The sequence below is a fragment of the Pholcus phalangioides genome, unplaced genomic scaffold, assembly GCF_987345545.1.
Source record: "Pholcus phalangioides strain wild (caught in Gottingen) unplaced genomic scaffold, Ppha-v1.0 ptg000008l_1, whole genome shotgun sequence".
Lineage (NCBI taxonomy): Eukaryota > Metazoa > Arthropoda > Arachnida > Araneae > Pholcidae > Pholcus > Pholcus phalangioides.
This window is the reverse complement of record NW_028301601.1, coordinates 4,361,549-4,505,727: the sequence shown is the minus strand read 5'-3', so window position 1 is coordinate 4,505,727 and position 144,179 is coordinate 4,361,549. Positions and strand designations below refer to the sequence as shown.

Below are 144,179 nucleotides of genomic sequence, written 5' to 3'. Positions count from 1 at the left end.
ACTCGAAATCCGTCGAAGTATTGATCTTCTCTGGATTAGTCTTCATGCCAGTCTCTGGTTCATTAATGCTGTTCATATCGCTATCTTTGGTAGCATTCTGAAGTGAAATGTCACCACCGGATTCCTCTCGGAACTCTTCGTCGGCAATCGCTGTTGGAATCATCACTGTTACAGTGAATTCCGAGGGAACTATACTGGTAATTGGATCGATTTTCGACGTAACCGAAAACTCCGTTGACGGAATCGGATAACCTATTGGCTGATCGTATTCGACCGACACAGCACGGCTTATTGTTGGAGTGGATATTTCTTCGCCAATGCTGAGAGGTTTGACGTTAGCATTAGCTTGCAAAGACAGGTCGATTTTGACATTCTGTTCGATTGTCAGACCAGACGAATCGAAAGCACCCATATCAGGAACCAAATTCTGTCCAGGAGGTGTCATTTGGTTCCTGATTGTGTCGATGCTGGATTCACTGCTTCTTATGACTCTTTTAACATTGCCGCTTTGCTGTTCTTGGGGAAAAATTTCACGCAAGGGTCCTTCAACACTTACTTCGTCAGTGCTAAGTTGGATCTCCTCCTTAACTGATTGGTCTCGATCAGAGTCGTATCTCACATTGTTCGGCTCGTCCGAAGCATCACCGACGTCCCTTTCTGTTCTAATATTCGTCGAGAGACTAGCCGAAACGTCATCAACTTCTGAGGGACTGGCCGCATCATATTGATCATGAGGAATAGCTCCCATCGAGCTGTCCGTGCCTTCAGTATCAGTCGCTGTAGAAGGAATATCGTCTCGGTTAGCAGGTTGCACGTTATTCATTTGGGTAGCCCTAATTTTGAACTGGACATCCACTGAATTCACTTTTGTTTCTTCAGGTAAGAGTTTTTGGTCCTTATCACCTGCTCCATAGCCATTGTTCATACTTGTGTGCATAGTAGATGTTACAATTCCAGACGGAATCAGTTTGATCGTAGAATCATGTGAAGACTCGATATCAGGAACTTCAGCTTTGCTTGTATCTGGCATTGTTTTGGCTTGACTTGGCATTTCAAATCGTTTAGGTTCAATTTCGTCTCTCCTGTTGACTTGCTGCACATAGTTCACTCTTGAAACTCTGGATGAGGCTTCCTCGAATTGTTCAGCGAGGTCTTCAATCGACGGCATAGATGCTGAATATAAAACGTTAATAGATGTCTTCTGGTGTTCTCTCGTCGAGTCTGACGAATTTTCAAACGTAGGACTCTCAAATGTCCGTTGGTTAATTGATGTGGTATCGGACAACACATGCCTTGATTCAACGAAGACATGATGTTCGGAACCTGCTTTAACTCCAGAACTATCATTCTGAATGGTCTTTAATAGTACCTCTTTGAAGCTAGATTCGATAAGGTTCGCATCAGGAGATTCATTTCCCATGAACTCGTTGGGAATTGAGCCATGAGCGGTGATGCTATCGCCGGAACGGCTTGAAGTCGAGTAAAGTGGATCCCTAGAATCCGATCCTGATACCGATCCAACAGAAACATTTTGAGTGGATGGCCCTAAATTAGGGCGGGCTTGTACGATTTTTCCTTCATCAGGTGATGCTTGGAGTGTTGCAGTGGATTTTTTTTCAAACGGAATATCAGTTCTACCCCAGCCATCGGTGGCGATGGTTAAATTTTGGCTCATAATTGACCGCGTCTCTTGTGGATCATCATGCTTGCTCGATTGTGAGAGCACTGATAAATTTCTGACGTAGTGCTCATCTTGTCCTACACTTCCTTGGTTTATTCGTGCTTTCCGGTCATCGTCTAAATCTCTTCCCTGCATAAAATTCGGCCATACAACAGGTGTGCGCATTTCGGGATTATTTGGAGATTTTGTTGCTGTTGAGGAAGATGTGGTCACACCCGAGTTCGTTTCGTGCATCCCATCCGCTATGGCGGATCCAACCTCACTTGTAGTTGTGGTTGTAGCATTCAGGTTGTGAGTAGGAGTTTGAGGTTTTGCTGGTTTCCTGTTCGTAATTCTATGCTTAGTCTGGACTGTAACAGAATAACGCGTGGGAAAGGCTTCTTTCAAGTATGACGTGCTTTGGTCTTCTTTCGAGTACTTATCCGTGGCAGTGTGACTATCCTCAGTCGGTGTGGTTGTGATTGGCTGATTCAGAGATAACTGACGTGATTCCTCATTTAAGGATGATTCGTGGGTATCGACAGTTACTACTGGAGTTTGAATCGATGAGTCTTCGTCACGGTGATTAAAAACGTTTCGTGATATCGTCACGTCGGAAATGTCCTTATCACTAATAGGGTTTCGATCATCCAATGAAGATGGCGATTTTTCTGTTTGAGGGGATTCCTCAAGAACTTGGGCTTTTGACAGTACCGTGCTGACATTTAATGATGCTAGTTCTGAGGGCATTTGATGATTAGCTTCAAGAGTGAAATTTCGTGATTTTGTGACGTCAGAAATGTTCTTGTCACTCATAGGGTTTTTACCGCCCAGTAAATGTGACGAATCTTCTGTCTGGAGAAACTCTTCGGAAATTTGAGCTTCTGTCGGTACCGCGCTGACATTTAATGATGCTAATTGAGTGGGTGTCTGATGATTAACTGCAAGAGTGAAGTTTCCTTTGGACAACTGCATAGTTTCGGTTTGTGACTGAGCATTATGGACTATGGGATGACTGAATCTTTGAGTATCCTTCCCAAAGAAACCGAAGAAGTTAGTTCTTCTGTCTTCAGACGGATTTAAATCCATGACATCGGATTCGTTTCCAGGAAGTTCATTGGTTTCTGAATTCAAAGAGAACTCTTCAGAGCCATTTTCATTGCTGTCGCTTGACACATTAAGACACTCATGTCTTTTGGACTCGAGTTCGACTCGACAGTCAGTCGATGAGCCATTCTCAAAGTTTCTTCCTATATCACCACTAATTTCTACAGTTAGGTTATATGGCCGAGCATTCAGACTTAAATCCGAATTTTCAGAATCTCTTCTTGGAATAATGGTTGATTTGGTGAATACATTGAAGGTACGGATGCCTGCCCCAATTGACATATTGGTCCATGATCCCACCTTTAGATGCGTATTAACGTTGTTGTGGAACCCGATTTTCTGAGAAATGCTCGAATCATAAGCATTGCCAGTGGTTACAAGTTTATGCTGGCGTTTTCCCCTAAGATCAGGAACTTCGTGGGTTGCTGGGTATTGACCAGACGTATGAGAGTCGGTAGTCACTGGTGAACGGTCCGGTTGATGTGATTGGATATTCAAAAGTTCATCGACGGATACATGGGAATGACTTAGAGGTAGTTTAGGTATTTTTATCTCAGGAACGGGTTTGTTTCCGTTATCATTGGCCTGTTGTTGGTTCGAAGACATTTCAGGAAGACTGGATTGAAATAGAGATCTCCGGTTGTTTTGACTTAGTTCTGGGAAAGGTTCGTAGGAACCTATGAAGAAGGCACTGAGAACGACGAGGACGTGAACCACGAATTTGCTGCAGAATCTCATCGACCAGCGGATGAAGCCTCAGCTCCTTCTGGAATGGTCGTTATCCTGAAAAATCGGAAAAAAAACCAAACAATTCAGATTGAAGCTTTTTCATTCATCTAGACCAGCGTTTCTTAAAATATTTTTGCCCGTGGTTCCCTTTGAAGCACACTTTTTTTTCTCGCGGCTCCCCTGTCTTATCCAGAGTCTTCGACCCTCATCTAGAAGAAGCAAGATCCTTTATACGTATTGAACTGATTTTTTTCAGTGAATTTATATTGAATGAAAATTTTGCAAATAAGATTGGCCACTGACCTAGAATTTATTGAGGTCCCCGGTAATCTGAGTTCTATTCAGGACCGTCTAAACATCATGGGCCCCTCCTAGACAAAGTGATGCTATGGTAGTCCCATACTTAGCCAGAAATAAACAGCCTACATATTTCTTAATTATTTTCAAAATTTATTGTACTATACAAGATATTATGAGGGGTAGGGTGACTTGGACATGAGACCCCTAGCATGACCTCTTACAAGAGTGGGACTGACAGAGCTGCAGCCCGGGGCTTGATATGGTTTTCACATTTTTTGTTTTTTCACTCTATAATTTTAATATGGGGGGGGGGGGATTTCTGTGAAAAATCTAGCCGGGGGCCTGCGAAATACCCCATCCTAGGGAGCCTACTGTAAAATGTAGGCGGTGAGGCCGGGTGGGTCCATGCCCTAAGACGGCCCTGGTTTTATGGGTAGTTTTGTTGGATTCTGTAAGTGTATAGTCACTAATATAAAAATTTCATTTCTTAAAATCACACCTTAATTTTTCTTCTTAGCTCTCTGCAGCCCTCCAAACCACCTGTCATGGCCCCTTTCTCCATTTTCTTCCGTGGCCTACCTGAAGTATCCCAGTACCACTAGGAGGCCATATGGCCCCCGGTTGAGAACCACTGATCTAGACCAGTATTTCTTAATCTTGTAAAATGTCCTAAACAATTTAACGGACTACTTGCATCCCGTATTACGAGGCATTCCTATACAGCCAACCTTCGCTTTACTCGGTTAACATGTTTTTTAACGATACTTATTTGTGACATTTAATAGAATCGTGAATAAACAACATTTTCATAACTTATTAATTATATTATAATTTTTGTGGTTGTAATTATAAATATTCAGCACTCATATTTGTCAGATTCAACGTTATTTCCGAAATTTTAACAATTGGTGATTTTGCTGACTTACGGTTGATATGATTGGATATGTCCTTGGTGATAATTGGCGATGTTCGGCATTTTACCAAACTTAAATGATTAACATACTAAATTGAATACAATCGGCTCCGCTTAAACGGATATCAACGATTCCGACACATAACGGGATTAAGCGGCTTAAACCTCCCGATTAAGCGGGAACAATTATATTGCATTTTAATACCGCAGTATAGATTTTATATTTAAGATAATATACTGTATATATAATTATCATATTGTTTACGAGCAGAAATATATAAGTTTAATTTAATGTTAATTAATTTAAGTTTAATTTAATGTTAATTAATTTTTCAGTTAATTAATATTAAGTTATATATATATTAACATTCAAGTTAATATCAAATTATATTAAGTTAATATATAATTAATAATAATTTTATTTCATCATGTATATACATTGTTTCTAGTTGTTGTGATTGCATTTTTAATTGGGTTGCTTTATTTTAGAAATATATGACATTTATATTTGTTGTGGCCTTGTATTTGTACATCCATAATAACACTTTATTTTCATAGCGCCAAGGTTTTTCAATTTAATAACTTATGATATGCAAACAATTACTATTCTGCCTCATTTCAAAAGAAAGCTTAAAGAATATCTTCACACACAATAAATGATATTGAAAAATTTATTTTTCAATAGAGTTCCGTAACTGCAAAACTTATTATAATCTACCAATTAATCTAATTAAAATAGCATTCCGAAAGCCAAGAGTATATACATATATAAATTTCTTCCCCCCCCCTTTTTTTACTTTTGAACATAATAGCCACATTGTACAAATTTTTCTATCTTATTTCAGGATACTTGTACTACTAATTAACTCGATTTTGTATTATGATTATTTCTGTGATTTGAATATACAGGGTGATCAGCGAATAAGCCCTTATTTCAAAATTAAATATCTCTACAACAAAGATCAATAGAATTATGCGGTAAACGGTACGTTTATTAGCAAAACTGTAAGAATGTTGTACAGAAATTTCGAAAATTTAGTTTTTTTTTAAAATTTTTTAAAATTAAAAAAAAAAAAAAAACTGGAGATTTTGGGGTTCCGAAAATCCTCATTTGTGTGAAGAGAAACCACTGCATTCGCCTAAAGTTACTGCATGGGCTGCGGTATGCGCCAGAGGCATTATCGGCCCCCTTCTTCGTGCGAGAAACGATTACTACTGAACGTTACGTTACAATTTTGGAACAATTTGTCAGCACACATTTGTCATATGGCACACACATTATCATCCGATACTTCAAAAAGTGTTGCATTAACAGTGCGATGGACGGAACTGAAGATGACAAAGGCTTTCAAAGTGACAAAGGCGATGAAGATAAAAACGAAGATACCCCACCCACTATGATGATCTGGTGGATTACCATGAGCTTGGAGACTTAGGAGAAACGGATTAAAAAGTTTGAATCATTTTCAATTGTAAATTTCCGTAAGAGAGTATTTATAATTACAACTTATTATTACTTCATTTTGCATGAAAATATAAGAATTTTTTTCTCTGAAATGCACGGATTTTTTAGGGGTTGGCTTATACACGGGTTTTCAATTTATTGCGGTTTTGGTGGTCCTGAAGGGGGGGGGGGTCGGCTTATACACGAGTATATACGGTATATATATACACTTCCATGAAAAGTTTGTATCAGTCATTGATTTTCTTATGATTATAACCCGAGTATTGGCAGCCATTTGCCTCTTGGGTAATGATATTTTTGAGAATGTAATTGTTATTTAATAAAAATGAATTGAAATTGAAATATACCAATATCAGCGGCAACAGAAGCTAGAATGTATGATGTGATATATATAGAACGAAATGAATTCACAAAACAAGCTGAGAGAGAAAATCAGCAGAAATGAAATTTCAAATTGAAATTATCATTATTATATATATATATATATATATATATATATATATATATATATATATATATATATATATATATATATATATATATTACATGTTTTTATATTTTCGGAGTTGACGGTTTCCTCGGTTTTTTGCTTAATCGTGGCTAGGTTGATTAATGCATTTTTGGCTTTTCGGCATAAAACCATATTGCGATAGAAATAAGTCGCCACCATAGACTTTCTCTTCCATTTTCTGATCCGCTATTTCTCAATTTTTTTAAATTTCATCCCCATTTTTTAGTAATGCTTGATATCCGAGCTTGAGAAATTCTATGCTCTTTGGCAATTTCAGTTTGAGGTCACCAATTTTTTATCTTTATGGCATTCAAAACTTTCAATCTGTTTCACAAACAGAAATTCTCCCTTTTCGCGTGATTTTTTTCCAATTTTAAGACATTGCATGAAACCATATCGTTTCTGCGGATTTTTCAAAGAATCTTTCTTTTATTTTAAAAGTTAGCGCTCTCTATGGACTAAACAAGGAACAAAATTGATTCGAGTTTTTTTATTATTATTTATTGCATTGAAAATGCAAACAGAAAAATTCTTCCTTTTCACATAATTTTTTCCTAATTTTTAAGAAATTGCATGAAGCTATACCGTTTGTGCAGATTTTTCTTTTATTTGCAAAGTTAGCGGCATCTATGGGCCAAATAAAGAACAATAATAAAATAAAATAACTGAATATACTAAAGATAACTTTGACCTTAGATTTATTTGCAAATTTTAATTTCTTCCAATTTTGAATTTTTTTTAAAATAAATGAAGTTAAATAATAAAATGATCTTGGATAAATTTTTGAGACAATTATATTGAAATACTTGTTCACATAATAGTAGTATTTAATACAATAAAAATTGATATCAGGCAACTACAGGCATATTGATAATAATACAGGGTGGGCAAAAAGTTCATAAAAACCGGTTTGGAGGGTTAGCATCGCTAGGTCACGAGAACTTGTCTCCTGTTCCATTGATTAACCAGCTGGTCTATACAGACTGGGGTTTTTCCGGCACTACCGCGCCGTTTGGGACACTGAGTTTACATCACTAATGCGACAGAGCTTGGTGGTGTTTGGTTTGTTCAGTTCAGGCTTTCGCAGGACCTTATATATCGATCCCTATCATTCGGGGGGGGGGGGGGGGTCATCGCCACGTTGGCGTATTTTTTTTTTTTGTTATAATTATGACCATTTATAATTAGCCATGACTAACCATAATTATTATGGTTAGCTATGAAAAGTCTAACGATCAAAGGAATGCGAATATCGATATCTTAGTGATACATATACAGGAATGTATAGGGATCGACTTATAGTCGCTGTCAAAAATCCGCATATCGGACATTGGCTGGGTTAACTGAGGCCACCTTCGGGCTTTGACAGTAACATATACATATTAAAAGCGGTTCTGTTTTGGTTGGATTGTTCATTGTTGGTTTTAGTATTTATAATGGCATACAAATAGAACAATTACCTCATTTTTATCCCTGGTATAGTTAATGGTCAGAGTACACACATGTAGTATGTGTCCGTACAGCCATCTCTGAAAACAACAGGTCGGTCGAACACGTTTGTTGTTTTTTTCTACGTATTTCCCCCTCACAGCCTTCGGATTTTTTTTTTACATGTTTTTGTTTTTTAATGGCATATTCGTGATTTATGTGCTTCGCGTTATCGACATGCGCCTCCAAGGGATTACCATGGCGATCCGGTAAACACATGACGCGTTTTTTCTTCCATGAAGTCACAACATCACACGGGAACACAAAAGGACATGAAACAACAGGAAAAATGCTTATTATGAGAGAATAAAGGGGAGAAATGCGGAATCTGATTTGATAACTTCTGTCATGACCGCTGTGACGTCACAATCAATCGTTGAATGGTCAGGAGAAATTGACATTATCGGGGTTGTCTGAACACATGGACTGAGCGGGAGGCTCCACGAATATTGTGATCGTTTAATTACTGACACTGTCACTCATTAACCTGGCCATTCGCTCTCTAATTCACTGTTTTGTCACTCATACGCGATTGCATACTCCCCAGATCACTCTTTTGGTCGCTATACATACACCCACACTCTTCTAGTTAACGGGTTTCCAACTGGTGTTTTACAAAACCTTGGGGTTTCGTGACAGCTGGTTTTGGGGTTCGCATTATCAAACGCCACGGAACCCTTAAAAATCTCAGAACCCGGAGAGATTTCAAAGAAGGAAACTTTCTTGTTACCGATATTCGTAAAACTGTTCCGAGTTTTGAATTTTAACGAGATGATGTCGCTTAAAAATAATCAGATCAACTTGGATAAATAACCGAGAGAGTGTTAAAGCATTGTGAGTGACCAGAACAGTATGTAAGTATGCGAGTGACCAGAACAGTATGTAAGTATGCGAGTGACCAGAACAGTATGTAAGTATGCGAGTGACCAAAATAATGACCTGTTGAGCGAGGGACGACAACCGCGACCTTAAATGTGTGAAATCATATGAACGTCAGTGTTTTGCTGACAAGGGGAGGGGGTCACAAATGGCTGAAAATCTGCTTAAGTAATACTTGAATGGTCCCTTACTTTTGTCCATAACTAATGAAAGGGTAAAAAAAATATAAAATTTCATCAATAAAAATATTTCTTTCTGAAAAAATATTGAAAGTATCTTTCCAGTACAGTCTTGTATTACACGTAGGAGACAACATTGAACTGGAACTCCTACTGCCACCTATGAAATAAAAAACACAACTGTTATATTGCTTCGATTGAAATCGGTGATCGGTTTTCAATTACTGAAACGCATGAAAAAAAAATTGTTTGGTATAGACAAAAATATTTTATGAGCAATAATATTAATTAAATTATTGAGTGAGCCTCGAAATTTTGGTGTCGGTGTCTCTGCTTATATTCCGCAGGAATCCGAACCATAAGTTAAAGAATGATTCCACGAACAGAAACGAAGAGGCACCCGAAGGTAGAGTAAAATTTCCACAAATTTATTTTGAGGGAGCCCTTGTGGGGAGGGGGGGGGGTTAAAATATCGGGAAATACGTTGGGTACATGAACATGGGTGGGCAAGGATCAATGTTCCCATCCTGGAAATGATTCATTAATCAGGAAGGTTGTTGATGGTGTCTATAGTCTGCGCTTCTTGAGATTTATCTCCGTGGTAATATTCGTAATTGGGGTTTTCGTTGCATGCGGTGCAGTAGCGACTTTTTCGTTGATGGTACTGGTCATTGGCAGCCGCCAAGTCTTTGGCTTGGGAGCCCGTTTCGCAGGTTATGACGGTGCAACGTTCGTTCGTCGACAAGCAAGTGTTGCATTGCCAATGGATCCCCGGCTTGTGGTGGTCGTCGTCGTTGACGTTCAGATGGGTACACGCACACTGCACTTGGCCAGTTACGACTGCTTTCCCAGCCTGGCGCCGCTGCTGCTGCTGTTGATTTTGCTGTTTCTTCACCTCGGGTTGGCTGACGGTGCCAGTCTTTAGCCGTGACAGGCGCTGGTACTTGTAGCTGTCTGGACGACGTACGGTCTGAGGGAGAAGGACTTTCATTGGAACCGGCCGTCTTGCCGTCGTCGCGGGTGGCGGCTGCGGGCTCGATCCCATCGTTATATTGTAGGTTCCTCCGGGCAACGCGTTCGACGTCGAGGACGCTGGCCTCTTAACCCGAGTCGTGGTAACCACGGCTGTTTGCCGAGATAGCTGCGATGCGGGACGGTCTGCAACGACTGACCTGTTCATCGGCTTCCAGAATATGCGAGGCGCGATCGACTTGGTCTTCGTTTGCGAACCAGTGCAGGTTCTCGTTGCCGCTGGTGCGGATATCGTCAAAGGTGGTGCGGATCTCGTCGAAGTACAGCTTCTGGGTGCAGGCACATACGTCCGAGCTGGTGTTTTTCTAGTCATTGGTGCATACGCCTGTGCCGGAACTTCCCTAGGCATTGGTGCATATGCCTGTGCCGGAACTTTCCTAGGCATTGGTGCATACGCCTGTGCCGGAACTTTCCTAGGCATCGGTACATACGCCTGTACCGGAACTTTCCTAGACGTTTGTGCATTTGCCTGTGAAAGAATTTTTCTCTGCGGTGACGGTGGCGGTGGTGCATACGTCTTTACGGGTGAATTTCTGAATGTCCGTAAGCATCTCGTTACTAACGTGTTTTTGGGTGTCGTCGCACGTGACGGAACCAGTACGTTTCTAGGCTGCGGAGCTATTTTCATGACCTGCGCACTTCTCGGGGGTGATGGTGCTGTTTTCTGGATTGGCACGATCCTCGGCACCTGCACGAGCTTCGGTATCGGCATTCTTCTCGGTGGCGTAGGTCTCCTGGATTTGCAGATGATTTCTTCGGTTTGGACGCTTTTATCGGATGTCGTTACTTGCGCGTGGGGTTCTCCGCCGTACCTGAAACTTGTGGGTGGCGATTCGCTGTACACTGCCCGATCATTGAACACGAGATCTAGCCAAAGACAGAGAACACCTATTAAGCACCTTAATTGTCACGCATGTGTTCATTATCATGAAATGGCAAGCATGTTATCCTCGGGTATAGTACATGAAATAAATGTTTTTCGCGACGTATTAATACACTCTTGAACTCATGGTAAGTCCCTCCCCACCACATAGGGTCTCGATTGTCGAGAGGACCCCAGACTAAAAGCTTTATCTGGATATCGATTTTAATTTTAAAATAAACAAGGGGGGTTACCTCCTGGGCCATGCAAACTTGGCCATATCAAACTTACCAATACGATTGGTAAATATGCATAATGAGCGGTTATTATGCATAATTACCGATCGATTTATCACATTTACCGTAATATGTGCATAGAAGTATTGTATGAAGTCATTTGAACTTACTAGAAATGGAAGACCCGACTTTCTCCCCTTTGCTGTTATACAACGACGTTTCACCCGGAAGCATAAACGTCACTGGTGAGATATGGTACTCCCATCTGGAGGACACTCGAGGCTTGACGTTCTTGTATGTCTTTTTACCTATGCAAAAATACAAAGAAAGATCAAAAACGATTCAAATAAACGAGTCAACCATCACAATCCAACCTTAGCATCTGTAAGAACAAGATTTTTGTTTAAACCATGGTCCACACAACTTGCAGTAAGGCCGCCATCTATAGTGAATTTACAGCGTGAACAAAAATTAATAAATTAGAGGTTGACCGATGCAAACTCTGTCCGCTATCGAAAGTGTCCGCTGACGGTAAGGGAAATTAAGGCCCTATTTTCCAGGTGAACGGGGATAATTGTGTCCGTTAGAGGGATGTTCCACTGTATGTGAAGCGTCATGAGTGAAATGTCGAACACTGCCTTTTGGAGTCGGCAATAAATTGACCGCCCCCGATCTAATTAGGTGCCTCTCGCGTGCAGAAAATGACCGTGGTGCCACAAAAATTATCAAAATCAGTGATTAAAATGATCCAGTGCCTCAAACAGTGCCGTCTTGAAGCGCGGGTCCACCTGGGCACAGTCGCGGAAACAACTTAAACTTGGTTCGCAGGGGCTTCCGAGATGGGTCGTACAAATACACTTATAAATAGGGAATTCTTGAGCTATGGGTTACGACCATGGACCCCACACACTGTGGCCCACTACTGCAAGGCCCTAAGCTTATATCATTTTCGGGACCTTAGCTTAGATTTTTCACAAGACCTTCTATAGTAAATTCATAATATGAGAAAACAAAAAATGATGGACCCTCTGGTCTTGGGCTGGAGTCCCGTCAGCCCCGCCCTTAATGGGGAGGGCATGGGCACGAAACAAACTTCTTGATTAACAGGGGGGTTTTTCCGAGAAGGGTCACACAAATCCACTTACAGACAGGGTCCAAACTAGAGGAGGGGGGGGGCAACTGCCCCGGGTGGTAAAATTTAGGGGGATGGCAGCTTCAGGTGGGAACAAATAACACAGTTATGGAATTATTGAATTTTAAAGTTGTAGGGGCGGCAAAATAATGTTCGCCCCGGGCGACTGAATTATGTTTGTCCCGGGCGGCAATAATCGTAGTTACGGCCCTGCAGACAGGGAATCTTGAGCTATGGGTCATGACCCAAACTTAATTTGCAGGGGGCTTCCAAGAAGAGACGTACAAGTCTATTTTCAGTCCTGTTATAAATGCGCTGGTTGTGTCACTGGTTTCATTGATTTCGAAAAACAAACAGCCCTATGGGTTGCGAAGCTGACTTTTTTGCTGATTTTGGGTCACGGTTGAATATGGCCAAGAACCCCTGGTTTAGTATGTTGTTTGCAGGTTTTGTCTTTTGTGTACGACTAATTACCATAGTCATTTTCCATTGCCAGGAACCTAGAACCCATACCACCAGAGACAAATGGTTTCCCGTTCCGTTGAATCGAGAACTGGGCACCAGGTGGCGTTCTGCTGAATCAATGAATAGATATGTGTATCTTCTATCACCATTGAGGAACCTTCAGAATTCATGGGAAATTCATTTAAGGTATAAAATGGTACGAACCCTTGGGTAACTGTGCAGGTGCGTCACTTTTTTCGCTCCCACGATCCTGGGGGATTATAGGAGTCGCCTCCGGTCGAGGCGGGAGAGGATCGGAATCGTACGTCGTGTATTCCTCTATCTGCTGTCCGTCTTCCGACCCCAGGACGAAGAAACACGCAGAGCCTGGAACACCAGAGAAAAAACGTTGTATGCTAGTATTACATCTGTTGTATCCTTGGGACTTAAGTACCATCTTAACCCATGGGCCTACCCTGGCACGGGCGGGGTCCAAGTGAAGTAGTATCTTTAGGAAAATGAGATCTGATTATTAAAATGTTCGAGAGTGAAGGTGCAAATTGGTCGACATGTCGAACCAGGTAATAGACTTCAGAAGAATCACGTTGCCCGAGGGCTCATGATGTTCTTAACGGGGGGGGGGGGGGGGGGTCAAGAAGAAATCTCTATCCGTGCGGGATTGCCACTCTATGACCCCATTTTTTTGGTGAAGTTTTGTTTGTCCTTTCAACTCGGGTTTGGGGTAACTCTTTGAGCAGCACCAAGGCCGTATTACGGCTGAAATACTGGCTCTTAATAATGGCTCTCTCCTGGCTTCACTGCGGCCCCGTTGCCTGCTTCGAGAGTAGCCAAGACTCTGGACTTTCGTCGTAACATTTGTGCATAACAGTACTCTTTAACAATTTCTTAAGCAAGAGGAAGCCCCAGAAATATATGTTTTTCCGGCCCCAAACATGTGAGGAACGGGTCTAGGCCAAAATTCGTGCTAACCCTGGCTGTCCAAGTATGCACTAGGGACTTGTTTATCACCCCACTCTCCTTGTGAATAGTACTTCTCCGTGCTCACTCATGCATGGCCCTTATTACGCTCGATAGCTACGATGGGCTCGTATTACACATTTTGTGTAGCAATCAACATAAATGGTGTTTGAGTTGTGAGGGGGAACCTTGCTCGGCTCGGGGGCCATGATACTGTTAACCCTTTGAGGGGCACTATATAAAAAAAAAATTTTTTGGCCGAAATAACTTCATATACTTGATACATAGGACTCATATAAATATGTTTTGCAACTATTATTTTATTTTCATCAAAATCCAGCGAACAACAGGTGGTCGCACAGTGGGGACACCGCACACCTAGAACACTGAAAGCTTCCCTAGGGTGTAATGCAAGAAAAGCAACATTTTGTTTGAAAATTCCCTTTCTACCGATTTTGTAGGCCAAAATGATCAACATAAGCATATTGATAGCTGGTAAATCTTTTTCAATGAGATGGCAGTGTAAATTTTCCTTCTTGAGTGGCATATAAATTTATTCGAAATGTCAAATTTTCCATCAGTGGCACTGAAAAAAACAATAAGAACATCAAGATTGGCGATGTATCCGGCATTGGTAGAATCTACTGAGATGGTCCCACTTCTTCCTTGAAATCTGGATTTTGGTTTTTTCTCCTGAACCATATGAAATTGTCGGGAGGATCCAGGCTTTGGGCAGTGTATACATTAGCATCATTTTCGTGATAATCCATGCAGTAAGCTTTGTTTTATTTTCTTTATCTGGTGTATCATGAGATGCATTAGACTCCAGATCACAGAGAAGCTCTGAAATTAGTATAACATTGCTTCAACTGTACTTAGGAATTTTATAGGCATTTCACCACCAATAAAAGTAATAAATGCCCAATAATCGGTTGTGGAGGAGGGGGGGGAGGGGACTCAAAGCGAAATAAATTCCAGAAAATAAAATCAAAGCAGTAGAGAGAGCATAGAAAGTAGTCGTCAAAAGAAAAAGCTGCTCTAAAATCACTAGAATGAAAGAATGGTTATGTGTGGGACAAAAAAATAACATATGTTGTGTCTTCCATTCTAACCCCCAAAATTTCCACCACAAATACACATCTGAGATGTTTCAACACCATTGCTGCTGTCACCCATTTTCTAGTAAACAAGAAAGAGGGGAGAAAATGAAGAAAAAAACAAGGTCGCTTCGTCTCCGAGAGGTGGTTTCACACTGACGTCACTTGGTGTATCTCATTGCTCTAGGTGTGCGGTGTCCTCAGTATGGAACCACCTTTTTAAAACTTTCATAATTTGATTTTAAACTATTCTTAAGTTTATTGAATGGCTTGATTTCAACAAATAGGGCAAAATCTATAAAAAACCATTATCAATTTTTGAAAAAAAAATTTTTTTTATTAGGAAATAAATTTTAAAACAAGTACTATAAAAATAGAGAAAATGGCGGATTTTTTTACCACTTGCAAAACAAAACCAGCATGATGCTGCCATCTCTGACAGAAAATCTAAATCTTAAGCTATTTAATAAGATTTAAATGATTACTGTGCGAAAATTAGTTATTTTTTGATGGAATTTTGAAAAGGTGGTTTCGCTATGGGGACACCGCGCCGGAAAGGGTTAAGTAAATATACTCCTTTGAAAACCATGGCCATATCAACACATGAGCACCACCTGGGCACGGCAACTCATGTGGTCTTTGGGGGCTTCAAACGCACATAAGGAGCCTCGTGGTAATCAGATTTGGTACTATGATTTTCGTGACAGGCATTTTTTTAGTTAGGTGGAAGGCTCATAAAATCACTTTACCCAGGGGGCGCTGTTAAGACGTCACTGTGTGAGTACGGGGTTCATGTTGCACAATGTATTTAGATCGAACATATGTGTACAGCCGGATCTAGACCCCAGTAGCATTACGCAGCTTCAGCTTGTTCAAAAACCGGTTTTAAGCCGTGACTATCGCAACGCGGGCTATATTAATGGTGAATTTTGCGTAGGTACCCCCCCCCCAAAACCGGTTTTTCACAGCTCAGAATCGCGTAGCGCGGTGGGTGTGGACCCGGCTTAAGAGAATGGGTCTCACCTGGCCTGTCATCATCGTATTTGTCTTCGAGATGATGTTCGGGTTCCAGACACATTAACGGCGGCGAAGATTTCAGCTTCGATGTCGACGGGGTCAGGGTATACGAACTGCTCGTCGAAGAGTTGATACCATCGTCTTGGGAGCGAAATTCAATACAATGGATTAGTATTCAAAAAATGACCCATAAATATGGGGATGACTACTGGACGTTCCGGAATGAAAAATGTACACTCGTTCCCGCTTAATCGGATACCGACGATTCCAGCACGCAATATTAGTGCCCAAGTGGTGTAGTGGCAAGGTGCTCATCCTCCACCATGAAGGTAAGAGACCGTGGATCCAATCCGGGGAGAAGAACACAGAAAACAAGTTCTTTACCTACCAAGCCTGAGGCGACCACCGATAGAAATTGCCTTCATTTCCCACCCACCTTCATCGGTAGGAAATTGCGGTATGGTGATATGACTGGAGTTGGTGTGCGATAATGTTAAGTAATAGCACATAACACCCGATTTAGCGGGGTATGCCGATTATGTGGGGAAACAATTCATTAAAATATTGTTTTTTATTGTTTTGAAAACTGATGAAGTATCAATACAAATAAACCTTCTCGAATAAATCAGGCATCAGAAACGAAATGAACAATTATATTTAATTACATTTATCACAACACCCAAGACTTTTACTTTTCCTTTGGAACGTTAGCGTCCTCTATTGGCTCAACAGGGAACAAAAAATAAAACAATCAAATGTACGTATTGAAGACAAGTTGAATACTTGAAGGCCAGCACCTACTCTCAAAAAAACGCGTACTTTTTTTATAATCTTAACTTAGCAAAACATTTTCTATTAATTCCAAAAGTTTCATTCAATTAATGATTGACCACAAAACATTATGTGTATAGTGAGTGGTTGATGTCTATCAACCAGAGCCGCAACTAGAAGCTTGGTCAGCAGGGGCAAGCATGCATTTTTGCGCCCCCTTTGTAATGTTGAAAGAGAGGTAAAAGTGTGAAATTTGCGCCCCTTCTGTTCCAGCGTCCGGGGCGGCAGGCCCGCCTGCTTCACCCCTAGTTGCGGCCTTGGTATCAACAGTTGACGTGTAAAGCGTAATATTCGATTAAGAGGGGGAAAAGTTGTTGGAATCTTCTACTAAGCGCGGAACTTTAACATTGTCCCTGTAGGAGAAATTTTGCAGCAGCAGGATTTGATCCCTTTACGTGGGCGTATGTACCAAGCTATTCTGGGAACCATGAATCAAGCAAGTGAACACGCAGGTGACGAAAGTTTTAGAACCACTGCCGTACCCCACCATGCTCTCTGATGCTGACTGTATTAAAAAAATAGTCAACATCGAAAGTTTAGGAACCTAGGTCTTGAAAGAGGGTGCGAATTCAATTAATTATTATCGTTATAATTTCATTTACCTTCATTGTAGGGCTCACGACGCCCATCCTCGTCTCCGGTCAAGGCCTGCGTGTAGCATTTGTTGTACAGGACCTCGGACCTATAGCAGGAAGACGGCATGCCGGGCTCCTGCTCTCCGGTACAGACGTAGACTCGGCAATGCTTCGATCCGCATTCGGTCGTCACGAAGACTGTCTTGTCTTGGGTCTCGCCGTCGATATTCCGGTGGTGACGATCCTCGGTGTCGCCGCATCCGTCCTTCGGTAGGGCTATTATGTTGTACTGGTCTGGTTTCTGGATCGACACAGAGAGAAGAATCAAAATGAAAACGTCTAGCCGGAGTTTCTTAACCTCTTTTTGCCATCCCCCCACCCTTGAGCAATATATATATATATATCTAGCAAATTCATAGTGAACAATAATTTCACGAATAAAGTCGACCGCTGATTCAGTGAGGGTTCTATGCACTCGTCTCAACACTATGGGCCCTTGGGCAAAATGATTTCCAGGCTTCGGTTCTTACGGAAGTAACAGCTTAAATATATTGTTAATTTCGCAAAATCATGTCTTAAGATTACACATTGACATCCGGCTCAAGTACATGCCTGGATTGGCCCATGAGTTGAGATGGCTGTCCGCAAGATGGGGGGGGGGGGAGGCAATGCCTATACTTCTAAAAGTCGTCAAGCGAATGCCAGAGCTCCCAATGCTGCCACAATATTGCGCATGTAAACTAGGCTTTGGTACCTCACATGCTTGCACACTGTTTTGCTACTCACATGCTGGCAAACTCTTTAGGTCGCCCACTGAACTAGTCTCTTGCTCTGTACGTCACTCTTTTTTGTTCATTCACATACTTGCAAACTCTGAAAGTCACTCGTTTGGTCGCTGACAGATCTAGTTCCTTCCTCTCTAGTCGGAGGCAGATTTATGATTTTACCGCTTTTGGGCTGTAAAAAAATTGCATTACGCACTCACATTATAGTAATTTCCTTCACCATTCATTCCTCAAATTTGCCCACCCCTTGGCTGTAGCTTGCTTAATCCACCCCCCTGTAAATACGCATCTGGTTTGGGGCCCCAGAATATCACTTTGGGCGAGGGAACATGGCCCTAGCAGTCTTCCGACTGATTCGTAACGTATGGATGTCTTTCCTACGAGCAGGGCCGCAACTAGATGCTGCATCAGCCGGCGTATGCACGCATTTCGGTGTCCCCTTGTAATGTGTAAGGATTAAATTTGCACCCCCCCCCCTCTTGTATTGCACCTGTGGCACAATTCCGCCTGCTCCTCCCAAATTGCGGTCCTGCCTGCGAGAGATGGCTGAATATGCACATCAAGGAACTCACCTTGAAGACACCGTCACCTTCGCAAACGGAATGATGCTTCTTATTTGCTTTCTTCTTCTTGTTCATGGTCTATTTCTCGCTTCGGAACTACTAGGTGGCTTGTTGGTGTTAAAATTACGTGCACATAATTCGTATCTTGTGGAGTACTTGCGGGTAAAAACGAGTCGAGTACCAAATGGAAAATTGGAGCCAAACGAGGGAAAAATGAATTAAACTTAATTGCTGATATCGAAAATTTCTACTGTTGCTGTTTTACTAGATTGTTTCGAAGAGATTCGAGAATCGCTACCGCCTAATGAGTGGAGGATGCGTATCGTTTCAACAATGCTTTCCCAAACACTGGGTGTTTTTATCTACGGCTAGGATGCTGATTAGTTGTCGTAGTAAATTTCTGCAGTGAGTTCAGCGGGTTTTTTTTTTCTCCCTCACATCATCTGAGTTCCTACTATGTTGTGTGGGGTGCATAGACAGAGATGCCAATTCGTGTGCGTAAAGAGTTTTATATGGATATGTTTCAAATTAGTGATGCTCGAATCTATAAAATATCGTGTCATTAAAGCCCTTCCGCGTGCATTAATAAAAGTGGTCACGGAGAGCGCTAACCAATAAAATCGATATAACCAAATTGAAGAGATCGTATCCAGTCGTTTCCGTCTGCGCCAGAGTGGTAAGATGCTCGTCTTCCGCCATGAAAATTACCATCAGGGCAGGGGCGTAGCCAGAAATTTCGTTCGGGGGGGGGGGGACCAAAGTGACAGAACAATGGATTTGGCCATCTTTTTCCCCTTTTTCGGTCATTTTCTCACATTTCGGGGGGGGGGGACCAGACCCCCAAGTCCCCCCCCCCTGGCTACGCCCTTGTATCAGGGTTTAATTCGGGGGATAGAGTATAAAAAACAAGTTATTCGCCGACCGAGCCCGAGGTGACAACCGGTACATGGCACGTTCATTTCCCACCCAACTCCATTGCTTGGAAATTGCCGGATTGTAATATGATCAGAGTTGGCGAGCGGTAAAAAGAAGAGGGTCGCGTAAAAGCCATTACACGTCCTGATGCTCCAAATGAGAAATATCTGCAGTTGAATTGGAACATTAGAAAGATGTGAATACCTCATGTAGAAAAATCTGGACAAGAAGTTACAGGGAGAGCCCGTTAACCATTTGATTGGCAAGCATTGAAACGTCCCCAGGAGAAAAATTTTCAGGGGTTATTATATTGAGCAAATGAGGCACCCTTAATGTGTTATTAAGGGTGACAAACTTCATGTAAATGTTATAATTAACATAACAAATATATATATATATATATATATATATATATTTGTTAACTTAGGTAACTTAGGTAAGACCTAAGTTTTACCAAGGGTAGTTGGTAAAAATTTGTAAACGTTTTCATTTCGGACTTCCACCGAGTCAAAGAAGCCTGTTTTTAATGAATCAGTGAATCATCATGAACTAAAAAAATGATCGTGATGCTTATTAATTTATTAATAATTCTAATTATTGAATAATGAAAGTGAATTTAACAATTATAATTATTTAATAACTTTCTAACAAATGACGCTTATTACTAAATAATTATAAGTATTTAAGAGTGAAACTTATTTTGTCATGACCCCATTTTATTGACTGAATGAATCAACTAAATAATTCTCCATTAATTAACCTTTAATTATAATAATTAAAAATTAAGTGTCAGGAACCAATAAATTCATGATGGTCAATTGATTCATTAAAAATGGGATTTTTAGTTTAGTCTGAACAGTATAGAGATGCAAAATTCTCGATAATAATCTTTAGGAGAATATTCTCGGGAAGGACTACTATTATAAATAACTTGAGAATATTCTTATTCTTGAGATGAGAGTACTCTCCTGTTGTTTATAATATAAATATATATAATATCCTTGGAAATACTCTCTGGAAGGAGTACTTTTACAAATTACTGGGGAATATTCTTATCGAAAATAATAAGAATTATTCTCAAGTTATTAATAATAGCCCTTCAAGAGAACATTTTCGAATATTCTCCTTAATAAGAATATTTTTCAGTTATTTATAATAGTAGTCCTTCGTGAGAATATTCTCTGTCTCCCGTCAAGAAGACAGGGAATATTGAAGTTTGTTAAAAGCCCACAACATTGAAGTTTAAAAGCAAGAAAATGAAACCAATATGGCTGAATTGCATAACTTGCAAAGAAACGTGAGTGACACAGAATTTAAGTGTACGTACATTGAGGAAAGCAACAGTTCTGTATCTTCTTAGAATGAAGGTGATTACATGAAAATAGCTTCCTTTATCAATTTTTCGATCAATTTTGGTTAATTTTTTTGTGTTTTGAACCTATTTCTGAAAATTTATCTAATTTTAAAATAGTTTTTTAAGGTTTTAATCTAAAGGTTTCTAAAATCTTCATAACAAAACTTTTAAAACCTCTCGTCATGCAAAGACAACATTCTCGAACTAAAAGTTGTCATTGGGGGCGAATATGTCAGAAATTGATATGACAAGAATGTCGCTCTCCACTTGTTAATACAAGATATACAGAAGACTGGATGTTGTGAAGATATTCATTATTTGAGTTGTTAATTTTTTAAGGAAGGAAAAAACTCATCTCTGCCTCTACCTTCACCGTCCATTGCACGGTTCCGTTCGGCACATATACGCTCTAGCGAAGGAAAATCTCTATCTCCTCTGTAGCTTAGTGGCCAGAGCACTCGTCTGGCAATCGAGGGACCCGGGTTCGACTCCCGGTAGAGGCAGAGATGAGTTTTTTCCTTCCTTAAAAAATTAACATCTCAAATAATAAATATCTTCACAACATCCAGTCTTCTGTATAGTCACAGTTCTGTATCTTCACAACATCCAGTCTTCTGTTCCCCCCTCGGGGGGGGGGGGGCAAAGTGCTTGCGTTGCTTCTTGCGACAGAGCCTGGGTGTCTCACGGTTTCTCCAGTCTTCTGTATATCTTGTATGTCAGAAATTGTTTTGTTGTAGCCTAAATGTTTCAGGTGATGAAAAAACTGATTTATATTTCGTAATATAAACAAAATTAGTAAAAAAATTTAAATTATTTAAAAGAAAAATGAATATTCTCAATTATTCTCCAATTTTTACATCGAGGAGAATACTCTCACCTCACATCTCTAGAACAGTATATATGAACTTAAAATCAATTAATTAATAAATTTATGATAATTATTACTTGTATAGTTAGCATCAGGAACTAAGAAGTTCGTGTCAGTTAATTTATATATCCATTTGTTAATTATTAACTAATTAACAATAGGATCATGTAATCAACTGATTCATTAAAACCAGGCTTTAACTTGGTGGAAGTAAAAAGAAAACATGTACAAGTTTTTTTCGGGCTTTTACCATCTCATCTTGGCAAAACCTAGCTCTTACCGATAAAGATATATAATCTGTGAGCTATCTTTATCTATTACCGTAAAGATATATAATCTATTGAGATATATAATCTGTGAGCTTTGTTGAGTCTAATTGAGAAATAATTTTTGGATGATGAGTCTTGTGTAACATGTCAAAGGGTCACACAGAAAGTGAGGATTCGTCCGTAAAAGATCAAATTTCTGCCATAATCAGTTCAATCACTGCAAGTAGAAAACGAAACATCAAGTGGCCACATGCTTTCAAGAAAATTACGCCCACTTAAAAAACTGACCACAACTAATGCCACTCGAACATACAATGTACAAATCCAAGATCAGTTATATATCAAATACATAATTATAAGTATGATTTTTTTTGTAATACACCTCTTTTTTTGTATGTGAGTTTCTAAGCATACGCGTATATTCTGAAATAATGAATGCCGGATTCTACTCCCCCACAACATATATAAAATCGGGGCAAATGGGGTCCTAAACATCTTTATTAGGAAATTATTTTCACATTTTTAAGGGTTGCCCTGTTGCGTCTGGAGACGCTTACTTGCGAAATGACGCCACCTTCAGCATTTTTGAGTCAAAGGGAAGGGGGAAAAATTATTTATGGATCGGATAAATTTAGTTGCAGATGCAAAAAAAAAAAAAAAAAAAAAACCAAACGAAAAACAAATCCATGTCACGTACCAGAAATGAGAAGCGAGAAGAGTTTCTTTCGACCAAAGCATCGTATTTCGAACAAAGGGAATTTGCAACAGAAAGTCAAATACTAGAGGTGGTAAGGTTAATTGGTTAAACATATAAAGGTTAAGATATTGTGGTGTATGCAGTGGTTCCCAAACAATGTGCTTCAGGCATATGTTTATCTCTTCACAATGGTTTCCACTTCTTTGACGTTCCCAGTACATCAAGAAAACACAGTGTATTTTTGTTAGTATTGTATTATAGTGGAATTTTGCTACAGCGTATCATACTTATTCTCATACATATTTTCTTTCTTTCAAAGCGACTGTTGTGTCAAGAATCAGACACAACAGTTTGATTTTTCAGATCTGCTGCCTATATTTCAGAAGTGAAGTATAATGATTGAATAAGTATACCGTTGTAAGCTTGTTGCGTTTGGCTTGTTGGGGTTTGAACAAGGTTTCTCGTGATGTGAGTTCGTCAGTATGACCACTTGACTACAGTGGCATGCATAGATGTCAAAACTATGCGGACAGAGTGACATGTTTGTGTAGGGTAGAAGAAAAAAACACATTAGAGGGCACATTGGTGTCGGCCCTTGGTAACTCAAACTAGAGGCTGCGACTGTAATAAGAGCAATCAGAAAGCCAAAGCATGTCTGGCTATAACATGGATCTTCAATGCCTTTCCTGCATTGTGAAATTGGGCAAATGTTTCACATTTTGTACTGTGAACTGCCCAGGCTCTATCGGCAACTGTGGGCAAAGGTGGAAGATGCTTCAGCTAGGATCTATATTTAGTCCCGAAGCGTCACAGAAAAAACATTGTGTATCACAGCTCTATGAATCGTTTTTTGCTCCTTTAGCTTGTTAAAAATAAGCTTGATTGTACCATAAAGCACAGTGCTATAGTATAGCAATGAAGCTAGACAAAGATCATTTACAGGAAACTTCACTGCTAGAAGATTCACAGGGCAAAAAATATTCAACGGAAAATTCACAGACCGATAATTCACCAACGACAATTCAACAGGAGTGAGTGACAGAGTGAATGAACTAGTGAGTAAAAGTTAGTGGCAGAGAAAGCTAACTAGTTATTGAGTCAGCGAGTGACCTAGTGAGTGAGTGACAAAATTAGCTACTGAGAGAGAGCAAGCAGCCAAGTGAGTTTGTGAGAGCAAGCAAGCTCTAGCTACAGGCTGGTTTTGTTCTCTCACCCATTCCCTTGCTCACTCACTTAATTACTTATTCAACCACTTGCTCATTCATACCCTCTATTAATTGCTCACTCACTAACTCGTTTACTTGCTCAATCACTCACTCGAGCCAAAGTACTGTCAATGAATATTCCCAGAAATTAATTTTCCTTTAGGTGAATTGCTTGTCGGTGAATTATTTTTTTTCTCAGTGTATTGTTGGTCGCGGAATTTCGAGACACAGACCAAGATATATTCGTGGCTATAAAGTGAGTATTGTCTGAGAAACATGTCCAAAAGCAAGTCTGACAGGTGTCCAAAGCAGGATGCACAGTAGACTGATAAAACAAGCCAGGGTCGTCTTAAGAACAACGTGAGCTCCCGGAACAACTGGTTTTTCTGAGGCCCAACCTGGAAAGTTCTCAAAAATTTCAATTAGTTTTCATATTTGTGAGGGCCCCTATTCTCTTGAGGCCCGAGTGGGCACATGCATTAAGATGGCACTGCAACAAGCAATACAATCCATGACCCATAACAACCCCCATGAATTGGTTAAAAACATGTATGTGTGCGGTACTGATTTAATGCTTTTAAATCAGTGTCAATTTCATAATGTTTTGTGCATTGCATCACTTGTCGTACCGGTCCATTGTGCACCCCCCCTCCCTGCCAGAGAGATACCATAAATCATCAATGCAATAACTGGAACGTACTCACAAAAAACCGATTTCGAAAAACCTTAAAAATTTCAAGCGGGATTAATTTATAGTGAATAATACAATATTTCGCCACAAAATTTATATCACAATGACAAAAACTTTCTTAATACTAATAATACGTGGGCTATAAATCACAACTTGTTATCTTGACCATCTCCTCGAGTCCCGCTTGCAGCAAACCACTGGGACCTAGACCCGTTTCTTCGACCACCAGCTTGTGTTTCGACGTCTTCATGTGTCTCTCGAGATTATTCTTCTGGTTGAAACCGATACCACACACGCGACACATATACGGCTTTTCGCCCGTGTGGATATAAACGTGACGTTCCAGTATAGCTGCGTTGTGGAAAGATTTGTTACAAATGTCACACGTGTAGTGCCGGACCCTCCCCACTGAATGGGTCCGCATGTGCTGTTGGAGACCGCTCAACTGCGTGAAGCGTTTGTTGCATATCTCGCACGAGTGGGGTTTCTCGCCGGTGTGGAGGAGTTGGTGGTTAGCCAGGGTGCCAGAGAGGGCAAAACACTTCCCGCAGGTGTCGCACCTGTATGGTCTCTCGCCAGAGTGCACAGCTTGGTGCTTCCTCAAGGCACTCTGGAAAAGGAAGCCCTTGTTGCACAGCTTGCACATGTGCGGCCTCTTCCCGCTGTGGTACTTGAGGTGCAGTGTGCAGCTCTTCTTGGAAGTGAACGTCTTCTGACAGATGTGGCAGGTGAAGTAGGTGCAGTCCCCGCTGTGTCGGGCGAGGTGCTCCTTCAGGCTGTGCTGTTGGGTGTAGCCTACGTTGCAGATCTTGCACACGAAGGGCTTCTCGTTGGTGTGGGTCCTCTGGTGGATCTGCATGTCCTGCTTGCGCCTGAAGAACTTGTCGCACACGCTACACGCGAACGGCTTGTCGACGCTGTGGGATGACTGCTGGTGCTCTTGCATGGACCTCAGCGGGACAGGGATGTTGCAGAACGGGCACTCCTCCATGGCCTCGCCTCCGGAGTCTTCTCCATCCATCGCGTCCTGTTGGTCCTCCTCTCCACCACGTGGTGGCGGTTGATGTTCGGAAACCGCCGCTGGGTCCTCCTCCTCCTCGGACGGCGGCTCCTCTTCGTCCTCCACGGGCACTTCTCCTCCGTCCATTACGTACAACTGGTAGAGTTGGCCCTTGGCTTCGTAGATGACCGGGGTCCGGTCATCGTCATCGTTGTCCTCGCTGTCCATCACGTCAAATGTCTAACTTGGTCGTCGAATTCCCGATCGGGGGATTTTACTCTGGCGGTGACTCTTTTTTTTTACTAGCATAACAAAAGGCTGTAAACAATGCCTAATCAGGACGGTCGTGACCAACGTTTTCTCGTCTGGGAATAGTGCTGTTTCAGCGTTTTGTTAACAGATGGCGGTACATTAGACATACTGATTTTCTGATGCAGCTCTGAGTCATAGGTATTGTGACCATATTTAGTCAAAAAAAGAATAGCTGATCGAGATTATAAATACGGGACATTGTCGCCAAAAAAACATTTCCAAGTGAGAGGAAGGCCTTGTTTTTCCACAAAAACTTTCAATTTTAAAAATGAAAAAAAAAATCTGTTGATGGGAAAGTGATAATCTAGAGGTGAATTTTTGACCGAGACGTGGAGCTCTTGCTGCCATCTTGCGACCAATAGACGAACTGCAGCTTTTGATCATCTTGCACGTTAATGACAGCACTTATTACAATTTTCACATATTGGACCTAGGGGTAGTGTTACTAGATTCGAAAACTGAGGAAGAAAGACCGCATGCACACCTTTAAGCCGGGTTTTCCTAGGAGCAGGTTTCCTGTGCCGCGCGCAACGTGATTCGCCCAGCGCGACACGTCGTCCACTCACCAGTAAGAAAAGCAGCATGACTGTTTTCCTACAGAGCGCAATACGCCTGACGACAGAGCTTCAAGTCGGGCGTGATTAGCCGACTGCTTCTGGGGGAGTCAAATGCGTCGTGCGCCGCGGTTTTTCCGATATTCTCTTTACTCTTGTGTGTTTTCTTTTCCTTCCCTTCAAACCGGAGCATGCAGACGACAGAGTAGCTGATGCCAAAGCCATATACTTTATATAGCCGCGCTGATCTGATGTACCCCGCTAGGAAAACACACGCGTAGAGTGATTATGTAACACGTTGCTGCCGACGTGAAATTATACTGTTCGGTTCACGCGGCGCAAAACACCTATTCCTAGGAAAACCCGGCTTTAGTGACGTCACTTATCCCAATTTGTACCATAGATGGTGCCACTATTACGACCAATAAAACCGGCCAAAACAATAATTTTTCCCACGATAACTTTTCAGAACTGCTAAAAAAGCCAGAGACAGAAAAAAATTCTGGGAATTTCGACGGTTAATAGTTAATATGTGTGGGAAAGTGAACACAAGAAAACTCCTATTTAGGGTGACCATACGTCCCGTATTTCCTGGGACAGTCCCGGCATTTTCTGTATTTTTGATCGTCCCGACTTTTTGGCAAAAGTGTCCCGGTTTTTCCCGTATTTTACACGATGTCAACTTTAATTATTGTTTATTAAAGTCAAGGATTGAAATTATTTTTCAACTCATAAATTATATTGTGGTAATTACAACTATAAATGAGAATATTAATCTCCAACATTTGTCTTGGAGAACGTTTTGTTTTGCGTGGAATTCTCATTTTAATCCACTACAATTTTTGTAGTAATGCTTCATTTCCCGCAATTGTTTTTTTCCGTAATTTCACCAATATTTGGCAATTTTGTTCGGATTTGGCGTCATTTTTGGGAATAATTGACGATGTCCTATATTTGGAGTCCTAACGTCCCGTATTTCTCTCGAGAAAATATGGTCACCCTACTCCCTATTAAAGATCCCTATTAAAGAAAAAGTATGTTTCAAAGTGGGAAAGAAAATCCCCCCAAAAAATCCAGAAACCTGAAAAGGAGAACAAAACAACGAATTTTCCGGAATATAGGGAGGACGCTTCAAATGATGTCAAAAAGAGGACATGTCCTGTTCTAAAGGAGGATGATTGGTAAGATTCGAAAATTAAGAAATAAGTATGTATGCCGCCGTAGGCTGACCATATTTCTTCGAGAGAAATACGGGATATTGAGATTCCAAATACGGGAAAATACGGGACATCGCCAATTATCGCCAAAAATGACGCCAAAACCGAGCAAAGTTGCCAAATATTGTTAAAATCACGGAAAAATCACAATGGCGGGAAATGAAGTGTTACTGCAAATTGCAGTGGATTAAAATGAATTTCACGAAAAAAACGTTCACCAAGACAAATGTGGGAGATTAATATTCTAAATAGTTGTAATTATCATAATACAGTTTATTAGTTGAAAAATAATTTGAATCTTTGACTTCAATAAAGAATAAAAATTCAAGTAGGCTTCGTGTAAAATACGGGAAAAACCGGGACACTTTTGCCAAAAAGTCGGGACGGCCCAAAATACAGAAAATACCGGGACTGTCCCGGGAAATACGGGACGTATGGTCACCCTATGCCGCCGTCTCCTGGTTACATCTTTTTTCCAATTTTAACAACAGATGACGTCACTTGTCTAAGCGATAAAGCCAGCCATAACTGCGGTTACCATCCGTCCTCCTACGTTCAAGAAAACTGTTCCTTTTGTACTAGTTTTCAGGTATCCGGAATAATTTTATTTTTCTCCGGGTGGATTTTTTTTCCAGTAGTTAAAGGGTGAATTCTCTGCCCCTTCTGGTTCAGCACCTGGGGCACCGGACTCTGTTTTAGTTGGGAAAATTATCGTAATGGTAGGTTTTTTTTCTGTCGGTATAGTGACGCCATCTGTTGTGGAAACTGAAAACGATGTTGTCAAGGGTGCTGCGCTGGCGTTCTCCTCTTCCTGTTTTCGAACCCGTTCTAAACCTTTTTCGACTCGCGGAGTAATTTCTGTGGCGGAGCCCCGTGGGCCATTTTTTTTTATTCATTTATCAAATTTACTGATTTATTTATTTTTTTTGGCGAGTGTCGCGGAACCCCTGGGAACTGCACACGGAACACTGGTGCACCACTTTAGGTCATAGAAAGGTGCCAATTGAAAATGTGTGGGTTTTAGATCAAGATGTGTAATCCCCTTGCTGCCATCTTGTGATTAATTATCAAGTTGCAGCTTTTGGCCGTCTTACCAGTTGATAGATGGTTGCACGTATACTAGTTCCAATTCACTAGACATACTGATCGGGTGACCATACATCCCGTATTTCCCGGGACAGTCTCTGTTTTTTTTCTTTTTCTGCCCGTCTCGATTTTTTGGCAAATGTGTCCCGGTTTTTCCCGTTTTTTACATGACGCCTACTTGAATTTATATTCTTTATTAAAGTCAAAGATTCAAATTATTTTTCAACTCATAAATTATCTTACAACTATAAACAATGCATATGTAAGGCTATCCTAACATATGCTCTACCTAGGCCCGGATTGGGACTCTCAATAGCTACCAGCACGCACCGCATTTTACTGGCCATCCGTTGATCCTGGAGGAACATTTCGAATTAGAAAAAGTATCCAAATAACATACAGACCTCAGATGCGTAGTTCACGCCCTCTTTCTTTCAATCCGAGCACAACTCAGGTCTATCACCATCTATGTGGGCGATTTAGTACCTAGTGAATTGTGCCGGAAGTGTAACTGTATGTGTAGCGTACCTAACAATCTGAGTGAGTATGTAGTTTTGTGTTTGATTTTTCAGTACTGCCATCTATATTTCAGACGTGAAGTGAGTGGTGTGTTGTGATTGAATTACGTTCGTACTGTATTTACGTCTGTTGCCCCTGTGGTCAGACTTTTTAATGGGGAGATCGACTCGCATTCGCGCCTCGAAGTTGGGAACCACAGAAAATCAACTTCAGCCGACCACCACTGTGGCAACGGTAGGGTTCGAACCCGGGATCTCGCGACGCGAGTCCGTCACTATGACTACTCGACCACCACAGCGGCCACAGTTCATGCTGCAAGGAGTTGTACAGTTACCGAAACAAAAAAACTAACTTTTTATACTGGGAGGGGGGGAACACTGCTCAAAATCCCTATGAGAAAGTTATTGCCCTGTCTCTCTCCTGAGGTTCCAAGTTTCCAAGTGCAACATTCGCTGAGATATCGGAATTCAAAAAATGGAGAAAAGGTGGGAAAGAGCAGCATAAACTAATGGACGACGCTTCTTTTCCGCGTCTCTTTCCTGATTTAAAGTTCAAATATCTCAGCGAATTCGGAAACGGGAAGGTTTTTTTTTTGGCATCTTGAGAGACAGGGCAACAACTTTCTCTTACGGATTTTGAGCACAGGGTGCCCGTATAAAAATTTCGTTTTTTTTATTTTAATAACTATACAACCACTTGCAATATGAATGACGTATCCGAGGTCCACATACTTTATTTGGGTACTTTTTCTGATTGGAATTATGCCTCTAGAGGTTTCAACCTTTTTCTAGTCACGAGCACTGCCTGTACGCATCATCAAAAGACGAGCACCCCTAAGGCAAGTTTTTCAATACGAATGCATGAAATCAGGATGGTTTTAATCTTTGAATGCAATTTGTACAGGGCGTTTAATCCGGACGTTGCTCGCGCGCACCCTGATTGCTTCAGGGAGCACTAGGTTAAAGATGTCTGTTCTAGGATCAACGTTTCACCAGTGAAATGCGGTGCATGCCGGTAGCTATACGTCCCGTGTAAACAGTTAAAAATGCTGAACAATTGATATTCCTCCCCCTCTTTTAAGCCATATTATGATCAAGACGAGCCAAGTTGGCGAACGTTTTGGCGAATTCGACCACAACCAAGAACAAAAAAATGAGTATCTCTAAAACTGTTTTTAATGGACATCTATAATTACAATAAAAATCGTGAATTATCAGATATTTTAAATACATTTCACAATGAAAATAAAACCAGAAATACAGTGCACAGCCAAAAATATTCGTTGCACCCTACGGATCTATATTGTTTATTGCCATTGAAAGTATATTTTTTTTATAACGATTGTATTTGATTTTCTAGTCCATCGGAACCTGTCTAGGTTCACATTAAATGATAATCACGTACATAATCAGGCACTTTATGGATACTATAAAGAGCAGTGACGTCATCGGAGTTTGATGGTGGACAATCTTTTTTATGGAGATTATTGAGCTTGTGGACCAGTAATAAGACTTGCTTTAGAAAATCGACGTGAACAAAATCCTTTATGGGACTGGCGGATCATGAACTCAGTAATTTTCCTGATTGATCAGTTCTGAACGTTATCGATAACGTGTGTCTGACTATCAATTTCATCTGGTGATCATCTGGAAGTCTAATGGACATCTAGATGCACTTGCAAGTTCAATGACGTCGTTGAATCCGGCTGGGGATCCTATGCCTTAAAGGGTAAATGTGGGTCCAAATCTACTGTCCCTTTTCTACTGTCTAAATCTGAGATATTACCTTCGAGAAAATAGTTTGAGCTTGTAATTGATGACACTTTTCAAGCCCTGGACAGGAACAGGGTTCGATTGGCAACCAGTTGCTGATCTATGTTTTTTTAAGATGATCCGTGAAAGACATATGATGACGACAAAGTCCATGTTGTTGAGCGGTTGCATAGAACCACTTTTCAATCCAAATGCGTTAGTATCATTGGTCAGACATATTCCTCCCCGTCTGAAGCAATTTTGATGACTTCACCACAACCTGATAGACGGCAAAAAACACAAGTGTCCTGTATGGTGACTGGTGCTGTATCACCGTCATTCCCATTCAGAAAACACCATGATTTTCTATTGGACACTTCGGATGCCACCGTTAAAAAAAAAGTTCGTTGGACTGACGGATCAAGAGCTCAGTAATTTTCGCGATTGATCAGTCGCATCATCTCTGAGCCGCATACACGTTATTGATTACGTGTCTGACTTTCTTCCACTACAATCAATTCCATTCGGTGTCATCTAGAAGTCTCGTGGACCGCTGGACGCATTTACAAGTTCTGTGGTTGAACTGGTATCGGATGACCTGAACGGTATCGCCCCCCAAAACTGGACCTAAGCTCTTTTTGAACTGTCTAGGACTGAAAAATCACCTACGATGAAGTGATTAGACACTGTTAAAGTGTATTGACACTACTCTAGCTAGTAATTGGGTTTAGCTATGGTATTCGTCCACACCGCTTCAGTCTATTAGGCTTTGCTCAAGAGACTCCTAAATCCGCAAGCACTGATGCGCCACACGGAATTTTTTGATTGTACCGGATAAGTAACCGGCTGTTCCGTTCAAATTACTCGCCGTATCAGTGATTCAAATGACTACCAGTAACGAAGTCAGAATAATGTGCCACATTTATGTTTCGATTGAAACATATTCACATATTCACAAACATATTCATATTCACAGTAATGTACATTCAAGTACATTACTGTGAAATATCAAATGGAAGCTGTCCCCGATGGATAGACATTGACATTATCAAAATAAAGAATATAATGGCTAATCAAATCCGCGTGAGTGATCAGCCGTCTATAGACGCTGATTCTTTTTGCAATTAGTCACTTTTTCAGTTTTGAGAGATGGACGTCACTAGTAATCACCATGGTTTGCCGATATTGTACCAGAGAAGCTCTTTTCGTTAGTTAGAGGAAACATCGCATGTTGTTTGATTTTCTGGACGGGAGGCGACTGATCTTGACTCACACTCAAGAAGAACCTGTGCGATATGTAGTCCGACTGTCCTGTAAGGTATTCAATAAATTACTGAAGGTGTTCTGTTCTATTAAAGTTCGGCTTGTGAAGTGCTGTTCCTCCAAAATATGTCCTGATACTTACTAGACTACTAATGATTTCTTATCAGCGCAATCAGTTCACGATCCAGTGGACAATTCTCCAGCTCCTTCAAGATGACCTCATGAATCTGCTCGATGACTAGACTCAGATGCGCACATGACATTGATGTGTGTGTGTAATTGTAGATGGCCAGTCTGTTTCACCCTTTTCAAATGTGTTAAAGCATAAAGATGAGAATGGGTGTGGTTTACTACACTATTTCGGCTGTAAGAAGTGTCCTATGGAGTGTCCGGCGTTGTACGCGCAAGACCCAGCCGCATCAGTCATGACCCTCGCGTCAGTTCCGAAAACGGACTGTTCTTGAGTCGAAACGGGCACCATGTGGCCGAAGACGGGGCAGCTCTGCATTCCTAAAAGCCCAGCGGCCGGACCGAAACTTTTGGCAGCAGCGCAGTGTCCGAAACCACCGTCAGACGCGCCCGTGTCCAAGAAAGGAGCGGGCTGTTGCCTCCGACCAGGATGGAAGTCGCTGGTGGCGTACGTGTTGTGGTTCCGGTACAGGTCCAGCGTCGGGGCGCCGTGCGGAGGTGGCGGGGGCAGCTGCCCCGGTGACGTCCCGGGTACCATGCCGGGACTCTTGTCCAAATCGCTGAGTAGATGGTGCTCGCCGCCGACGTGGTGGTGATGGTGTTCCCTTCCCGTTGATGTCAGGCAACCGACCCTCGGCGAGAACTGGTCCGAGAACCTATTCCAGGAACTGGTCGGTGCAGTCCCCTGCAGGTGATGGGCATACTGGTGGTGGTGGGTGCCGCTTCCGGGTGATAGTCCGAAAGGAACGTATGAGTCGGATGGACGCAGAGTCGGTGCACTGACTGGAGGAGGCGGAGGCGGTACGTTTGAGATAGTGTCCACGTGGCCCCCGACAGCGTACTTGCATGCCCCGTTCCTGGAGCTACTCTGGACGCCGACGGGGCTGGCGGACGATGACAAACCACTGCCAGGGTCATGACCTGAAACAAAACAAAACAAAAAAAAAGACGATCAGTGAGTGAATTTGTTGACGTTGAGACAATTAGTGTCAGACAATGGGATCATTTTTTTGGCTTACGGATCTGCCCCGGAATTCGATTCACTGAGCGAACACTGAAATTATCTGGTTCCAGAGATTAACAGACACGGGATGGATTATTCTCAATGAGCCTTGGAAATTATGGTTTCCTGTACCACACGCTCGGCCGATTCTCTTCAAAATTGATATCATTCAACTAGAACTCTATTTAGAGACAGTGACATCTTACCGCACGAATCCCACCCGGCCCGGGTACGGCTTAGTTATCTCAGGTGCATGGGAAAGACCTCGTGATTTTCGATAGTATGTAAATAAGTAGGCCGGGTTAGAAGCTCCGGAGAACCACCTGGTAGGCCCCTATCTTGCCATAAGCTAGGCTCTAATTTCCACATGGGTGAGTAGGAAATTATCAGCCCTCCTTCCCTCACAAGTTCTATTGCAGCGGTTCTCAACCTTTTTTGACTCGAGGAGCCCTTTTAAGTAAAAAAAGTTCTATGGCGGAGCCCCGTAGGCCAATTATTTAATTATTCATCAAAATTACTGATTTATTTTTACTATTTAAAAATATTTATAATTATTGTCTTAAATTTGACTGTATTTTTTATTTTCCTAGAGTGGACGCGGAGCCCCTGGAGAGTGCACAAGGAGCCCCAAGGGCTCCGCGGAGCACCGGTTGAGAACCGCTGTTAGATTGTATTCACATATTTTTGACCCTCACATCTTGCCGCATGGCCTCTAGGGTGGGATCTCTGGCAGACTCCTAGCCAGATTTTTCACAGGACCCCACTCACTCGTGAATTTGCAGTGTGACATAGGAATCGTCACGAGGCACCCGGGCCAGAGCCCTACCTTTTTTGTGCTGGCCATGCCACCCACTTCCATGATAAGGGAGGCTGACAGCTAATCCATATTTAGCTAATCATTTTCCCACCATGTACTATTTAAAAGGCTATATTATATATAATTATATTAACCATTTCAGACCAAGGTGCAACAAAAATGTGCGAGTTTCATTTTCTTACTGCAGAATTTTTTCTTTAGACCTCAGAGAGTAAAAGCCTTGACTTGAAGGACTGTGTAAGTTTTGTTGCGAATATGGTAAATCTAAACTTTGAGGGCTCTCATCAGAGGGCAGCACACAATAAGTAGAACTTTCGTGGGGGTTTCAGGATGACTTCCAGGAGGAAAGTGCCTCCAAGAAACGCGTGATTTAATACATAAAATTTAGCAATGAGATTCGGGGAAATATTGTACGTTGAAGATGAATGTGCGCTGCACCATCTTGGCTGAAAAAATTTGGCGAAGGGAATTAGTTTTTTTGTAAAAAAAATATAAATAAAAAAAATTTGAAAAAAAAAAACAAATTTTTTTCACATTTACGTTTTCAATGCATTTCTGAGTATCAAAGCATTTGTGAGTATCAAAAATGCAAAAACATTTTGGAAATTTGTAAAAATGAAATGCTTGGTTATAGAAGAGTCCTGATATAATCTTTGTTAATGGTCATACATTTTCCATAAAGTTCGGTTCTGTACGAAATGTCCACGCCCCTCCCCTTAGATATTCAGCCTCATCCATATGTCAGGATTTTGTTTTACGAGGAAGAGGAGGAAGGGGTGTCCCACAGGTTAACGAATGCAAGCCGGACCCCCATTTGAAAAAGTCCATCCGCAGAGAGCAGGCAGACCTACAACACGATATTTACAAAAAAAGAGGGAAAAATTCAAGCATTTACCATCCTGAAGTGATTAAAAATATGGCAGACATATGGCTGCACCAGCAAGAAAACACGAAAGAAGCGCTACTGTCACGACATCAATACGTTAGTCCCCCCTCATACACTCAGTACATTCCGGCATGTACCGATCCTGCAGAGGAATGTGTACAAGGTGCATGTACGGTTGAGCAATAGTAGGTAACTACTGTATGAATGACTTTCTAAATTTAATGTTCGACAAAATGGGAAAAAGAACACGCACACACACACACACGCGCGCGCGCAGGTCTAAAATACTTCAGACCGAGACCCTGGTTCATACGTGTCGAATCAAGAACAGGTCAGGGTTCAGTTGTGTATGTGCTTTCCGGCAGTTGTGCATGCTCTTATCGCAATTGTCGGAAAGCGCATACACAACTGCACCTTGATGTGTTTTCGATTCCACACCTATGGATAGAGTCTGGAGCGTTTTAGACCCGTGGGTGCTCGGCTAGAGCTTTATGTAAGATATTTTGATTTCTGAATCAGCTTGGGGGGGGGGGGGTGCTCAACGAAGTACAGAACCTCCCCGGCTTCAATGTCACCGCCAATGGATTCGAATCTAAATCAGGGAAACCGAAATTGCTTTCGACGTATAAGTCCCTATCTAATCGTATCTGTGGCGTCCGAACGGAATTTACGAGATTTTTAATACTCTAGTCTGAAGCCCCGTCCCACAAACTGCCCAGAGCTGCCTTAATCCAATATAGAAATACTTTTAACAGGAAAAATTGAGCCAAAAATTTTGATCCCTCAATTATACTTTTTGATACACCACTGGACTAAATTCAGAGTAGGATTCCTAAAAAGGCTTGAGGCCCTGGGCCCCTAGAGATACTAAATATGGCCCAGCACCTAATTACAGATAAACTTCGTTGGCCCGACAAAAAAGTGAACGAAATTTTCGATCATAATATTTTTATACGCCACTGAAATCTGAGAAATCATTGAAATTAAAAGAAATTTTTCTCTAAAGGTGTACAGAAAAACGATCCTAGTCTTTTAAGAACAAATATAAAAAAAAAAAGAGTGGCATAATTGGCAACACACACACAAGAAAGTGGCGCCATTTGCGTACTTGAGACCCGGATCCTCGAGTAATCCGACGCCCATGGCGGAGTTTAAAAAAAATATATGTTACGCCACTCCTTCCGATCACCAATTTACGCTTCCGGAATTTCCATCGTCGTCAGCGTATGTGTACGTACGCCATGACGTCACATGCTCTTTTGGTTAATCTCAACCCAGATCTACCCCTTCCCCCCACCAGAGACGGAGGGGGTGAGAGGGGCCCCAACCAGGAAAAAGCAAGCTTTTCTTCTACAATACTTTTTCTCAAGTGGTATTTTCTTGAAGTGGGGGGGGGGAGATTAAATGCCAGAAGGAGGCCTGGTGGCCCGCTAGTGTAATCGAATCCTAGATGCCACGCCCTTTTTGATGGTGGCCATCACAACGGGCCCCTTTGTACTCCGCAAGAGTCATACGCGTGCCGCCGCCGCCCGACTTTTTACTTATAATAAAACTTCTGTATACGTTTTCTTCATGTTGTGGTTACGCCATTTCTCTTCTGGTTTCTTTTTCTAGGTTCAAAAAAAAGACAGTGGCGTATTGAGATCAGGCGATAATAAATTTACTAATTGCATAGATGATAAAAAACTCGGGAATTTTTTTTACACGAAAGAAGATAGGAAATTTTTTGGAAAGTGCTGCATGCGCACATGTGCGAAAAAAGCCAGTAGCGTATTCGACGTTTGCAATTTATTATTATTCATGTCTGGCATTGAAGTGGCGAAAAATGCAACATTTAATTAATTTAACTACGCGATTTCTCTTCCGAGTAAATTTTGTTACCAAGTTCAAAATATAATTTTTTTCAAGGTCTTACAGTGGTGTGTTTGGATCTAATTACTGAGCTGATGTTTATATTGGATCTAATACTGATAAATCGTTCAGGATTTTTCTCATTTTCTCAATATAGTGGAAAACAGGAAATCTTGAAGAATTGGCTTCACAGGTGTGAGAAAAATGTAAGGCAGTAGCGTATCCGATGTTTTTTTTCCGACTGACTAATTATTCATGTTTGGCGTCGAAGCAGGGCCGGATTAAGACACTTGAAGGCCCTAAGAAGCACTTAAGTAATTTTGGTGCCCTCCCCACCTTTTTTTAATGCTATTGGCTACAGTTCAGCGATTTTTTTACGTTTGAAGACTAATAATTTTTACTTTCAGGCTTTTTTTTGGCGAGAATCGCCACTATCGGATATTGCTTATATTCCCTTCAGGGTGCCATACCAACACCACCTATAGAAGATGGATTCTATAGGTGGTAGCCATATGCGCTGTATTTCTCATTTACCTATTCATTGAATCTATCAATTGAAAAAAAAAAAATCCATAAGAAATGTTAAAATGAAATTTTACACTTCTCTCAAAAGTTGACAGAATAGGCTACCATGTGAATATTTCTAGGCACATATGTATTTCATTTGTTTGAAAGGTTCTCCCTTTCCTATTTTTCTAGTTTTTCAAAGTCTTTGACGACATCTTCAAAGCCAATTCTACGTAAGACATCTACTTCTACTTTCAGTAGTGATGGGAAGAGTCAGGGAAGAGTTGACCAACTTTGCCCAAGAATATTAAGAAGACGCCAACGAACTGAGCAAACCAAAGGAACGCAAATCAATGTAACTATCGCTATTTTTGAAATTGTCAAAATGTACGCGTTTTGAAATTTTTCCTTTCATATTTTCCCAAAATGACAGAGACCTTTGACTTTTACCTTTCGTTCTAGTCATTTTTATAAGATATTTTCTCTCATTGACCGCGTTTTAGAATTTTCCGAACCACAGAGGAACCACTGTGACCCTTAGCATGATTACTATATTATCCACAAGTACTGTACCTTAGTTTGGGTTAATCACTATCATCGGGTACTTTTTCTTCCTGATATATTTTTCGAGTCCATTCGCAATCTATATCTGGCAATATTTCGTTTGCTTCTACGGTGGTTCAAACTGCACAGCTGATCCAATTATGACCATTTACGAGTATACCCGCAGATCTGCACGTTTCAAGTTCATGTCCTTATCTTATATACATATGTATGTATGTTTGTCTTTTATACAAATCTACAATTTTAGACCTATCGTCGTCAAATTTTGCATATATACTAACAGGACCGAGATTGAACCATAGGCTATTTTAAAAGTTCGTCAGAGCAGAGCAAATGCCAGAAATGGGTGAAAACCCGTCGGGCAACAATGGTTCCTGGGTCTCAGCAATCACTTTCAGTCGTGCATATGCCTTTATGATGGTTTTTTGTCACTTTTTCGATCCTCCCAGTAAAAATTGAAGAAAACCCGGGCAGTGCGCCGGGTATTTTAGCTTGTTCTGTATAATTTGGCGTACTCGGCGCCTTCGCGTCGCATGGGACAACCCGGCCATTGGAAATTGTCGTGAGATCCTCGTGACAATTACATTTGGTTACAATTTTCGAGAGTAAGTGTGCAAGTTGGAAGGCAAGTACTGTATTTTTAGCTAGCTTGGAGGGGAGGGGATTCCAAAAAAAATCGGTTTTTCCGGCGGCCCATCAGAAGTGTACGCAGGATCGACCTATCGAGGGGCACAGGGAATCTTTCCAGAGAAATTTTGAGATCCTGAGAAATTTTGAACCTTCAAAAAAACATTTTAAATCAACAGATATTCATTTGGTAACACATAAAAGTATTTTCCTTCGAGATATTTTGATTATTTTTCCAATTTTTTTTTTAAATTTTTTAATGGAGGGTACGGGGTCCCCCTACCTGCGTAAGCCTCCGGAGCCTATGATACTGTTAAGAATGCCCTGGTCTTATTTTATAAAAATTTTGTGACATCTCATTCCAAAAACTCAGCATTAACGTGAACTCAAGTTGACAATATTTCTATAGTTTCCTCTAGATTTGAGATTTCCATATCGTTGCTGTAGAAATAGTACATGCGTCTCATACTGCGTCAAAGTGGACTTTCAAGATAATTTTCCTATATCATCTAGGAGGATTTTCTACCGAAGGTTGATATTATAAAAAAAAAATTGCGCATTATATATAAATAATTCGATTGTGATGCCCCTTTTCTCCTGATGCCCTAAGGACGTGCTTATTCTGCTTAATGGTTAATACGGCCCTGCGTCGAATATGGCGAGTCTCACAATTTAAATACGCCATTCTTCTCCTGAGTGAATTTTTTTTTCAAGTTCAAAATATATATTTTCAAGGTCCAACAGTGGCGTATGAGGGTAATTATTGCGTGGGTAGTAAATTGCCTATAGCTATAGGCCGGAGTTGCGCTCGGTTTGAAATAAAGAGGGAAACAATGACGTAATATTATTGCGCAGAGAAGGAAAAAGTTGAGAATTTTTTTTTCGTTTCCTTAGCATGACAGAAGATAAGAAAATGTGAATGTTTTTGAATTTTATGTGTGTACAGAGTAGAAAAAGAAAAGCAGTGGCGTATATATTCGATGTAGTTGATATTCGTGTTTGGCGTCGAATAAGGCGAGTTTCCGAAGTGAGGTTACATATAAATCTATTTTTCGATCATCCAAATATGAATGATTCGTATTTGCGGTGGGACTTCAGTGGCGTAAAATTCCGACACTTTCGCCCATGAGCCGAATAAGTGTGGTATCAACTTACTTCTTCCGGTCAGTTCAGTCACCACGTGCTGGTCATCTCTCATGTGTTGTTGCTGCTGAGGTGGCGGATACCTCGCCGTAGCCTGCAGGGGTGTCGTCGGTGGCGTAGGCGGGCTCTGGGGATGCTGACTGCCTCGGCCTCCAGCCGCAGCCGGGTTGCTGTAGCTCGACGAAGAGCCTCCAGAACCACCGCCGTAATGGTGTTTGGGTTCGTGGATCGGGACCTCGTTGTTACACGAGTCCGTGGAGTTGACGTCGTCCGCAGCCACCGCCGCCGTGGACTTGGAATTCGAACGAGACTCCGACGTCGACGACGACGACGACATGAACGAAGAGGCCGATTTCGGAGGCTTTCGACGCCTAGGCTGATATTTGTAGTCTGGATAGTCTTTTTTGTGCTTACATCTCAACCTCTCGGCTTCTTCTATGAACGGTTTCTTCTCGTCGTCCCCTAATACCCTGGAACAGAAAAAAAAAAGACTCGTCAACAGGGTCGTCTTAAGAGCATGTAGGGCTCCTTGGGCAGAATGAGTTTTCTGAGGCCCTGAACCTGGTTAAAAATTCCTTAACCAGATGAGGTCACTCTACATTTGAATCCCCGGACCATGTCTGGTGGCCCATGCTTTAAGACGGCACTGCTCGTCAAGACAAATATCTCTTATTCACAGAGCCGCCCTTAGGGTGTGGGGCCTGGTGTGACTCCATCGGCCCCCCACACTTACGGTAATAGAAAATGTATAACATAACAAAAATGATATATATATAAATTTTTTGTGGTAGAAAGATGTATGAGCTTGAACTGATTGGATTACAGAATTGTTATCAATTCTGGAACTATTTCCCTCATTAATTCTGAATTTTAATCAATTCTGGGATTCTTTCTCATTAATTCTGAATTTTTACAGCTCCAAGATTTTTTTCACTCGTTAGTTACAAATTTCAGCCATTCTTTTTCTCTCATTAATTGAAAAATTTTACGATTCTGCGATTTTTCTCACATTTATTTTGAATTTCAATCGATTCTGCGATTTTTTCTCTCATTGCTTCTAAATTTCATTCAATTCTGGAATTAATAACTTTCCATGAATTCTGAAAGATGTCCTCTCTCATAAATTCCGATTTTTTCTGTCATTAATTTTGAATATTCACAATTCTGGGATTTTTCTTCAATCGCCGTGAAATCTGAAATTATTTCTATCATTAAATTCCAAATTTTCATCAATTCTGGGATCTTTTCTCTCATTAATTTTGAATTTTCACTATCCTGGAAGTATTCCTGTCATTCATTCTGAATTTCAATGAATTCTGAAATTATTTTTCTCATTAATTCTGAACATTTACATCAATTCTGAAATTATTTTTCTCGTTAATTGTGAATTTTCATTTGTGAGTAGATATTTTCAGCATTTCTGTGTATTCCGTGATAACGCATGAATCTTCGGATGGCGATTCCTTTCCCCCATTACAAAATATGTAAAATCGGGGCAAGGGACCCCCCGAAATTATTTTCGCACCGGGTCCCGCATCCGATAAGGGCGGCCCAGCTTCGTCATATCCGGGTATGACAATCGACTGAAACAAAAAGGACAAGCATGCATGTAAAGACATCATTACAGGCCAATCCAATGATCACAAATTAGGCCTTAAATAGGCATCACGCGGCAGGTGCCTCCCTAATACGAATTCGACGACTCCGGAGGTAGTCCACGTTAATACTACCACAATCACATACCCCTCTCAGTGCACGCGCTGGGTAACAGCCCCGGGCAACCCAACAACTAAATTGTAGGTTAGTAGAAGAAGAGCTAAAGAAATTACCACGACTACTCCCCTTACGTAATAATCGCAATTGGGCAAGACTTGGGCATTCTCCTCCCCACTATATAATCAGTTAATAGGCCCTTCCGAGTATTCTTCTAAATATAATGAATAAATGGCGATTATTACTATTGTTTAAACGGTAATAAAGTCTGTGATTTGGGGTGGTCTGTTCTTGCTCCAAGGGCCTGGTCAGGCCTGATTAAGTTATATTATTCCAATTACCAACATTCAATTGTCTTAATTCTTGGGTGGTAAATTTACGTAAAAGATTGTTAAGTGATTTTGAATGGGACTTCGATACGTTGAGGTTAGATGGACGTGAGAGCCAGGAAGCACATGAAAAAAAGGGCTGCGGGTTCGAGCCCGTGGGAGGTCGAATGGAGGCCGGATGGGTTTTTTTTTTTTGCCATCTTGGTGACGTAGCTTCCATTCATAAAGCCATGAGCGTTTAGCCTTTCTAGAAATTGGAGTATTCCTATGACGTATTATGACATTGTTTAAGTAGTGATCAGAGAGCTAAATATGGTGAAGACGTTTGATGTAGCCTAAGGATCCAAATTTATTATGAATATCAATTAATGGATGCGGAATTTTCGTTAATTCAGAAAAATCATCTTTTCATTAAACATGAATTTCTATCAAAGACTATGTAAGCTTTTTTGTCGGCGGGTCATTGCAAAAAACTTCGAGGCATAGGCGTAAACATGTATCCTCCACAAGATATTCCGAAGTGGGACTCGACCTCTCCGGAGATGTAATTTAGAAGCAAACTACTTTGACAGCAATAAGACATGCGTACTCAAAGGTCAGGTAGAACAGGTCTCTCATTGGACAAGTATAAAGCATGTAATGTACATATTTTCTATCGATTTCCAACAGTCATCAAGACACAGAAATCATCCGGAGAGAATGAATGACATGTTGCATCACAAAAAAAGCAATCGGAAATTGTTGTCGTTCTCATGCTGTCATGATGAAGATCGTACATATGAATGTATACAAAGGTCATGTAATATATCTCATTAAGATTTGTTTCGAGAGAAAAGCAGATATATTAAGATAGAGTAGGTGGAGCCGCGGGTACGCAATGAAATGAAATCACAACAATGAGTTGCTGCCTATTGTTTGCTTCGGCTTCGATGGTTGGTCGTTCATCTCTCGTCTTCCTATATTGGCCCATTCATTCCATTGTATTTGTTCAAGCTTGACTTCACAGAGGAACGATATCATCATCTTCATGAGAACAGGACATGATACCATCCGAGAGACAATGCGATTGCCAAAAACAAAAACAACAAAATCAATCAAATACTTATGTAACAATGTCTTAATGACGTCTTAACACGACATACCTTTTACTTTCTCCGTATATTCCTTTTCCGATTCTCGAATACTACAACGATGGTGCCAGGATTTCCATGGATCCCTAGTGGCTGGATCAGGGGTTCTTAACCTATCGGTCGGGACGTAAAATTGGGTCGCAGTGCCCCTCCCGAGATATCATACAAATTCCTTTACAGCCCTTTAGGCAGGTATCCTTGACTTATGGGTCACGACCCACACTTGATGCGCAGGGGCTTCCGAAATCGGTCGTACAAATTCATTTACAGTCACGGATTCTTGATCAATAGGGACACAACTCAAACCTGATTCGAAGGGGCATCCGAGATGGGTCGGGTCACGATCCAAACTTGATTCGAGGGGCTTCCGGGATGGGTCGTACAAATTCTACTAGATATTCATAAGCGATGGGTCACAACCCAAACTTGATTCGCAGGGGGTTTCCGAGATGAGCAGCATGAATCCACTTTCGGCCACGGATTCTTGAGAGCAATGGGTCATTATCCAAACTTGATTAGCCGGGGTTTCCGAGATAGATCGTACGAATTTACTTACAGCAAGGCATTGTTGAGCTACGGGTCACGACCTAAACATGATTCGCAGGGGCTCTGAATATTGGTCGTGAAAATACACTCACAGCCAGGGATTCTTAAGATATTGGTCTCGACCCAAACTTGATTTCTATCGAGGGATTTATATCGAGCATCGTTGTAGTCCCTTGGGCTACAATTTCTCTTGTCCTGGCTCTGTGTAGGATCCTTTTATCATCATCATGGGCTTCCAATAAAGAAGATGGTTTGCCCCTCCCCCCTTCCCCGTACTTAGCTGAAAATTACATCTTATAAATTTACACATTTATTCTCGAAAATCATAGTACACATCTCAAGCGTGTACTGTAACCCCTGAACATGAGGGCCCCTCGCCATGTTTTGAGAAGCCTATGCAATTAGATAGCTCTGGTTTTATGGCTGTCCTAAGAGCATCATGAGCCCATATGAGAAATAATTTTTCCTACTTGAACTGTAACCAGATCTCACTATCACGAGGCCCCCTCCAGGCCATGCTCGGTTGGGCCCTTACATTTAAGACGGTACTGCGTGGTTTAATGGGTGATTCTGTTGGATTCTGAAAGTAATCACAATTTTTTGCCATTGTATTTGATTTCGATTGAAAGTTTTATTTCTTCACGGCACTCAGTGCCCCCTCCCCAACCCGTCCGGCTCTACTTCAGCTTGATTTTCACCAGTGGTTCCCCTCAAAATATCCCAAGATTCATAAGGGGGGCCAGTTAGCGAACCCCTGAGATGGATATCCGGCAAATAGAAACTGGACTATTCATGATTTCCCGAGTGTTTTTCCTGCTCTGGCATCTTACTGTATGGGCTAAGGTGCCCTTGAGCCTCATAGGGTGGGCTACACAAATGATATATTATCACTGATTTTTTAAAAAATTTAATTTGTCACCAGTGATTCGATTCAGGGATAAAAGTTAGGCTACCCGACCAGTACTATGCCATTTTTTTCGGTATGATCTGTTGGTTACATCGATGTGGATCGACTGTGTGTATCCAACTTTTAACATAGCTACATTTCCCAAAGCAAAGTTACAGTGCCCCGGAGGCACGCAACGCAATAAAGCATCACTTTTTCCATCACGTAAAACTTGATTGAAACGAAGAGAAATATAAACTAAATATGTACAAATTTGTTAACCAAACTTTAAATTTGAAATAGTCAAGTTATTCAATCCATATCTAATTTAAAACTTGATTAACAGAGGCTCAGAATGCCTCAGACCCTGTCCGTGGGCGTAAATGATCCGCCCGAAAACCAGGTATACACGTGTATATCCCTTAAGAGTCTATTAGGCAGGGATTAGCTATAAAAGTTTGATAAAAGTTCTTTTATGAAACGTTCTTCACACGCAACTGCAAGCTTGACAAGATTCAATTGAAATTGCATGTGCAATCTTTTTGAGCGTCTTAATGACAATTTTACGCAAGCATCGTGATTGTACTCAAGTGGCTTGAGTGAACTTTGTAACGCATGCCTGTTCAATCCGCGTTTGCACAAGCATAACCATGCGGGGTAGTACCCGCACCTGTCTACACGCCACAGTGGTGGTCGGCTGAAGTTGGTTTTCTGTGGTTCCCAACTTCAAGGTGCGCATGCGAGCCGATTCTCCCCTTTAAAAAAGTGTCGTCACAGAGAGAAACAGACCTACAAACAGTACAAATGTAATTGAATCATAATACATCACTCATTTCCCTTCTGAAATATAGATGGCAGCACTGAAAAATGAAACACAACACTACATGCGCACTCAGACTGTTAGGTACACACACAGTTACACTTCCGGCACGACTTACTAGGTAGTAAATCGCCCATAGATGGTGATAGACCTGAGTTGTGCTTGGTTTGAAAGAAAGAGCTTCACTCATGAGTGAGTGAGTGACAAAGTGAATAACCATCCAAATAAGCAAGTGGATGAGCAAACTAGTGCACAAGTGAGAAAATTAGTGTCTTAATGAGCAAGTCAGTGTGTAAATGAGTGAGTGAATGAGTAAGTGCATGTGCTCACTGAGCTACTCCCTCACTCTTTCTCATTCACTTACTCATTTTCACATTCACTCACTTGGTCACTCTTTCGATCACTTCTTCATTTACTTGCTCATTTGGTCACTTCTTCATTTACTTGCTCATTTGGTCACTCACTTCCTCATTTACTTGCTCATTTGGTCACTCACTTCCTCATTTACTTGTTCATTAGGTCACTCACTTCCTCATTAACTTGCTCATTTGAATATTTCAGTATAATACCTGGTTAGACAGATTTTCCACCCTGTGATTGGCCAGAGCTGCTTCTAAAGCTATCTGAGCAATACCCGCCAGCACCGCTATTACTAGAGCGCATGCGATGCCGAGGGGAAGTGCCAACATTGCTGAGACGTGAATCACTGACTTGATCATTCACTCACTCATGTGCTCACTTGATGACTCACTTATTCATTACTATGCTCTCTTCCTTACTTGACCGCTGATTTGCTCCTTCACTAGCTCAATCACTCTTTGCTTACTCATTTGCTCACTTACTCATCTGCTCACCGACCTAAGTGAGCTTCACTCACTCACTCATTTTGTTCAATTCCTCTGATTTGCTTGCTCCCTCACTCATTCTCTCATTTGGTCACTGCTAACTCACTTGTGCCGAATTGTCCGTCGATAAATTTTCCGTAAATTGCTTCGGTGTGAAAAGGTGCTTGTGTAAGCATGCCTGATACCGTGTGGAGGCGAAGGGGAAGTTGTTCATGCTTGCACAAAAATATTGAACATGCATGCTTGTCAAGCTTGCAGTTACGTGTGTAGGCACCTTTAGAGATCAAAACTACATTTTTATTAGGCCCCCGAAGAGTTAATCGAGTATTCACACGACTTAAAACTTATCTTGGTCGGAATATGCTCCAATCCAAAAAGTTTGTGTATCCTTGTCTTAGAGCAGCCTTTCTCAACTTATGGTCCGCGGTGATGGCATAGGTGGTCCGCAGGCAGACTTGATAAAATTATTCACCCGTTACAATTGATATTAGTGATATCCATGTGGGTTGAAATAAAATTATACATTCATACTTAGGTTCACCATACATCATCGAGGTGAATGTAGGAAATTGTGATTCGATTAAGGGATATCACTAAATTTCACTAAAAAAAATAGCAATTTATTGCTTTAAAAGCAATTTGTGAATTACTGCTGTGAAATTTCTGAAGGGTGCCGAAATAAACTGCTGCAACATTCGCAGGTGGACGTGAAATACAAAATGTATTTCATGTAAAAAAATATTCAATTGTTTTAATGATGGAAAATTTACCACATTTAATTAGGAAAAATATGATAAATTGGGAATCTTTAAATTATTATCCGTAAAAAACGGGACATTGCCAATTGTCATCAGAAACATGATCAGAAGTAGGTGCAATCACTAATCGTGATTAAAAATAAGAAAAAAAAATTGCGGATAAAAGGTTAAACATGACAAATATGTGAGATGAATATTTATAATTTTTGCCACGATTATCATAACATAATTTATATTATGAAAACTTGTGTGTATTTACGACTTCAATAGATGTTACAAATTCAAATAAGTATCGTTGAGAAACGGGACAAAGGCAAAAAAAATCCGAATAACGCAAATAACAGGAATGCCCCTTAATACGGGACAGAAGTGGTCCATCAAATTGTTTCAAACATTTTACTGCCGTCTCAATTTTCAGAAAGGTTCAGAAACACTATCTTAAAAAAAGCAAATGGCAACAAGTTTCAAAGTAGATTCCATACGTCTCCACACACCTAGGCCGGAATACGAACCGCGTTAACCACTCGGCAGCGGTTGATTAATCAGTCATTAGTAAAAACAAAATGGTAGTGCTGGTGATGCATCATCATGTGCACCGAGTGAAAAACTCATTAGAAAAACCGTGGAGATGATGACGATGTCTTGAGCAAAGATGACGAAGAAGGATAGTGTCATCTTACCACGTCGGGAACTTAAAACATTGCCTTAATGATTTTTGACGTGCCTTCTTTTGGTTAATTTTCATGGGGGCCCTTCAAAAAACAGAAAAGAGGAGACCACAGCTGCAAAAACTTCAAGGAGAGGACCCTTATGTCTAGTTATCTTTACACGGCGATGTTATCTTTACATCCCATAAGTACGCCTCCTAAAAAAAAAAAGGGAGATATGCCTGCGTATACCTTATGACCTTAACCCTTATTCAACGTGGGGACCCCCAGTGCACCCCCACTCCGAAATTCCACGTACGCAATTTCGTGGTTGTAAAACACCGAGGACTAATTCCGTTTCTGAGAATTTTCGTCTTGTTTACGTGACGCAACTGTTGCGGTAATTTTTTTTTTTTTTTTAAGGTTTCAAGCCACACTCCCCGACTTACGAACAGAAACGTTTGGTGGCCTTGGCGGATGTTAGATTGGCGATATTTAACCAGCGCCCAACTAGATATTTTGTCACCTGGGGAGAGAGACATTTTTTTTCGCCTTCTATTACTGAATCAGCCACGTCAAATTTAAGGCAAGGGGGGAGTCCTGCAATCGGGACACAAGATTCACCAGGTACTTCCCCCTTACTGGCGGCCTTGCATTTAAGGGGCTTTCCACAGAGACCGTGGAATTCGAGAAATGTAGAAAAATGTAGCATATATTTTAAAAGTTCATTAAAAATTGCTGATTTACTTAGTTTCTTCCACATTTAAAATATTTATGCTTTCATACCCATCAAATTCGCAAAAAAATTTTGTTGGTTTTTGTGTACAAGGTAAGTTTAAAGGAAAAATTACCATTCAACACATACAAAATGTGGGGAAACTTTTTCATTAAGTCACTGATGTGACTCCGCTGTACACCTTGAACTCTCTATTCAAAAGAGAATTCGGAGTTTAGATTGCACACTTGGTTCAATATTGCTCTAATATATAATCCTAAATCCTAAATATGACATAGTGGCCTGTGGGTTCCGACTGAAATTGGCAATCAGTGCATACCCCTGAGTCATTTCTTAGCCATCCTGGACTAGTAGTGCTATTTTCGCCATGGTTGTATATGTTTTATTTTTAAACTACTTAGAGTTTAATATTACCCATATTGGGTTATTAATGTAGGGGGGAAAAGAAAGCTTAAGTAGGCTGGAGGAGAAATAGAAAGCAGAAAGTGTCACTCAACAGGGCAGTGACAGAATGTCACTTCATCAGCCTGTTAGGACGTCATTAAGTTATAATTAATGCTATTCTTTTAACATTAATCATTCATCATAATGCATATATTACCTACTCTCATTTTTATGTTCAGCGTCAACTATAGATCATATTAATAAATGCGATTATATGTTATTAAATGCAGTTAATTATGATTATTTGATTAAATATATATTATCTACAAATTTGATATTTTGCAGTTGGTCTAATTATTTACACTATATATAGTTGCTTATATACATTTTTCACAATCCCGGTACCTCCGGTCTTTTCATAACCAGAAAGTTTTTGGGTCTGGAAAAAGCTGATATCTGATCTTTTGGGTAAGTGGATATTTCCCTAAGATGTTGGTATTCTGACTCTTCAAGAGTTTGGAAGAGATTATTAGCCAGCTTTTGAGCAAAGGCGTGTATGGTGGGCATTCCTATATCGTTTCTTATACTTCTATTCCTGATGAACCAATTGGCTCCCAGCATAGCTCTTATTGTTTTGTTTTGATATTGTTCTAATTTAACCATGTGTTGATTGCTCGAGTAGAGCCACACTGGTGCAGCATATAAAAGTATGGATCTGATAGCCATTTTGAATACATTCAATTTGTTCTTGATTGTCAATGTCGATCTGCTTGCAAGTATGCGTTTTAAAGTGTGTTTTGCTACGTCTGCTCTTCGTATTACATAATTGCGTTGTTGCACAAATGTCAATCGTTTGTCAATTATTATTCCCAGGTATTTAGTACTTATAACAGGTTCAATGAATTTCCCCCCAACCACTATACTAATATATAAGTTAAATTTTAGTAAATTATGTACCAAATTAACTTAATAGTATAGTGAACAACAAAGCAAAGCGTATTTTCAAAATTTTAATTATAATTAAAATAAAATTATCAATCATTAAATCAATATAAGGTCTCTAGTTTCAGAAACAACAAAAATTTATCTGAAAAACTTAAATTTTGTCTTGCTCATAGATGGCAGTAAAAAAGCGTTTATTACAATCCATTTGTTATTATGCTGTGTATTTAACGTGATGAGCCTTAATGTGATTTTAAGACGGCCCTCTGTCAATCAATAGGGCCGTCTCAACAACTTCGGAAGCGTGGACCCAAATATATTTTATTGCCTCCCATTCTTGAGCCCCAATATATAAGTTTTTGGTGGAGGACGAGCCATTCTTACTTAGATATCATAAAATCACAGGAATGTTCGGGATTCAGCGTTAATGAGAAGAAATAATTTCAGAATTAATTAGAATTAATGAAATTCTAAGTTTATGAAAGTTCGTGATTAATAAAAGATACAATTTCAATATTAATGAAAGGAATGATTTGAGTAATACTGAGGGAAATGATTTCGGAGTTGATTTGAATTAAAAAACATGTAAGAAATAATTTTATCACCGATTGGGATTCAGAATTATTGTACGAAATTATTTCAGTGTTAATGCAGAACTAATGCAAGAAATAATTTCAGAGTAAATTCGAATTCAGAATAAATGTAAGCGACATTTTCAAAGTAAATTATGAACTAATTCAAGAAATAAATTCAGAGTTAATTTGAATTCAGAACTGATGTAAGAGATAATTTCAGAGATTTAATTTGAATTCAGAACTGATGTAAGAGATAATTTCAGAGATTTAATTTGAATTCAGAACTGATGTAAGAGATAATTTCAGAGATTTAATTTGAATTCAGAACTGATGTAAGAGATAATTTCAGAGATTTAATTTGAATTCAGAACTGATGTAAGAGATAATTTCAGAGATTTAATTTGAATTCAGAACTGATGTAAGAGATAATTTCAGAGTTGATTTGAATTAGGAATTAATGTGGCGAAATAGATTCAGAGTTAATTTCAATCAGGATTAGTGAGAAATAATTTCAGAATGTATGTGAATTTTTTTTCGCAAATAATGTAAGAAATGATTTCGGAGTTGACTCGAAGTGAGAATTAATAAAAGAGGTGATTCGAATTCAAAACTAATGTAAAAATAATTTCAGGGTAAATTTGAATTCAAGATTAGTGTAAAAAGTAATTTTAGAATTGATTTGAATTCAGAATTAATGTGAGAGAGAGAGAAATAATTTGAGAGTTAATTTTAAATCAGAATCATGAAGTCTTCAGTGTGAGGAGAGGACCCTTCTTTGACGTAAGCCTAGGCATGGCTGGCCCACTTGTTAAACTTATTGATACTGCGTATAATATGAGGCCACAAACACGCGTAATTCGTATTCAAGTACTACTCCCTTCTGGCTTCCATTTACTATTGAATTGATATACATTCTTAAATTTTCATTAGTGTACCAATCGACTTGAGAGTCTGTCTAGTGTGAGAGGAAAGACTTTCATGAATCGGAGACCGGCTCAGCGAGTGGAAAAACTAACTCCAACCATCTTGATACTAACTATATATACCCATAAATATTCATAAAACCATTTTTTCCATATGTAAGCTGTTGACCACCACATTGATGTGCCCTATTGAATTAGCTAAGCTGCATTGTCTTAAAAACCGACATGTTAACCTTAATTACGCCAAAAAACTACACGACTTTAAAATTTTATAATTAAATTAAAATATGCAATAAAGCAATTAAAAATACAGCAAACTGTAACTTGTATCCAAATACAAAATGTAATTAAATTTATGAGTGTAAGTAATTAATAATTGAACTTAATCAAAAATTTTAGTGAATTATTCCCCAAAACGATTATTTTTCGAAGCTTTATCTTAGCTCGATCACAGACTGCGATCAAAAAAATTTCAATAAAATCAATTTATGATCGTGTGTGATTGTCATTTATTTGGATCATATTAACTCGGCACCATCTTAACGTGTCCTAAGCTATTTTGTGGGTTCCCCCCTTAAGCCTCAAGTATTTATTATTTTTTTGCCGGGCAATATAGTCGGAAATACATATGTAAATTAAAATGTATCTGTAATATCGATCAGATTACATTTACATTCTATCCTATTAATGTAATCAATTACACTAATAAGAGAGAATGTAAATGTACGCATAACCTTGTATACAGTCCAGTCGAATACCGTTATAGCGAAAATTTCGTCGTAACGAGCACTTTTCTATACCCCCAGATAAGATTTCATAGGAACAATGGAATTTCTTTATAGCGAAATTTCATTATAACGAAGTGATTTTTCCGGCCTCTTGGTGTTCGTTATAACGGGATTCGACTGTATATATTAAACGGCTCCTTCTATTACTTTATATTTAAAAAAGGAAAAAAAGAAAGCTGATAATTACAAAAATTCCATAATCCTAACTATCAATTAATTAATTTTTAAAAAATCTATGATGGTTGCCATTTGGCTAACAGATATTAGATCTATCTCTGTAGACCGACCGGAAGGGTGCCTTAGTCCCTTGGGGTCACAGAGTGAATGTTCATAATTCATGTGTGTTTTTGTGTTGGTAACAGTTGTCATGTTCTTGTTCGTGAATAAAAAAAGGCAATATATAATATAGACAGAATGTACAAAAACGTTGACAAAGAAAATTGGCGCGGGGGGGGGGGGGGGGTTTGAGGTTCCCCCCCCCCCGAGCCAAGATTATAGTGTTATTTTGCAGGGAAAAAAAGTAAACCCCTCCAGAAAATTCTGCGTACGCCTATGAAAAAGAATGAGGTAATGATGATTCAGAATCGATGAAAGAATGTGTATATAATTTCAGGATTGATAAAATTCTCCTAAATAATTATTCTCTCTCTCTCAGCATAGATTATTATAAAATAACCGCAATCAATTTCCAGGCAATGACGTGAATTTAAGAGTGACCTAGAGAGCAACAGACCAGTTAGAGACCAAAAGAGTGACCTAAACTGTGTGTAAGCTCTTGAGTGATTGAGGCAGTGTTCAAGCATATGAGTTTGAAACCATTGAAACCATTGACCTAAAGAGCAAGAGTGGTCGGCGAATGATTAGATTACCTAGAGATTTTGTGGGGAGTGATCAAAATAGTAACCTACTACCTACAATGGATCATGCTAGTGATAACCAGAAGAATGAACTAGAGCTTATATATACGAGCGCGTCAATGACCAAAAGAAGGACCTAAAGAGCGAGGGTCCAGGTCAATGAGCGGCCAAAAGGGTGACCTAGATAATGCTTAAGCACGGGGGAGTTCGTTACTTTAGAGAGCGAAGGACCAGGTCAGTGAGCCAGCATGTGCGGGACTAAAATTGGGATTTAGAGAGACACAGAAGCGTATATATATAAATATTAACAGGGATGGGAACTAAGTGAGTTATAGTCCAGAGAAGCAAAGTGTCGCTAAAAAAGTTCGAATAGAATGATAAAAGGGTGGCAAAAATTGGTGTAGTCCAGAGGTGACATAACCATTAATCTGAGCCATCTTGATAATTCTGAAACACTTGGTCCAAAATACAACTCTTGTGACCCCCCCATTTGGATCATATTTTCTTCTCGAGGCTCCCCTGTCTTATCCATTCTCTCCAATTCCAGGGCGAGACCATTTCTTCTTACTTATTAGAACTGAATTAAATCAAAACTAAATTTTCTACAAATTTTAATTAATAAATAAGATGGATTGCTGGAACCCTGGACCAGACAAGGTTTCAGAAGGGGGAGGGGTGATCACTCCTCCGAAGAACCAAAATATATGGGAAAAATGGGTCTGCGTGAAATATGGGGAGATCTAACAAACCTGCACAATAAATAGAAGCTCCCAATACATTGCCCTCGGCTAAAGTTCAGTGAGCAACCCTTCTTTTGGGGAAGGAAAAAGGTTTCACGCATCTCAGTCTAAGGGCCGTATTCACCGACATGGTTTAAAATGTAGTCACAATTTTTGGATAAGAGATCAACGTAGATTGGTTAAAAACCTGACTTTAACCAATCCGTTTGGGTGTCTTATCAAAAAATTGTGACTAGTTTAAACCATATCGGTGAATAGCTCCCTAAAAAACGTCATGGGTCTCCGGGTAAAGTGATGTTTTATGATGGGGCCCCATACTTAGCTGGAAGTAATAGCTTACTTATTTACATTCGAAGTTCATAGTATAGTCCTCCTACCACGAGATGAGATTTGGCTACGGCACGTCATGTCACGTCAAACGATTCTATTTTATCCTAGAAGGACATGCCAATCGTGAAAGTTCAGTCACTGATGAACTTTTCTCGATGTGCAATCGTTTTACCAAAAAAAAAATTGAATAAAATCATCCGACGTGACGTGACATGACGCAGCGAAAATTCATTTCGTGGTCGGAGGACTATACCAGATCTCATCGTGTAGGCTCCGATGTGAGGGCTCTGGTTCCATGGACAGCTCTGTTGGATTCTGAAATTAAAAGTAGTCACATATTTTTCCCTACCATATTACACTCGAAAGCTTTATTTATTCACAGCTCGCTCTGTGGTCCCGATCTTCACCACTTGTCGCGGCTTCTCTTTCGTGTGATTTTCACCCGTGCCCCTTTCAGAATGTCCCAGGATTGCTGAGGGAAGGGGACCATATGGCCCCAGGTTGAGAATCTCTGTATTAACTTATTATTCCTGCATACAGGTTGTTCTGTAACTCACAATTCGGCCTTTATCTCATCAACCGTTGGTCGTAGAGGTATGGGGTGAAATGCTAAAATAGTGTTCAGAAATCACTCTGTACCAGTTTTGACTGTGAAAAAAATACAGTACTATGTCATTAAATTAAAAATCCAAATTTTTATACGATCCCCCGTCCTCTAACTTTCAATTAGAAAATTGTTACCCCCATCTCTCTTCTGAGCCCCCCCCAAAAAAAGTTTTAAATGCAATATTCGCTGAGATATTTGAACTCAAAAACCTGAAAAAAGTAGAAAAAGAACAGCAATGTGAACTTGTACGTTAGCTTATGCTGTTCTTTTCCAACTGCTCTTGAATTCCGATATCTCAGCGAATATATAGCACTTTCGAAACGTGGAATTCTTTTTGTCGGCCACATCAGAGACAGGGCAACAACTAACTATCTAAGTGTTTTTAGGACGAGGTGTCCGTGAGAAAATTTAAATTTTGTAACACACTTTTTTTCGCAAAACTGCTACAGGACGATTTTTTCAAATTGGAACCATTCCTCGACGACGAACGGTTGATGCGATAAAGGCCGACTTTTGGGACATATTCATTCAGACACATTTTCTCCATCAACTGAAGAACTTCATTTTAAAGAAAGTTAACCGTACATATATTTTTTGATATATATTTTAAAATAGCTTAAATGCATAACAAACGCTGAAATCAAGCGTATATTGAATTTTTCATTTAAAAACACCGAGTGATTATATAATTGATGTTACGATTCTAAATGCTGTAAAATAAGGACAAGGAATATTTGCATGAATACTTCTAAAAGTTCTTGTTTTTTGCCGAATTTTGTTTCGGCAGAGGAAAAAAAAAACTTAAAAATTTACTGATAGGTGACGCTGCGCTCGTGAAACACGGGAAATTCGGAAACAATAGCCAGACAAGACAAAAAAAAAAATGCCAATTTAATTAGCATCGCGAAATTTCATAATCCATGGAAACATCACAAAAAGGAAACGAAAATCGAATCGATAAATTTTTTGTGAAGGACTTATTAACAAGAATAAATTTTATTAACGGGACCGTCTTAAACATGTGTGGAAGCCCGCGACCCGATTACATTTTGTGGTCCCTCCCCCAGCCCCAATTTTATGTTATTTTTTTGCGGGTCGGTCGAGTCAGCATCAGAAATAATGCACAAAAATGTCGAAAGAAAAGTGGTTATAAGTTCAGGAAAAATGCGTATAAATTTCGTTTTGTGTATATACATGTGTACTCTATGGATATTATATATATGTGTGAAGAAAAAACATTTTTTTCCTATATTTTCATACATAACAATGTATGAATATGATAAAATGATTATTGTTAAATGTATTATAATTTGTTACTAATGATATGCCACTTATTTACATTTTCAAGATGTGGAAGACCTTGACGCTTTTCCTGGTCCAATGACCGGGCCATCAGACACCATCTCCCTACATACTCCTCCAGTTGAGCTAATCACATCGATGCTCGACTGTGTATAGAATGCGGTTATAGGGAGCTACGAAGAATCGTTTTGTTTTTCTCACTCAAAACCTAGGCCGACTCGTCATCCGCCATCAATGTGCTCAGTGACGTCAGTATTATCGCTACGGCAAATAGTTGCTCCCTACGCCGTTTTTTTTAACGATTACACGTTAATTTGACGTCACTTAGAATACAAAACCACCCTTCGATGAGTCCACTAGTCGCCTTATTCAGACCTGGTACTAGCACACTGGACATTGTTTTTTCTCGATTCAGATGCTCTTTTTTAACATATCCTTGACTTATACCACACACTAAAGCGTTCTATTCGGCATGTGAAAGGTGTTCGATAAAGAAAAGAATCAATACACACAACACGATAAATACCTAGCATGACCATATTCCGTTCATAAAAATACGGAAAATTGGGATCCATATGGGACGTTGTCAATTATCTCGAAAAAGTTTTGTCGGAAGCAAGTACAGTTGTCAATCAGAGCCGTAAAAGTTGTTAAATACACGACGTAACGTTGTAAAAAAGCTAGTAGACTTTTGAAAAGAAAATTACCAAAGACAAATAAAGTTGCCATCTATCGCTACTATTTCGGAAAAACTCTCCAACGACGGGAAATAGAGGGCCACTACTACTACTTAATCGCATATGCACCTCGTGCACATTTCTCTACGAAACGTACCAATGCACCATCCTTAACGAATTGGTACATGCCGGAATGTGCGCGTAAGTCTCTCTCTCTCTCTCTCACACTCACTCACTTGCTGTGCCGTCCGTAATGTCGAGAACACGAAAAGCGCTTTCTCTTTAAAAAAATGGAAATTTTGGGAGAATTCGGCTTGAATTGTCGGAAAAGGTTATCTTGCAAAACAGTTGAATATTCCTGCGCCAACTTCGAAAGCTATTATAAAGCAGAGAAATAAAATCAAAGACCGAGCTGCTTCCTTTCTTTCTTGCGAACCGAGCACGAATCTGGTCTATCGCCATAGGCAATTTACTACCGGTTGGGCTGTGCCGGAAGTGTGAGTGTTTGTGCACCTAACAGTCTGTATGCGCACATAGTGTCGTGCGTGAATTTTTTACGCTGCCATCTATGTTTCAAATTGCGAGTGAAGTGTAGAATATTTGTACCGTTGTTGGTCTGTTGCTCTCTGTGGCGAGACTTTTTTTTTAACCGAGCCATTTATTCGGCGTTTTGACCCGGCCTCTTGAATGTCGCATAAATGATAGTACGCTGTAATCCATTCTTGATGGTGTAAAATAGTCAGTAACAAATATTTACAACCATACTAATCGTATTGCGCGGGGTCGTCTTAACAAATTCACAAGCCTGTGACATAAACAAGTATTGTTACCTCCTCGAGATCCAATTCTATATACAGGGTGCCCCGTAAATTCATAAATAGTTCAAAAATTGATAAAAATTGTAGAACTTTAACATTTTTGTCGATAGAGAGTACCCAGTTCGAAAGCAATGATTGGACCTGAACCTTTTTTCAATCCCTTCTGTGTCCGTAATGTTCGTAAAGCCAGCAATTCGAGGCCGGCGTAAACTCTATCCACCAACGGCAAAACATCCCGATGGCAAACCATGTGTAAGCGGCGCCAGTAACAGGAAAATTCAGAAATGGGCTCTTATTCGCACACCCTGCATTTTATAGAACCCTGATTTGCATATTTAAAGGGGTTTACTTTCGCGTAGTGCCCTATCGTCACAAAACGTTGAACCAAATCCTCCTTCGTGAGAATAATTCTTTTGCATAATTCCTTCAATTTTTAGGAATTTTTAAACAATTTACGAATTTATGGAACACCATGCATATATCTTTAGGTATCCAAAAAAGAACACATAATCAGAACGCACGAGAAAACTACTCAAACAATAAATGTAAACAAAAAATTAACGAAAGAAACAATTTCGAAATCAAAGAATATTCAGGATTAGCGAAAGAGATAATTTCAGAATTAATGAAAATTCATGATTAATGAAAGAAATAACATCAGAATTAGTGGAAAGCGCTTTGGCGTCACGTCGTGGACTGGTTTCACTAATTTCGAAAACATTTTTGAATCAGGATTATCTAACAAGAAATTCTAAATCGAAAATAGACTGATGGGGGCGCGAAAATGATAGTGTTCGTGATTTTCGGTCACGGCTGGCAATGGTTATAGGAACCCTTGTGTATAGCAGCGGCTTCCCAATTGGCGGCTGCCTAGACACCCAGGGGTCCACGGCTTTTTCACTGAGGGGTCCACTGACGAAATATTCAACAAGACTTTTTGGGATTACTAATTTGGGGTCATGGCCCAGTTATAGAACTATAAAAAAAATTAATACTAAATAAAAATAAATAAGTAATGTAAATAAAAATTACTACCCCGGGACCCGGTGTGCCCGCACCTGTAGCACACCTCTAAGGGCAACTCTGATTGTGCGCATCCCTCATCTTCTCCATCAAGCGAAGAGTTTAATTAAAAAGCCACTGACCAAAATAACACAACTTATAATAAAACAATAAAACTCTATCATGAAACGACTTAAAAATAATAGTAAGCAGTAAATTTAAGCGTGTATATATATATTCACACTTTTTAATTAGAAAATATTTAAATTATCAATTATGATATGAAACACAGTCACTCAGTTGCAAAAATGATAATATTATGAGGTGCAAAAACGCTTTGATACTGACTCGCCAACAGATAACTCCTAAATTTTATTACAATCCATTCTTGATGGTATGAAATAGTCAGTAACGAATATTTACGGTCATGCTAAAATCGCATCAAAAACGGGGCCCCCTCAATAAATTCGGAAGCCTAAGACAAAAACATGTACTGCGTACTTTTTTTTTCTTCTTCAAACTCGATTATAACGACACCGCAGCTGTACCGTCAATAATTTTTTGTCCGGACTAATTTCTATACAGCCGTGTTTCTCAACCTTTCTGAAAACTAGGACCAGTAAAATGTCTCTGAAACAATTTGACGGACCCCTTGTGTACCGTATTACGGGACATTTCTGCAATTTTCTTTCCGATTTTTTTAAATACATTTGTCCCGTTTTTCCAACGATATTTATTTACATTTTTAATATTCATTAATTAACATTTTGTCCAAATTGTTGTTTTTTTTGGAATTTTAATCGCGATTGGTGATTGTGCCTATTTCTGAGAAGGATTTTGATGGCAATTGGCGATGTCTAATATTTTACGGATCATTATGTAAAATCCCAATTTACCGAATTTTATTTTTCTCGATGAAATATGGTCATCACATCATTCGAATATTTTTTCATGAAACACATTTTTATTTACTGCGATTTGTAACAGCCTCTTATTTCCACATTCTTCAGCAATTTTTTGGCAGTAATTAGCAAATTGAATTTAAAGCAATGAATTGAATTTAAAGCAATGAATTTCATTTAAAGCAATGAATTTCATTTAAAGCAATGAATTTCATTTAAAGCAATGAATTTCATTTAAAGCAATGAATTTCATTTAAACAATAAAGTGCAATTCTGGCAAAATTTAGTGATATCTCGCACTTAGGTTCGCAATTTCCTACATTTCCCTCGATGATGTATGGTGAACCTAGGTATGAGGGTATAATTTATTTGAACCCAAATATGTGGATATTGCCAAAATCAACTGAAACGGGTAAATAATTTTATCAAGTCTGCCTCCGGACCACCTATGTCATCGTCGCGGACCATAGGCTGAGAAACGCTGCTATGAAGAATAATGTTAATGAACACTGCTTGGAACGTCGATGAAAATACTACGAACTCGGATACAACGACACATTTTTCGTTACTTTTGTTTTCGTTTATATTTCGTTTTCCCAAAAGATTTCTGGAATGAACATTTCTTTTTATTGCGCATCACAATAAAGAAATGTTCGTTTATCGTTGTAATATTGAGAAATTTTTTTTATTATCATCGATTTTCTGCTTATAACGTACCTGATTACAACGTTTTCCTGCTTAATATGACTTATTTCCATGGTCCCAACACTAATTTAACATTTCCCGTTAACAGTGTTTTTCATGGCGGGGTTTTTTTTAAAGCTTTATAAGCGGGATCCACTGCACATGATCAACACTCCGCTGGATTTTCATTCACATGACCCGTGTATGGGACTTTAATTTTCCCGTTTTATGTTGCCATTTCTTGCTTTTCCCTTCAAAAATGTACCGTTTTTCCGGTTGTTTCCGCAACGAAGCTTAAGATTTTAATTTTTACTGGAATCGGGAATGAAGGTCATTTGCATGATTTGTAAATGGCGCTTAATGATTACAGCTAAATCTTCATCCCAAATATTTAATCTTGTAAAAATTTTTTTTTCTCCGTGAAATACGTTTTAAATCACTGCGCACTTGTTTGTAGCCTATATATCTTAGTTTTTCTTGCCAAGGGTTATTTTTGACCGATATTTGGCAATTTTGTGGACGATTACTAAATATTATAGCCAAAAACTTCGCAAATGACTCGTATTTATCACCTTCCGGTTTCCCGCATTTTTCTCGCATGAACATTGTCACCACAATCGTAACGAAATAGCAACTTCATGTAATCTGCGCATGTACCACGAGCCACCTGAGTGAACTGGATGTATGCCGCTTGTCGTTTCAAGTGATTTGAAAATATGCTTAAGTTATCTATGGCTTAAGTTATCTGGATATGTGCAGTTGGCAGCTTAAATGATCCGGACATGTGGCGCGAGCTACTTGAATGATTTGAAAATCTTTCGTGGGCCACTTGAGTGGTTTGGTAACTTGTCACGGGCCACATCAGAGGACTCAAAGGGCTACATTTGGCCATTGGGCCAGTGACTAACTTTTCGTACACACATTCCTCTGCGGAATTACTAACGCATCGATGCATTGCGGAATGTATGTTTTAAATTTTTTTGCGTGACCTCTAACAGTATTTATGTTGTTAGAATCATGTTTGTTTCATCATCGTGTTTCTTGTTACAGGTTACTGTTGCTGTCATCTGTTTTCTATATTTTGGAATGAAATTGCCGGATTCCTGAATTTTTATGTTATGCATTAAGTTTTATGTATAGTATTGAAGGAAAGCAGGCACACCTTCACAAATTGGAGACTAACTCGCATTCGCACCTCGAAGTTGAAAAACCGCAGAAAACCAACTTCAGCTGACCATCACGACTGTGCCGTCACCTATTTCCTAGCGATGAGAGTTAGTTCGCCGCCGCATAGCGGCCATCCGGGATGTCGGTGTGAATCGAGGCCCCACTGAAATGCTTCATAGATGAAATTAAGTGCACTAGTTGCTAATAACGTTGTTTGAAAACAAAGTGCCAGGGTAATTTAGGGCGCTACTTGAAACCGTATCAACACCGACTACACTACGCAGCTTCAACTCAGGGAAAAACCTGTTTCGAGGTGTGGCTAGTACAGCGCGAGTGATTTCAATGGTATATTTTGCGTAGTAACAACACCCCAAAACCGATTTTTCCCCTGGTCGAAGCTGCGTAACGCCACGGGTGTGGACCCCCCCGGCTTGAAAGAACAGTAAATAAAATTATGAAAATTCAATGTGGTAATCAACTGTCTCTGGATGGTTTTGGGGCAGCAGGGATGTTCGAGAGATTAAAGTATGCAAATTCAACGTAGTGATAGGGATGTGACTGATTCTGAAAGGGGTGCCAGGACAATTTATTGGGGAGGGGGAAACATAGGCGCTGCATTGCCCCTCGTAGATAAAGTCATGCACATGAAACTATGTAAAGTAATTCAACTTCTAAACCGAGTGTCTAAACAATTTTGGAGTCTCACTGAACCACCTAGTACAATTTTTTTAACCTTTTTCGCCCATGGCATATATAACTGGACCTTAAATTTTATTCTCGTGGCCACCATGTCTTATCCGGCCCCACATCAAAGAGCTACACCCTTCTTAATGCTAATTTTTTTTTATTTGAGCGCATTGGTGTTAAACAACATTCCCATGAGTAACGTCGACCTCTGATGATTCAGTGAAGGCTTCTGTGGGGGGGGGGAGGGGTCTCTATGCAGTGTCGTCTCTCCTCCACTGGCCCTCAGGCAAGAAGATGTTCTGTAGAACCTGTTACTTTAGCTGATAATAACAACTTACGTATTTACTTATTCTCGTAAATCATAGTACCAGATCTCATCATGAAGGTCCTTCCTATTGACATCAAGGCCATGGCCCCCCGCATGGGCAGGGCTGACAGGGCTCCAGCGCTGGGGCCCGGGACAATTATCATCATTTTTTGATTTTTTTCATGCTATAAATTCACTATAGAAGGGCCCGGAAAAAATCTAGTTCGGGGGCCCGCCAAAGATCCCAGCCTAGGGGCCCCGCACCAAAATGTAGGGGCCATGATCAAGGCCACGCTTAGATGGGAATATGTTTTAAGATGGTCCTGGTTCTATGCAAGGCCATTTTACCAGAATCGGGGCCCTTACCTTAATGACATTACTTATATGCAAATTTAAATATTTATTCTAGAAAAATATAATATCAAATCTCATCGTAGAGCCCTCCTACACATTCAAGGTCCGGGACTAAGGCCCCTCGGGCACGCGTGTTAAGAAGGTCCTGTTGCAATGGCAATTCTGCTTCTTTCTGAAAAAGTACGCACATGTTTTCCTACCATATTTCACTTGCAGTTTCGTTTTTCTATATATCCTGATCTTTTTTTTCCCACAGGCCCGCTTTTTTATCAGGCCCGCTTCAACTTGATATCCACCCATGGCTCCCTCTCAGGATCGCAAGGAAGCCAATACGGTCCCCGGTTGAAAAACGCTGACCTAGTAGATCAAAATGAAGAGTATGGATCAAAATGAATGCAATAATAGGGCTACCATCCTCGACCAGGTAGACCAGATTTATGCGGTTCCGCTCAAGTGTCTCAAGATCAGACAGGGGTTTCACATTGCTATTCAAAATTCCCAAAGGTGCCAAAAACGTGGAAAAAGTGAAGGGGGAATCCCTCGTCAAAAATGTCACGCATTCTTTGCGAAATGGAAGTAGACTGATGACGGCAATAAGAAGTGTGCCAAGTTGAGACACGTTGATGGACGTTATCTGTGATGCAGTCACTAGAGAGGATACAGTTTCCGCGCGAGGTTATGTTTTCCTTTCTTACCACATGCGAGACGTTTTCTGTCTCCTTCCTGCACTCGGTGTCTATTATTGTCTTTTGTGTCTACGGGAGAAATAACAAAAGAAACGACCTCGATACTATTTGTTTTTGTTTGAAAACGTCCCAAAAACAATCCCCTCCGTGGATTTTTCCAGAAAAATCCCAAATTAATGAAATATATATAACCAACAACGAAACAGGTCGCACCATATTCTGTTTCAGAAATTCCACGCTAAATCCGCTTTTTTTGGAAGCTTGTGAACGCTTTATGTTGTTATTGTTTCAACTTCCTATCTCACATTATCACCCTCTGGTGGCATTGATGTCGTTTACAAGCCATTAGCTGATAGCTTATCACCGTCCATCACACAGTACCTTTTAGCATATACGTTCCAAGGAAGAAATTTTTCATTGCTTCTATAGCGTAGGGGTAGCGCACTCCTCCGTATTAACATAGAGGGCTGTGCTTCGAGTCCAAGTGGAGGCGACATGTGAATTTTTCTGGACATCTTTTTCCACGTATAATCTCCCTCCGGTGACATTGATGTCGTCTACGAGACATTAGCTGATAGCTTGTCACCGTCCGTCGTACGGTACCGTTCAGCATATGCCCTCTTCAAACCGGGGCAAACACTAACTACTAAGGAAAAATTTTGTGATCGATTTGAGTTTATTGCAATGAACTTCGAATCGGCAAGAAATTCGGATGCTCCCTATTGGACGAAAAGGCAATAAATATAGTAACCGTGTGCCTTAACCTAACCACACGTTAGAAAAAGGAAAGGACAAAACAGTAAAAGAGTAAAAGATAAGGTGATAAGAATGTAGGTACACAATGTTCGATTTGTTTTCACCCTCACCCTAATTGTTCTCTTTCATTCTTATAAGGAAGATACATCATATCAACGAAGAGGACATTCTTCAAGGAAGAAATTTCTTATTGCTTCTATCGCGTAGTGGTAGTGCACTGCGAGCGGGATGTGGTTCGAGTCGTAGTGGAGGCAAATGTGGATTTTTCTTTCCTAGCCATCATCTCTGCTCAGCAACCCCTACGATATAGAAGCAATGAGAAATTTCTTTCTTGGAGCCTATATGCTAAACGGTACTGTGCAATGAACGATGGCAAGCAATCGGCTAGTGGCTCTTAAACGGCAACAATGCCACCAGAGGGCGGTATTGTGATTAAATGGCTTATATTCCTTTCGGGACAGAGCCTGGGTCACGTCTGTATAGCAACCAGTTTCCCGGATATCTTATATTCTTAATTACCATCTGCAAATCCGGTCTATCTCCATTGTACAATTTAATACTATCCATCGCGGCAATCTCATTTCTAGGTAACAGGGAACCACAAGTTTGAAAGTTTGAAATTGATTCTGAAGGTCCTTTTTACAGTTCCAAGGACTCAGACCTACCAAACTAGGCATCGGTGCTCTAACCACTCGGCTACTAGACAGTTAAACTTTCCGTGGTTCCCAACTTCGAGGCGCGAATGCTGGCCGATTTCCCAGTTAAAGAGTCTCGCCACAGCGAACAACAGGCCTGCAACGGTCGACGTATTCAATCGCTATGCTTCACTCGCAAATCGAAATATAGATAGCAGCACTGAAAAATCAGACACAACACTATAAACGCGCTCTGACTGTTATGTGCACAAACACTCATACTTCCGGCACAATTCGATCGGTAGTAAATTGTCCTTGGCGATAGACCGGAGCTGTGCTCGATTTGAAAGAAAGGAGCAGTTAAGCCAAGTTGAATAGCTATTTTCTCGTCACTGTTGGGAAGATACTAATTTGCGCTTTGGAGCTGTTGTCATGCCCCTTATAAGGAATGACTGCTAGGGAAGGGGGTATATAATGTTTATTTAACTTTATGTGAATCAACCAGAAAATTTATATAGAAGGCCGTTATAAGACCCAGTCTGTGAGGGGGGGGGGGCAGAAAAATACTTCGCTCCAATAATGTCGGGATCCCTATTATTGTAGGAACAATGCAAACGGTAACAGAGCCATCTAACGATGATAAGCAAACAAAAGTCAAACTTATCTTAGAATGTGATCCAAAAGTCGCGTATATCATAACATAATCTAATCAAAAAACTTATTTGTTCTCAATTTTTTAATTAATTTTAATTATTTTTTAATTAACTTTTATTGATTAAACTAATTTTTAATTAATATTGTATGTGAATTTTTTTATCAGAATTTTTGCTTGTAGTTTTTCCTTTCTCATGTAAAACGTCTTGCCACAGTCACTGCAGTGGTAATTAATGAATTTTGGATAATTCTTGGTGTCGTTATCGAATGATAGGGCACTGGTTCAAGGGCGTATCGCGGTATGTATGACGTGGATGCTTTGCAGCAGTACTTTGTTGGACTATTCTTGTGACCCGTCAAAAGTTGGTCAGGGAAAGGGAGTCGTTGGCGACAAAAGTTTAAGAACCACTGTCGCACGCCGAAATGTGACGTAGAGATTTTTTTTTCGGGGTCCTTGGACTATTATATACGAATGGAAGGAGAATTTTTGTTCCGATGACTCTGTGTTTTTTTTTTATGAGGCAGGGGTCCTCTGTGCCAACAAAACGAAGTCTACGGACCTCCTGTGCCACGGACGTTTCCATAAAGTAATATTCATTGTGTTAGAAATACAAAAAAATGTTTTCTCATCCAAGCTCACAGACCTCCCCTCCTGACATCTCCTGCAGTTGAGAACCCCTGATTCACAGTGCCCCCTCCACACTTATCTGAGCACTGGCTATCCATCAGGGCCGTCTTAAGAGCAACGTGCCCCCCCCCCCCGGGGAATATTGGTTTTTCTGAGTGCTCCCCACCCTTCATACCTGACTGCAAATGATTGCTCACCAATTTACATGCTTCAAATCAAAAATTTTAATAATATCTCATTATCTCGAGGCCCCCGGGCCGAGACCACGCAGCGGCTGCGGTCTCCGGCCCTTATGCTCCACTGGCCGAACGTGCAATTTTTCTCCCTAGTCATTTGGCTCAGCTGTCCATTTCAGTCAAATGTCTTGTACGTTGCATCGAGTTGATGGGTGTCTTCATGGGGAGAACGACGCGAGTGATTCAATTACATAGTTAGGTTCCACAATAATTAATATATTTCGGAAGTAAAATGGCAGTAAATCGCTTCTGTGGCGCTGGTAAATACAATGGAGGGCCACAAGAAGAAAATATGTTCAAAGTTGGGCCATGGGCCAAAAAGAAGTCAAGAAATACTTGGCCGGTGCATCAACCTCTTAGTCATCATAGATGAAGAGTGGTTCATAATGGAGACCAAATTTATTAAATTTGGTCTCCATTCGTCTACCTACGGGTAGACGAAATTACCGCGATATTGTCAAAATGATCTGATAACATCCATACAAGAGGGATACTAACCCGGCCCTAATGATGAATATATCATTTATTACCTTAAAATTAGGATTAGCAAAAAATGAGGTAATCAAACTTATCCGGAATAGCATTTAGATCTTCCTTGACGTTCCGGAAAGAGAGAGAGAGAGAGAGAGAAAGAGATTGATCAAGGAGTGAGTTTTTATTGCTTTTAAACTAGGAGGTGAGTCTAATTTTAGCACTAGACCGTCTCGACTCAAGACGTAAGAAGAAGAGATTCACCACGGCGAAACAAAGGCAAGGAAAAGAAGTTTGTTTTGGAAGGTTTCATGATCCCTTTCTTCGAGACATTCTTCAAAGGGATACGATTAAAAGAACACCATGGATTCATGTTTAGTTCCGCTAAATCATGTCCAATGTTAAGATCTCCCGCGAGAAATGCGGAAGATTTAGACGTTAACACTGAATCTAAATGGGGCGAATGACCTTTTTTTCCCCTCTCTCCACACACAGAAATACCATTTTTAACGTTCTTAAATGGGTAGCATTTTAATAGGTATGCATTTTATGAAGGTCCAGCATTAACATGTGCTGGGTTTTTCGATCAAAAAATTACGACCTTTTTTAATGCTTATTTTTAGGATTAGATACTTTTTTAACATTAAAATATAACTGACATAATCCCCTGAACATCAAGTTATCTATCTGCCTGTTTCTGCTTCCAAAAATGCTTAATCAAAGCTGTGGAATTTCTTCGATATACTTTACGGGCCCATAATTAATTTTAAAACAACCTAAACTATGTGTGAATTTATGAAGTTGAATACTAAAAAACAATATGGAGAGATTAATTTTCATGCTTGAAGAGATATAAATAAAAAGTTGAAATCAATGTTATTGCATGGATATCCAACTACAAAGTAGGTCCGACTAATTACTTCATATTTAATTTTCTGGGCTTCGTATATCTTTCTCAGCGAACTCAATATTTCATTTCAATATTTTGAGAATTTGTCAATATTTAAAAAAGTATGCGACACTTATAGAGGATTTAGTGATTTCTGCTGTGCCGCTCAAAGGGTTAATTTGGTAGATTACGCGCCTGAAGTCAACATTACAGATAAACTGTGATATTAGCTTCAGGTGCCTAGCCGCGACCAAACGAAATGAAAGTACAGTAATATAATGTAAGTAACATACAAGCAATTTCAACAAAAATGTTTGAAAGGAATAAAGTTTCCACTGCTGATGCTAAAATTGAAATAAAATATGAAAAATTATCAGAAAAAATAAGAAATTTACTAGCTATGTTATAGGCAACTCCGTGAAATTATTAATGGGTGAGGGAAGTTAAAAATTTAAATTTTTATAAGAACGTTCAAAGGATAATCATTCTTATAGTGGAGAAACCGACAGTGAGATTCAGATTAGAGATTAGGCTCATTATGTTCCCACTTACTTGCTCCAAAGTTATTATAAAAGAATTTATGATTAACAGTATCAAAAGCCTTTTTTACGTCAAGAATTATCTCTCTCTCTCTTACAAGGTTCCTCAACAACATAGGAATTTAAAAATGAGTTCTTTGTATTCATACTTTGGAAAATATCCAATCTGTTCAATTTTTAAGGAAGTTGCCGAATTGAGAGATGAACAATGTCCCTTTTTTTAGTTAATAAATTATTTCATTACGTGAAAGGTCCTCTTGAATCCTTCACCACACTTTCTAGAATCGGTTTGCATTTTCATTTCATTTTTCCAATCATTTGGCCTTCGTGAATTTTGCTAAAAGCTGGAATTAAACATTTTTCGCAGAAAATATTTCGCTGCTGAAAGCTTCGTGAATCGGATACCAGAAAAGCAATTGCGGTTGACAAAAAAAAAGTTTCAGTTTCCTCTACGAAAATGCAAGAAATACTCCTGATAATGAATTTCTTCAATGATGTTTGGTTGGACTCGATATCTTAATTTTGTTTCGTAAAAACGGCTAAAGATCGATGATCAATCGATTACTATCAGTCATTAACCTTGTTACAGAAATTTAATAGCTGGGTGTTGCCATTACGTTTATCGGTCGGCGCTCTTTTCTCTCTCTCGACAAAAGGGTATATTATCAAGATCTTGGAAAAACAGTCAGTACCAAAAATTGACATTCGATATTTCTATCGATAGAAAAAATAATTGCAATCAAGTTACTGTAAAAGATTTATGATAATGATCATCATCAAAACATATTCCTATTGACAATGACACATTATCATAAATTGATTATTATGAAGTTTTCAGAGTGTCATCTGCTGGTACCTTAGAATCAAGCTTTTTGTATTTTAAAATATCATAATTTTTTTCCCTTTTCGAAATTGAGTGATTGAACTTTCATTGAATAATTGATAACATATATTTAATTTGGTTATAAAGAGTTTTAAAATTACATGCTTACAATTGCTATTTACTATATTTTTAAGTTCTTTTATAATATGTTATTATTGATTGATTAATTAATTCTAATTCGATCCTCTTCGACTTAGTTCCTATCCTCTACGGCGTACCCAGCGCATGTCCTCTGATCCAAATCAGTAGTTCAAATATATCTTGACATGAATTTCATCGGCGAACCCTTCCCCCGCTATTTTTTAAGTTAAAAACATTAACTGACAGATGGTGCTGCAGCGGTAATATGCATAATCAATTCAGTATTTTTTGAATGTTTCGAAAGACCAACTTTATCTAATCCAGGAACGTCAGTGCTCGTGCTTATATGTGTGTATGCAGCGGATACGACAAACGAGGAAAGTTGAATGATTGTAGGGCTTCCTATATCATCAAAATCTGCAACTACATGGTCCGTCAATCCTGATAATTGAAATTTTACAGGGCTGTCTGCAAGCATGAAAAAAAGAATGTTTTTTTCTGTTCATTTTCATTTACTGTTTTTTATATTTTCAATATTCATGGGGGTTTCCTCTCAGTTCATTAGTTGTGTGTGTGCTTTACCTTTGACTAGTGAATGCATACACGGATAATAAGTTGCTCACCTAAGAGATAAGGTGCGTTTTAGATTTGACACATATTTATTTACGTTGCAAAAGAATATACAATATAAATGAATTTTAAGATGTTTAAATTTTAGAAAATCTTTCGTGACCCCTTAGCTCATTTACGCAGTCCCTAACGGATTGGTTAAATTCAGGTTTTTTTACCAATCTATGTTGATCTCTTATCAAAAAATTGTGACTACAGCTTAAACCATGTCGGTGAATACTTTACCGCCCCAATACCATGTAATACTTTTTAAACCTAATCAGTCGGTGATATGGTAACTCTAAAATAATATGGTCCCGTCCAGAGATAAGTAATGATCTTGATTCCTTGGGGGCTCGACGAGAATCGAGAGGGGTTTTGGGTGTCCTAAGGGAGGACACCCAAGACCCCTCTCGACACCCGTCCCACAACCCACAGTCGAGCTGCATCAATGTTAACTCCAGCTTATGTCCAGAATAACGATTTTGTGCATTCCGACAGCAACAAAATTGCCCGGAGGTGACCCAATAAATTGCTGTGAATTTTCGAAATTTATCTCATCCTTTATTTTGAATCATGTTTTTTTTCCTTCAGTTACATTGATGTGATGCTATTTTATCTCATGCGCATAAAGTGCTAATAATGCATTTTTTTTTCATTTGCAAATAATAAATAATGGAGATAAAAAATGTAAAACCACTATTGGCATAGGATACCCCGATCACCAAAAATACGCCCGCTCTGTCCATGGGAGATATAAGCTGGTTACCCCAAGGGGTGTGAGTATGCTGTTTGAACCGGGCGATGTAAAGGCCCGGAGAGCGTTCCGCTCAGGGCCCTGTAGCCACGGCTGCCGACCCCCGGATCCGCCTCCCGCACTCTCCTCGCAACGGCACCTCCGTGTTTATTGCGTAAATTTAAAGAAAAATTTAAAATAAAAAGAAAATCACAAAACCAACAATAATATTTAACATGGGCTGGCGTCATACGACAGACGCAACGCCTGTGATTCTAGGTGGGAATCACAAAATACTAAATAGAATATTGGCATGTAGGATATATATAGCATATAGTCAAATATGTGGAAAAAATTGGAAATTAATCAAAATTGATACTACTATTTTCAATGATATTTCTACTAGAGCAACAGTTCCCAATTGGGGGTGTTTCCCCCAAGTTTTTGGTTTTTGTTCACATCCTAACTATAAAATCCACGTAAACCAATGCTAAGTCGAAAAAATATACATAAAAAATTACTTAAAAATAAAAGTTCTCAATTAAATTAACGCGCAAAAGCACCGTTTCCACGTTTCTAGACTGTGTAGTGATATTCTTAATGATTTTAGAAAAATTCTACTTCTCTTTCGATGGGGAGTATGAGAACCGTTGTTTTAGTTCTTTTGCAGTCCAGTAGATGGCATTGCGCCCGAGTGGCGTGGAGGTAAGATGCTCGTCTACCACCGTGAAGGTTTGTCAATGTTAGCTATTACCACGGATGAGGGCTGGACGGTGTCGGGTATTGTTCGAAGGCTGTTCTCACTGATAGATGGCTGTAGGGTTTTTAATATCCGGGGAGGGGGAGGTAAAAATGGGGTCCGTAGTAGACACTAAGATTTCGGGGGGGAGGGGGCGCTACGACTAACAGTAATTGGAAACCATTGTGCTATAGAGCATAGTATTCATCAATCTAAAAGGTAGAAATTGCTACATTAAGTGGATGTCATATATACCTGGGTCATCAGTGACTAAATACAAAAAAAAAAGTCGATAAAATTCATTGGATCGTCTTCTCCGGCGTCATCAATATCAAATCAAATGGTTTATTTGAACTATACCAGTTAGTTTTGATAGCGATAACAAAGATCACTCATTATCATCATTTGATTACTGATGTAACGATAATAACAAACATGACGACGGCTTCTGTTGAAGTCGGTGGAAGGAATGACTAAACATGCGTATTAGTATCTTCAGCAACATTATATACGTGTTATTAACGGAAGAAACAAGAAGTCTTTCTGGTGTGAGACGAAGAAGAGCCGCGTCGGCGACCACCGAGGGCTTCCCATTGACCTCACGTTGACCCGTGGTTTGTAAACATACGGCACTCACTGTCTTGTATTCTGTTTTTCACCTCTGCTGACCCTGAGCACTCTCTCTCTCTCTATTTCTCTCTCATTCTTTGATTAGGAAGTCTCGTTAAGGCGTGGTCCGATGACGGCAAATGGCTTATCTTTCTTGCAGGATAATGCTTCCTGAAGAATACTAATAGCGGTTGATAGATTGCATGGATATCACGCACACAAAAATTCGAATAATTTGTCGATTACAGCGAGGATTCGTGATTTTTCTTTTCACTTTTTCTCGCACCCCTTATGAGATTAGAGTTTCAAACACATGTCGTGGCATTTCTGCCTGATTTCCAAGGACTACAGATTTGGTTTGGAATAACTATCCTTATATGCCCATACGTGACGGCTTCAGATTTAATTTTATCTTAGAAATACCCCGCGCTATCTTAGGTAGCTATAACGGCACCCTAAAGGGCCGCAATACATGACTTTTGAGTCAATAATTTCTAAGTTTTTAGGGGAAAAAGAGGTTGTATTTTTAACTAGATGGGTGTGTTTTTTTGGCTTGCGAAAAGCCAAGTGGAAGAAGACTCGGGACTATTACTGGCTTGAGGGTACCAAACAATACCTAATCCATTGCATGAAACCGTTACTGGACTACGCAATTATCAAGTTATGGTAAATTTGAACCATTAATGTCTATGTATCACCTACCAAGCAGTAGCCAAATGAAAGTCTACAAATCTGAAAAGATCTATGAAGCACGGAACAATTGCGGAGTAAAAGGCTGGAAACCGTTACCGATTTGTAAAGTACCGAACAACAGACGAATATACGTAGGCTCGGAATATTCCTAGCCTAGAGCAGTGGTTCTCAACCTTTGGAAGCTCGCGACCCGGTAAATCTTTTTTGCGTAAGTGAAAGACCCGATCATAAACACAACTAACGAGAAATTAATGGAAAAACGAAACCGCAAATCACTCACGGCCCGGTGTGACCAGTGTTAGGGCCCGGTGGTTGAGAAATACTGGTCTAGAGAGTCAAACAACAACCAAGTAGAAAAAGGCTTTTAAATTTTATTTGTCTAGGCCACTGTTTATCATAGTTATCACCGCAGTGTTATCACCACGGCTCCTAGGGGGGGGGGGTGGCATTGCTGATCTTTGTCAGGGGCGTCGCGGCAGCTGGAGATATTGATTTGTGCGCTTATTTGAGCTTTGAAATGGTTCTTTTATAATGAAAATATCTCCTAAACTATTTTGCCTCAGATGAACCACGAATTGGGCAAGGGAGGCACGACTGACAAAAGTTTGAGAATCAATGGTCTAAGCAGTACCAAACAATACAGCCAAGAAGAAGTAGGTCTTAGAACTTTCACTGGTATAGGCACTCCTAAATAACAGCCAGGATGAAAGCATTTGGATATTCACCGGTATTGAAGGTACCAAACAATATACAAGTAGAAAAATACTTGCAATCTCGATTGGCCTAGGCAGTGCAAAACAATAAGTAGATTCAGAACTACCGATATAGCATAGGATCCTATGGGTTCGTGTTCACTCAAGAATGGAGGACGTGAGAGATATTTTCTTCTAGGAGGTAGGAAGAACAGCGAAGTTTGGGAAAGAATGGTCTAGCAAAAGGCTTGAAACAACACTTTGGATGTTTTCAATTAAATGACCATTTCTTAATGACTAACATCAAGAAATAGGCGACCATTCCGTAATGAAGGTTCATTTCTCTCCAATGACCATGTCCCCCTGGGGCTATTTCCCACTTGGTCATGTATACAAAAGTCGAGATTATAAAAAAATATATATCTTTAACGAAGGGAGAAGAAGGCACCAGTAATTTCATTTCATCGTGCCGCATCACCTCGCTAATTTCTAGTTACATTTACGGCGGTTGTCGAACTCATTATATACAGCAAAGGCAAAAAATAAAAAGCACCACAGAATGAACATGATCCAAATTAAGTAGCACTTGCACAGGAAAAAGGAAAAAAAAAAGTACCAGAATGGTTAGGCCAGGCCAAGTTGTGCTACTGTTCTCTCATTACGAAACAGAAATCGTCATGACGGCCGGTTTCTACTATCTAAAGGGGGGGGGGGGGAAAGGGGCCCTGGCGTGAAGGGGGGACGGCTATCAGTGCCAATGATATACATGAACATGCGTGTGTATTATATAATACATTGGATCGCCGAGACCTAATTTAAAAAAAAAAATATATATATATATATAATGTCTAATTTCCATACAGTTATTTCTTGCCACTGCCTAGCCGGCTCTTAAATCAGCGAAGACTCCCCAAGTTAAATTGGGCGATCATGGGCCATTTGCTAGGAGATTAAAGGGCCCGCCGTGGTGGCCCACCCGAACAGGTCTCCCCAGTTGGTCCGGGGAGAAGATCACGATCGGGCCATCACCTAACAAATGACCCACGCAGGTTCCATCAATTATTTCATCACTTCCAGGTTGGGGTGCTCGGCCCCCCCCCCTCCCCCCTCTTCTCTCTCTCTCTATGTGTATCTATTATTAGTACTTTATTTTAACCTCAGGGTAAGAATGGAGGCCAAACAGCTTGACGGAGGGATGAAACAAGGAGGGCCGCAAAACTCTCTTGTTTTTTTTTTTTCTCTACCGTTTAACCTGATGATGAGACTGAATGACTACATGGCCAATTCATTATACAACTGGAGCTCTGGTGGGACTAGCCGAGTCACTTCTCCTTGTCTCCACCCTTGAGAGAGAGAGAGAGAGTGGCCGTGACTGTGAAGGTCGGATAGTTTTGTGGTTATGTAAAGCTCGTATCTTATTGCTTTGAGAGTAAGTGTTTGGGCGGAGCCGAGGCCCAAAAGAAAAAGGTTTTTGGGGATTCTCTGGACGGTTCTTCTTCTTGTCATGGGATTAAAAAGAAGAGTTCGATTGCGATTTTCATCGTGTGACCATAAATTGCCTAGAACGTTGGATGATTCGTTTTTTAAGATTAGGTAGGCTTAGTTGTTTTAACGTGAAATGTGTGAAACATTTTTTTGAGGCACATTGCGAAAAAGCCATCTTTGCCGACTGGAAAGAAATTTGCAGGCATAGTTTTGAGGTTCGATGAAAACGATTTTTGGGCCTGGTACGATTTTTTTTTTAGGTTTCGGGCCTAGTGTGAAAAAACACATTTGTGGTCCAGGGTAAAATAATTTTTGGGGAATTTTGCAAAAAAAACTGGTGCATAGTTTTTAGGCCTGCTGCAAAAAAAACAGTTTTGCAACGTGTTATATAAGAAAACTTTATATATATATATATATATAAAATTTTGCAATTATTTACAATATAAAAATAATTACATTGTGCAAAATATATGATTATTTTTATAGAAGCAGTTCAAGAAGGCCGGGATTACACTATAAAAGTTTTAGAAAAGTTCTTTTATAAAACCTGAAAATGCAACTAATAAGCGCATTAGTGAATGTAACCAATAACCTCATCGGTTGTTTTTTTTTTCAAGTTTTGTAAAACATATTTCGCCAAACTTCTATAGTGTAATCCTGGCCTTAGACCTGTGTTACACTCTAAAAGTTTCAGAAAAGTCTTTTTATAAAACATGAAAAATGGATCCAATAAGCGTATAGTTTATATTCGAGTGAATGTAACCAATGTTTTTCCAGTTTTGTAAAATATCTTTTATCAAACTTTTATAGATTAATACCGACCTAAGAAATTATTTAATAATTGATGAAAGAAATAAGTTCATTATTACTTTTAGAAATAGTTCGAGACTGAAAAAGAGAAATAGTGTCATAGCATGTAAAACTGATATTAGAATCTCGTAAAAGAAGAAACAAAATCAGAATTGTGGTGAGAGAAATAATTTCATAATTATTGAAAAATCTTATTTTTAATGAAAGAAATGTTTTCAGAAAGACCCTCCCCCGTTCAATTCGAAGCCCGTTTGCCATTCGTTAAGAGAGATATGTCACTGAAGTCCTTGTGAGAATTTGTACATCTCACGATTTTAAATACCACGTATGACTTCTTGGCCCACGGGCTTCATGGAAAAATTTCAATTTGGGCCGCAATGCCAGAAAAGGTTGAACACCCCCCTTGCAGTAAAACCTCTTAACATTTCCACTCACAAAAATTTCGAAAAAAGTGACGATTTCGAAGGGGTGACGGTATAAAGAGTGCGTGTGGAAAAGTGGTAATATTCTCGTGACGAGAGTTCTCAACTCGATAGTGTATCCACCTTTTTCATTGCTATTTTCAGTTAAGGTATCCGACCTCGTTTAAAACGTCATTTTGGGGAAGAAATAATATCAATTTTTTTTTCTAATTTTCATTTTTCATGAAAGAGCAATTTTTTGTAATTCCAAAACAGCCGTTGTTTTGTTTATACGACGCTTAGAACCAAAGTTACGTCCACTTTTAATGCATTTTTATATAGTTTTTATTCACAGATGAAATGATTTGTGAATAAACTTTAAATCCGTTTTACGAAAAATGCTATTTTTGACATTTTACTTGAGTTTGAAACATAATTTCTAAAAATTTATATTGATTGCATCATTAAAAAACTATATATTTTGCCATTTCATGTTAAGGTTATGAACTAAAATTCAAGGTCTGTCACATGTATTTATGTAATTAGTGTTTTATTTACGATATGTAAAATGAAATTTCAAAAAAAATTCAAATTTGGACGTAGTTATGAGACTGTATGGTACACACCATACAGTCCTTCAAATTTGGTTCATTCACGTTTAAAAAGAAATACGGTAAACATGTTAGTGTAAATCGAGAAGTTATCCATACTTTGAATAAGACAACCATAAGAATTCTTTATGGGCATTGTATATAATATTCTATCATATATATATTCTTTGTAATTGCATTTTTAATTGGGTTGCTGTATTTTTGAAATATATGATATTCATATTTATTATGGGCATCTTTTCTCAGCCCCCTCGCTGGGAATTTTGCCTGTTGTGGCACTATTGTATTTGTATTTACATAACTTGCATCATTACTTGTTGAATGCACTGTCGAAACAACAAAACATTTTATTCATAGAATTTTTTGCAATCGTGCTTCGAATATTTCACGAATTTTGCTTAAAATTTGACAATAAAAATGACTTTTTCATAGATTCATTGAAAAAGACATAGGTAGTCCGAAATTTATTATTTATTTCGCCATTTTGAGACACTTTCCACCGAAAAATGTAATAAAAGCTCACTTCAGTACCATTTTATGGGAAAAGTGCTAAGAAAGTTACTTGGATATCTTAAAAACTTGGGGTACATTGAAACAAATCCCTCATGGTACCAACTTGATTCTCCAAGAAGTGTGAAGTTTTTAGTGGAACGTAAGTTCACACACGGTTGCGACAATCTCAAAATCCTATACATTCAAGAATGGTGGTGGGACACCATGCATCTTTGATGGATTCGCACCAGTATTTTCCCCTCGAAGACGTAACGACAAGAATGACTGTGAAAAAGTCCCTGGAGCCCTTTTTTCCTCAAAGACCCTGTCGACAAATCTCTTTGGGAGAGAGAAACGCTGTCGTCTCCAACCACGAAACCCATTCCAGTCCAATTTTCATACACACACACACACACACGCTCATATCAATATGCATATCTCCACGGGGTCCTGCGAATTGCAGCGAAGAGGGAGAAGCAGAACGTAATCTAATACAGGAAGGATAGTTTTAGATCTTGAAGTAGACGACACATGACAGCGGCTGTCATACAATACGTTTTTGGGATGTAGTACATGCACTTCATTTTCTTTAGATGCTTATTTTGTTTTGCTTTTTTTTCCTTAAGTTGTTGAGCAATCGCTATGCCTCACTGAAAACGTATGTTCCACAACGGTGGGAAATCCTTCTTTAAAAGATACTGGAACGAATATAAGAAGACGGTGAAAGGGCAGAAAAGCGCCAAGATAAGAAATATATAAGAGAGAGAAGAAAAAATTTCTTGTGGAGGACTATCTGGAGTATGTGTGGGTGAAAGAAAATGCATGCATGGAGAAGAGAGACCTGAGATCCTTATCTGAAGATCTCTCCCTCGTAAACACATTTGCTGTTGCTGTACATGCATGTATATTTAAGAAAAAAAACACACGAGTTCTGGCAGCTGCAAGTTTTACGTTACGACGGCCCGTCTTTTCCTTCTTTATTATATTAGAGAAATATTATTTTCTCGTTCGATGTCTGTATGACGTTCACGCCATGTACAAATGGAGTGCTGATGCATAGGAATGGATTTGTATGGATTCGTTTAATCCCCTTTAAGCGATTTTTTTTTTTTTAATTTCACTGATCTGCATTATAACTTCTGCAGTGGAAATCACTATATCACTAAATCACACGGTATCCAAATGTGGTTCGCGAAAGGTTGTTGGTGGAAAGGTATCAATACACACAACACGATAAATATTTAGGCTTAATTTTAATTCTTCAGCTGCAGCGAGTGAGGTAGACATCTTCAGCTTCGAATTGATCGAAGGCAGACATCTTCAGCTTCGAATTGATCGAAGGCAGACATCTTCAGCTTCGAATTGATCGAAGGCAGACATCTTCAGCTCCGAATTTAGTGAGTATTCATCTTCAGCTTCGAATTGAGTGAAGGCAGACATCTTCAGCTCCGAATTTAGCGAGTATTCATCTTCAGCTTCGAATTGAGTGAAGGCAGACATCTTCAGTTTTGAGTTGAGCGGAGGCAGTCAGCTTCGAACTGAGCGAAGGCAGACATCTTCAGCTCCAAATTTAGTGAGTATTCATCTTCAGCTTCGAATTGAGCGAAGGCAGACATCTTCGGCTCCGAATTGAGCGAAGGCAGACATCTTCAGCTCCGAATTGAGCGAAGGCAGACATCTTCAGCTTCGAATTGAGCGAATGGCAGACATCTTCAGTTTCAAATGGTGTGGAGGCAAGCATGTTTGGCTGCAAATAAAGCAGGGGCAGACATCTTTAGCTGCAAATAGAGCGGACGCATGTGGATCCAAGGCGATGGGTCGGGAAAGGAACCTATTGTTTAAGTGCACCGGATCGTCCCGTATTTTACGGAACACAAAAGAAAATTTCCCCTATTATTCTTCTACTGGATGGGGCGATCACCCCCATCACCCCCTCCCCTCGAGACCCCATTCTTGCTTATGGCTGAAAGCTTTCTAATGTCCTCACTGGTTCACTGAAAAACACTCATGATTCAACTCATCCGGATTTCAACTCCGCCGTTACTTACGGGCTGACCCATTGGCGTACGCAAAGCCTAAATTTATAGTATTATTTTGCAGGAAAAAACGTAAACCCCCCCCCCCTTCCCCTTCGAGAAGAAAAAAAAAATTGATACCCCCTTCAGAAAATTCTGCGTACGCCTATGGGCTGACCAACCACAGGAACCGACGATCAAGAAATGCAGGAAGGTATAATTCCTTTATCAGACCCCCCCTCTTTTCGACAAAATCATCAATCCGAGTCCGTCAACACACACAATGGTCATTCAATATCCAAAATTCTATCGTACACATTTAATTAGGCATAATTACCATCGTCCATTCCCTCTAACTGATCAGTTCGTAACCGGAAACGACCAAAAAACACCGTTCATTGAATTTCTGGTATGAATGAGAGCCTTTGTCCACATTCTTGTCGAAGTCTGGTTCCGAAAATACCAAAGTTTCATGAAGGGGGGACATAATTGATTAGGCGTAGAAAAACATTAACTAGGAAAACGGTCATTTCGATTCAATGTCCATGTCGAACTTCCTTTCAGCAATAGTAATAATAGAGTCACGTATCAAACCGCAGGAAGTTGGAAAGCATTTGAGGTTAATCATGGTTCTTAAGGGAAAAGAGAAAATGTCTGAGTTTTAACATGAAATGTATCTATTACGGCGTTTCTCAACCTCTCTGAACCCAAGGACTAGTAAAGTATCTGAGACAGTTTTTGACGAACCTCTATCTAACAACACGAGTTGCGTGACTTTGTGTCCCGTAAAATACGGGGCATTCCGTCCGTTTCGACTTTCTACAAATTGTCCCGTTACTTCCAACGAAACTTTACTGAATTTGTAATCTTTTGGTGAATGGAGGTAACTTCTACTAACCTCCTGTAGATATATCACTCTCCTAATTTTACTTTTCCAAATTATCCAAGGCTATTCCAACTTTGACACTTTCCATATCAAATCTTCACATTTTTCCGATCACTCTCCAAAAAATTGAAACCTGTCCTTGCATCCACAGATTGCAGATCCGAAAAATTATAGATCGAAACAACCTTCCATCAAATACCATAGATTGTGGTTCATCCCATTTTGTACGTAGCATCAATCGTCTCCTATGTCATATCCCATCACCGCATTCTGTTGTATAGGACTTGGCCAAACAATATTGTATAAATAAATACTCATCTCACATATTTGGCATGATCAGCGGTTTTTTCGTGAACTACATTTCAATGCACCGCGAGTACCTACTACTGTATTACTGCTACTAAACCATACATGTGTGCCTAGTCCATATTCCTCTGCGGAACCTCTAACGCAGCGGTTCTCAACCTTTTTTGACTCGCGGAGCCCTTTTCAGTATATAATTTCTATGGTGGAGCCCCTGCTTGACACGAGGAGCCCTTTATTGTACATAATTTTTATGGCAGAACCTTGTAGGCCTCTCTTATTTGTTTATCTATCAGATTTACTGATTCATTTTATTTTCTTCGAGTCGTCGCGGAGCCCCTGGGAGGTGCGGAACACCGGTTGAGAACCGCTGCTCTAACGAATTGGTACATGTTGGAATGTGCGTACAGCGAAACCCGACGTGAAGTTTGTTTCTGTGTAATGCTTGTTATGTGTAGTGCTGCCATCTGCCACCAGTTTTTTCTAACTATTAGTGAAGGGAGTGTAATGATTGAATAACTGTATCGTTGTAGGCCTGTCGTCGCGAGTACCAGTAGTCCTTCTCGTTCTCCATTCATCCATAATTTTCATTTCAGATCAGCCTCCCGTACATTTCTCAATGAAAATGGTCATTCATGGTGATTTTCTTTTTTCATGAAAATTTTTTAGTTTAATTCAATTGCTGCGGTTCTTTGTTTCCCAACTCTTCAGCAATTTTAGCAGTAATTGAAAAAATTGTCGTATATAAATTGCATTTTTTTGGCTACAGCTTATTTCATATTTATTACTACGATTTAAGGCAGCGGTTCTCAACCTTTCTTGACCCACAGAGCCCCCTTTGATGTACACTGCTGGCCACCCAAATTGCAACACCAAGAAAGACAAGAGATATCGCAACAATATTTATTTTGTAGATAACATGTTGACCAAGCATCAAATGATTAAATTTATAGACTTCTGTGAAGTGTGGTTCCTGCCAAAATCAGTAGCCAGTGTAGCCGCCATTGTTGGAGATCACCGCTGCCACACGCCTCGGCATTGATTCAAAGAGACTTTGGATGTGTTCTTGGGGTACAGCAGACCAAGCAGCTTCCACGCGTTGCCAAAGTTGATCTGGTGTGGCAGCTGGGAATGTAATCTGGGTCAATCGTTGAGCAACCATGGACCACATGTTTTCTATCGGCGAAAGATCCAGAGAGCGAGCTGGCCAGGGAAGCAATTCAATCTGGCGATTGACGAAGAACCTTTGGACAATGCGTGCCACGTGTGGTCGCGCATTATCCTGTTGAAATATGGCTGTGGGCAAGCCCCGAAGGTAAGGAAGGACAACTGGCTCCAACACCTCGGAGATGTAGCGCTGGCTTTTTAAAGTACCGGCAATGCGTACTAGAGGAGTGCGAGAGTGATATCCAATACCGCCCCATACCATAATACCCGGTGCAGGACCAGTGTGGCGGTGCATAACGCAGCTGTTCAGCATCCTCTCTCCTCGGTGTCTCCAGACTCGAATCCGACCATCGTGGTGTTGCAGACAGAAGCGTGACTCGTCAGTAAAGACAATTTCATTCCATCGCACCATTGGCGGCGGAGACGTCTGTGGTTCTGCGTCAAGGGTAGACGAAGCAATGGACGTCTTGCGGACAGACCACTCTGCTGTAAACGGCGTCGAATGGTACGCGCAGACACTGGATGATGCGGTACAGACTGAATGTGCTGTGCTATGGTTCGTGATGTGGCTGAGCGATCCGTCACTGCCATAAGCACAATACGCCTGTCATCACGTGAAGTGGTGCACTAAGGTGGATGCGATCGAACGCGTCGGTCCGTCGTACCCTCCTGCATCCAACGATTACATATCCGCATTACAGTTGTTTGGTTTCGTCCAACACGACTACCGATTTCCCTGAAAGATAATCCACAATCTCGGTAGGCCACTATCCTTCCTCTGTCGAACTCGGATACTTGATCAAAAGACGATCGCTGTTTTCTACGAGGCATAATTGATCGTTTTTTTGAAAAAACCACAAGAAAAACACAATTGCCGTACTTCAAATCGTCGAAATGTCCAAGCCTTAAATAGCGCTTTGAAGTGGCGCCACAGGCGCGCGTGATGTGCGTCTGCGCTGAAATTCTAATCATTTGCATATCTCACCTCCGCTAATGCATGTTGTAAATTTCATATTATTTGCATGCTTCCTTCAGGGTGTTGCATTTACGGTGGCCAGCAGTGTATATAAGTTCTATGGCGGAGCCGTGGCCACGGAGCCCCTGGGAGTTCACACGGAGCACCGGTTGAGAACTGCTGATTTAGGGTATTTCCCTCGATTAGACATGGTATGCAATTGTACCGTAAGTACAATTTTATTAAGTCTATATAATTTTAGACAAACATTTATTCAACTTCATGTCTAATTTAAGTTAATTTATATTTGAATTCATATAAGGATATTATTGATGTCAATAAAAACACTTTTCAGTTATCGTCTTCCTGTGGACCACTTCTGGTCCTCGGACCATAGGTTGAGAAACACTGATCTACAGCCGAATACCGTTATAGCAAAAAATCTCTTTTTAACGAACCTTTCTAATGCCCCAGATAATTTTACGTAGAACAATGAAGAAAACCTGGAATTTCTTTTTAATGAAATATCGTTATAACGAAGTGATTTCTCCGGTTTCTTGGAGTTCGTTATAATGGAATTCGACTAATTAGATTGCTCTGAAGTTTCGTTGAGAAGTACCATCTCAACCAATTCTTAGAGCTAGGGTAATTCTTAGAGCACTTTAGTGATTTGCAAATGTGTCGCGGGCCACTGAATTAAGTGATCTGGAACAACGACGCAAGCCACTTAAGTGATTTGTAAATATGCTGCGGGCACTCAAGTAATCTCTAAATATCTCACGGTGCACTGAAGTGATCTGTAAATGTGCTGCATGTCATTTAAGTGATCTGTAAATGCGCTGCATGTGATTGAAGTGATCTGTAAATGTGCTGCGTGTCATTTAAGTGATTTGCAACTGTGCCCTTGGTAACTTAAGTGATTTGTGGCGATGATCTGTCTTAATGGAGTGCCGCGATTCATTCAAATGCTCTGGAATTGTGCTGCGAGTCACTCAATGGATGTGCCAATACGTCGCGGATTACGTGAGTGATGTGGAACGGCACCGCAGAGGACTCAAGTGATCTGTAACTTCAGTGATCTGGAACAGCGACGACGGTCACGTAAATAATCTGAGACGCTAAATAAGATAATATAAAACGCTGCGGATCACTTATGTAAATGATCTAAAAAATACACCGCGCGTGTAACTTAAGTGATTCGCAACTGTGCCGCATGTTAGTTACTCAATCGATGTGTAAAATTAGTCGCAAGTCACTTAAATGATCTGAGAATATGCCACGGTCCACTCAACTTATTTAAGACTGTACAGTGAGTCACTAAAGTGATCTGTTTATGCGCCATTTTAAAGAAAAAACAATTAGGTCTGATGTCGTGGGCCACACGAGATGACTCCAAGTACCACATTTGCCCGTGGGCCATGGGTTGAGTATGTATGTCTTAGAGTTTTATTATTACTGCTAAAACGTAGTATAAAATTTAAATATATGTTAAATGCCACGCACGTGGCGTTTAACCATTGCCGCAACTCTCGATGCCTGGTCATCCGGGGGCAAGCGCGCATTTTGACGTGTGTTCCCCCCCCCCGTAATGTTGAAGGAGGGGTTTCAGAATGAGATTTGCGCCCCTCGGGGCACGAGACCCACCTGCTCCCCCCCCCCTAGTTGTGGCCCTGCATTTAACGTCACCATCGATGTCGTTAGTGGGTTAATTTTACGCGAAGAAGTAGCAACTGGTGTCTTCAGCGAGTGCTGATGGATGTCCAATGGGTACGTAACGTCAGATTTCTGGAGATTCTGATAGAAATCATCGATACATATCGATCGGATGGTTTCTGAACATAGCCTATCACCTTCTTTTTTGGAGGGGGCCTCCGCATGTTAACCCTTACTTGACTTTACTGATAGTACAACAGTTGATGCTGCACTATAACACGATGTTCCTACTGGCACACAATCTTTAAGCCCTGTTAGACAAATAAAATACTTGGGCTGTATCCTCAACAAAAATCTATCTTTCTCTTCACACATTGATCATGCAATAAACAAATCCAATAGAATTATGGGTATGCTCAATCGCATCACATTTCCACAGGCAAAACTTTCATTAAAGAACAAAATTATTCTTTTTAAATCCATAATAAGACCTACTCTACTCTATGCTTCGCCAGCTTGGGCGCACGCTTGTAAAACGAATATCAAAAAACTACAGACTATGCAGAACAAAATACTCAGAAGATTTGTTGGAGCCCCTTGGTTTGTTCGTGGAATAAACATCAGACAAGACTTGGACATACCTCACATATTCACATACATTAAGAAATTAAACAATGATCAATTCGAGCGAATGTTTAGTTCCCAATTCGAACATCTGAGGGAAATTGTTGACTATGATGCTGACTGCTTAAGGAAATATAGGAGGCCCAAACAAATTGGGCGCCTTACATGGGAGAATTTGTAAAGATGCTTTCTTCTACAAATCTCATTGTATACATACTATTTTAATACATAAATTCTCTCATTCAATTGTATTATACTCACATTACTTGCATACTATGTATCTATCCACTTTTGACGTTTTTTCGCATCTATTCGATTTGTATCTTCTCATTATTGAATTTTGTATATACACATATATTTCCCAATTGAACTTGCATATTGAACTTGACCTGCATATGATGTACATTTGAAAAGGTGTAAAAAAAAAAAAAAGAGCGAGAAGACTCTTTTTGAACTTTGGATTGTTTTGCTTATACATAAAATTTGTCAATAGTAAATCCCCATTAATTTCTGATGCACTGAGTTGAAACAGAACTTTATTACCTGTATTGCATTTTTGATGTTACAGCTGGGGTTTTTGCGTCACGACTCCCATGTGATGTTTTTTCCCCATTCCTCTTCGAATATATGTTGCTAGCTGCAGATTGTGTGACCTGCTTCTGTGATGACATTTGCCTGCTTATAGCCAGATCATGACTTTTCACCAATTTGACCAGTTCTTTTTACATACACTACACATTCATGCAAACACATATCTATCTACAAACATTGTACACATTTTCTTCTTCACAGGCCTTCTTGGCCAGTTTTTATGCCGGCAGTTGGCCCTCGCGGGCTGGGAATCGGCTTAAGGTTCAATTCTGGTCTGGTCCTACTGGCGTAGAGCTTTCTAATTTTGAATCATAAATTTAATTATTAATAAATAAAATTATTTTAAGTATAAATGAATAAAAATTAAAAACAATTTTTTTCCAAAAAAAATAAAATTTGAAATTTTTTTGAACATGTAAAAAAAATTTAAATATTCTAAATGATTTGCAATACATAATATATATCTATGTACACTAGGTTTCCTACATCTGCTTTGTTAACACAGATGGCGCTCTCTTATTTGGATTTCAACGTGTACGCGGACATTCTGTAAGCACAGTCAAACTCCATTATAACGACATGAAAAATTCGTTGAATGAAAATTTCAAAACCTTACCAGTAAGACAAATTTGTTTTACATGCAACCAAATACTACTGTATTAATAAAGTTGCTATTTTATTTTAGCATGATTCGGTTGACCATATTTTAAGTGAGAAAAACACGGTAAAAAGAAAGCATTTTTCCGATTCTTACCGAAAACGTTTCCTATTGTCGGCGAAATCGGCAATTATTGCGTATGAACAGCATTTGGCAGGAAATGAAGTGTCGAAGCAAGTATGCAGTGGATTAAAATGCATTTTACGCAAAACTAATTGCAAGCATTGCATGACAAATACAGTATAAATATTTTTATTCACACAGTGATATATTCATTAATGTAATTTATAAGTGATGAAAATTAGCTCCATCCCCGATGTTACTAAATATTATGAAGCATGGGCGGAGATACGGGGGGGGGGGGGGCGGGGCATCAAAGGTAAAGTCGACTGATCTAATACAATATGTATAGATAAATCAACATCATCATCATCTTGCCCCCCCAGCAGTAATGACCGTGCCCCCCCCCCCAAACTTCCAAGTCTATCTCCGCCTATGTTGTGAAGTAAAGTAAGTGTCATTGAAAAAGGGACATTTTTATGAATAAAAAAAGTCGGCCAAAATTACGGGAAAATCGGGCAATGTCCCGTATACGAAATCAATAAGTGAAGTAGGAAAGTCGAACATGTAATCATTTCGTTTTATTGACAGGTATCAATGGAACATCAGCCGAACATGCTCTTAATGCAGTGGTTCTCAAATTTTTGTCGACTGCGGCTCGCTTGCCCAGTTAATGGGTCACTTGCGACTCCCTACAATAGTTTCGTAGATATAAGTTATAAAAGAATCACCTCCAAACATAAATAGGCACACACTAATCAATATCTCCAGCCATGGCCCCCACAAGGGGTGGGCTGACAAGGCTCCAGCCCCGGGGCCCGGGACAATTTTCACAATTTTTTTGCTTCTTCACGCTATAAATTCATCATAAGGGGGCCCCCGTGAAAGTCTTGTCGGAGAGCCAGCAAATGATCCCAGCCTAGGGGCTCTGCCTCAGGATGTGGGGGCCATGTCTCCAGCTCACAGCGACCCACACTTTGCTAAACGTTGTCTTTAATGCGGTGAGTTCTAATTTTAGGAATTCATTCGGAAAACGCCATTATGTGTGTGAAACGAAAGCAAGTGTCGTTATATCTGTCGTTTCGTTATTCTGGTATTGCCGGTAAAAGCAATATTAACAAGCGTTATTCTCTATGGCAGCGTTTCTCAACCTATAGTCCGCGGACCAGAGGTGGTCTGCAGACAGACTTGATGAAAATATTCACCAGTTGTAATTGATATTAATAATATATCCATATGGGTTCCAATGAAATTAAACCTTCAGACAGCTTTACCAAACATCATCGAGGAGAATGCGGGGAATTTCAATTGAATCTGTAATACGGGATATCACTAAATTTAAGCAAAAATTGCAATTTGTTGCTTAAAAAATGCATTTTGTTAATAACTACTAAAATTACTAAAGGGTGCGGAAATAAAGGGCTGCTACAAATCGTAGTCAATAAAAATATACTTTATCTCACGAAGAAAATATTCGAATGATCTGACGAACATATTTCATTGAGAAAAATACGACAAACTGGATCTCAAATAATGATCCGTAAAATACGGGACATCGCCAATTACTATAAAAAATATTGCCAAAAGTAGGCAAAATCGGAAAAAAATGTTAAACCTGACAAATATATGTGAGATGAATATTTATAATTTTTACCATTTGGAATGATAATATCATTTTATTATGGAAGCGCTGTGTATCACGGCTTTGGTAATTATTTCAAATTCAAGTATAAGTATGGTTGAAAAAACGGGACAAATGTATAAAAAAAATCATAACAACGAAAATTACAGTTATGTCCCGTAATACGGGACACGAGTGGTCCGTCAAATTGTTTCAGACATTTTACTGGTCCTTGTTTTCAGCAGATGAGAAGCACTTCGCAATAGGAATCAGCCGTGGATATCAATTGTTGAAGTTATTGTCGAGTGATCTTTATATCCGAGTTTGATTGTATCAATATTTACGCCAAAATATGAAATATTTCATAATCAATCAGTATACTGTATTAATCATTTATAAGTATTCAGTCATTATAAGTATTTGTTATTAGTCACAACATACGATTTATAGTTTTGGCATTATTGAAGAGAGGTTTTTAATTTATCAGTCAGAAAATACAGGGTGGCCATAAAATAACTTTGCTGATGTATGCTCGTAGCCGCAAAAATCAACGAGATCCAAGTGCTTCCGAGTATGAACTCAAGAATGACCGTAGCAGGGAGACAGAGACATACGGAAGATCGACCTATTGGCGGGAGCTCCCAAAAAACTAAAGGGGGAAAGAGCGAAATAAAATTTTCCGAGAAATTTTGAGTTACAATCCTTCAAAAAGCATTTAAACTAACAGAAATTGGTTAATATAGCATTAAAAAACAGATATTTTATTTCGATATCTCAATTTTTCACAAAAATATCAATTTTTTGTCGACTTGGAGGGGTGCTCCCCCCCCCCCTCCCTCCTGCATACGCCTCTGCCGCGAAATCTTGGTTTTTGTTTTTCCTCTGCATTCTCGAGAGCATACTTTGAAAAACCTATATCTCGAACTTCATTCGCATTCGTTGATTTTTGCAGCCACTAGGGGGCTCGTCCTTCGGCAAAGTTACTTTATGACCACACCGTATGTATTGAAGACAACTTAGATATTTCGAGTACACACGCTTAAGTCTAGGTTTTTTCCGAGTCTTAACTTGGCGACATCTTGGCCATTAACTTCAAATGTTTGTCCGATAAAAATATTATATTATACGCAGAGGAGGATTTAACGCCCGGGGCTCCGACTTCTAAACGGCCCCGAAAAACACAAACTTTACACGTTTCTCTAATTTAAGTGGCCCAATATTTTCTTTTGCGCCCGGGGCCCCGACCGACTTTAATCCACCACTGATTATACGGTATACAGGAATGTATGCAAAGTTCCCGTGGCCGCAAATCACTGGCGAACCGTTGATCCTAGAGGCATACTTCCATTAGAAAGAAATAAATCTAAATAGCGTGTGGAACTCGGATACATCATTCATGTTGCAAGTGGTTGCATCGTTGTTAAAGTATAAAAACAAACTAACTTTTTATACGGACACCTTGTACTCAAAAACCAAATTAGAAAGCTTTTGCCTTCAAGAGAGACAGGGCGAGTACTTTCTACAACTTTCTCACAGCTACCGTGTATAGTGATCGATGCGTATTGACAGTGGTCGTGTGCGTCGTAATGGTAACATTCTCGACAAAGACTGGAAATTCACCATTGTCTCAATGGGAGAAACTTTGGTTAAAGATGATTTTATCCGTTTAAGCGGGTATTCGGTTTACCGTTATCCGATAAAGCGAGGGCAGCTGTATTTATTTCCAGTCACAGCACATGGAATTTATCGGCTGAAGTTGGTTTTTCTGTGGTTCCCGACTTCAAGGCGCAAATGCGAGCCGATCTCCCCGTTAAAAAGTCTCGCTACAGAGAGCAACAGTCCTACAACGATAAATCATTCAATCATAACACTTCACTCATAGTTAGAAAAACTGGTGGCAGATGGCAGCACTACACATAGCAAGCATTACACAGAAACAAACTTTACGTCAGGTTGCGCTACACGTACACGAACATTCCCGCATGTACCGATTCGTTGGGGGTTCCACGGGGGGGGGGGGGGGGGTGTGGTGTAGCAGTAGTTGGTAGGGCCTCCAAAAAATGGCTCGGGGATCCATGATGTTCTTAAGTCAGCCACCTCGTTGGGCAATTTGCCAGTTGTGGCGTTGTATTTGTATTTGTATATTTGTATTTGTATATTTGTATTTGTATATTTGTATTTGTATATTTGTATTTGTATATTTGTATTTGTATATTTGTATTTGTATATTTGTATTTGTATATTTGTATATTTGTATATTTGTATTTGTATATTTGTATTTATAGTTTTGGTTTTTCTGTATCAAGGGGTCTCATACCTTTTAACATAGTGAAAAACTGTGCTCTAGTAGACTAGTAGTGTCTCTAACACTTTTAACCATCGATTATTTCAATTCTCTTACACATATTTATGATTATTTACGCTACTCTATGTCAATGCAAAGTTTTATTTATCTGTAGTACTTATTGTTTTACAAATTTTCAAAATAATGCATTCAAAACAGCTTGCGCGCATGATAAAATAGCATGACATTCAATGTAATTCATAGTTTCCCAAACTTTGTTCCATCGCCCCCTTCTTTGGAAAATGTTTTCTCTTATCGCACCCCCAACTCAAGTGATCCCATAAGATCTAACGTTAGATCCTTAGGTTGTACCGCCCCCTTGGATTATTCCATCGCCCACCAGGGGAGCGATATTGCCCACTTTGGGAAACACAATTACAAATTGATGTCATTGAAGAAATATTTATTCAAAATAAAGGACACATTTTTCAGTTCGTGAAATGAAGCAAAAGAATGAGATTTCATTGACTCGATCTTATTTGAAATTAAATTTCAAATTTTTAAATTTTTTGAATTTGTAAACCTAAAATTTAACTTTAAGAAACGCCATTGACTCTCAATTTTGTTTAATCTTTTGGTTCATTTCATGAACTGAAAAGCTTCCTTTATATACAGGGTGTCCTGTAAGTGCTGGTGCTGCCTCATCAACCACCCCTCGTAGAGGTATAATACCGATTTAAAAAATGCTCAAAAGGTGTTCAAAAATTATCCTGTACTAGTTTAGAGAGTTGAAATACAGTGTGTAACAAAATAAAAAATATAAATTTCAGAACGACACCCTTGTCCTCTAACTTCCAATTAGAATGTTGTTATCCCTGCTTCTTTTGAGGCCCAATAAAAAAAATTCCAAGTTTTCAAGTGCAATATTCACTGGGATATTGAAATTCACAAATCGCAGAAAAGTTGGAAAGAGACAGCATAAATGAGGGAAAGAAGCGTTGTGTCCGTAAGTTTTTGCTGTGTTCTACCAAAACTTTTCTCCGATTTTTGAATTCAACCATCCTAGCGAATATCGCACTTGGAAACGTGGAATTTTTTTCTGTTGACCTCAGGAGATGCAGGGCAACAACTTCCTAATTGGAAGTTAGAGGACAAGGGGGTCGTTCAAGTATTGCGTCAGCAAATTTTTAGCCATTTTTGAACCCCCCCCCCCCGTCAGCAAACTTTCGTCATCAGCTCTGCCCCTCTGAATGCATATTGGTGGGATCAGAGGCGTACACGAGGGAGGCGTAGGGGGGACTCGTGTGCGTACCCCCCGACGATAAAAATGTTATTTTTTAATGCAAAAAAATATATTTTTGTAATTGAAATTTCGGAAGAAAATACCTTTATATGTTATTATAGATAGATAGATAGAACCGCTCACAGCCCCGGACTGATGCAAAGCACCTTACTTCCGTTACCTCAAAAGAGGCAGAGTTGTGTCGGAAAAGAAGCAAACATTTATAGTGGTGGCTCCCCTTGCCCCGTGCTCGCAAGTTTCGAATTACTCGCGTCGTTCTCCCCATGAAGACAGCCATCAACTCGATGCAACGTACAAGCCATTTGACTAAAATGTATAGCTGAATCCAATGACTAGGGAGAAAAATTGCACGTGCGCCCAGTGGCACATAAGGGCCGGAGACCGCAGCCTGGGATTTCAAAAGAAGGGTGGAAAAGACTTGTGGACAAGAAAGAAGAAAAAGAAGCTGGCATGTTGAAGTGGGAGAGATTTGAGAATGGTCTAAATACACAATGCATACAAATTACATACATACAGCGCCTCGACTGTGACGGGAAACGAAGAAACAAAGCCTCCGTCCACAGCGCTGAACAGTGTGTTCTGCTCGCTCTTCCCCTTACAGAACATGCAATATATACACACACAGAATACACACATAGCCCACACTGCGACGGGAACAATCAAACAGAGCCTCCGTTGACAGTGCTGGGCATTCACATTTGAATTACATGTATACATTATTTACTTTACAAAAATTTCCCTTTTTTATACTATTGGGAATGCACATAAACATTACTATGAAGGTAGTATTGGGTACAAATATCACCCTGAGCTCATACAAATATATATTCAAGGTTACAAAATTACTATCATACTATGAAAGTGTGGCGGGAACAATCAAACACAGCCCCCGTTCACAGTGCTGGGTGGCAGCGATCACATTTGAATTTCCCATACATATATTTACATAACATATTTATATAATATACACTATTTACATAATATAAATTTCCATTTTTATATAATTGTTGATACACATAAACATTACTATGCACGACACATATATTGGAAAAAATGCCATAATGAGCTCATACAAATATTCAAGGTTACTAAACCACCATCATACTATGAAATTGTATATACAAAAACATTCATAATTTATACAGGGTGTATTACTAAAATATTATAGTTTAGCAGCGTATATAAGTGCGTCCCTCTATGTTGAATCTGCATCTGTTTCAGATTCTACTTCCGAATCATTAGTGGATTGTTCCCTGCTTTCAGTTATTATCAAAATAGTTTCTTTATTATTCATCAAATAGCCCAAGACTTGTTGTAGTTTTCTCGTTGCAGATCTTTGTAAAATAATTTTCCGTTTCCACAAGATCTCTCGTCCGTTCGGCGGCGCCTCTAAATGGTATCCCTTTGTGTACTCACACTGTGTCACATAGTGTATCACGCTTCCCGGATGGCCGCATCTACACGTGCTGGTCTGGCTGATTTTGAACCTTTGCATGTATTCACCGAATGGACCGTGTTCTGTGAGGAACATTATTATTTCTCTCGGCATGACTTCTTTCATTTTACCCACTTTTGGTATAACGTCGAAGACCTTTCTTCCAGTTGTGCATATTTGCCAATGGTGTTGCCATTTCTCTGACGCTTCTTTCGAGAGCAGATTTTTAATATAGGATGCCGGCAATTTCATTAGGTGGTTTTCAAGTTGATGTTTTGTAGCCTCTTTCGCGAATTTATCCGCCATTTCATTCCCTTCAATGCCTACATGAGCTTTTACCCACCGTATTGTAATCTTCCTGTTGTCCATCAGTATTTTTCTAATATCATGCACTAGGCTATGAGGGGATTCTATGTCTCGTATTGCCTGTATACATGACATGCTGTCTGTGTTTATAGTTGATTTCTCTGCAAAATGTTTTGCATAATTGACCGCCATCCAGATTGTGTATAACTCTGCTTGGAATACAGTGTTGTTATTGAGCAATCGGCAGTTCCATTTGTCCGTTACTTCACCCATGTATATACTGACGTAGGCGGCCCCTACACCGTCCACGGTCTTTGAACCATCTGTGAAAATAATTCGATTTGTTGATTCTTCTGCATCTGTGGTCAAGACCTGTATCGGCAAAATATCTTTCACCGGGTATATGTTATTATAATAAATTTCTGTTAATTTCAATGATATTTGAAGGCTATGAACTCAAAATTTATCTTTAATAAATTTATTGCGACCCCACCCTCTAAGCCATATAATGATAAATCGCGGCCTTGGCCCGTGGACCAAGTATGACCCTGGGGGTTATCTGATGCGGCCTGCCCTCCTTAAACCTAATTTTGTAAAAATGAACTAAGCGGCACATTTACAGACACAACACTTACGTGACATATATAGAGATCCCTTGAGTGACATGTGGCGTAGTTTTAGAGCACTTAAGCGGCCCCCAGTACGGTTCTACATCACTCAAGTTACCCGCGGCACATTCTCAGATTATATAAGTGATCCGCTGCATATAATTACGGATCACTTGAGTGATGCGTGGCACAGTTCCAGAGCACTTAAGCGGCCCGGACACATTTCCAGATCCTTGGATCCGTAAAACATTTAGAGATCACTAAAGTGGCTCAGTAGGGCACTATCAATAGGGGGGATTGTCACTTCAAGTGCCCATAAACTACCGAAATTTTTTTTTTGAAAATGAGACGTAAGCATCATCCAAACCCCCTCCCCCCTTGTCATCAAAAGTCAGAAATCCGAAACCCCCTCCCCCATCGATGCTGACGTAATTCTTGAATGGCCCCCTTACAGGGCACACTGTATATATTTTGAATACATTTTTATTTAATTACATTATGCCATGTTATCTTATCATGCACGGGAGCTGTTTTTAATGCAATGCTTTGCATTTTTTTAAATTAAGTATTAGAGATATGTAAAATTTTATACTGACATAGGATAGCACATACAATCACAGTAACATGTGCAAAAAAATTTTGAAATAAATCCATGATTATAAGTAGTATTTTTGATGATATTTCTACTATAGCATAAGGTTTTCACCATGTTAAAAGGTATAAGACCTACCCGTTTAAAGAGAGGTTTTTGAATGTAAATTATTCAAGAAAAATAGTATAAAAATGTATCTAAATATCTCATTGGGCATTCATGAAGCGCCGACAGACGGAAGTTGCCTCTTATTTCAATGTACAGTGTATTTATCCCTAATACGTGGCAATCATAATAATTAATACCGATTCTGGAAGCAATTTTTTGTATTCAAGTCCAATCAAAGACCATTACTCTCGTGCACTTGGATACATGTCATCATACTGGTCGATGTTCTTCTCCCTCCTCAGTCTGTAATCACGTCCAATAAAATATATTCTAATATTACCTGCAGCCAAGAGAGAGAGAGAGAGAGAGAGAGAGCTGGTCAAGAGTGTACCATGAGATTCGAATTCGGTTCGTAATACGGAAATTACTGGATTACCATTTACTCGCACGAAGCCAATTAATTTAATTTAATAACGAATATCGCCGGCCAATTAAATGGCCGGTCACGTAAAAAAATAAAATAAAATAAAACGAACGGTTCTTATTTAAGGACCGAACCGGTCCTTTCGGTTCCTGTCGACTGTTGGCGTCGTAAATAAAATTCGGATTATTATTACTAATTGATGTGATGTTCGGGGGTCACAACACTTATTTCACGGGGGAATTGCGCGGTTTTTCTTTTCTTTTTTTTTCTATATTATATTAGGAATGGGCCGGAGAATGAAATTATTTATGGAAATCGATTTGTAAAATTATTATTATTATTTTTTTGCTGGAGTGAGCAGATGCTTTTCGGTTTGTAGAATTCTGAGCCTGATTCCTGTGTTATAAAATGGGAATTTACCCAGTTATTTTGGTAGCCCATGTTTATACGAGAGGCCTACAGTATAAATTTTCCTGACTGGCCTTGATCAAGGCATTTATTCATATCCCAAGCATTACAATCAGCTATTATAACATCCCAGTAAGTTGCCTCGTCAGGTTACATTGCATGACATTTCCAAATGTTCTGAAGGTAGTACGAGTTGGAATGTGTAAGCCTCATTTATATCCCTAAAGACAAGCCACGAATATTGAACCATGGCGTTTCTCTTCATCTTCGATCACAGCGTTTCTCAAACCGTGGTCCGCGGACCAGAAGTAGACCACAAAAACACTTGAAAAAAAAACAACTTTTTCACTTCAGGCTGGATGGAAATGCTAATAAGTTTTAAATAGGTTCAAATGAAAGACCCTTTTTAAATTGGAAATTAGCGGTCCGTCGAATTGTTTCAGACATTTTACTTATTCCTGGAGGATGAGAGACGCTGTTCTATCACATCAAAGCCCAAGAAACGTGTTGGTTTCACCATCAACGCACGTAATATAGGATTTCCAGTCGCGTAATTATAATGGCATTGAGTCAAACTTAACACCAGTGCCAAAAAAAAAAACAAAAATAAAAATTGTAAGTACTAGATGGCACGCGTGTAGGGTATGTACTAAAATAATGTACGGGAAAATGAAGATAAACTGCTGTAAAACTATCCTCGAAGGCGTCAAGGTAGTGAAAATACGAACTGAGACTGACACACATACAAAAAAGAAAAGCCATTTTGACGGTGGATTTTGTTACAAAATCTTAACACTTGGCACTTATGGGGTAGATGTGACTGACTATTGCCACATCTCTCTCTCTCTTTTACAGAGAGAGAGAGTCGGTTACGGTTCTTATCTTCCATTTCGATTCTTTTCTTAGTTTGTGCTCCAGAAAATATGGCTCCGAGTTGTAAAAAGAAGCGCGAGAATATACATCCGAAACGCGTTCTTTACTTTTGGCAAAAACTCGTATTTTTAGATCATTGAAAGAAAGAAAATGGAGGAGTGTAAAAAGAAAAATTAGAGGGAAAAAAATGGATCGAAAAGATAGAGGAGAGAGAGAGAAAGGGTACCTCGGTATGTCTTTTGGGCACCGTTTGCTTTTCTTAGTCGTCGTAACATTTTTCGAGAGCTTTGGAGGTGGTCCATTTAGTTTGAGAGGCGTGTCCCCTTTGCGTACGTACATAACGAATTTTTCGAAATCGGAGGGAATCTCTCGAGTGACTCTGACGCATCCATCACTGTCTCGAAAGACCGCATTTAATCTCGTGGATGCCATCTCCGGTAAGAGTTGATGGCATTTCATCGCGACGGCCCCGGTCTGGATGCCTTTGAGAAATGGGTGATGTGGTGAGATAGTAGGAGGGGGGGGGGGACATCGTTTATTGAAATCTGAAATCACCGGTAGATGGAGCCACGAGCGGTTTTTCATTGAATTTAAAAAAACTTTGGTATCGAAACAATCAAAATAGTACCTCGTACAATTGAACGTGGTTCTTCTATTGGATATATAGATACCTTGACTGGAGAAGCGAATTAAAAAATAGAAATGAATGTACAAGGTGTCCAAGAAATTCGTAAATAGTTTAAAAATTCGTGAAAATTGAAGAAATCGGTTTTGAATGTGGTTTGCGAAAGAATTATTCCCACGATGGGGGTAGTTTTTTTTTTTTGGTGCAGAGAAAAAAATCAGTTCGGATTTTCGTCAATAGAGGGTACTGCACGGAAGCTAATTCCGAAATTCTGGACTCGAAACTTTCCTCAATATCTTCTGTGTCCGAAACGTTCGTAAATCGTCAGCCGGCGATTCGTAGCTGAGGGAAGACAATTTCACCAATACTGCTGTATCCACCGATGGAAACCTTATGTGAGCGCCAGTAACAGGAAAATTCAGAAATGCGCTGTTAATCGTACACCCTACATCTTATAATACTCTGATATGCCTGTTTCCAGTGATTTGCTTCCATGGAGCTCCCTCTACAAACTAAAATTTGAACTAATTTTTTTTCTGAGCAAAAAAAAAAGAAAAAAAAATCTTTGCGAGAATTACTTTTTGGTAAATTGCACTTGCCAAAAAGTTTCACCGATTCTTTTAACTTTTATGAATTTTTTAAACTATTTACGGATTTTAGGGACACACTGTTTTATATTGGTTCTCAAACTGTAATCTATGCTACAATGTCGCATTGAGGGTTCTCAACTAGTTCAAAACAGGAAAGACAGGTCGCAGCACCATCAAGAACACGAAACAAGCACGACGCTGATAACGTAAATACGTTATTGCCATGCATATACCATACATACACAACACGTTCCATCGTGTTCCGATTCGTTAGAAATTCCGCAGAGGAATGTGCACGAAGTGTGTGAACGTTAAAATGAATCAGCAAATTTTATAAATAAATAATAAAACGAGACCCACGAGGGCTCCGCCATAGAAATTATGTACTTAAAACGGCTCCGCGTGTCAAAAAGTTTGAGAACCGCTAGTTCTGAGCATAGTTTCACAAACTTGTCGCCCCCTCCAACTCAAGCCAACCCATAGGAAAATACTAAACACAAAGCTTCTATCGCCCCCGGACCCTTCCATCACCTCCGGAAGGGCGGTATTGTCCATTTTGGGAAACACTGGTTTAGAGCATCGATTCTCAACCTATAGTCCGCGGGCCACCACTGGTTTGTGACGGTGGCGTAGGTGGTCCGGTGGCAGTCTTGATAATAAAATTGCCCATGGCGATTGACCGGAGTTGTGCTCAGTTTGAATGAAAAGAAAATCTGATAATTTAATATATTCTAATTATATGAAACGATATACGATAATTTGTATTATTTGTATTAACCTTTACGGGTTCAAATAAAAATTAGACCATCATGCTTAGAGGAACTATGTTACAGTAAATGTGATAAATCCTGTTATTATACATAATCGCCGAGCATTTTGGTGAGTTTAATAAATTTCCCTAAATTTATCACTTTTACCGGCGATTACGCAAGGTACGCAAGTGTCGTTGGCAGATTTAATAAGTACGATAAAAGCTATCACTTTCACCGGCGATTATGCATAATAATCACGTATCGCGCCGTTGTAAACATGATAAATCATACTACATGATAAAATGATATGCATGATAATTTTGACAGAATGACAAATACATGTATTTAGTCATTATGGCAAGGTACGATCGTAAAATTTGCTATCATTACATCAAAGTCCAGCTATATTCATCACATATACTACACTCATTTGGATTTTTTTTCATATTTAGCAAATTCGCCAAGTACAAAAGGGCATTATGCATAATCACAGATAAAGGCGATAAATTTCGAGTATTTATCAAATTTACCAATGACGCTTCGGTATTACGCATATTTACTGGTATAAAAGTGATAAATATATGAAACTTACCAAGACGACTGGTAAATATGCATAATAACCAGTTGTTCCATATAATAACTGATTTATTACATTTAACGTAACAACTATATCTCATCGAGAAAAATATAAGAAATCGTGATTCTAAATGTATGATATCGCTAATTATATCCAAAAGTCATTTCGACAAATTTGCTATTTGCTAAATGGGGGAGGGGAACATGACAAAATACGGGACATCACCTATTGTTTCCAAATACGCTACCCTACGTCGGCAAAATCACCGATTGTTGCTGAATAACTGAAAAAATTGCAAATGATTTGGTAAAATGCGGCACACGAAACTGCAATAAATTGAAATTTAGTTCACGGGAAAAATATTGAACAATATATTGAACACGGGCAAATATGCGAGATGAGTATTTTTATAGTCATTATATACATAATTATCACAATGTAATTTCTATGTTTTGAAAATTATCTCAATTTATAATTATCTATAAATAACCATAAGCGTAAATAAGTTTCGTTGAAAAAAACGGTGCAATTTTAAGGAAAATACGTGAAAATAAAAGAATGTCCCACAATACGGGACATACGGTCACGATACTTAGGTTGTGAATTGGTGGTCCGATGAATTGTTTCAGACATTTTATAGGTCCTTAATGCAGAAAGGTTGAGGCAGTGGTTCTTAACCAGGGTGGTCATATGGCCCCCTTGTGGTACTGCGGTATATTAAGGGGACCATGGGTGAAAATCTGATGAAAGGGGGAGCCCTGACAAACGATGAAGGGGGCACGAAGAGCTGTGAAGAAATAAAGCTTTCAAGTGAAACATGTACATCCAGATGGAACAACGAGAATCTTAACCCATGTACCCATAGCTTCATGTCCAGGGCCTCAACTAGAAACTAAAACGTAGCCGTTCGGGGCCAGCGGGCTATCCATTTTGGCGCCTCCCTCACCGTAATTTCGAATAGGCAAACTCAATGCTCTTCCTAGTACAGCACCCGGTGCAACAAATTCTTCGTCCTCCCGTAGGATTTGCTCGTGTTTATAGGAAGCCTATACATGATGAGATCTGATACCGTACCTACAATCATAGTATGTAAATATGTAAGCTGTTACTTCCAGGAAAGTATGGAGTCCCAGAACATCACTTTACCCGGAAATCATGAAGGTGAGACGACTATGCATAGATCCCGGGCGATAGAAAAGCTCACTATGGTTCAGGGTTGGCGCGGACCCATAATGATGTGTCGAGATGGGCAATTGATTGTGTAGGTTCGTCGAATCATCCCGTATTTTACACAGACCAATTTTTTCTTACAATTCGGTTCTTGGGAAGAATGATCACACCGTCCCCCACCCCGCTATTCTGGATCCGTGCTCGGCCCAGGGTTACAGAGATCGATCTTGATTATAAAATTTTTGTTCATTATACATTTAGTTTTAATCAAGTTCATTTTAGTTAGTTCGACTTTAGTAAGGAATTCCCCCTCCTGGATGAAGGTAGGAGGCCCTGGATAAGACGAAGAAGGGGCACAAGTAAAAAATATGGTCCAAAGGGGTTCATAGGCTAAAAAAAAAGGTTAAGAAACACTGGTTTTTTAGAGCAGTGGTTCTCAACATGGGATCATATAGCCCCCTTGCAGTCCTGAGATATTCTTAGGAGGCCGCGGGTGAAAATTCGGTGGAAAGGGGGGCCATGACAAGTGCGAAGGAGGCCACAGAGAGCTGTAAAGAATTAGAACTTTCAAGTGAAATATGGTGGCCTACTACTTTCAGAATCCAGCAGAGCTGTCCGTAGAACCAGGGGCCATCTTAACCCACGGGCCCATGTGGGTATAGCCCAGAGACTCATATCCTTGGGGGACCAATGATGAGATTTGGTACTATGATTTTCGAATATAAATATGTAAATATATAAGCTGTTACTTCCAGCTAAGTATGAGGCCCCAGAACATCACTTTTCCCAGGGACGCATGATGTTGAGACGGCCATGCATAAAACCCTTCACCAGGCGGAAGCTCACTGAACTCTAGCTCAAGGTAAGCACGGACCCAGGGTGACATGTTAAGAGGGCCGATTGTAGGTCCGTTGTGTGGATCATCCCATATTTTACGCATTTCATTCGGCTCTTGGAAGGGATGAGCGCTTACCTTCTGGATTCCAGAATTCGATTTTATTTATAAAATATTTGCTCATTATAAATTAAATTTTGATTAAATTAAATTTTGATTAAATTAAATTTTGATTAAATTAAATTCGCTAAGTCGAAAGGGTCTCGATCTGGGATGAGAGTAGGGGGCAGCCCTGGATAAGAGCAGGGGGTTGGGGCACGAAAAGAAAATATCGTCCAAAGGGGGCTATGGACTAAAACAGCGATTCTTAAACTTTTCTGACTCGCGGAGCCCTTTTCAGTGTATAATATCTATGGCAGAGCCCTGTTTAACTCGAGGAGCCCTTTTTAGTATATTATTTATATGGCGGTACACCCTTTGGGCCTCCTTTTTCTTGTTTGTTTATCAAATTTACTGATTTATTTCATTATCCTCGAGTAGCCGTGGAGCCCCTGGGAAGTGCACACGGAGCACCGGTTGAGAACCACTGAACTAAAAGAAACACTGGTTTAGAGGGCATAGGCGTCCGCAAAATTTTCTGAGTGTGGGGAGGGGGGTTGATAACAAATGCCACCTCGTTGGGCATTTTGCCTGTTGCGGCGTTGTATTTGTATTTGTATATACGAAATGTTAATTGTGGAATTTAGCATAAAATTTAGGAAATTCCAATGGAATTTCTCGTTACCTCTACCTTAATGGCCAGATATAAGCTTTAACAAAGCTAGACAAAGACATATACTATCAAGGGACTATAATATTTTACATGTTGAAGCGGATCTTGCTAAAAACTGATCCAACATGGGTTACATTTGACATGAAACAAGTGCTTCAAACCAGGATACGTTCGAAGCAAACTGCAGTAAATATTTCAAATACATTTCTCTCTCTCCATTTTTTTTTCTTGTTCTTCTTCTTATTATTTTTCTGTCTTACATTTTAAGTAAGAAAAGTATTTCTTGTATCTAATTCATTTTTTTTTTTTCATTATTTCGTAGTCGCTGTTGGCAACGCACGTCGAGATTTATGGAATCGTGCAACCTCCCGCTGGCAGCTTTGACTTTCCATAGAGGCGGGCCGAGAATTTTATGGCCCAATTAGCAAAGTTATATAACTATGTGAGGTCGTTTTCTTCGTCTTAAAGAAATAAGAGAAAAAAATGTATAAGAAGAATGTCTGGTGTAACCAGGGGTTAACCAGGGGAACCTGACGGGGGTTCCTCTCATTTCTGCGGCCGCGACCATGTTTTTTCTTACTTAATTCGTGTTATTCCCTCCCTTAAATCTTGCATAGAATGTCTTCCAAAAATTAAGATTTATTTTTCTAATGTATTTAATAAATTATATTATTTTATTTGGGTTGGAATATTATAGGAAAATTTGATTTGATTGCGAACGAATTTTCTGTAATTTAGTATCGGAATTGATTCGAAATTAATTATTGAATTCATTCCAAAAAAAAAAATTACTGCGTTAATTCTAAAAAAATAATTTGATAATTGAATCAAAAAAATCGCATTAATTTTGTAATCACGGCAGTTCTTGTATTAATTAAAAATATTAATTATGTCATTAATTTTAAAATTACCTCTTGCATTGACTCTAAAATTGCTTCTTGCATTGATTCTATAAAAAAAAAAAAATTATTGCATAAACAAAATTTACAATTCCCATGGCCTAAAACGGTCAAGAAATTTGAAATTTATAATTTTATGTAGTTAAAGGTTTGCTGTGTGTGGTTGTTATGTAACAATACATTTCAAGAAAGGTTATGTAGGTAATAAATATTTTAAGAACATTTCTAATGTTAAATGACTTTAAAAAAAAAACACGAGTTTTTTTTTGTAACAATCGATTTTTGTGGAGAATTATTCCCGGTGATAAAACTGGAGAAGTTCTGCGGGCAATAATGGACATTCATAAAGATTTATAATGCAAATACAAATACAACGCCACAACAGGCAAAATGCCCAACGAGGTGGCTGAGAACACATGATAAAATATTATACAATGCCCATAAAGAATACTTATGAATGTCTTATTCTAAGTATGGATAGCTTCTCGATTTACCCCAACATGTTTATCGTATTTCTTTTTAAACGTGTCAATTGTGTTACAATTTACTACCTCCGGGGGTAAGCTATTCCATTTATTAACAACCCTATTAGAGAAAAGTTCCCTACGACACCATAGCCTTGCATTGTTCCTCACCAATCGATACTGGTGTCCCCTTGTAAAAGCAGTCGACTGGCGGTGTACTAAAAGTTCATGGTCCATCCTATCCATCCCATTGAAAATTTTGAACACTTCGATCATATCTCCTCGACACCTGCGTTCATCCAATGTAAACATATTCAAAAAATGAAGTCTCTCTTCATAACTCAAGCCCCGTGTGCCAATAAGGACACGCGTAGCTCTTCTCTGCACCCCTTCAACCGATTCTGTGTCCCTCTGTAGGTATGGTCCCCAAAGCCTTACAGCATACTCCAGTCCAGGACGAACTAAGCCTCGAAAAAGCGGAAGAATGACTTTAGGAGAACGCGAAGAGACCTTTTGGAAAATGAGACCAAGCATTCTATTCGATTTTTTGATCACCGCAATATATAGCCAACAATGAATTTATAAATGAAAACACTCTAAATTGTTAATAATGGTTTTTTTATGAATATTTATGGACAGAACAATGGGTTTTTACAAAGATGTATCACCGCGAATGACTCAACAAAAAAAAACTTCGGGTAGTCACGATTGTTCATATAAGTATACGTACTACACAACAATCACTCAAAATGTAAGCCTGTTTTGGCTAGCTATGGCTATTCATAATAACCAAATACAAATTGGTTTCTGTAAAGATCTCTGGTTAAAAGTGGCTTTTTAAGAAGATGTATAGCCAAAAATGACTTGCAAATCAAGGATCTTCGGCTAACAATGGCTTTTCGTGAAATTTTCATCTACAAGAATACCTTTTTATAAAATCTTGAACTAAGAGTGGCTTCAACATAAAGCTCTATAACCAAGGATAGCTTCGGGACATAAAAGTTTATGTCCCACAGTGACTTAGAACGCGTCTTTCTTCGTTACAATTATATTTTCTAATGACTAACAAGCAAGCGTATAGATGAAAATCTGCCTAACAATAGACTTTCATAAGGGTCTATGGCCAAATATGACATTTTGTAAAGATTTCTTCGACCAGAAAATAACACTTCGTAAATGTCTCTGGCTAACAGTAACTTTCCGTGAAGATCTATAGTCAACAATATCTTCAACAATAGGGAAGATTGTTTGGCTTACAATGCATTTTCAAGATCTTCGGCTAATTAGAAATTCATTAAGGTATAGTGCCACCAATATCTCAAAGAAGAAAGATATTTTTTCAGTCATGATTTTTCGCCGCTGTGGTGGTCGAGTAGGCATAGTGACGGACTCGCATCGCGGGGATCCGGGTTCGAACACCACCGGCGCCACAGTGGTGGTCGGCTGAAGTTGGTTTTCTGTGGTTCCCAACTTCAGGGCACGAATGCGAGCCGATCTCCCCGTTAAAAAGTCTCGCCACAGAGAGCAACATGCCTACAACGTTACGAATATTCAATCATTACACTTCACTCACAATTTGAAGTATAGATGGCAGCATTGAAATATCAGACACAACACTAGCTACACACTTAGACTGTTAGGTGCACTCACTTTGTTCCAGACTCTGCCACGAAGCTTGGCTGGAAGAGATCTCGGCAACGGGATAAGTCCGGTGGCAGAGACCCTGGCGTTCATTCATTCATTCAGTCATGATTTTTCATGAAGGTCTTCAGACTAGCATGTCTTTTCACGATGGCCTTTGACCAGCAGTATATTTTCTTGAAAGCACTGTATAGTTAGCTAGTATATTTTCTTAGCTAACAGCACTCAAAAATGCATTCTCATAACAATGTCTTATTATGCAAAATCAATGACCAAAAATCATTTCAAGAAAGTTTTATGGCGAACAATGACTCTTCGTAAATATCTCTAGCCAACAATGATATATGAAAAATGGAAGCCCTCTCGCAACCGAACTATTTTTTATAAAGGCCTAATAATATGGCTGACAATAGCTTGGAAAAAAGAATCTCTTTGGCAAGTCATTGCTTTAAAAAAAATCTGTTACCATCAATGGCCCAGTAACAGCAAGCTCTTTTTTCGGAGCCATAGTTTTTAAAACATCTTCGGGCTAAGAATGGCTCTTCACAAAGATCTCTGTTTAACATTAGCTCTTTACAAAATTTTTGGTTTGGCATGAAGGTTTGTTATCAACAACGGCTGGAAGAAATTGAAGCTAAACAAACGGAAGCTCTTCGGCTAGCAATTAGTTCATCATGTAGTTGTATTGCCAACAATGATTCAAAACGAAAGCTTCTTGGCTATCCATAGCTTTTTGTAAAGATCTGTTATCAAAAATGATCCAAACAAGGGAACGATGAAGCGATGCCTTAAGCCAAACATCACTTTTCATAAAGGTCTGTCACTGACCCCAAAAAAAAAAAATAAGCGCTTTGGCTATCTAAAGCTTTTTATGAAGGTCTACTACCGACAACGGCCCAAAAATCCCAAAAATGCGAGATCTTTTGCTATCCATAGCTTTTCATAACAGTCTGTTACCAACAATGACAAAAAAGAAACTTTTTGACTATTCATAGCTTTTCATAAAGATCTGTTCCCATAAGTGACACAAACAGGAAGTTTTTTGACTATCCATAGCTTTTCATAAATGTCTGTCGTAAACAATGAAACAAAAAACGGAAGTGTTTTAGCTATCAATTTCTTAAAGAAATAATATATCTATGACAAATAATATATCATTATAATATCAATTTCATAAAGATCTGTTGCTAACAATAACTCGAAAAGGAAGCTCTTTGGCTATCGATAGCTTTCATAAAGATCTATTGCCAACAATAGCCCAAAAAAGGAACCTCTTCGGCAAGCCATCGATTTCAATGAAAATCTTTGACTAAGAGTGGTTTCTAAAAGGCCTATGTATAATGCCGAGATTACACTGCAAAAGTTTGATAAAAGTTCTTTTATAAAACTTGCAATGCAACCAAAAAGCGTATCGGTTAGATTCGAGTGAATGTAACGAATATTGGTTGTTTTGTTTTCAAGTTATGTGAAAGATCTTCTATGTAACTTTTATAATGTAATTCCGGAATAACAATGGATTTTAAAGGAAAAAAACCTATTATTTACAGGGCGAAAAACATCTATCTAGCTGATATTTCTATCTTTCGATAATATTGCATTGCTATTTTTAAAACAATTTCCCAATCTTTGTTTACGCAAGAAATCACTTATCAATTATAATTTTAGCAAACAATTCGGGGAAACTCAATTATTTGATTCGAAAAAGGAGTAAAAGACGCGAGATAATCAATTTCAATGAAATCGATTAATGCTAAGCGCAACATATAATAGATTATTTATTACTCGGGGTTTCTCTTATGTTTTGAATTTAGGGTTCGAGTCTTGAATTTAGTCCGCGATCACAAGGCCTGGAGACTAGTTAAAACAGCTGCTGCCGTCGTTGATTAAAAAGCATCCTAACCAGAAAACGTGACAAAAAGCAAGAGGAAAGAGAGACGAAATGTCAGAGTAGAGTTACAGTCGTCCCGGCTGTCGGATGACCTCGGCGACTCATAAGGCAATGTGGCAACACCCAAAAATCCCATCATAACACCACCACCACCATCACCACCAACCACTCACTTTCTTACGTTGCCACTGATTTCAAGAAAGAGAAAAATTAAAGAAATAAAACAGTATGTGTATGGGGGAGAGAGAGAGATAGAAATGATTATAATCGTCTAGTGAAGTTTTTATTGCATGTTTTCGTAGTCTGGATATTGTCACTTGGACAGAGACCCTGCTCCGAAGAATATTGAGGCGAATTGAAGGTAACTTCTAAGACTTGAAATAAAACCGCGTTTGAGAGAGGGAAGGAAATAAAAAGCCTTAACGCATCATATTAACCCGAAAAAAAAAAAATTATTATTTTTGAACTTCAAAATGTTCAGAAATCCTTGATTTCAACAATTTCGACATATTGGATATTTTTTTTTTCTTGAAGAATTTCACATGTGCTTTCATTCAAATAAAGCTAACTGTAATTTAACAACAATTATTACTGATAAAATTGGCTTTTAATTGAATATTTTATGATAAATGTGATAAATGGGGTTATTATTCATACGTGCCAACCATTTGGTAGGTTTGATAAATTTCCATAAATTTATCACTCTCACCGGTGATTATGCATATTACTTAAGCGTTGAAGGTGAATTTGATAAATTTCCCTAAATCAATCCTTTTTACCGGTAATTAGGCATAATACCCAATAGTCGCATCGTCGGTAAACATGATAATTCATACATACAATTCAATAATAATCATTCACTGAACATTTCTCGATCACATTCCTTATTTCATAACAATCCTTTGCTGAACATTTATCTCGTAACTGTGCTCATTTGATAGCGATGCTTTGTTGAACGGTATCTGATTGTCCTACATCGCTTAAATACAAATACAAAGAGCACACACAGTAGGCAAATTGCCCAACAGGGAAATGAGAAAATGATACAAAACAAACGTATTTTCGTATTAATTCAATAATATCTTGTTTGATAAGAACGTCTAACTAAACATTATTTTGATGGAGAGAGAAATTCTTTTTTTTAAACAGTATATAATAATGATGCTTAACAATGAGTACCTTACAACAATGCCTTTACAATCAGCACAGGATAACAATGAATTCCTGAGCATTTTTCTGATCGCAATAAGTAGTTATCACCAAAAGAATTCCATCTACATCGAACTTTCATAAAAACTCTAAATTTATCAATGCTTTAAGCCCTACGATAATAATAAAATAAAATAAATAATAACAGTGTTCACATAAATGAACAGTGCTGTAATTTAATCATATATTTTTCGGAAAAATTACAAAAATAAATGGCAAAAAATCAATAAATATTTTTGGAATCGGCATTAATTCCATTCATCCTAATTCCAATACAAGATCAAAATTCACAGAAAACAATCTCAACCAGAATTTAAATTCATTAAATTACTATGCAAATGGAGAGAGAACGTAAAAATTTCAGTCTAATCTTGAAAAAAATTAAAAAAAACAATTAAATTAAAATGACCACTACGTTATAATGACATTTTGTCTAACCATAGATTTTTAATGAAAAAGAGCATAGAGCACCGAAACCACTCTTAGCCAAAGAGATAAGAGTGTTTTCGGTGCTCTATGGCCAAAAATTTATTTTCTAAAACGCCTATGCCTAACAATGAATTTGAAAGAAAATAAAAACCATTATTTACAGGATAACAAAACATATCTATCTAGCTGTTATGTCTGTCTTTTGACACTAGTTGATTTTAAAACAATTTTCCAATTCTTTGTTTATGCAACAAAGCTTGTAATCATTGTTAAAAATTCAAGAAACTGCATTGTTTGATACGAAAATGGAGCAAAAGACGCGAGATAATCAATTTCAATGAAACTGAATAAATTAATAATAATAATAGTGTTCATATAACTGTGTTCAGAAGGCACAATATTAAGTCACTTTTTCAAAATTTCACGATGGCAAATTTGTGAACAGTATTTTGTTAAACTACTGTGATTTTTTTTTTTACTTATTGCAATTTGCCTTCATTGTTGCCTCATAAACTGGAAGAGAGAGACAAAATTTTGACCAACTTTACACCGGAATGCAAACAAATTCAATTTTTTTGGAAAAGGGACTTATGACATTTCGTCATCTAAGCACAGATAAATGAAGTGTTATAATTTAATCACATATTTTTCGGTAAAATTTAAAAAAAGTGGCAAAAAGTTCAATCGAAATTTTGGGAATCGGCATTGATTCCGAATTCCAATACAAGATACTATTCAACAGAAAACAATCTCAACCGGAATTTAAATTCATTAAATTACTATGAAAATGGAGAGAGAACGTAAAAATTTCAAGCTGATCTTGTCGGAAAAAATTAAATTAATGCCCTCTAATTACTTTATAATTACATTCAAAAATTTTTGAAATCAAGAATTCGTTAAAACTCAAAAATTCCATCGTTTCTATTTGGGCATCAAATCATACAAAAGTATGTGTTTTCAATGCAGAAAAAAAAAATTTTTTTTTTGGATGGAATCTCTTTTAAACGTTTTCAATCAGATAAAGGCTGTTAAAAAAAAAAAAAAAAAAATACGGTAAATGCTCTACAGTTAAGTACACAACACACGCTTGCACACAATGGCGTAGTCATTGGAACAAACAAAGATTTCAATGATGTGTCTCTCCCTCTATAATTCCTTCCCCAAAGAAAACCATATCACTTGGAGGTCTTTGTTCGGCAACTCAAGGCGGCTTCTTTGTTTTTCTTTTTTTCCTGAAAAATTCCCATTTTTAAATCCGGAAGAAGGTAAATTTTATCGGGATCGTCATCTTGTTAGCGAGAATAAGCTTTGGCTCCCCCTCTTACCCTTGGCATGGGAATTCCTACGCGTGTTTTTTCTTAGGCGGAAGGGGTAAAAAGACGTCTTTTTCATATCTGATGTTGAGATTTCGATCTTCGTGCCGTTCGTATGGAGTATAAAGGTGCTTTTTCGCGTGTCCTTGCTTAGAGGAGCTGTTAGACCGTACATGCTCAACCCATGGCCGTCGGGTCAAATGTTGCCCTCGGATTCATCTGTTGTGGCCCCACGACCTCAAACGTACCTTCTGTAGAAATGAACTAAGTGGCACGGTTACAGATCGCGGCATATTTACCGATGATTGAGTGACCCGCGACACCTTTTCAAAATGCCTAAGTGGCTCACGACGCAATTCTATAGTATCTAAGTGGCCCGCGACACAGTTACAGACCACTTAAGTAATTTGTGAATCGGTTTCAAAGCATTTAAGAAGCCCGTGGGTATAGTTCCAAATTGCGCAAGTGACCTGCGGTACAGTTCGCATAACTGAAATCACCAGCGGCGTATTTACAGATCATTGAAGTGGCCCGCGACACATTCACAAAGTACTTTGGTAGCCCACGACACGGTTCTAGATCACTTCCAGTGGTAAAAATCCACATCACTTAAGTGACCGCAACATATTTACAGATTATAGACGAGTCCTACGACACATTCACAGATCACGTAAGAGACCCGCGAAGTGTTTCGATACCTATGAAGTGGCCCGCACTCTCCTAACGGTTTAGCACCCTTGCGTTAGACCATACATGCTCCACCCATAACCAGCGGGCCAAACGGTGCCCTCGGATTCATCTGATGTGGCCTCACGCATTAATAGTGCGGCTGCACATCTCTCAAGTTAACCGCGTGGTACAGCTACAGATCACTCAAGCGGCTGGTGACACATTTACAGAGCACTTTAAGGGACCTGTCGCACAGTTTCAGATCATTTAAACGATCCTCGATACAATTACACATCACTTATGCTCCAGATCATTTGAGCGGCCCGTGATATTTCAGGATCATGTTAATGACCCATGGCCAATTGATCACGTAAGTGACGTGCGGTGCTGTTTCAGATCACTTAACTGGCCCGTGACACATTTTCATACCGATTGTGGCCCGCACTTTCCTAAAGTTTTGCACCGTTGTATTTGATTATACTAACCCGATGTGTGTACCGAGGAAATACGAACAAATGCGGGAAATATGATTCAGGGCTGATATCAATAGACGCGTGGCTTCTTCAGGACGAATAATTTTCGCCTGTTTTTCTCTCATAATTTTATTTTCATATAGTTTAAGCGCAGCCACCTTGCTTAATTATTGCAAATGAATAATTAATATTTTTTGACGGCCCCTCTCGAATCGGGGCTGGTGCATATTTCCCTAAGGGCAGCTCTGACATGGTTACGAGAAAATGCGAATGAATGCGGTTTGAATATCAATAGTTTGTGAGGCTATTTGGCTATACCTCTAAGGGTTTCCAAACTTCTTATCTCACAGTTAATTCTACTGTTGTATTCTCATTGGATTGTCACGTGCACAGATGACTTGAGTGATTCCCCCTTGGCAGTTCCGCGTAACTCAAGTATCCATCCGCATTCAAGTATGGCATTATCTTACTTTGCACTTTCATCAAAGTATTAAATTTTGCGTTTGAAAATTCACAACGACATGAGGGAACTAAATATCCAGAACAAACTCATAATTCTGTGGTGTTTGGTCAGAACATGATAATTCCAAAATCACATTTTTGAGATATATGAAATGAAAATATCATACATGAGCATGTTGTTTAGCCGCACGCACGTATTTGTGCATTTATCTCACTTCTTATTAGTTATAACTAGCAAGACTTACTTTCAGATCGAAAAGCCATTTTTTGGGGATATCATGTTCTGACTACACGCCACACAATTTTGGGCTTTGAAAATACGCATGACGAAACGATACACGTAAAGATGCAGTGAGGAGATCTATTTTGATTCAACTAGCGTATATTTTTACGAAGAAAGCATTTAGATATTATTCGTTAATCAAAATTAATGGATAATTATCATGGACTGCATTAACGCACCCTTTTTACAACATAATGACAAGCATAAATTGCTCTGTCAGGTATTTACTTAATAAGATGCAGTATCGAATTTATGTGTTGTGTGTGTTGGTCAAAACGGTCACTAAAACTGACCATTTTTTTCCTTGCCTTCGGTGCTGTAAAGGCTCTATCGGGTTCGTCATATTGTAAATTCGAAGTAATATATCACTTTCAAATGAAAGTACGTATTGAAAGTTGTGTAAGTTTGTGTTTTGCTCGAGAACATGTAGACTTCAATCTTTTCGAAAGGGGAAAACTTCGATCACTTGTACAATTTCTCATGGGAATAGTCGAGGAAATTGGTAGAGCAGAGCATTTTGGAATGTTGCTCTTACGCCAAAAGATTATGCAGCAACTTTCGCTAGCGTTTTCTCTCGATTCTCTTTTCGATTGGCAGGAAATTGCTGAAATTCTTCAACAAAATCATCATCCAAAATAACGTTATAATGCCGCTGGAACACTCTGCTGGAAGGCTCTGCGAAAGACTTCATCTGTTTTGCAATTTAAGAAAGAAAAATTTTCCAAAATACTTTCATAAGCAACTTTTCTAGATGTCAGTTGCAATATCAATGCACCACATACTGCAAAGCGACATACTACAGTCAAACCTCGTTAATGAGTCACTCTTGCGAGAGCAAAAATATGACTTGATATGCGGAGTGACTCATTAAACGGAGTAAGCCATTTCCTCCCTGAAGATAATAGGGACTTCCAGAAAGTGATCCGGTAAGCGGAGTGACGTGTTAACCGGGTGACGCACTAACGAGGTTTGACTGTACACCTGAATTGTCCCTATGAGAAAAAGAGATCTCTACTAAACAGTATCTCCCTCAACAAGGAACCTGCTTCTAGGTACTTTTCTTTTTTCTTGTGGTATCATATACATTGAATTAGGATTGAGCAGCGGTTCTCAAACTTTTCTAACCCATGGAGCCCTTTTTTACTCTATAATTTCTATGGCGGGGGCCCATCCCGCCTATATATGGGCTTCTTCAAATTTTTTTTTATCAGATCTACAGATTTATTTTATTGTCCTGGGGCACTCGTAGAGCCTCTTGGAAAAGCACACAGAGCACGGGTTGAGAACCTCTGACCTAGAGAGTTTGCAAGCATGTAAGTGACGAAAACAATGGGTGATTCAAAGAGTATGGTTGATTAAAAGAGTACGGGTGATTAAAACAGTATGGGTGATTAAAAGAGTGACCCAGAGAGAGAGGGACCACTTCGGTAAGTGACCAAGTAAGTGTGCAAGCATGTGGCTGCCCAAAAGAGTGACCTAGACGGTGTGTGAGCAGGAAAGTGACCAAAATAGGGACCTATAGAATGTGTAAGCATGGCAGCGGCCAAAAGAGTGACCTAAACAGCGAAGGACTCGGTGGGTGAACGACCAAAAAAGTGTGCAAGCACTTGACTGACCAAAAAATGTTCAATCACGTGACTGCCCAAGAAAATGTGCAAGCAAGTGACTGACGAAGAAAGTGTGCATGCACGTGAATAACCAGGAAAGTGTGCAGTCACGTCGCTGACTAAGAAAATATGCAAGCATGTGTCTGACTAGAAGAGTGATCTATTGAATGTGTAAGCATGGAGTGACCCAACGAGCGAAAGACTAGGTCAGTGAGCGGCCGAATGAGTGACCAAGAAACCGTGCAAGCATGTGAGTAACCAAAACAGCAGCGGTTCTCAACCTTTTATTTACTCGCTTTTGAGAAGATTATTTGTATATGACGAATCCCCGTAGGGGCTTTTTTTAAAAAAAAAATCAAATTTACTGATTTATTTTATTTTCCTCGGGTGACCGCGGAGCCCCCAGGAAGTGCAACGGAGGGCACATAAAGGTCTCTGCGAAGCACCGGTTGAGAACCTGTGGGATTGAGAACGCCCCCCCCCCCCCCCCCCCAATTCCTCAAACACATCAAAATGTCCTCTGACTGTATTCTACGAAAGGGAAATAAATCACTAATATACATACAAAGAGACAGAAATTTCTGGGCTCCCCACCTGAAAATTAGTGAGCCATGGGCACGTGCCCTGTTTGCCCATGCGATAAACAGGCCCTGATCAGAGATCCTCAGATTGTCTGTTGAAAACCACAATTATACGTTTAGTGAGGAAGAACTATATTAAGAAGTAGGGCTGTTCCGATTAATCGGGTCGGTTAATCGATCAATTGTTAATCGCAGCTAAAATTTTTAATTGAGTTAATCGACTCGAGCAATTCGATTAAAATTATTATTAAAAGTTTGTGAATTTACTTGTTTGTGAATCACTATTTTATATAAGTGACCATATTTAGAATATTTGAATCAATATTTTGATGAAATTATGTAGATTCAACGGAACTTGATGATTTCAGTTTCAAATTGAGTTAGAAGGGAATTTTCTCCACTATTTCTCAACCCACTATGAACAGTACATTTTCCGTATTCTTGGAAGGATCAGCTCACCTCCTCACAAGTACCATATTCAAGAGGAGTTTCTGGGCAAGCAAGCAACAGTATAATCAAAAGTAGTTTCGAAATCAGTGAATATTTACCAAAAATAACCGACTTCTTTAAAATAAAATGACAAGATCCGAGTGTAGAAACCACGGGTTTTGGCAATTATGTTCAGAATATTAAATTGCTTGAAGCGGGCAGCCATTTTAATTTCTTAACCTATTCCTATATTGGTTTACATGCACGGGATAGGTGAGTGATATCAATAAAATATACTATACCATCTTCTTACATTATATGATAAAAAAAAAATATATTCGATTAAAATTCGATTAATCGATTAAACATTTTTGATTAACCAATTAAAAACTTTAATCGATTCTCAGCCCTATTAAGAACGTATATGATGTACAGCAGGGGTAGCCAACTTCTTTCTGTTCGCAGGCCAACATAATGGGCAACTATAGCGTCGCGGGCCGCATCAGTGGTGCAATATCGGTGTGTAAGCCACTTCCGTTATTAATTGAATTAATTAGTTAGTAATTAAATTACTAATTTCGTCACTGGAAATAAGAAATTTGCAAGCAGTTTGTTAATCAATAAATCCGCTGTTGAAACCGATAGCTCAAAAATAATGATCACAAATTTAATTTTTTCGCGATACTTTTTACCTTGTCGCGGGCCGCACAAAATCACTTCACGGGCCGCATGAGGCTTGTGGGCCACCCCGATGTACAGTATCTATGGTTTTTTTTTGAGAAGATAAAAACTGTTCACCAAATTATTTAGATGAATGTGTGCAACACCAATTTAAGGTAATCAAAGAAAAATTCACAAATGAGAGATTTTTTTTTGCAGGGCGTTTGTATTTCAAGTTTTATTTTTACATTAATTAGATGTTCTTCCATCATTTTGAGATCAGTATCACTTGCAGTTAGTTAAAGGAGAGGAGGCATTTAAAGCCTAGCCTTCCCAAACAAAATTTATAACTGATACTGTTGCACACACTTAATTTATTGAACAAACAGACAACATAATACCATGCATGTTCAACCTATGGCCCGCGGGTCAATTGTAGCCCTCAAAGACATCTGATGTGGTCAGTGACCTTACACCTCGTTTTTTAAATGAACTAAGTGTCGCATTCCTAGACTTGAGTGATCCGCGACATATTTACAGATCACTCAAGTGACTTGATGCGCTATTTCAGATCACTCAAGTGACTTGATGCGCTATTTCAGATCACTCAAGTGACTTGATGCGCTATTTCAGATCACTCAAGTGACTTGATGCGCTATTTCAGATCACTCAAGTGACTTGATGCGCTATTTCAGATCACTCAAGTGACTTGATGCGCTATTTCAGATCACTCAAGTGACTTGATGCGCTATTTCAGATCACTCAAGTGGGCCGCGGCACATTTAAAGATCACTTGAGTGACCCCGCAGAACATTATAAGACCGTCAAACTGAAAGATGCCCAGGCCACATCGCCATATGGCAATATCGGCTCATTGTCCACACGGACTGGATACCCCTGGCAATTTATTCATAAAAAAGCATACATTACAAAATATACATTACAATCATAACAACTATAAAATCATAATCTAAGTATAAACTCAATTACGAGATCACATTATAAGACCCATTAGTTGATCCACAGCACCTTTACAGATCGTTCAAGTGACCTGGGAGCTGTTCTAGATCACTCAAGTAGACCACGGCACATTCCCCCGATCACTCAAGTGACCTGGAGGCACATTTAAAGATTATTTAAGTGACCCGTGGCATTTACAGATCGCTCAAGTGACCTGGAGCGCTGTTTCAGATTGCCTAAGTGACTCGCGGCACATTCTCACTTCAATTAAGCAGCCCGCGGAGCAGTTCCAGATCACTTAAGTAGCCTGGGGAACATTTATAAATCACTTCAGAGACCCGTGACACATTTCCATATCACTTAAGTGGCCCGCGACGCGTTTTCAAACCAATGAAGTGGCCCACACTCTTCGATAGGTTGAGCACATTTGGGTAATACTAAACATAAACATGTCAACGCCTTGTTATTTTTATCATGTAAAACCTACTGTATGTGTTGTAAATATTCAGATTTATAAAATGAAGAGTCCCAAGCGGTACGGCGTGGCACTTAAGGTTGCCGTGAGACTACTCAGGAGACAGGGTCGCAATAGGAAACGAAAAGTCACTCTGTCACCCGGGACCAGTATCCATTTTGGTGTCCCCTGTATCAGTAATTCGGTACTGAATTGAAATGAGTATTTAAGACAGTGTGATTCTCGACCGGTGTGCCGTTGAATTACGGTGCCGTCGAAGAGTTTCCGCGGTCATTTTTTGAAGTGTATTCGAATGTAGAAATGCTTGTGAATCTTTGATTGCACCTACGAACGAATCTGCAGAGCCACATGCGGGGGGGGGGGGGGGGGGGTGCGACAGTTGCGGTCACTCCAGGCCACGCGCTTTGTGAGGGTGAGCCCCCCCCCCGCACTCACGGTTAGTTAATGGAGGCTTTAATAACAATTCTTTAATTATTTCTTTTATTAATTCTGAAATTTTTTCATACCGTTAATTCCGAATCTTCAAAAATTGCGAAATTGATTAATTTCATTAATACTTAATTTTCATCAATTCTAAGACATTTCCTTTATTCTGGAATTTTTTTTTGAATTCTGGAACATTTATTTATACTAAAATTATTTCTTTCATCGATTCTGGAATTATTTCTTCTACTGGATCTGAATTTTCATTATTTCTTTCATTACTTCTGAACTTTCATCGATTTTCGAATGATTTTTTTCATTAGCTCAGATTTGTTATTAATTCTTCATTAGCTCAGATTTTTCATTAATTCTTCATTAGTTCAGATTTTTCATTAATTCTTCATTAGCTCAGATTTGTCATTAATTCTTCATTAGCTCAGATTTTTCATTAATTCTTCATTAATTTCATCAATTTTCGAATTATTTCTTTCATTAATTCTGAACTTTTATCAGCTATGGAATTATTTCTTTCGTCAATTCGGAAAATATTATTTATTTGTTCAATCCTGGAATTATTTCTTCCTGGCCCTGTATTATGTAACAATGGATGCTCGATTCCCTTCTCTCACAAAATATATAAAATTAGGGCAAACGGAGTTTTAATCATTTTTGGGGCCCCGAAATTGTTGATACGCACCCCGCTATTAATTTTGCACCGGGCTCTGCGTCTGATAAAGGCGGCCCTGCGAATGTGGACTTGATTCTGATTGATGCGATCCATTTACCCAGGTCATCCCGCCTATTCAGGGCCTCCTAATTTGAACGACACTTGTCATCGGTGGTAAACCAATCTTTTACTCCAGTCGAGGTGCCCTGTTAATTGCCCGCTTTGCCGAGGCCACTCTTCAAATCAAAATCAGGACGTATGAACATCAATTCCCTTGATAGTCATTCTGCAGTTATCTTCCTCTCAGAGCCGGCCTTACGGGTGTGCGACAGGTGCGGTCACACGGGGCCCCGCATTTACGGTAATGGAATTGAAAAAATATACATTTTTTTTTGAAGTAAACAAGGTATCAGAGCTTCAACTGATTTCATTCATGAATTCTGGAATTATTTCTCTCATCAATTTTGAATTTTCATCAATTCTAGGGATTTTGTCTTTCATTAATTCTGAATTTTCATCAATTCTGAATTTTCATCAATTCTGGGATTTTTTCTCTCATTAAATCTGAATTTTTGTCTCACAAATGTGGGATTTTTCTCATTACATTTGAATTTTCGAATTTTCTGAATAAAGCAACTCAATTACGGGATATTTTTTTCTTGCCAATTCTGAATTTTCATCGATTCTGAAATTTTATTTTGACAGATTCTGAATTTTAATAAATTCTGAGATTTTTTTCTTTGATTAATTCCGAATATTCATTGCTGAGTAGATATTTTTCAGCATTCCTGTATATTCTTGTGATAACGCATGAATCCTTGGATGACGACCCAACCCCTCACCTCCTTCCCAAATGCATAAAATCGGGACTTAGGCACCTCAAAAATATTTTCACTCGGGGCTCCACGTCTGATAAGAGGGCGGCCCTGTATTAGGGTTCGTTATAGACCGGGGCACGAAGCTGAGACCTGATCTAGAAGAGGAAGGCAACGGCGTTCATGTCCCAACTAGGATTCAAACCCATACCTAAACAACCAAAATATAGTATGCCTGCCACCCTGTACTAAAGCCTTATTTCGTCTTGACGAGGTTCCCTTGTGGCACAATATAGACTACCGTACTCATCATTGTTCTTCCACCTTCCGAAAGAACTACCGCGATGCAAATTAAGAACTTATAATAAAGATTATTTTTCTATTTATATAAATTTTATTTCTACATTTAAATTTAAAAATTCTATTTTAATTTAAAATATGATTGCAAGATTAAATAATTATTTAAATTTTAGTCATCACGTTTCTATCCTCTTCTATGAAACATTAAATATTTGCATTGAAAAATTTAAAAAATTCAATTTCTTAACAGTTTTCAAATTTAAACCAGCAGATGGCAGCAATATCGAGTCAAATTTGCTTCGGTTTAGAAATTCAGGGGGTTCTAAAGCACCAATGTTATGTGCACGGGTATAAAACACCAACGTATGTGTTTTATATCCCCCCCCCCCCGAATTCAAATTCGCATCTTACGACACGTATTCTCGGTCTGTCGCAGGCTAGTTCCCAAGAAAGAGTGCTTGGTCACATGATCGACAACCCATTCAAATTACATTATGCTGATTTCAATTTTGCGCATGTACAGTAGAGTCTCGATATACCGAGGTGAACGGGACCGAGGCCACCTCGTATTTATGGAAATCAGATAATTAAAAAGGTAATAAAAAAAGGCTTCGTAAGGTTGGGGTATCTACTCTTACCTATTTTTTATATTTGTATATACAGTCGAATTCCGTTTCAACAAATACCGTTATAGCAAAAAAATCTCGTTTTAACGAACACTTTACTAATCCCCCAAATAAGTTTACATAAAAACAATGCAAAAACCTGGAATTCCTTTATAATGAAATTTTTAATAACGAAGTGATTTCTCCGGTCTCTTTGAAGTTCGTTACAAAACTGCCAATGCCCATGGTCTCTTTATAAATGAGACTGATAAGGGCTCGAGCATAAAGGCCCAATATACGAATGTTTTTTTTTTCTTTTTGCAAACTAAAAATTTACTATAGAAGGGCCTATGAAAAATTGACCTTAAAGACCACCGAAGAACTCAATCTAGGGATCAAGAACCCCCTTCAGTCCCTGTTAAGATCCTTTAATCCCTTAGCACTGAAATTATTCGTATTTTGTAAGAAGAATGAGAGACAAAATGAAAGATAGCTCGATACATTGGCGGAACACACAGGCTTTTAAAAAGAAATTTCGAAAAAAGTACCTCGGATTATCCGGAACTTCGAAGTCTCCAGAATCGAATTATCAAGACTCTACTATATCAGAATTACCACATGAGTGCTCTTCTGAGCATAAAAATGGACGGCACTCACGATTGAAAAAGTTTGAAGATTTGCCCGTGCACTATGCAGAGCCACCCTTAACTGATATCACCCAATCGCGGTCGAGCCGGGCCCAACATTTTGTGAGGCCCTGCACTCTCGGTAAATTATTGGTAGCCTTCACTAGTGTTTAAATTATTTTTTGCATTAATTGTATCTGGAATTTTTTTGCATCGTTAATTCTGAATTTTCATCTATTGTGGAGGGAGAGGGAGAGAGAGAGAGAGAGAGAGAATTCATTAATTCTTAATTCCCATCAATTCTGGTTTTTTTCTCTTGTTAATTCTGCATTTTCTCTCATCAATTATGGAATAATTTCTTCCATTGACTCTGAAACAATTTCTTCCATTGACTCTGAAACAATTTCTTCCATTGACTCTGAAACAATTTCTTCCATTGACTCTGAAACAATTTCTTCCATTGACTCTGAAACAATTTCTTCAATTACTTCTGAAACAATTTCTTGAATTATTTCTGAAACAATTTCTCCTCCCCCCCCCCCCTTAGTTCTAAAATAATTTCTTCCATTGATTCTGGAACAATTTCTTTCATTAGTTATTGAAATTATTTTTTTCATTGGTTCTGAATTTTTATAATGAAAATGGAATTTTTTTCCGTTAATAGTTTGAGTTTTCATCAATTATGGAATTACTATTTTTTCGTTAGTTTCAAATTTTTATTGATGCTGGGATTATTTCTTCCAAAATAATTATTTTTCATCAATTCTCAAACTTTCATTAGTTTCAGGAATTTTTTTCTCAATTTTTTGTGTCAATCTACATTAAATTGTGTTTCTAAAATGTTTTGTATGATGTTTGATGAATGTTTCTTAGCATTTTCCTGTACATGATGAAATAATATATACCGATTCCTCTCCCCCCATAAAATATATAGAATCGAAGCAAAGTGCGGGTCCTAAACATTTCTGGTGCCCGAAATTGTTGAGGCGCGCCTGGTCTCTCGTCTTGTAAGGGCGGGGCCCTTGCAATACGGTCATCTTTTGTTCCCTAGGGCCCATTAGACCGGAATCTACAGCTAAAAACTAATTTCGGCGTGGCTGGGCATTTCTAGCTAGAATTCAACAACATAATTGTTGAACCGAAGTCTGATATGTTAACCACTCAACCTACAGGCTGCTATGCAGCTTATATTCAGACCCTTTCCCCCCCCCCACCCCCTTTAATCAAACTTTTGAATAAGTTAAAGTCAGACAGTATGTTATCAAAGTCGTTTTAACTCTCTACAACTAGAAGTACAAATCTAATCTGTCATCTAAGGAAAGCGAGGATTTTGGTGCTTCCTTCCCCGTAGTGTTAGACAAATTTGTAGAGCAGGCAAAACCCTTCATCCCGTTGCTCGCGAGCACCATGGTGCTCCCCGAAGCATCCAGAGTGATCGATGCCCGTGTTCGATTTTGTGCTCGCGAGCACTTGGTGAACGTTCCAATTAAAAACATCGTACTAATTGCTTTAAAGGACTGAAATCATCCTGATTTCATGTATGTCAAACTTGCCGTAAGGGTGCTCTTCTTTTGATGATGGGTACAGGCAGTGCTCGCGACTAGAGAAAGGTTGAAGACCTCTGTTGTAGTGAAAGGTAATTCGGCGTAATCCTGTGTGTGTGGCCGTGCACCAGGTACACCAGCTCCGCATGTAATCCCTCAGTTACGGCCCTGCATGTAAATCCTGTCGATCTCGCAAGTATTTTAAGAATAAGCTCCATCTATGAAACTTTCTCATTTCTATTTACGTGAAAATGATTCAAAGACTTCGTACTAGACATTTTATTCTTATATAGGCTGCATATTTATAGTACAGTCAAACCTCGCTACAACGATACTCGATAGAACGATGAATTGCTCTACAACGATATTTTTTTCTAGCCTTGTTTAAAATTCCTATAGTTTTGTGTTACACAGCTGGCTCTCAATGTAACAATAATCCCTATGACGATATTTTTTTCTTTTTCCTCAGAGTATCGTTATATCGAGATTTCACTGTATTGCAATCTTGCTGTCAGTACGGTTATTCTATGACATAATCGCTCATGTACTGGCTTCGAATATCGAGAAGGTAAAAAATATGTTTCAATTGCAGTACGAAAGTTTATATTTACAAAGAACCGAATTCGGGGTCATCTTCACGGCATCGTTTAGTCCCTGGGATTCGATGGCCCATTCATTATCAGAACCGTAACTATGACCGAAAATTTACTTTGTCACCCGGGGCCGGTTAATTTGAACGGAAAAAAAGAGTAAACCCGATGCCCTTCTTAGTAAAGCTTCCGAGCCACAAGATCCTCCCAGCCCTTGAATAGTTGCGGCCCTACCCTTTATTAGTATTCATCTAATAAAGTGTAAGGTTATCGAAATCAACCAGTATCGGAATTTTTATCGTATAAAAATCACGATATTTATCGGAGAGGTTGTGTTTCCGTGGAAGGGTTTCTCAAAGTCAGCGTCGTGGCTCATAGGGGGTGACCAACTTTTGCGAGCAGGAGACATAGAAGTTTGCACATATTTATTCTTTGAAGTGATTCTTTTATAAGTAACAATATTTACTGAACTTATCTGGGCAACCGCAGATAAATCATGAATAGGGCAAGGGAGCCACGGGTGACAACATTTGAGAATCACTGCCTTAGAATGACGAATCCTTTTATAACAAACATCTTAGAAATAGAACCCCAGGTATATAGTATGACCTTATATCCATCATAACCAATTAGGGTTTATTGCGACCCTGTGCAAATTCTAAGCCTTCAGGGCAGGTTCAACCTCGAAACAATAAATGATATTGGCCTATGTATTACCAACGAAAAATTGAATGTACCTTGTACAGCTGTACATGTTGCACATGACTTGATACAACCATTATTATGATAGGTATCAAATAAAAGGAAGGTAATGATTTATTAATACGAATATTTTGGCATTTATAAGACGCCAAATTATCAAGGGTTTCTTGGGAAAATTGATAGAAATTTTTCTATAAAATTTAAGAATGGATTTGCTTACCTCCACAGTTTTCCCAACGTCTTGCTGAGCTCGGCGTTATGCAGATGAGGATACTGGTCCGCGAGTTTTCTTCTGGCGGCCTGGGCCCAGACCATGAACGCGTTCATCGGTCGCTTGACGTGCGGCTTCCTCTTGTCGGAATTGCCCTGCCCGCGCGAAGTCTTGGCCACCAGCGACCAGTCGTAGCTCTGCAGGACCTTCGACACCGCGGCCTGTATCCGCGGGTTCGAGTCCAGGGCGTCCACCATGGCACCGGGCGCCAAGTCCATGTTCGTTATCTGGTGGTGGTGGTGCGACGACATATCCGGCGAGAGCCCACCCTCGCTGGGCGAGCCCCCGCTCGACGAAGCCGCGTCCAAATCGCAGCAGTCATCGTATTCGTGCTTGCAGTCCTCGCGGTCCATTGCCATATGGGAAAACAATTCGAAATCAAATTCAGGACCAAAGAAATATGCTCAAGAAATCCTTTCGGTTCGCTTTCCACAGCCGGTCATCGAGATGAAAAATTTCTCATACAAAAATCATGGGGAAACGGTCCGATTTTATCAAAAAAGTTGAAGAATATCCCTAAAAATTTCCAAACCACATATAGTTCCAGTCGAGTACAGAAGCAATGTCACACATGCAAATCATATCGGATAATCAAAATTCCACACATTGTCTTCCCGTAGATGACGGTGATAATTTTCAGTTTCGTTTTCAAACACGCGTGAAGATGACGATAATTACTCAGTCCAATTAGATCTTCCACTTGAGATGATGATAACAATAACAGCAGAAGAAATTAAAGTAGAATATCGCACTGTGTTTTTTTCCCAAACACACAATCGTCTTTCATTTGATCAAGGAAAAAAATAATCAAAGAAAAAAAAATTGGAGGGACTTTTATAAAAGTGGGAACAAAAGTTAAAAAAGAAAGGGAACCGAAAACAAAAGTTTTTGTTTCACGTGCCGAAATATATATGAAAAAAAAAGGAGGGTTTTTTTGTTTCTTTTGATCAAAGCGAACGTTTGTTGCGAAGAAAGAGACTTGTCTTGAGTCTCAAAAGTCTCTTTAGTAGAATAATAATGCAAAGAAGCTGCTGCTGTTGGTGTGTGCTCTCGAGAAGCGGTGGTGGCTGGCGCGTTTTTCACGCGAGTCGACAGAGAACTGAGAGACTCTCTCTTCTCTCCGGAGTCTCGAGACTTCGTTCCAATACACATACATACACACTCTACTCCTTCTTGAGACGTGTGTGAAGACGTGCGGACTGATGATGATGATGATGATTTGTTCCCCCCTCCTCCCTCGGATTCTTTTTTTTGTTTGTTTCTCCTACATCTTAGGGTTGCTGATAAGCATTGACTTGATTTGCTGGAACTTGCATCACCGAAAAAAATCGCCAAATCTGAGCTTTCCTTGGCGATAAAATGCAAATTTTGACTAAAAATAATAATTCTGAGATTATTTTTTTTTTTCCTTTGGAATTTTATTTTTGGTGGATTTTTTAGAGAAAAAAAATAAAAAAAATTATGTTTTTTTTTTACGTATGTTTATTTTTCTAAAGCAGGTCTAACAAAGTGGGCGGGCAATATCGCCTCCCTGGTGGGCGATGGAATAGTCTAGGGGGCGATAAAAGCTACTGGTTTAACTTGGGATCCTATGGATCCGCTTGAGTAGGGGGGCGATGAGAGAGAAAAATTTCTGAAGAAGGGGGCGATGGAACAAAAATTTTGGGAAACTATGTTCTAAAGCATTAATACGGATCTGTGATGGTTACACAAGATGAAGAGATGCGTAAATTTGGCAAAAAAAAAATTAATTTGTAAATTTCTTTTTTTTTTTTTTATTCACAAAAAATAAAAATTCAAGTTTTCGAATTCATTCGCAAATACATTTTACAAATTAAAAATTTCGCATCTAACAATAATTGTGTCCCCGGAGTATGGATGAACGAAGATCCCTTGGATAAATTTCCTCTGTTTTTGTACAATGTACGTATTTTGAATGTGACGAATAAAACTGAAATTGAATTGAAAAAATTGATGCACAAAAATATTTTCCAAATGGAAAATTTTTCATTACGGATTTGTTTCTTTACCTTTTAAAGCAGCATTATGGATCTGTGATGTTTAGAGACACGCAAATTTCGCAAATGAAAAACCCAAATTTCACAAAAAACTATTTGCTAGCGAAAATAATAATTTTCCAGTTAAGAATTTCGCATTCATCCGCGAAAATATTTCCGAATCGAAAAATTTAGCATTCATCTGTGAAAAATATTGCTCAAATCACAAAAATTTTGCATTCATCTGTGAAAAATATTGCTCAAATCACGAAAATTTTGCATTCATTCGCAAAAGAAAATTTCCAAAGCAAAAGAAAAATTGTATTCATTCACAAAAACACTTTCCAAATGAACAATTCTGCATTTATCCTCAAAAATAAAAATTTCGAATTAAAAATTTTGCATTCATCCGCAAAAATATTTTTCAAATGAAAAATTTTGCATTCATCCGCAAAAATATTTTTCAAATCAAAAATTTTGCATTGATTTGCAAAAATATTTCCTAAATGAAAAATTTTGCATTTCATTCGCAAAAATGAACTAAACCAACGAAACAACTCTTTTATTTAATGATTAATTACTAGGCCAAGTTTTAAAGTACTATAAAAGCTTACTACGGTACTTAGTTGAAAGTTCTGGAATGCAAGTGCTCAGCAGAATTACTAATTATTTTCGCTTCAAAAAAAGTAATTTATCAAGATTTCGCGGAAAAGTGATAAAAACCAAATTTGAGCATTTATCGCATCTACTATAAGCCTACTTCGTAAATACGAAAGTTACGTATCTCTAGTGATGATCCATCCATCAATATAATGAATTTTTTAAATTGTAAGGAATTTTTAAAAATGGAATATAAAATAACTGATTTTTGTGTTTTATTTATTTGTTTTTAACTAATTTGTTTATTTTTATTCATTTAGTCTTTGTAAATGAACTGAAATAATAAATAAAAATTAAATTATTAATAATATACAAAAACGATAAAATTAGGGAAAATTTTATTCAAATTTATTATAAGGTAATAAGTTAGAATAATTAGAATACTATTGAAATGAAGAAAGACAAAACATTCATGAAATATCAATGTTAATGAGCTAATGTAATAATCAAGCTAATTTAAAATTATTTTAAGCTAATTTAACACTTCATTTATTTTTTAATTATTTCTAATTTATTTATTTATTTATAATCAATTTGTTTTCAATGAATTAATTCTTTAAATTTATTTATTCATTTTTCAATCATTTTCGGATTTAAAAATTCACTTATTTCTTAATTATAACTTTTTATTTATAATTAATTAACTAATTTTGATAAATTAAAGCAATTAAATACATTCAATTAATTCATTCGTTCAACTAATTCATTTATTTTTAAGGGGTTAATTAATTTTTAATTAATTTATCAATTTTAGGATAAATAAATAATTTAATAAATTAAAATTAAATTATTATTGACTTTCAAAAATGATTAAAGTTGACAATAATTTCATTCAAATTTGATATGTATGAAAACTAAAATAATTAGAATATTTTATAATTATTAAAATAAATTTAGAATATAGTACCGCAATTTCCCATTGTAAAGCCGTGACTTGAACAACATTTTAAAGTTAGATTTTAGCTCTTGTTGCTAATCCAAGGCCGTGGCCTATGCAATAGTCTTTTTATCTGGAAATTTTAGGAACATTTGCACTTCACGATAATGTGTGTGTGTTTTTCAATCGTTAAATTTTATCATAAAATTTTTGAAGATAAAAGGTAAAATTGAACGCGTGACCCCTAATTTTTGTGTTGTTTTTAGCTCTTGAATGAAAAATTACTTGCGGTTTGTACGAAATATCAGTAGGCGCCTATGTAAAAGGCTTATGAAAACTTTTCTTTCCTCCGTTATTTCTATGGATGCAGCTTGTTCATAGGCGGAAATGGACTTGGAAGTCTGGGGGGAAGGGCGGTCATTATTGATGGGGGGCACGATGATGATGTCGATTCATATATACATATATACATTAGATGAGTAGACTCCACCTTTGTCACTGGGTGCCACCTTGTCACAGCGCTTAAGTGGCCCGTGGCACACAATATGCGATTTAGGATTTTATGTTTGATACGTAGATTATGATTTTGTACAACTGTTTTATACTTAGATCAGGGCTCGTAGCTAGGATTTTTGCCGCACGGGGCAAACCGTGATCCCCCCCCCCCCACAACTTTAAAATTCGATAATTCTACAACGGTGTTCTTCGTTCGCAACTAAAACTGCCGCATCCTAAATTTTGTCTCCCGGGGCAGTTACCCCCCTCCCACCCTCCTATAGCTCCGGCCCTGACTTAAATTATGATTATAATGTATTTTGTACTGTGTGTGTGTTTTTATAAATAAATTGTCAGAGGTATCAAGTCCGCGAGGACGATGAGACGAAAATGTCGTAGCCCAGGTCGATAAGATACTCGCCTAAATACTCGCCTGAAGTTCCATAACACTTAAGTGACCCGTTGGGCACAGACTGTTCCACTACAGTTAAGTGACCTGTGGGAAACAGTGTTCCATAACAGTTGAGTGACCCGTGGGACACAGGAAGTTCAACATCACTGAAGTGGTTCGCGAAGCATTTCCAGTAACTTTAGTGACCCGCGACATTTACAGATCACTTAAGGGACACGTGGCGCAGCTCCAAAGTAATTAAGTGGCCAGAAGTGCAGTTCCACATCACTTAAGAGTGACCCGCAGCATATTTACAGATAACTTGAGTGACGTGCGGTGCTGTTCCAAAGCACTTAATCGGCTCACCGCACATTTCCAGATAACTTGAGTGATCCGAGGAACACTTACAGATCACTCATGTGGCCCGCGACTCGTGTTTAAATCCATGAAATGGCCCGCACCCTGATAAAAGTTGTGTGTGTGAGCAACTTTGCTATGAACCGTAACTCTAGAAGGAAAATACTTGCATGAAATTATGCTGGAAATTACAAATAGCGACAAGGGCAAAAGTCACACATCCTCGAGGGGGAAAATCATGTAAAACCGGCATCTTTTTTCAATGTCTTTCTCGGTGCTCGCGAGCAAGGCAATTCAAAAACTGAAATTAATTTGGCTTCCCTAAATGACGGGCCCGATTTACAGTAAAAAATATTGAGTTGAAAAAGTTCTGAGCCGGATTGCTGTATTTCTGAATTAGTTGCTAACGTGGAGGGCTAGATGGAAGCCCTCAATAACAGATTCTATATTGATATGAAATAGAATAGAGTCTGCCCCCCCCCCCCGTCGCCAGGAACCAGAGTCCATTTCAGCGCCTCCCTACTGGTAATTTTTAACGGCGAAACGAACCTGGTTTGGCGAAAAATCAACACAAGTGGAATTAGGAGACATTTACGCACAACCGAGCATAGGAGATAGACTCTGAAGTCTGGGGGGGGGGGGGGGGGCACGATGATGATTATGTCAATTCATATATACATAATATAAATAGACTTCACTTTTGACGATGGGGGGCATTGCCCCCCTCATGCCCCCTGTATCTACACCCATGCAACCGAGCCTTTTCTTAATTTCCTCTGGGGGTTGTATCCACATCATGAATTTCAACTATTTTATCACTGAGTTGTCGAATGTTTTTAGAATATATATTTCACTCCCGCAAACTATTTTTTTATCGGTAAGTGTCACGGCAAAAGCGATAAGTCAGTGATTATGCATAATCGCCAATCTCCTCGGTGAATTTTAATGTGTTTATCACTTTTACTGGCGATTATCCATATTTTCTGATTGAAGCAATATTAATACTTTTGATAAATACAATGAAGTAATGTATTGATAAATTTGATAAATGTGAAAAAAAAACTATCTCCTCTGTTCTTTTCATTTAATCAATTTATTACTTAATGATACGTCCGCGAGAGACATGCATTTTGCTATAGAAATTGAATTAAATTAGAATGAGTGTTAAAAAATTTTTCTTCACCCACGAACATTACAAATCAAACCAGGAGCAGGGCATTTGGACGCAGCTTATTGGACTCGTGCCGTTTGGACGCCGAACAATCGGCCGGATCATTTCAAAATAGATCATTTACAATTTATTAAAATTTAAAAAAAAATTATCTATGAATTTTTTCACAAGTTGGTTGGTCAGCACTAAATTCGGCTCGCAAACGTCGATGAGCTGCTTCTGCATAATTATTTGCGCATTCTGCGTCATGTATAGTGCTCTCTCAACAGGACCAAAATTACTGGCTCAAATAGTGTGTCACCAGCTTATATCTCCTATGGGGACAGAGCGGAGTCAAGGTTGGTCTAGATGGCTCAAATAGTGACCGACTGTGGTGGTTGTTTTACAATTTTCCGATGTAATTGTCTCCAAAGTATAATTTAATACTGGTATCAAACTTTCGTCAATAGCTTTCACAGTCATCGTCATTCACCCCTCGTAAAATGTCGATATCAGCCATGGATACAAAAACCATACCAGGAATTATACGAGCCTGTAGAGCAACGTCCGAATCGGTGTTGTATCAATAAGATATTCAGAAAAGTGAAACACTGCACCTTAAAGTTCTTGTAACACTATACTTTTACAAATCTTTTAAAAGCAGGGCACTGAAAAATGATAGTTTTAACTTGAACTGAACTAATTATCTATCAAAGACTTTAAGGTGTTACTATCCATAATAAAGATAAATGGACTTGGTCTACTATGGGTGTGAACCCCTCGTATGTTTTACCAAATGGAGTAAACGTCTGTGCAAATTTGTCTGCATTTAGAAACGCATTGCAAAAACGCGTTGCTCGCGTTGAAACCGCGGCGTCCAAACAGCACGAGTCCAAATGTCTTGCATCCAATGAGTTGCATCCAAACGGCAGTGTCCAAACGTAATGTACTCAATCAAACCAACATTACCGATCGAATGCATAACCTATGGTAAATGCAAGTACATTAATTCGTTGACGATTTATCTCAACGACCAAATGTACCAATGCGACCTGGGACCAATGGATGTAATCAGCGATAAATATGATAAATTCTTGGTATAAGAACCGGGATTACACTATAAAAGTTTTATAAAAGTAATTTTATAAAACTTGAAAAATCCAACCAATAAGCTTATTGGTTGCATTTGCTCGAATGTAACCTATGAGCTTTATTGGTTGGATTTTTGAGTTTTATAAAAGTGAATTTTATCAAACTTTTATAGTGTAATTACCGGCCTAAAAACAAAATCTACCATACTTACCAGTTATTTACGCATAATTTTATGCATAATTTTAATTTTACTGAATTTTTCTCTTTTACCGTAACTTATGTATAGATATAAAATATAATATAAAATATAATACACACAGGGCGGTATTCACCGACATGGTTTAGGCTGGGATTACACTATAGAAGTTTTGTAAAAGCTCTTTGATAAAACTTGAAAAATTCATCCAATAAGATCACCGGCTGCATTTGCTCGAATGCATGTAATAATAAAAAGTTTATTTTTATATTTCAATAACTGTGTGTGTAGAACACCTTTGTTTTTTTTAAACATGAATGACATATAAGTACTACACGTTATTTGGGTGCTGAGAAGTAGACCTCTATAGGATCGGTTTACTGTTCACCAGTAAAATGCCATACGTCCTGTTTACTATGCACCCCTGTATATAAGCTTATAGATCAAGGGTGCTCAACCTCTTTAGGAGAGTGTGCACCACTTTCTTGGTTTTAAAATGTGTCGCGGGCCATTTAAGTGATCTGTAAATGTGCAGCGTTTCACTTAAGTGATTTGGAAATGTGCCGCTGGTCACTTAATTCAGGCGGAGATGTGCTGTGAGCTACTTGAGTGGTCTGGAACTGTGCCGCGGGACACTTGAGTGATCTGTGAATATGCCGCGGGTCACTTGGGTGACGTGGAACAGCACCCAAAAAAATTAAGTGATGTGGAACAGCACCACGAGCCACTTAAGTGCCCTGGAACTGTGTCGCGGGTCACTTAAGTGACCTGTAAACATTCCGCTGGTCTCTTAAATGATGTGGAATTGCACCGCAGGTCACTTTAAGTGGCTTCTAAATGCGTTTCGGGCCACTTAATTGATCCAGGACTGGGCTGCAGATCACTTAGGTGATCTTTGAATGCCTCATTGGCCGCTAACGTGATCTGCAAATATGCCGCGAGCCGATTAAGTGATCTATGAAATTGCAGTGTGTCACTTAAGAGATCTATGAAATTGCAGTGTGTCACTTAAGAGATCTATGAAAAAATGTGCCGCTGAACAGTTCAGTTATCAGGAACCGGCATTCATAACAAAAAGCCGCAATGTGGGATAATCACAGTTTTAACGAAACAATATCTTTATGAACAACGATTTAGTTCATCTTACAAAATTTGCTGTCGCGGACCACATCAGATATACTCCGAGGGCCACGGGTTGAGTGTGTGTCGACTCTGGATAACATTAATTATATACTTCTGACTGGAATAGTTATTATAAAAATTCATAAAAGTGGCTGCTTATTATGCGACGGCCCTGTTTCTGATTTTCGAAAAAAACCCATATTTTTTTGGCATTTCAGAATGAAAATCTCTTTCTTCCCTCACGGCAACACATTATTTTATCTACAGAAAAAATGTTCCCCACGTGAATAATAAATAATAAATATTTTTTTAAGGATTTGATAACATCAATGGCTATTTCTATTGTTCCTGCGACATTTCCCTGATTATTTATTGTCTTAAGTAGGTCGTATTGTCTTCTTGACCTTCACCACGTGGATCCTCAGACCACGAATTCCATTCGGTTGTGGAGAAATTCATGGAAACTTCCAACACCCGTAATGTAACAGTATTCTAAGGGCCGCAAGGAAACGAAAATTCAGTCTGTCAGTACCTGTTTTGGCACGCAGGGCCGCCCTTACGGGGATTGTGCGATAGGTGCGGTCATACAAATACAAATACAAATACAACGCCACAACAGGCAAAATGCCCAACGAGGTGGCTGATAAAAAGATGCCCATAAAAATATGGTTGTCATATGTTTCAAAAATACAGCAACCCAATTAAAAATGCAATTAACACAAATTACAAACAATATATACACATGATAAAATATTATACAATGCCCATAAAGAATACTTATGGTTGCCTTATTCTAAGAATGGATAGCTTCTCGATTTACCCCAACATGTTTATCGTATTTCTCTTTGAACGTGTCAATTGTGTTACAATGTACTACCTCCGGGGGTAAGCTATTCCATTTATTAGCAACCCTATTGGAGAAAAATTCCTTTCGACACCATAACCTTGCATTGTCCCTTACCAATCGATACTGGTGTCCCCTTGTAAAAGCAGTCGATTGGCGGTGTACTAAAAGTTCATGGTCCATCCTATCCATCCCATTGAAAATTTTGAACACTTCGATCATATCTCCTAGACACCAGCGTTCATCCAATGTAAACATATTCAAAAAATGAAGTCTCGCTTCAAGAGAGACCGGGTCTCACGCTTTGTGAGGCCCCGCAATCACCCTAAATTATTGGAGCCTTTCACCAATTCTCAGATTATTACTCGCATTAGTTCTGGCTTTTTTATCAATTGCAAAATTCTGTGGTGTTTGGTCATAACTCCAAAATCACAGTTTTGAGATATAAGCATTTTTATTGTCATTAAAAAATCAAATATAAAGCATACACACATATACAAATAAAAATATCATACATCAGCATATTGTTTAGCTGTACGCACATATTTGTGCATTTATCTCACGTCTAATTGGTTATATTTAGCAAGACTTACTTTTAGATCAAAAATCCATTTTTTTGTGATGCCATGTTCTGACCAAACACCACAGAATTATTAGTTTCACGGACTCATAATTTTGGCAAATTATGAAAACATTTCTTTCATTAATTCTGACTTTTCATTGGTTCTGGAATTTTATTGATTCTGCAATTACTTCTTTCAATTATTTTCAGTTTATCAATTCAGAAACTTTCATTAATTTCGGGATTTTTTTTTCTCTCATTAGTTCAAAATTACCTTCAGCGCTGAAATTCCATCAGTTTTTGCGTTAATTTGCATTTCATTGTGTGTTTAAAGTCTTTTGTATGCATATATTTTTCATCATTCCTGTATATTCTGAAACAGTGGGTGCCAATATCCCTCCCCCCCCCAAAATATATAAAATGAAGGCAAAGGGGTTTCGTAAACATTTTTTGGCTCCCCTAAATTGTTGAGACTCACCTGCTCCCCCTCCTTCCCCCACCCCATTGTTATTTTCGCACCTAACCCCGCGTCTGGAAAGGGTGGCCCTCTGTGTTGGCACCCCCCCCCCCCTCTCCCCGTTATTTTGAACGGAAAAGTAGTAAAATCAGCACTCATCCTGGTGCAGCTGGGGCATAATAAGAACCGCCCCTTGCGGCCCCGAGTTATCTTAAACCTTTTTGCAGCTACTGACGGGTGAAAGTAGTTGAATGATTTCATGGACCACCAGAATAGAAATAATTTGCGGACCAGCAATAAATACTCGAATGGGAGAAAAATTTTACGGACTGGCATGAAATAAATGGAATAAATAGTTTGTAATTAAATTATTAAATAACTAAATGAAAAAAACAATTTGCGGATGGGGGGGAAAAAAAGAAATAACTGGGAGAAGTAATTTGAGGGCTGACAAAAAAATTAATAAATTTGAGGACCGGCAAAAAATAAATGTGAGCAATATAATTAGTAAAACTCTTGAGATGATATAATATTTAATGAATCTCAAATTATGTAGTGGCAATGTGAATTAGTGGAAATGTTTGCGGACCGGCAGAAAATTTTCACGATCCAGCGATTGATGAACACTAACAAGTAGAGCACAGATTATATGCAAATGCGTAAGTGAATATGCAATTGTATATATTTTAGCTTTTTTTTTTTCAGTTAGTGTATATAAATGGATAAAACACCGAAATTTCAGAGAATAAGTGCATATTTTTAGCATTTTTCTATTAATCGTATTGCACTTGGTGTGTGTTTTCAAGATTATTTCTATCTTTCCATTCTTCAAATTTGATCAAATTCCTTTAATTTTTTCAAGAATTATTTTGCTATTGAGTACCTGTTATTGTTCATTTCAGGCATATTTTTAGCCACTTTTAAATGCAAAATCTTTGCATTTCTAAATACGTTAGTGCTTTTATTTTTTTTGTGTATGTTTATCATTTTTAGGGAAACTTCAGCATATTTAAATACATATTTTTTCCACTTCACGTATATGTTTCAATATACGTATAATGCATATGTTCATTAGGATATATTAGAGAAATTTTAAGACATATTTTTTGTTTCATGCATATTTCGATATTTTTAAATTCATATTTTCACAATTTTTATGAGTTTTTCCTCTTTTTTGGCACTTTCAAATGCATATTTTCCCCCCATTTTTCGTGCCGTACTTCGGCATTAGCAAAATGGGTTTGTTTTCATTTTTCGCACATAATTTTGATTCCATGGCATATTAAAGTGAGATTTATCTTTATTTTTAGTGCATATTTCAGAGTTTTGCTATTACATATTTCACCTTTTTAGTGCATATTTCAGCGCTTTATATAGCATATTTTGCCACTATTTTTAGTGCATATATTCGGGCTCTACCAATAATCCTATACGAGAAACATTAGGAGCCTAAATTAAAAAAGTATCTCGCAAAGGAAATAAATGGTAAATTTTTGTTTTCAGCCATGTATTGGCCCGAACCCGAATTCTACAATGTCCGTCCCGAAAAAGAAAACTCATAGGATATCGATCATTAGTGTTTTGTCCAATTAAAATTTTCCGCTTTCTTCTTGCCGACCAACGGAGCATGTCTTCTTCTTTGGTGGTGCTGATGGCAATTATCCGCGCACGAGAAAAAAGTGATGAATGGCCATCTACGGCAGTAGGGTTTTCAACGCCAAATTAAGGATATACTATATTTCAGTTCTGAAAGAGGTAAAAAAAGGCGCCGCATCGGAGTCGGCGCCATCGAAGCCGATGATGCGACTGGCGTTAAATCTGAAGATTGGATGTGGAATATGAAGGAGGTGGAACGATCTTCCCTCGCTCCATACTCCCACCCAAACGCGAGAGGAAATGGTATTCAACCTTTCAGACGCCACGGGCCGCATTGAAACTTCCCACGAAGCCCGCGGGCCACCAATTCGTTCTGATACACGTATTTAGAATTTTAAGATGGGATCCATATTTATAATAGTCCTATGGTATTTTAATAGTAGGGTGGGCCAACGGGGCCCAAAATGATTGAAGATTTCATTTATTCTGAAATTAGGATGTGGTCTCCTTTTTCAATTATCAATTTTTATTAGTTCTGAAATCATTTCTTTCACAAATTCAGGAAAAATTTCTGATTGGTTACTTTTTTTGATTGTTCTGTAATTACTTAAAATTACTCTGTAATTATTCATACCGGTGATTAGTAATTATGTTTCTTTCAATATATCTTAGAAATTATTTCTTTCAATATATCTTAGAAATTATTTCTTTCAATATATCTTAGAAATTATTTCTTTCAATATATCTTAGAAATTATTTCTTTCAATATATCTTAGAAATTATTTCTTTCAATATATCTTAGAAATTATTTCTTTCAATATATCTTAGAAATTATTTCTTTCAATATATCTTAGAAAGAAATTATTTCTTTCAATATATCTTAGAAAGAAATTATTTCTTTCAATATATCTTAGAAATTATTTCTTTCAATATATCTTAGAAAGAAATTATTTCTTTCAATATATCTTAGAAAGAAATTATTTCTTTCAATATATCTTAGAAATTATTTCTTTCAATATATCTTAGAAATTATTTCTTTCAATATATCTTAGAAATTATTTCTTTCAATATATCTTAGAAATTATTTCTTTCAATATATCTTAGAAAGAAATTATTTCTTTCAATATATCTTAGAAATTATTTCTTTCAATATATCTTAGAAATTATTTCTTTCAATATATCTTAGAAATTATTTCTTTCAATATATCTTAGAAATTATTTCTTTCAATATATCTTAGAAAGAAATTATTTCTTTCAATATATCTTAGAAATTATTTCTTTCAATATATCTTAGAAATTATTTCTTTCAATATATCTTAGAAAGAAATTATTTCTTTCAATATATCTTAGAAATTATTTCTTTCAATATATCTTAGAAATTATTTCTTTCAATATATCTTAGAAAGAAATTATTTCTTTCAATATATCTTAGAAATTATTTCTTTCAATATATCTTAGAAATTATTTCTTTCAATATATCTTAGAAAGAAATTATTTCTTTCAATATATCTTAGAAAGAAATTATTTCTTTCAATATATCTTAGAAATTATTTCTTTCAATATATCTTAGAAAGAAATTATTTCTTTCAATATATCTTAGAAATTATTTCTTTCAATATATCTTAGAAATTATTTCTTTCAATATATCTTAGAAATTATTTCTTTCAATGTATCTTAGAAATTATTTCTTTCAATATATCTTAGAAATTATTTCTTTCAATATATCTTAGAAATTATTTCTTTCATTAATTTTAAAATATCACTTTCACTAATTTTGAAATAATTTCTTTCACTGATTTTGACATAATTTCTTTCACTGATTTTGACATAATTTCTTTCACTGATTTTGACATAATTTCTTTCATTAATTTTGAAAAAAATTATTTCATTAATTTTGAAATAATTTTTCATTAATTTTGAAAAAAATTATTTCATTAATTTTGAAAAAAATTATTTCATTAATTTTGAAATAATTTTTCATTAATTTTGAAAAAAATTATTTCATTAATTTTGAAAAAAATTATTTCATTAATTTTGAAAAAAATTATTTCATTAATTTTGAAATAATTTCTTTCATTAATTTTGAAAAAAATTATTTCATTAATTTTGAAAAAAATTATTTCATTAATTTTGAAAAAAATTATTTCATTAATTTTGAAATATCACTTTCACTAATTTTGAAATAATTTCTTTCACTAATTCTGAAAATGTTTGTTTAAAAAAAATATTTCTTCAATTGATCCTGGAATTATTCACCTATTAATTAGAAATCTTTATTTACGACATAATTTCAATGATTTCAAAATTATTATTTTTCAATAATTTTGAAATTATTTCGAAAATTCTGAAATAATCAAGGAGAGAGAGAGAACATAAAAAAAAAGCTCTTTAGGACTCGTGCCCCGACTATTACTTGCTGGTGTATTATAATTTTTTTCTTTAGTTTCATTTTAGCCATTTTGTTCTTTTCAAAAATGATTGAAAAAAGCTCCGAGGGCCCCAAATATGGCCCGCGAGCCATGCATTGAAGACCCCCGATCTGGAATAACCTTGGATAATTAGAAAGAATAATTTATAGGATATTTTTCCTTTTCGGAAAAACACACCGCCATATTCAAAAGAAATAGCCATAATATAACTACGCCACTGCAATTTAACCCCGCCTCTTTGACAAGCCCATCCTTTCTTTTGTTATTTATTCATTCCCTTCTTTCCCCCCCCCCCGACTCCCCTGATTGACAATTAGCCGCGGACAGCGTGGGAAGTGACGTCGACAAAGAACCCGAAGACAATTGGTCTCCAGGTACGGCGCCAAGCCCCGCCCATTATCCATTTAACTCCTCCTTCCTTTCTTTACCTGAATAAGCAATGCGGGAGGGGGGAGAAGATCGCTAACCTTTCTCATATAATAATCCGATTGTTGGCATCCGATATCTTTACGCTCTGATGAATAACACAAAAAAAAACCCTTTCTTTTCTTTTACAAAACAATTATAAAACAAATGGCTGCACGCAAATCTTAAAAGATGTTTAAAGAAAAAAGGAAATATTTGTCTGTATTAGGCGGGTAACATCCGCGTCTGTAGTAGCGTGACCAAAAGGATTTCCGAAACCTCTTCTCTACTAATGAAATTACCGATATCCGAAATCTTTCGAACAGCAAAAAAAAACTATTAAATAATTATGATAGTTAATGATGAAAGTTGATTGTGTTTGGGTCACATTCCAAGTAAAATTTATTGTTATCATGAAGAGTTATCTGTTATGAGCGGTAAAGTTTTGTTTTTTTATTGTGCGTGATGAGAGTAGTCGTGGCCTGAACTCGTTAAAAAATAATAAGTACATTATATCCCAACACTTCATTAACGATTGGTAATAGTGTGTTTGCGTTTGTTTGATGAGAGCCGTGCTTTCATTTTAGTCGTGATGATAATTATGATAATAAAATCTGGAATATGTAATCTATGTACTAAAGCCAGTATTACACTATAAAAGTTTGACAAAAATTATTTTATAAAACTTGAAAAGTCTAACCAATAACCACATCTGCTACATTCGAACGAACTTAGCTGACCCGCCTATTGGCTGCATTTTTCAAAGTTTTATAAAGGAACTTTTATAGTGTAATGCCGGCCTAAGATTCTCGCAGAGACGTACAGAGTGGTGATTCAGAATATTTGGTGGATTTGACCATCCACCTTCAAGGGTGCCCGGAATGGGCAACAGTTGAGAGAACCAAGATAAAATGGACTAGGCAGACTACCTGCAGATGCGGAAAGGATGCTCGCACCTTCTATTACCTGGTGCTCCTGCATGCCCATAATATTGCACGGAACCAGATTTGCTATATATAGGCCTATATATACATGTGTATTCTCTCTATTATTTTTTTTTAATAAGCAAATCATAAAAATACAGACATATATACAAATACAAACATGCATATAGGTACACACAAAAAAAAAACCACATAAATACAAACACTTTGTGACCCCAAGGGACTTAGCAAGTCCTTCCAGCAGGTCTAAAGGGAGTTACAATCGCATATGGTTCAGACAACAGCTTTTATAAAGATTAGATATGTTATATTGTATTTTTACTTATGTATTTATGATTACGGTATACGTTAAAATGTTAGATTACTCTCTCTCTCTCTCTCACACACACACACACACGCGCGCGCGCGCACACACACATATTATAAGAGTCATATGTTTATATAATTAAATTACTTATCGTACAGCGATCTCGTACATCTGTTTAGAGAAGAGGAAGAAGAAGAGCAGCCTGAGTAGTCGAGAATAGTTTGATCCACGCTGGCTTATCGAAAAGCTGGATACCGGCAGCAATTACTGACGAATGTCTTTGGACTAAATCAAACTACACGGTGCAGCGATTAGATCAACCCAGCAGTAGATTGACAGCTTTCATTGATGTGATAGTTACTGATCCAATGAAAATCCCTGAAGAGAAGCACATCACATTTTATCAAGAACTATTCCCGATTATGACGATTATTATGTGATTTATAACCTGTGATTTACAATTGTGATTTATTTACAGAATCACCATTTTTCGATTACAAATTTTATACTTGTTTACTGGCGAGGTGCGTAATGGCACCTGCCCATGTATGTAATATATCTTTCTCAAGATCAATAAATGGTTAGGTTTCCCCGGAGGCACCCGAGTCCCCAGGGACAATGTGCTTATATCACTGAGTGTGACAGAGCCTGGGTGTCTCTCGGTTCCTGTCTATTTTTGTACTTGGTGTAAAATTATTTTTATATCTGATTACAAAGTGTTTGTTAAAATCATTTGATAATCAACATTGTTAACAAAGTCAAATACTACATGATTTGTGTTTCTTCTATTGTCAATTTGATTTTCAGTGTGAAATAAAGTTTAAAACTTTAGGGGGCTATGTAGGAAATGGCCTTTTCATACAGTGTTATGTTAGGCTTTGGTACTCGGTATCTAAGATAATATGGGATTCTAGGACCCGTGATTCTCTCACTCTATTTTGATTTTTCGTTAAATATTTTCCATTTACTTGCGAAAATTTTATCATTCTATATAAGTAGTTTTGACTTAGAGATACAGTAATACATAATTAACTGCATTTAATAGGGAACTATAAACATTTATAATTAACTGCTTTTTTTCCTCAGGGAAGTGTCCTTGGCCCCATACTTTTTTCACTTTTTATCGACAAACTCGATCAGGGTATCGATGGAATTACTAGCAAATTCGCAGATGATGTGAAGCTAATGGGGGTAATCGGAAATGAAAGCGATAGGGAGTTGCTCCAGACCAACTTAAACAAGATTGCAGCATGGGCAAATGAATGGAGCATGACGTTTAGCGTAGATAAGTGCATGGTCGCTCATTTTGGTTCGAACAACCCACGGTTCTCTTACGAGTTGAATGGTGTCACTATCCCGGATGCAACTAGAGTCACCGATTTGGGAATTCTCATTGACGAGCGACTTAAGTTTTCTGAACATTGTTCAGTGGTTGTCAAAAAAGCGAATAGAATGCTTGGTCTCATTTTCAAAAAGGTCTCTTCGCGTTCTCCTAAAGTCATTCTTCCGCTTTTTCGAGGCTTAGTTCGTCCTGGACTGGAGTATGCGGTAAGGTTTTGGAGACCATACCTACAGAGGGACATAGACTTGATTGAAGGGGTGCAGAGAAGAGCTACGCGTGTCCTTATTGGCACACAGGGCTTGAGTTATGAAGAGAGACTTCATTTTTTGAATATGTTTACATTGGATGAACGCAGGTGTCGAGGAGATATGATCGAAGTGTTCAAAATTTTCAATGGGATGGATAGGATGGACCATGAACTTTTAGTACACCGCCAATCAACCGCTTTTACAAGGGGACACCAGTATCGATTGGTGAGGGACAATGCAAGGTTATGGTGTCGCAGGGAATTTTTCTCTAATAGGGTTGTTAATAAATGGAATAGCTTACCCCCGGAGGTAGTAAATTGTAACACAATTGACACGTTTAAAAAGAAATACGATAAACATGTTGGGGTAAATCGAGAAGCTCTATCCATTCTTAGAATAAGACAACCATAAGTATTCTTTATGGGCATTGTATAATATTTTATCATGTGTATATATTGTTTATAATTTGTGTTAATTGCATTTTTAATGGGGTTGCTGTATTTTTGAAACATATGACATCCATATTTTTATGGGCATATTTTTATCAGCCACCTCGTTGGGCATTTTGCCTGTTGTGGCGTTGTATTTGTATTTGTATTTGTAATAACATATAATCGCATTTATTAATATGATATATAGTTGACGCTAAATATAAAAATGAGAGTAGGTAATATATACATTATGATGAATGATTAGTGTTAAAAGAATAGCATTAATTATAACTTAATGACGTCCTAACAGGCTGATGAAGTGACATTCTGTCACTGCCCTGTTGAGTGACACTTTCTACTTTCTATTTCCCCTCCAGCCTACTTAAGCTTTCTTTTCCCCCTAGATTAATAACCCAATATGGGTAATATTAAACTCTAAGTGTGACGATTGGTGAGGTGTATACGAAGCGACGAACATGAAGCATTCCTTTATTCTGCATTAACCTGCGAAACATACAACCCTTCGTGATGAAGGTTAAAATCGAACTCCTCGAGAATGTCTTCGTCTCTCAATACAACTTAAATCTCACGTGTCTCGTGAATAAAAGTATTACTGTACATCCTTGTTAACAGCTTGCCTGTTACATAAGTAGTTTAAAAATAAAACATATACAACCATGGCGAAAATCGCACTACTAGTCCAGGATGGCTAAGAAATGACTCAGGGGTATGCACTGTTTGCCAATTTCAGTCGGAACCCACAGGCCACTATGTCATATTTAGGATTTAGGATTTAGAAATAGTATCAGGGATCTTAACTTGAGTATGTTGTTTCGAATCGTCAGTGTAATGACGCGTGTTTTCGCTTAATACACTGCTCAAAGCAATTAGGGGAGCACATGGTTTTTACAAAATTACGCAAAGATGTACACCGATAAGTAACATAAAATGAATCATCCATAATTTAAAGCCTAGCAGGAAACGGAAGAAGAAAACTTCATATGCAAATCAAAGTTCATGACGTCAAAAACCAGAAAAAGGAGATAAGGGCAGAAATCGGGATGTTGCAGAAACGTCTGTTTTACTGCCGTAACTGTGAAATTCGATTGCGCAGTATTTTTTTTTTGAGACAAGGTGACTTGAGGATGTCTCAACAACGTGATTTACCGGAATCCATGGCATGGCGTGTTATAGGCAGACTGGAATCCGGGCAAACACAACGTAGTGTCGTGGACGCTGTGGAGTCGCTAGAAGTGTTGTTGCAAGGCTGTGGAATCGATTCCAAGAAACAGGAAATGTTAGACGTCGACCAGGGCAAGGTCGGCCACGCACCACTACAGCAACTGATGACCGGTATATACGGTTAACAGCCCGTCGAAACAGAACAAAGAATGCTACGCAGCTGCAAAGACGGTTGCTCTTGGCAACAGGACGAAGGGTGTCCAGTCAAACAGTACGTAATCGGCTTCATGAGGGAGGGCTCTATGCACGTAGGCCAATGGTCTGCATTCCGTTGACCCCACGCCACCGCGCGGCCCGAAGAAGATGGGCTGCTGAACATCGAGATTGGGAGCAACATGATTGGAGCCAAGTGCTGTTTACAGACGAGTCCCGATTCAGTCTGGAGTGTGACACCCGACGTGTTCTGGTATGGAGGGACAGGGGCACTCGAAATAACCCCGCATTCGTTCGTGAAAGGTCACAACACAGACGAGCTGGTTGGATGGTATGGGGTGGAATCAGCATAGGCGGACGTACGGACCTGCATATCATTCGGAATGGCACTTTGACGGCCCGAAGGTATGCAGACGAGATACTGCGACCTCATGTCATCCCTTACGCTGGAGCCATTGGAGATTCCTTTGTTTTCCAGGATGATAATGCCCGACCACATAGAGCTCGTCTGGTGGAGAACATGCTTGAAGCTGAAACAATACAGCGTATGGAATGGCCAGCGTGCTCTCCTGACCTGAATCCAATCGAGCATGTTTGGGACATGCTCGGACGATGCATTGCTGCGCGACCAAGGCCGCCTGTTACTGTCCGAGACTTGCAGATTGCACTTCTTGAGGAGTGGAACAGTATTCCCCAAAGTCTGATCGATAACCTCATCGCATCCATGACAAACAGGTGTGCAGCAGTCTTAGCTGTTCGACGAGACCACACGCCCTATTAAAACTCATGCATCATGTCTAAACAGTACTTTTTTTTTTATCGTTTACATGTAACCAAATTGTTGCCCTAAATCATCTTTTCATGTTTTTTCCATATTTTCAAAGAATTAAAGCTTAATTCCAAATTTTTTTACGTCTTTTTTCTGTATTGCGCATTGATACTCGTGTACTATCCATTGTATGCCAATACGTGGCTGTCTCGCACGGTTTTCTTCATTTATTTGCTTGCTCCCCTAATTGTTTTGAGCAGTGTAGTTACGAGATTTTGCTTATCGTCGCGGATCACCGGTATTGTTACTTCAACGGGCAGCGGTTGTCTTCAAGTTTCTGAGAGCTTTTCCCGGGGTTTGCTTTGGTCGTACGGTCTTGCCCAGGGTAAAAACCTGGCTCTGACCATAGATATAGCTCCTCAGGGGTAAGTTCTCGATTTTTTCAACTGGTCGTATCACTCTGCTGTATCCTAATCCCATTGACAGAGTCCAAACTTGAGGGCTTCGCAAGCTTGCGGAAAATGCTCACGATGACAAAGGAAGGGATCTCGAAACCTTTGCGAGAAGTTTCTTTCTGCTCAATATGATGCAGGCAATGATGGCGTTTGACAAAACGAATCACGTAACTCTGTTGGCCAAGCTTGTTTTCCTGACCACTACGTGTTGTTCTACAACAGCTATCATCTATTAAAGGCTGACATTTTCTGGTCAAAAATGGAAATGCTTGTTTTTTTATTCGTCCAATAAGAGCCTCGGTTCCCCAATGATCAGTTCTTGGGCCTCAGCTCTTCTACATCTACATCAATGACTTTTCTGCCCCTCAAATGGGCATACTGGGACTCTTTGTGGATGATACAATTATTATTACCAACAACAGAAAATCTGACAAATGCAGAGAAAATATTCAGGAAACTCTGGAGGAGGTTGAAGACTGGTGTGAGGATAATGCTGTTGAGCTTAATCATGCCAAGTGTCAGTTCATCTGGCTAACGAGAAAAACCAAATTCACTAGAGCACCAATCTACCTGGGCAGAGAAGCCATAAGACCTGTGAAGGAAGTGAAATATTTGGGATGTATTCTAAACCAATCATTATCCTTCGTTCCTCAAATAAATCTCGTAAGAACTAAGGTTACCCAAAGCATGGGAATGATGTCACGCATTACATTCCCAAGTGCAAGACTAACTTTTAAAAACGAAGTCATATTGTAATGTATGGTATTGTAAATCGATCATTAGACCTATCATGACCTACACCGCCCCAGTATGGGCTCATGTTTCAAAGACAAACATGCAGCGTCTGCAAAGTCAACAGAATAAAATATTGAGAACCCTTGTGCGTGTCCCAAAGTACATCAGAGGGGCTGACATTAGAAAAGAATTGAAGATTCCAACCATCCTCAGCTACATCCAACAAATCTCAGAGGATCACTTTGAAAGGATGAGGAACCCAGAATATGAGCATCTGAGAGAGCTGGTCAATTACAACCCACGTCAAAGACTAAAATTTCCCAGGCCTCAAAATGTTTTTGCTGCACGTGCCATGGTCTGTAGTATTAGAGTCAGACCGACCATGGTCGGTACGCACGTGCATGTTAGATTTATTTTTTTTTCTTCTCATTAATGCATTATGTAACGTGTTGGTGAATAGTACATAAATGATTTCATTTTTGTACCCATTATAATACTCGCATTTATCACATGATTTTCCTTTTCTTACTATTGATTTTGCTGATCAACTCTATTGCATAGAGTAAGATTTTGACGAAGTATGCATGGCTATGGCCGATCTTTGTGTATTGTAGTATTCTGATGGTAATATTTATCGGACTGTATAATATAATGCTTGTGTTTTTTCCTTTCTATTAACTTACAAGCATAGGCGGAGATAGACTCGGAAGTCTTGGGGGCACGGCCATTATTTCTGGGGGGGGGGGGCACGATGATGATGATGTCAATTCATATATGCATATATTCATTAGATCAGTCAACTTCACCTTTGACGCTGGGGGGGGGGGGGCAATGCCCCCCACGCCCATGCTTACAAGCACTTTACATCTACACAAACTTGT

The 144,179-nt window shown here is 38.8% G+C and overlaps 2 protein-coding genes across 2 annotated transcripts; both read right to left on the bottom strand.

The window, feature by feature from the left end:
- Positions 1–24,836: 24,836 nt before the first annotated feature.
- Positions 24,837–26,135, bottom strand: LOC149083522 (uncharacterized). Its single transcript, XM_089234048.1, has one exon. It carries the CDS (start codon positions 26,008–26,010, stop codon positions 24,922–24,924), a length of 1,089 nt encoding a protein of 362 aa, XP_089090174.1. The 5' UTR covers positions 26,011–26,135; the 3' UTR covers positions 24,837–24,921.
- Positions 26,136–30,628: 4,493 nt separating this feature from the next.
- Positions 30,629–123,266, bottom strand: LOC149083521 (uncharacterized). The gene is made up of 3 exons (XM_089234039.1): positions 121,992–123,266; positions 40,084–40,541; positions 30,629–33,594 (listed from the first exon to the last, which is right to left on the bottom strand). Exons 1-3 carry the CDS (start codon positions 122,399–122,401, stop codon positions 32,840–32,842), a joined length of 1,623 nt encoding a protein of 540 aa, XP_089090165.1. The 5' UTR covers positions 122,402–123,266; the 3' UTR covers positions 30,629–32,839.
- Positions 123,267–144,179: the final 20,913 nt, after the last annotated feature.

Coding starts and splice junctions, on each gene's coding strand:
- LOC149083521 (XM_089234039.1), bottom strand. CDS start 122,401: ATGGCAATGGACCGCGAGGACTGCAAGCACGAATACGATGACTGCTGC. Junction 40,542..121,991: donor ACGTTGGGAAAACTGTGGAG/GTAAGCAAATCC, acceptor TTTCTGTTCCAG/GGTATTAGGGGACGACGAGA. Junction 33,595..40,083: donor GACTGAACTGACCGGAAGAA/GTAAGTTGATAC, acceptor GTTTTGTTTCAG/GTCATGACCCTGGCAGTGGT.
- LOC149083522 (XM_089234048.1), bottom strand. CDS start 26,010: ATGGACAGCGAGGACAACGATGACGATGACCGGACCCCGGTCATCTAC.